Here is a 144,179-nt window from a genome sequence, read left to right as displayed (position 1 = left end):
TAATTATCTATTCTCACTACAAGAAATTCGTGATCGTCTAATTTTTAATTTCATTTGTTCCGTAAAATGTGTCATTAATGACGTTTGGTTGCGTTCAATAAATGTTCTTAAATTTTCAACCGTTTCAGAAAGTTCAGATGAATTTCGCACACGCTCCTTTTTTTATTTCATCGCCTATTGAAACTAGATTCTTCAGCTTGCAATGTATCCAGCACTAATATCTCTAACACTGTATTGCTTTGAAAGTTTGAATTATCCAAACAGAAGGTTCAAAAGTTTGATTTATGCATGATTCTTTACCATTGAGCTCAATGCAGTTTCGAAGGGAAATAAATCCTTGTTCAAATTAATGAAAGTCCGCGTCATCAACGCCATCCTTGCTTACATTCATTTTCTGCTATAGGTTATTATTATTAGCCCTCTCCGCTGGTCTAGTGGGTAGCACGTGTGCTTTCAGTGCATGTGGTCCCAGGTTTAATTCCCAGGGGAAAAGCAAAATAATAATAATAATAATAATAATAATAATAATAATAATAATAATAATAATAATAATAATAATAATAATAATAATAATAATAATAATACTTTTACAATCAAAATTCACTTTCATTAATCATTCATCTTCTTTAGCCTAAAAGACAACTCATAAGGCACTAAAGAAATTATTTCATTTCAGTAATATACACAGGAATGAGGATGGATAATGCACACGATTTGTCAGTTTATTGATATCGATAAATGACAGATATTTAATTATTTTTTATTCACATTTCAGAAGCTAAACAGATGGTGGCTAATGTTTGGATATTGCCTTGGTCATCACTAAGAATTCTCGTGACTGATAATAATCAATTGCCATCAGAACACTGCTAATCTATATATATAAAAGAGAACGCACAAATCCTTTGTGAACTCATCACGCTAATACGGCTGAACCAATTTCTTTCATTTTTGGGGGGTTATTAGGATTTGGACCCTAGATGGTTTTTATCATATCACTTTAATTTTTAATTACCAGTGTCTTGAGATAATTGACCATTCAAGTGTCCATACGTACAAATCCTTTGTTATTAGTTCATCATAGGTAAAAATAAACGTATTTATATGCAACCCGCATGACCATGTGACTCGGCGGGTTAACATAAATGACAGGCGATATAATGTTAACATTTACTGGAATCTACTATGGTTTTTATCATATCACTTGAAAGCGAAAAAGTAAAAATTATCTAATTAACAAGGTTTATTGCGTTCCGGGGTGACCGCAGCGAAGCGGGGTGAACGCTGCTAGTTCTATATAAATTATAAAGATAACCAGAAAGTTCTGTCGCTTTTTGTGGAGGTCTGTGTTCAATTGGCCCTCACACCGTGAGTTGAATGCGAATGGAGATAAGGTGAAGTTCAGTTGTTGGTGTCAGTATATCCAACATACTACCTGGTTGTCGCAGTTCAGTTACACCGTAAACTTGCGTAAGAACAGAGTAGACATTGGACTTCCACAGAGCGTCATAAGGGCGTGTATACTATACGAGTTCAAACTGGGATCAAACGCCGCTGCAACGGGGCGGAAGATATGCTAGGCCTTTGGTGTGGGTGTCGTAACTACATGGACAGTGCAGCGGTGGTTTAACAAGTTTAAGGACCGTGACGAAATATTCGAAGACGCACCACGTGCCGGAAGACCAACACATGTACAAAATGAAGATCTTTAGGCAGCGATTGAGACGAACAGTGGCCAGACATGCAAGGAACTGGGACTACAATTCAGTGTGAATGGAGAAACCGTTTGGCAGCTACCTCTATCAACTTGGGAAGCACTGCACCTGTTTGTTTGCTGTTTCGTCTGAGGAAGGAGCCATTTCTGGACAGGGTGTTGACATATGATGAGAAGTGGGTTCTGTACGAAGCTCCACGGCGCCGTCATCATCGGTTAGCATTCTATGAACCGGTTCCAAAACAGCCGAAACCAGCACTGCACCAGAAGAAAGTCCTCCTATGTGTTTGGTGGACTGCCCACGGCATCGTGCATCGGAAACTGCTACCAGCTGGTCAGAGCATCAATGCAACTGTGTACTGTCAGCAGTTGAGCCGTGTCAAGAAAAACTCAAATGCCTGGAGCCAGCACTTCTGAATCGCAAAGGAGTCCTCCTGTTACAGGACAACACTAAGCCTCACGTGGCTAGGATGACCCAGAACACCATTCTACACATTGGATGGGAAACACTATTGCATCCGCCATACTCTCCGGATATTGCACCGTCCGATTATCGCCTGTTCAATTTCTTGAACAACCACCTTAGACGACGCCAGTTCAAATCCCTAGTAGAGGTGCAAAATGCACTTGATATCTTCTTCACTTCACGGCCGACCAAGTTCTACCGCAATGGAATCCATGGCCTTCCAGAACGTTGGCACAAGGTCATCGATGCTGACGGTGACTATTTTTGATCTTCCAGGTACGTCTTAGGTGACATATCGATGTTCGAAGGTGGTGAGTGAAAAAGCGACAAAACTTTCTTGGTTACCTTTATATTTCATCGACAACACACAACATAATCTTTTCCACTTATTTCTTTATTTAGCCCTCTTTCATTCTTCTGCACCGGTGTTGATTTCAGTGTATGTTCATCGTCTGCAAGCTAAAAGATAACTCAGCAGGCTTAGAACACAAAATATATGGCAAATAGTCTGTCATACCAGAGAGAGGCAACTGATTTATATCCTTAAAGTATTCATTTTAGCATTTGATCAGCTTGTTCAATTAATAATATAAATTGTTAAAAATTGTAAATGAAAATGAAATCTTTTAATCCTGAAGAAAAAAGGATGATTGATCCCTGCTACTTAGGTTTTTGATGACTCACTTGCTTCATGTTCACAAAAGCGTAATTTACAGGCAACAATGTATTTAGTAAACCAATGTAACACAAAACACAATGTTAAAATTCAGAGAATAAGGTCGTAGAACATAAAAAAACAAAGTGTGGTAGGAGTTTTGAATATATTGTTTATAGCTCAGAAAGAAATGTCTTGACCATGTTATAACATTTTAACGTTACCATTTAATATTTCTGAGCTGAACATAAGAGAAGATCGAGCTGTACTTTGATATTTTACTCCTGGTTTATACAATCTCAGATCTACATTTTTAGGCGAACTGGAAATTAGGCCATTGGCGAATTTGCATTTTGCCTAAAATGACAGATTTGATTTTTATCTGTGAATGACAACTGATAAAGAATTAGGCGAACTGGGGAAACATCTCACACATTCTTCGGTGAAAACTCTCTCAAAACTCACGATGACTTACCATATGATCCACCTCTGATACGAAGGGCCTCTGGTTCAATTCCAAAGTGTGTGATCCATGGATTTTCTCTCTATTCTCCGGTTTTCCCACATTCGTTTAACTTTTTTTTTTTTCATTTATCAATCTGTATACTTTCAGTCTACGTGGTAAATTAAAGAATTAGTTGAATAAAAGTCTGCTTTTTTGGCCTGAAAGCTCCGTCGTCGATTTTGGTTAGTTTTCTCGCCTTTGGCGCTGAAAAGCTAGATTCAATCCTTGGTCTAGTAGCTAGCTGGTCAATCCTTGGTCTAGCTGGTCTAGTAGCTAGCGCGCTTCTTCGGTGCACGAAGTTCCGGGTTCGAATCCCTGTGGGAGAGCTTTGAACACATACAGTGATTTGGATACCATCTTACTGTAGGTCCAGTCTCATTATAGAGTTGCGTGGTGGAAAGGGACGCTAAACTTCAATAAACAAACAAACAAATCCTCGTATGCATCTTTGGCACCAAAGTTCGATTCCCAGTGGGGGCTCAAGTTGGATCCCATGTTTAAACTGTAGCTTCACGTCTCATACAGCTTCTATGCTGAAAGGGACGCTAAACTCTAAATCATCCAAAACACTCCTCGGTGGAATGTTCCTCGGATTCCATATTAAACTGCAGATCCCCTTCTCATATAGCTTTTATTCTGAAAATGACGTTAAAAATAAATAAGCAAATATAATCGTCTGGATTCTTAGATGACAAAAGTGCAAAAATGTCATTAGATACGCAAAATATTAACGTTATCTGATAAACAGGTAAGTAAGATAATTAATATTTTTCTTAACAAATAATAAAGCAACAAGTATATTGTATTCATAAATTTATAATTTATTTTTCTGTACACATTTTACAAGTTTATAAACATTCACACATGCTTTATTAACACTCATACAGTAATTCATAAAAACTCATCCATGTACTCATATATTAAATAATATTCTTTTTTATAAGTAAAACGTCTATGGCACACATTTAGAAAATCTCCCACTTAATATGCGAGGAAAATAACATTTTTAGAATGACTAAGTTATCACTCACATGGTACTTGGGAAGAATATCTTCCCGATTCATACACTTTCTTATGTTACGACCATAAAAACATGGCACTTTTTCACATAAACAAAATACACACAACTCAATTTCTCTTCACTTGAATCTTTGACTTTGAAATGTAACAAATATTACAAGCATTTATTTTTTACAGCATCTATTTTTTGTTACGTATTTACATCTTTGGTTTGTATAGTATTTATATAAAAAAAATATGCACAATAACATAAATACTGAATGGTAAATCTTGTAATAGATTCAGCATACATAAAAAAAAAATATATCAAAGCGTTGAATATCATAAGAAAGAACTCTAAATTAGCTGTTAATGTACAAAATATGAAAGCAAACAAGAATGGAAATATATTACAACATTTAAGAAGGAACAGATAATAAAAGGTTATTTCACAGCCTAAAATTTATGTTAAGTGTAACAATTTGAAGAAGTTCGAAAATAGTCGTACAAATGTTAAACAACACAGTACTAAACATTTTTACACATCTCAAATCTAGTTCTGAAGATAGAAGAATATCAGCTTTTTACATGCATTTTTAATTATTTCCATTATCTTGAATGAACATACAATATAGCACCTTCGTTTCATCTTGTTTTACTATCATTGTTAGCCAAATTCAAACTTCAATTCTAAGTCATTTTTATTATCTACCTTTAGAAAGATAGGAATACATAACCAACGCCTCATGAAATATACTTTAATATTCAAGTCCATAACATTGACTTAGGTATTTCAAGGCAACTCAACAGGTATTTCTCAACAGAAAAATAAAAACACTTCTTCCTCTTTTTTAAAAAATGAAAATTGCTTATCCATTAACCAGAATTTGGACTCAATATAACATTGCATTGCACTACAATCCTCAGTATTTAGTTTCCCAATTAACATTAAATAATATATTCAGAATTTAGGCAGCTTTTACACTTATAGTTAAAAGTTGTGTTTCTATCCACAAAAATATCTATATTAGGAAATGTCAATGTTGTGATAATTTAATTCTTTCGTGTACATAATATCGAAAAGAGATAAGTACAACATTAAATTTTTTTCCACAGAAGTAAATTCTTTTTGAATGAAACAACTTTTGCCTATAACTGTGCATTTACCGTTTCACAGGATTCAAAATTCTTGCGAAAAATATTTCTTTTTTGCTTCTATAAAAATCCCTGATTTTACCAATGAACAGTAATATGAATTTGTACTTGTTTACCTGCCATAACACTGTATCTATCATGAGATACCTTAATACATACTTTCACACACAACAAAACTAACATTTTTTTTATTTTCCCTGCCCTTTTGCAATTCTTTGAGCTACATATCATTAACAATAGGTCTAAGGTTGACCTTTTTAGAACTTTGGTTTGTTTGAGCTCCTGAGCAACAAGGCAAAGTGAAAAAACCTGACGTTCTAACAAAACGCTTCAAGTAAGCTTATTTTCATTAGCCACGCAATTAAACCTTCTACGTATCTTCATTTCGGAAGACGCCACAGCTATCCACTCATTCCTTGCATTGTCAAACCACGTCAACCCTAAGTCGTACCGTCCGTTTAAATTAACATGTTGACAGTGTGAGAACCACCATCCACCTTCGTAATTAGCTGCACAGTTTGTGTTGCTAATGTCTTTGTCCAAATCAATGGCACTAAACTCCATATTGTTTTGATAGTCGAGAGCGTCACTAGCATTTCCCTGATAACCTCCCACATGTAATCGATAGCCATCTTCCTCGCTTCCAATGGAGAACTCCCTGTATTCAGCGAACCAAGATGCTCCGTAAATGTCGTGAAGATCTATTCGTAACATAGAACAGTTATCTTTGGTTAGCAAATGAAGAGCCTCGTTTCCAATCCAAAATTCACCTGTAATTAGCAAATTTAAAAGGAATAAGTATATTTGTGTTCATTTATGTTTTTAAACCCTTAGAAGTTGAAAAAGCAATTATATTATATCCTTGTGCAAATTAATTGAAACAAATACAGGAAATCTTTTCTTTATTTTGAGTTGAAAAGATTGCCTCATGATTGTGTTGTTTGTTTATTTATGGTTATTACAAAGAAAACACTTTTACTATAATAATTGTCTTGTTTAAAGTAATTTCTACAAGGAAGTATAGACACGTCAGGAGAAACTTATTCATAATATGAAAAAGAGTTAACTAACTAACTTTTTTAGAGATTAACATCCACAATATTATATTGCAAATATGACGTTTCATTGGATATAATTCCGTCCTTTCTTCAGATTATGTTTTCACTTTAGAATTGTAGCTCAAAGAGAAGCCTAGCAAAAAAATAATCTTTCAGTTTGGATCATACGTTAAAAAATAATTTCAAGGAATAAAAATTACTATTTCCATATTTTAAATTGATTCATACTTTTTCTTAATCTCATTCGGTGTAAATTTAAAAGGAATAAAAATTACTATTTCCATATTTTAAAATGATTCATATTTTTTCTTAATTTCATTCGGTGTAAATTTAAAAGGAATAAAAGTTACTATTTCCATATTTTAAAATGATTCATATTTTTTTCTTAATCTCATTCGGTGTAAATTTAAAAGGAATAAAAATTACTATTTCCATATTTTAAAATGATTCATACTTTTTCTTAATCTCATTCGGTGTAAATTTAAAAGGAATAAAAGTTACTATTTCCATATTTTAAAATGATCCATACTTTTTCTTAATCTCATTCGGTGTAAATTTAAAAGGAACCTACTACTAAATTGAAATTCGTAACATCATCAGTCAGTTTCTTTAGATATAAAACGTTCTCTTTTAAAAATTAAAATAACATTACACAGAAACAAAGTCTGAAATATTAAGTGAAAGCCCAACAAAAAATATTAAGTTAAATCTTTGTTTGAAACTAACATATTAAAAGAATTACCACTCATAGCACTGGTAAAAGTGCTTATGGCTGGATAAATTCCTAGTTGCGCTTTATAATACTAATTTGAGGACGAGGAATCCAATGGAACTATTTTTTTAATATATCTGTCACTTTAAAAATTTAAGGTAATCACTTTAAAAAATTACCTTAAAATAGGGATATTTATATTTATATGAATTCCAACTTTGAGGTAATTTTTCTCGTGATCTGATAAAAACAGATATGTTTTAAAATAGTCCATTGGATTCCAAATTCTCAAATTAGTAAAAAAAGCGCAAAGCGCAACTAGGAATGTATCCAGCCATGAGCACTTTTTTGCCATTGGCATGAGCGGTAGGTTTTTTTTATTATTATTTTCTCAATATACGCGTAGAAAAGCCAACAACACGGTACACTTTATAATTTTTCACCCGTTTGAATTAGCCGGAATTCTGTACAATCAGGTGTACGTATGTTATTATTATTCTACCACTTATGAATTTCCGACAATTTTCTTTGAACATATCGGTGATTAACTTTAGAGATGCCACACTGCACATTAATGGCTGCAAAAATTAATACTGCATTAATTGGAATATTTTCTTACCAGCAGGAGATCCAAATCCAGTCTTGTACTCGCTCCACTTTCTATTAAAATTGACATGTCCATTTGTTCTCCTTTGAACGATTGTCCATCCTCCCGCTCCAGACTCTTGATCACAAGATGCAAGAAGTGGATCATGCTCACTTAATGCCAGAAGATGAACGCCACTCTTACCGTTAACAGCCGTGCAATCTACAAACAATAAAAAATAGAGTTTTAGGTAACTATCTTCAGTGTCATAGAACAATCTCACATTTACCCTTTAAAAAATGAAAACTGCCATTAGATATCCACAGCTAAGGTATTTTAGGCATAAAAACTCACACCAAAGCAAAACATTTATTACCGCTATCAAAATGGAATAAATACAAATTTGAAAAATTAATATATTTTCTCGATCGCAATAAATTTGTGGTTGCTGTTTTAGACCTCCACACTTCCAATGGAAAAATAAAAATATTTAATTTAGCGCCCCATGGTATTATTCTTTAGGCTAGAGGAGGCGCATGATTACTGAAAGTACATAATCATGAAAATACTATTACTAGAAGTATTACTAAAAGTACATAACTGATGAAATAAAAATATGGGAGGAAATGGTAGAATCTCGACAAAACCTACGCACACAACTTGTAAAAATTGAATAAGGAAAATAAAAACTGAGAAATGGGGATTTAGGATTTAGATTTCTGGGCTTTCGGCATCTAAGGCTATTTAGCTCGTTACGATTTGAGGGATGACGTCCCTCGGCGGAAAGGGAAGGAAGAAAGGAAGCGGCCTGGGACCTATAAGATAGGTACTACCCCGGCATTTGCCTGGTGTGAATGAGGAAAACACAGGAAAACCTCATTCCTTCAGTGTGGCTGGCCTGAAAAAGCATTTTACACTTTTTCGACTGAGTGGCCCCACCGGGAATCGAACCCGAGACCGCTCGCACCGAAGGCGAGAGTGTTAACGACTACGCTACGCGGGGCCACAAACTGAGAAATAAAATAGTATACTAATGTGTCTCTTTTCAGTTAAGATGTAAATGAAGTTTTGTATTATATTATAAGAAAAATAGTAGCGGTAACATAAGTGTATACGCATTGTATTAAGATAGTTAATAACGCACTTAGAAAGGTAGCTCTATTATGGAAATATGAACTTCCAATTGTTCTCTCAATAAAATAAGTGAGTACCGTACTAACTCAATGAAGTAATTAATATACCAAAAACCTGTTAAATTAAATGTATTTTCAATATGAAGAAAGAAATATTGTGTAAATATAGTTACCTATCTCACAGGTAACTATATTGTCACACAATATTTCTTTCTTCATATTGGAAAGTAGAATAATGGAACATAGTGTAACAACAAGAAAATATCCAGATGAAATTTCAATTATATCTGGCTACTTTACACTACACATTTAGTAATAATATCTTGCAATCAATTGTTAACTAAAATGCTACTACTACTATACTACTGTCAACAGTTTAAGTTTTCGTCAAAAAGTATAAAATTCAGGTGCCTTCTTGACTTATTAAGTTTACTAAGTAGGAAAAAAAATAATAAAACAACAAAATATGCATGGGCGGTGATTAGGGGGGCAAGAGGGGGCAGTTGCCCCCCACTTTTTTGAAGTGACCACTTAACTCTTTTAAATTATATTATCTATTTTTCGGTGATAGGCTAGAATTTTCATTATTCGATTTAAAAAAGTACCAAAAAAGTTTTTACTTGTTTTTTCTGAAGCCTGGAGGCATTGTAGAACATGTTACATATGCTTTCAGGCCTTTCTGCGTCGAGACGTAGTGTGATGACGTCATAACTAAAAAATATTTTTATGACTTTTTTATTACTTTTTGCAGGGTTTACTTTTGCACCTAAAATATTGAAATTTTGCACACACATTCAGTGCACCCCTTAATATTTTCCAGATTATTTTCAGATTTCTGCGATAAAACAGTGGGGTCCAGAGGGGCAAAAAAGTACAAAGAAGGAATATTTTTTAAACAAATAATCCATTTTTTCATGATTTTCCCACCTCAGGTATATAATGGAGACATGTGAGTGGTACCGTTTGAAAGTATGTTCTATTCTGAAGGGAATGATGTACGAACAATGATCATAGTATAAATACGGATGTCTCAGGAAAATTTTATATTACATACGGGTCATCTGGAGCATTGTTGGAATGTTCTTAGCTCATTGGTAAACATTTTCCCGCACTTAGTTTTCAAGATAGAAGCTTGAATTTTTTTATATACATTTAGTACACCAATTCGTATTATTCAGTTGATTTTGAGATCTGTGCGTTAACAAAGGGGGTCCAGGGGGAATCAAAGTATGAAAAAATCCAGATTTTCCTCAAACTTTCCCGCCTTAGCGACATGATAGGAAAACGTAAATGAAACCGTTTGAAAGGTTGTTCTATTCTGAAGAGAATGAGGTACTAACCATGATCCTAGGATAGATAGGGATGATGCTGTAGCTGATTGACTGAAATTCAATAATTTACCTTTAAAAAGCCATAATTTAAAATGGTTAATGTATATACGGTGTAGTTGCATTTGGAAATGTAAAGATTTTGCATATATTACTGGTTCATAGAAAAAATGGTACCATATAATATTTGTCGTTGCGTAAGAGTGTATTGGTTATTTGTCTTCCCGTGGAGTTAAGAACAGCTACAGGAATTGCGTTTTAATTGCAATTCAAAGGAATTAATATTACAATTGCGTCGTAGCATATGCATGTCATTTTCTAAGAGTAATAACATACATTTAATGGCAAGTGTGGAGTTAAAAATGTAAGTTGTTTATTAATCCCCAGTTTCAATATAACTTCTACAAAACAAGCCTTATTATTCATTAGTATGATTAATAATATCCTTTCTATTTATTTGTTTTACAAATGTTATTAAATAATCTGATCACACAATTTTCCAGACAGAATTTTAACATGTTCATGAGCAAGGAATTATGAGCAATTAAGTAAATTACTCTTGTCAATTTACTTAATTAAATATGAAACACGATATACGGTATTTTAACTGAAAAATATAGTATCCTATTAGTTATACAACCTTTCGTCAAACAAAGTGTTAGAAACAATGAGAAACAGTAACATTGATATACACATATTCAGATCATATCTTGCCCCCTCACTTTTAACGTCCAATCGCCGCCACTGAAAATATGTAATACATACCTTTTGGCAATCGATGGAGAACGTTATCGTAAGTGTTTCTGATGTGTTTAAGTTCTTGTAGCAATTGCGGCAAAGAGCTCAACTCATTTGTTGTAATCTCCTTGGATTCTACTTCTGATTGACTCAATTTCTCACTGTTAACTGCTCTTTCTTGCTTTTCAGTAGTGGACGGTAGCTGACTAATGGACAATAACGTCTCTTGTTGTTCATCCTAAAACAAACACATAACAAGAATACATTTAAAATGTGGAAAAGATCTACATAGGTTTATAATACTATTTCAAAATCATCAGTAAACATAATTGTGTTTTCACAGTATATGCTTTAGTGGTTTATATCTACATAATCTTAGATAGATCTTAGATTGACAGTTTCTCACTTTTTTATATCTTAAAATAATTTATCTAGATAGTAAGGAGGGAACTACCCTAACTTTCTTTAGCAATTAAATCAAAAGTATTTCAACCATTAAAAAGTAATCAAAGAAGTAAAGCAAAATAATCTCTATTAAGTTGTTTATTCCAGGTCCAACAGACCGTAATAAGTGAAGAACCAGAACCCAAACAAGAAGAAAAATCTGATGCAGACATTGACTGTCTAGACAAATATTATCTCTGAATTAACTCAAGAGAAACAAGAGTTTTCCAACCGTAGATTGGCTGGTTAAGTCCTATGTCGGTTATTCAGAAGGTCCTATATTCTTTCAAAGCAAAACATTTTAAGTAAATTGAAAATTAAACGATTCGAAAGCAGATATTTTTTTCTTCTTTCCTAGTCTGCAAAATACCCCCATATCTTTTGCTCGTCTATGAATATCAAAAGATGGGAAACCATGTTTCATAACACTTGAAGGTCTCAGTAAACATAAGAGATCAATATAGTACATGAAGTTAGGGTGCATTATGAATTAAAATACATATTAATTAAAACAGATTATTATCATTTATATTATAAACACATTCGAAGAGCTTAGAATACAAGGGATGTAAGTGCAGTCTTAATCAAAATTGAATTTATTTTTAAGAAATATATACAAGCATTGTTATTTTCTAATTAAAATATTTCTATTTTCACTTAGTACAAACACTTTGTCTCTTGTACGAGATGTGTTTTATTAAGGGATTAGGAAGTAGATTTCTGAGTTCTTGGCATCTATGGCCATGTTAATTTGTCACGTATGAAAGACGACGTCCCTCGGCGATCACACTACCCGGGAAATTGGGGAAGAAAGGAGGTGGCCTGGGACCATTATAGTAGGTACCATTCTGGCACTTGCCTGGTGTGAATGAGGAGAATCCAGGAAAACCTCATTCAGGATACCTGGCCTGAAAAAGCGTTTACACCTTTTCGATCTAGTGTCCCCACTGGAAATAGAACCCGGGACCGCTCGCACCAAAGATGAAAGCATTAACGACTATGTGTGTGTTGGATTAAGTACGAATAAATAAATAAATAAAAATAAAAAAAAAAATAAATTGAAAACTTGTATGATTTAGAATTACTGATAAATTTTGAGTTAAATTATCGATAAAGTTTATGTGTTTCCGCAATACATGATTTGTCACTTATATTCCTTTGTGCTATAAGCCTCGTCTTGTACACAAAGAAACTCTTCATTAAACTTCAAAATAAAACTGAGATGTCAAAAGCAAAAATATATGCAAGGAACAATTTGATCAAAATTGAGGTAAATACACTAATTGGAATTATAAGTGACGTAAACAGTATTTTGGCAACATAATTCAATGAAACGTTCCATCAGAATATCATAGAGATTTACAAAACTTTAAAAGCCACTTTGCTCAAAGTAGAAAAAAACTGCATTTCTAGCACTTTGCTAATGACTCCTCCTCTCTTTTATGCTTATACGAATACTTACTTGTTTCTTACTTATGGCATCCACATTGGATGTTACTTGTTCCATGTTGAACTTAAGCTTGGAGATCTCTTGTTGTAAATTGGGTAAATTTTCGTCTATTTTGCTCTCAATTGCTTCAATGGCTTCCAGTAGATGAAGGCTGGAAAGGTGTAATTTATCCACGTCTGCAGTTCTCTGAGTGATATTAAGAATGGACTCAGAAAATTTCTCGTTCTTCCTTTCTAAGTGTAGTAACCTTCTATCCATCTCTCTCAATATAGACTCATCTTCAACGGCAGGAGAGAAAGTTTGTTCCTCAGAAATTTCGTTCATTTTCTTATCCAGCTGATGAACTCTCTTCTCCAAATTTCTATAGCCTTTCCATAGAACTGCCTCCTGTTCTTCAACATTTTGGATTTCTTCCAATATTCTTCCATGACGTAATTTCCGCTCACCATAAGTTCGAACGGTACGCTCTGAAATAAGGAAAACAATATTTCTAATTATTAAAATAAAATTGGAAGTGGTAATATGGTATTACAGTACTCTACATGAAATACAACATTCACTTTGCGTAATAACAAAATAGTGAAAGCCTATGGAATGTAAAAGCGAAATAAAATGACAATTTTTGAGTCCGAACTAAGGATCAATTAATTATAAAGGCAAAGTATGGAAATGAATTATATTGTAATTGGTGTGATAATAAAATAAAAGCAAGTGAAAGTATCGTTCAAAAACCTCACAGATATCGTTTACTCTATGTACAAGAATTTTAGGAATAATCGCCCCCCCCCAAAAAAAATGGATCAAAAGATTGCAACCTTGGCCAATAATTAGTTTTTGGATCAGGGCCACAACATTTTTGAACGGCTCCATAAATCGAGTTTTCCTATTTTCTACGGAATAAGCAAATCATACTGAGTTCAGTGATAGTTTGGTTTTGACTACACTATATGTAATTCTCCAGATATAAAGCCTACAAGAAAATTTTTGATTGAAATATATTGGATCTTTTGATCCAAAAACAAAACTCACAGGTCCTGATACACTGTACTCCAATATAAACCTTCTATCATTAACTTGTTCGTTTGTTTTTGGAATTTTGATTTCTTGAGGCCATATGAGACATGGATTTACAGCTTAAACGTGGGAATTCGGACACATGAGCTCCCATCGAGAATCAAACCTGGGTCATCTACACCGAAAGCGGTAACCTTATAATGCTTCCAAAGATAGACGATAATAGAATTGCCAAAGTAGTATGGAATACGATATAGAAATGAATCATAATAAAACGGTTCATAGACTGTGGAATGTATGATGATGAAAAATTACAGTGAATTGATCAAAAATAGATTGGAGAGAATACAACAGTATATACTACGGATAAAAATAATTAATATATATATATATATATATATATATATATATATATATATATATATATATATATATATATATATATATATATATATATATATATATATATAAATATATATATATATATATATATATATATTATATATATATATATATATATATAAATATAATATATATATATATATATATATATATATATATATATATATATATATATATATATATATATATATATATATATATATATATATATATATATATATATATATATATATATATATATATATATATATATATATATATATATTTAAATGGTGTAGTATGCAATACAGGAAGTAGTTACTAAGAAGCCAAAAGGGACAAAATTTAGTAAAATGTATAATGCAAAATAAAGAAGTCGAAGTAATATGATATACAATACAACAAATCAACATAATAGAACAGCTATTGACTACAAAACGGAATGAAAATAAATTAACAAAGACACTCAACGAATATGATATATGAGTTCAAGGAACTTACTAATTCTATTGGAATTATTATCCTGATAAAAGCTGCAGCAATGATTAAGCAAGTAAAAAAAAATTAAATAAATAAATAAAAAATAACGAGTTGAAGAAACAAACATTTGGATATGAAAATAGATGAATCATGTTCTATTCCATACGATTTAACATTAGGAAATAGAAACCAGAGAGTGTTACTTAAATATAATGTATTTTTACACGCGGTGAGAAATAATCGAAGAATAAAGAACATTATATTTCAAAAGAAATGAAATTATGTACTATGGACACTTACTGAAGTATTCGTAGTTAATGTACAATTTCATACCTAGATGAATTATAATTTACAACTTGCAATATCCTTTGTTACAGATCATTACTTGCAAGGCGAGCAAACTAAAGTACGATTTAAAAAAAAAGTATCTTAAAGAGTTCACCTTCCACTAAGAAAACAATCATGAATGTATATTATTAAATTAACCATTAAAGGGTGGAGATGCACAGGCGAGGCGAGAACACTTTTCTGCTGACCAGTGATGAATAAATCACACTACGGGTATTCAGGATTCTTGGATGATCCCATTTGTGTGTTTTCATTTCATCCTACGCATTTCTTGTGAAACATTTGCCTCTATTTGCGTAGTATTTAGCAGATTGATGCTCTCTTCTTCTTGAACTTTTTGACAAGTCAAGAACAACTCCCATTTAACCAATCAATCCTTTCGTCTCTCGATTCCATAAATTTCTCTCAAGATCAATATAATATGATAACTAACTTTTTATCGAATACTACCATATATGGGGCATGCACTTCTCATCTTGTTTATAGACGAAAGTGGTCACTCCATATTTAAGAAGCTCCACATTCAATCGTTTAATATAAAAGCAAATAATATTTAATGGCTTTGATCCTTTTTAAGTATGAAACAGTATCTCATCCGCTGTAATTCTAATTGAGATGGTTTCTTTATCTTGTATATACTTATAGAATTCAAAGAATATCATGAAAGTACTGACAACACATATTTTGTTTCATTTTGGAGTTTGGTATTACGTTACTGTTATAATCTTTGAATAAATTTCATTATATTTTATTATTTGTTTTGAAAGTTGCACATCTCACTTCATTAACTTATTTTAACACATTATAAATCCATTTACGTCATCAACACTGAAAAAATCAAACCCAAGATTCTGCTATTATAATATTGATATTATTAATAGAAATATAAACTACAATACGAACTAACTCTTACCTTTCTTTGGAGAATCCTCATCTCCATCCCTCTTATGCTGAGATTCCTGTAATTAAACGATACAAAACATCAATTATAAAATTGTTGACTAATGTTTCTTTTTTCTTAAAATTGTTGTTGTTGTCGAAGGAAAAACTAGTAACTAAAAGATTACTATCGGAATAACGAAACTAATTAAACAAAGATGTTTTATTCAGATAATTAAGACAAAAATATGTATTTAAGCATTACTGTCTTTACTATTTGTGAAAGTAATTAGTCATACTTTAATAAAGTATCCAATTTATTCAATTTTCAATATAATTTGTAAGTAATATTTCCAAACTTAGGTTACATCGTTTGAATTTCTATCAATTGGAGAAAATAGAATGACATGATATTTATTGTTAATAAAAGATAACAGCATATCTGATGTTTCATATATTAATATTCAAAGTAACGCAACAAGAAAGGTGAATATCAAAAGCTAGAACGACAGGAAAAAATAAAGAGGCATTAAATTATTGCTTATTGACACGTAATTTGACACCCGTCAATTATTAGCTATGATAATGGAAGATCAAAAAGTACGCACGATAAACTGTAACTCGAAAACCACTGGCCCCTTTTGGATTATAGTATTTTCTAGATACTTTATTACTATGAACTCCAACTTTTGATACTATTGTTTTTTTATTCATTATTTTGAATATTTGTTTTAACTCTACAACAACTTCTGGAGAACCGTCGTCGACAACGTATTTCAAATAAGAAAGCAAAATTGCGTAAATGCAACTAAAGGTCAAAAGATAAGGAATAGCTTTCCCAACTAAGGTAATTTCTGATGTTTATACGTATGCTTATGGAATAATAAAAAGACTTTTGAAAGGTAAACACATCATCACCAACTAACTCACCTTCTGGAATTTCATGGCCACTTTCCACTTTGATTTGGCTGCCTTCAACTGTAATAGAAGGAAAAATAAAAGCACGTTAATACTTGTTATGGACTACGAAATGGTAAAGAAACACAGAAAGAAATTAAAAAAAAAGTGAATCTGGTTTAATTTCGAAACTGTATACTATGCTAAATGCGTTCAAATGGGACATGTTTTTTTGCTCTTTCTCACTGGCCAAAAAACTAACAAACCTCATATTACGTCCTCCAACGCGGTTGAATCAAGGTCAAGTACTACGTACTAGAACGTGTGGTTGTCGCCGGGAGAAAGAAATGAAATGCAAAAGCTACCTGTCTAGTATAACAACCCGTCTACCACTTCATAATACAGTAACTCGAGATTAAACGCTGGAACAAGTTAGACGAAAAAGAATTCCAAAAAAGAGAGATAAAAGAAGAAAAAGAGGAACGGACTTACTACTACCAACTATTACTACTATTAGTCTGATTGTACACCAGCCGGCTCATTTCAAAATCAAAGCAGATTTTTAGGCAGATTCGCTTTTCTTTTCTTTTTCGTGATATTTCGATGAGTGCATCAACCCGGACGGTCATTTGCACCCGGCCTCTTTCTTAAAACTTGAACCACTGCATTTCAAAACGTCAGCTTGCATATAAAAATTTGGACTTCGCACTTACATGTATATATATATATATATATATATATATATATATATATATATATATATATATATATATATATATATATATATATATATACACTTTAAGATTTTTCTTTTTACTATATTTATATGTAGGCTACATTTGTCTCAAATCGTTTTCTTTGCTGAATTCTATTTGTAAGAGATAGTTAAAAAGTGGTTTTGGTGTTAATCTAAGGTACATCCTCCACATTCGTCTGAACCGACTATGAGTATTAATAAACATCTTGCTTACAATGCAGAAATTCCAAAAAACGATTAAGTAACGAATGTGATATATTTTAACAGAAAGTTATGTAAAAGATTTTTTTCTACAATGTAAGCTTTGTTCTATTTTTAAAAAATAATAACTCTTGCAGTGTACTTATGTTAAAGTGAAAATTAAATCTTGGAGTCGAACAAATAATAAAAGTGAATGACTATGGAGAATTGGTGGAACAAGAAATTGGGAAGAAACAGGACAATCTCTAGAAAACTCACGTACATGACGCTGTCCATCACCAAACTCACATGGACTGGGATTGGACCTGGGACCTCTCGCAGTAGAGGTGAACGTGTATGGGAAGATATTTTACAATTAGTAGTTACCTAAAGATTAGGGTAAGTGACTTAAACTTAGGTCTAAGTTGTATAGATAATGTCTTTGACGTAACGTAAGAAAACCGGTTCAACATCACTGCTACCGGATTGTGGTGATAATCATATGTTCTCGTTATACTGGTAATATTGAAACAGAAGGAAAATAAATCGCTGTCACATTACAACATACCTATTGCATATGCTATATATATAGTTACGAAGTATAGCCAATTTCTTTTTTAAAAAATAAAAATAAAAAATAGTAAACGTAATGCGTATTTTCCTTTTTTTAAAAAAATAATAAAGCAAACAACGAAAGCAACGATTACGTTGTAGATTAAGTACAGTTTCGTGTCGAACTGAAGCTCTGTAATTTTCGTAATAATAGTCTCTCAACCTTCAAACATAATTGGTCACCATTGCACGAGTTTCCATTTCTTGTGTTTTTTTGTATTCGGAAATGGTAAAACAAATCACTCACAAGTGCTAAAAACATGCAGGTGTGTTTCTTCTTATATTCTCATTACACAAAAATATTAGGCGTAAATAGTACTTTAAAAAAAAATAAACAAAAGACTGTTCTAATGAGGATAATTTTATTTAACATATTCACAACTGACTTTCAAAGTTATGTAATAGAGAGGATGATTAAGTTGTATTGAGTCTTGAGAATTTGAATGTGCCTCTTACCTAGGAGATGCCGTGTTTCCACCACCGGTTATATTTGATACACAGATTACTTCTACTGACTACTGCCCAGCATCGACGTTTCCATTGCAGGAGACTGCATTGCAACTGGACCATGATTATTGTATTCCACTCCTTTTTGCAGGCTTTCCACAGAGCAAGAGACGGCGCGGATTCGACGATAGGACAGACGCCGCTCGAGGAGTCCAAAAGCACAATAGTTTATTAGATTTGGCATTTGGACTCTTGACAAGGATATCAGAGAAGGGACTTGCCGAAATTCTAGTTTTCTGATCCATACGACAATAGATTCAGTGATGTTTTCCCCGTCTGGCTGGATGCTTTGTCTTGGTGCAGTTTAAGCTGGTTGCTGTCTTGTCCGTACAACGCTGGGAATTCATGCTGGTACTGTACATTCCAGTCGGGACATGAGTCTGGTTGTACCCAGCATTGATTTTGACTTTTTGCTCCATCTTTGAGAGACGGAGTTAGTCCCTTATGAGAAACCGGTTACAATCACAAGCCTTTTTGGGAAATTCTCTCTGTATGAAATGGCACGAACTTTACCACAGTCTGTGAAGTCAATATAAATAACGAAGAGCAAGACATTTATCCTGTCCTGTTGTGTAAGCCTGTATATCAACATGTCATGTGGATTACATACAGACAAGGCGTTCCGGAACATGTTAAATCCATCAAATTTCCACTACAATAAACGTGCATAACTTGTGACCCCCTGGTCCCCCGAGCCGAAAATTAAAAAAAACTGCCTCGTACGCGATTAGATTTGGTGAACATCTATCTGTGTATAGTCACGACCATTAATAAATGGAGGCTGAAGCCATTATTTCTTATAGCTCCAACCTCAATTTATTAATGTTCGTGACTGTACAACATTTGGTGATTCCTTTTTATGCGAAAAGCTGATGACACACACATTATTTTGTTATTATTAAAAATGTGTAAGTCGTTTGGTAAAGAAACGCGCTACTACAATAATTGAATACCCTTGTGATTTTCATACACAATATACTTATTTCTGAATAATAATAATAATAATAATAATAATAATGAACACCAAAAGACGAAACTAACCTCGGCAGCTAAATCCTCGTGTCGCCTCGCAAGGTCTTTTCCCATCTCAGAGACTTCAGCTATAGCTCTATGCTGTTCGGCTTTCATCTGTTCTAAATCCTTGCGGAAACTTGCCACATCGGATCGTAGCAAAGCAACTTCTGATTCCACACGCTGTCGTTGTTGGAGTTCAGCGGACACGTTCTGTGTGGAGGCCACTTCACTCATTTCATGACGCAACTCTCGAACGGCTTCCTGTAGCCACCCAAGGGTTAAATGGTCATTTCGCTGCTGAGTGGATGGAGCTTGTACTGAATTTCTGTAAATAAAGTAAATAAATAAACTATTGGTTACTTTATGTTATTAATTTTTACTCACGAGGCGAGAAATTTCTCTTCTTAAGTTTCCTGCCGAGAATGAGACAAAAAGACGATAACGAGACATTTTTCAAAATCGAGACGAAACGAGAAACTTCAAGAGCCTCGTGAGCAACACTAATTTACCCAAATCTTAGATCTAAAACATTATGTTAGTGTTATTTATAGATTCATAGTATAAAATCTATAAATTGATAAAATGATTTCACGAACACCAAGAAGAGTATTTATTCACCTTTAAAGATATGCAAGTGATTACACTGCAATAATAAATATAGTTTAAATGCTGTTATATCACACCCTTCGTGGACCTCTCGTTTCGCGGAAGGATTCCCATAACTTACAGATGAAAAATCGAGGTGAATCGAATTCAAAAGCTCCCGGCGTGCAAAGCTGTGGAACATATCCTTTGTTGTCGAGTCGAGTGTATTCCTGATCTAGCCTGGTTACCAAATATAGCGATCTTTATAGTTCCTAGGTGATGGGCTACTTGCCCACCGAATTTCGTTGAGATTCGACCAGTGGTTACCGTTAAATAAAATACCATATACAAAACGAGCCGAGCCTGTCCCTGGATGAGCCCAACCAAAAAATATAACAAGTTTTATTCCTAGACCATGGTCTATTTGTCCATCAAATTTAGTTCAGATCCTACCGGAAAATAATGTACCATATTCAAGGCTAACCAAGCCAAGCCGAGTCTGTCCCTGGACAAGTCCGGCTACCAAATGTAGCGATCGCGTTAGACCAGGGCGAAAAATTTCCGGTTACCACTGGCGACTAGAAATTTAAAGCTGGCGACCAGTGTCCAGTAGAAATGATTTCTTCTTAAACTCACAGGGCTGCGCAGTTTCTGTTTCGCACGAAAATAATTGTTACTGAGTGAGAGGAAACACGGAATGTGATGTCTTCACAACGTTCTCATCCCATTCTTTATCGAAATTGTTTGCCTCCTGGATTCCTGCCTTACGAGATTCCCAAATTTGCTTCCATTGTCACATTTTGTGCAGGTTTACCGTGAGTACCGGTACTGCTTCATGTGAGAGAGGCTTCAGCAGTTTCAACAGAGTTAAGACTGCCTACAGGAATTCACTGAAGACTGACACATTGGATGATTTGCTGACAATTTTCATCATGCTCTTCACGTAAGGACTTTGATCCGAAAACTGCAATCGACAACTGGTACTTCAGTACAGAAAGAAAGCGTTACACCAACTCAAAATTCATTATCCTGAATCTAATTTGTCTGTTTTTGAAATGTTATGCCCTGATGTAATATCTTTCTTTGTCCAACCAAAGGCCATGGGGGGGGGTACCTCTTATAATTTGTACGTGAGAGATACTGGCGACCATCATTTTTGGATTGGCGAGTGCGTCTGACTGAAATTTTGCGCCCTGCCTTAGACAATAGGCTACTTGCCCAACGAATTTCGTTCAGTTCCAGCAAGCAGTTACCGAGAAATAAAATACAACATGCAAGGCGAGTTGAGCCGAGCTGACCCACCAAATATAAATCTGATCTAAGTACCCTCCCCACACACATATATACACTTAGAGTGATTGCGTGCATACATTTTGTACCTAATTTTACAAAATGAGGCGAGAAAAGCTTTCCGAGTTGAGTTGATTTTAGTTTAGCGTCCCGTTGAGTAGCAAGGCTATATGAGGCATGGACCAACAGCTTAACTACATGAGCTCCCGCCGCAAATTAAATCCGGGTTTCTCACGCAAAAGGCGCGCATCCACATAGCCCCGAAGGAGCTCGAAAAGCTTTTCAAGAGTCGAGATTAGGCGAGAAAATCTTATTTCTCTTCTCGTAGGCAACACGAGATAGAGGCGGATCTAGGGGGTCAATCGCCCCGATCGCCCCCTTCCCAGAAGAGGAAACTTTTTTTTATTTTATATATAAATAAAACCCATCCCCGAGTTTGACGCTCTTAAAAGTAGCTCTAAGTACCAGTATTACACCCCCCCCCCCTGAAGTCCGTCCTAGATCCGCACCTGACACGAGAGCTTTTATTTTCAAATTACGAAAGGAGAAAGCGTACCCTTTATAAATAGCTGCCACCAAATGCTACCACTTGTATCACTTCATATTAAATAGTAAATCCATGACGCTGCATAGTCACTCGCAGACAGACGGTTGGGATTACGTATTATTTGGACAATATATCAACCCCATCAGTTTTTATACCTAAATTTCTCCATCAAAATTTGCTAGTTCTTTATACAAATAACTCTCCAATTATCTCATGATGGAATGAGAACTCCGAAAAATCTGTGCTTCGACGGGAATAGAACTCAGATTATGTCAATCAAATTTATATAATGCTGACTGTTCGGAACGTAAACAATACTAGGAATGCGCACGAGACAAGATTTGTGGCTGTCTCGTCTCGAAAATGTGCTGCAAAAGTGATGTCTCGACTCGGAAAATGTATATTTTACTATTGGAAGAGCCGTGTCTCGACTCGAATTTTGTCAGGAAAATCCTGTCTCGACTCGTCCCGTGCGCATCCCTAAACAATACTACAATGGAATGCAAATTGTTGAATGGTTTATTAATTAAACAAAGCATAACCCGAAATTATTACAGTAAATACTATCTAATTTTTTAAATGTTTAAAACATACTGACGGAATACTTGATTTGAATTTTTGTAATCTAAAAGATTAACAATTACATTTCAAAATAAAACAATCTTCCATTAATAAAAAAATAAATAACATAATGATATCTCCTTTCCAATATAAACAATATTTTACTCACAGGAGCAAGTTAAAGTAATTTGTATAAAGTATTAAACTTTTAAATGAGACCAACAATAATCAATTGGAAATTTTACAAGAAGTGGAATGATGATGTAGTTAGTTACGCTAATTTAATTGAAAGCTCTACTGTAGGTTTAGTTTTAATAAATAACCACAACATTTTATGTACGGAAATTCCAGATACGGTCCATTAAGCTTTATTTTTTAACCATTAAGAGTGGGAAGATGGAAAGAAGTTCTTTCTGGGACAAAGTCATTCAGGGTCTACATATCAAAGGAACTGTCCTAGCATTTACATGGTGGGACTGGGTGGAAGAGCCTTGAGAACTCTGTGAAGACATTCAGTACAGGATTCGAACCTAGGATCGTCTGTCTGCTAAGCGGGATCACTAATTGCTCATTCTGTACACATTCTTTTAATATTATTTATACTTGAAATTGGTATCCTTTCTTATTTCAAATTCTTGAACGCAAGTTTATATAGTAACCTTCTGTAACCAAATAAGACATGTGTTCCTATATAGATCTTATGCACCCCCCCCCCCAACAAAAAATAGTTCTGTCAAATGGGTTGCATAGGAATCAGGGATTTATTCATTAGTAAAAGCAATTTGAACATGCAGAAGTGCAGTAGAATCTCTATAATTGACAACTTTCAACTTTAATCACGTATATATGCATCGCAATATCTCGTTAGTTATTAGTTGTTAACCTAGGGTCATATCCGGTATTATTCCCATTTACTCTTACCTAAAACACAACCAAAAACTTCATATCAGTCTTCAGAGAAAGGAAACAAGTTACTAACTCAATTATCAGTCTAGATATGCTTACAAGCACGACTGAAAGTGTTTACATGAAACCGCAAGCACGCTTTAGTAATTTTACGTGTATCCATTTACTTTACTTCCCATTTTAAAACAGGTGCACACATCCGGGGGGAAAGGGCTACTGGAAATAATTGCCCCATGCGTTCCTAGTAAGAAGAACGATAATTAATGGGAGCTGATGGAAATCAACTACACGTTGAAAATTTTTACAAAGAAATCTAAGCAATTATTTTCGAGGTTGTGACCGCAGTTGAATTAATAAGCTTTAGAAGCCTGTTGTTGAAGATATTTGCCAAGACATAACAACACAAGATTTGCAGATTTTAAATTATCTCAGTTTGCAATAACTGGAAAACGGATAAGATCAGCCTATTATTTTGGGTATCAGGGGTGCTCACAAGGGGGACTATGACGCAGGTGCTCACAAGGGGGAATATGACGCAAACTGCGTCATTGAAATATTTGGGGGGGTTAAAAATCTATATAAATAGTATATGTTTGAGAGGGTGTAAAAATTAATCGAAAAGATTTTTTTTTCCATGGAAGAACACCTATGGATAGACAATTGGGGGGGTGCGTCATGGTCATAAGGGGGTGGGCACCACTGTTGGGTATAATAATAGAAAATATTAAAAGCTTCTTCTTCACGTCTGGAGTGGCAGCTGCATTAATATTTGTTTCTTTGTGCTATATTTTGTTTAATTTCTATTATGCGCTGTTTTTGTATATGAACAAAACATTTTTGTTTAAAATATTATATATGAACCACTTTCGGTCTAGTGATGTCAACTGGCTCGGTTTGAGACCTGAGCTACTGGCTCAGCTCGAGCTCCGGCTCGGTTCAACTGAGCCAACAGCTTGAGCCGGCTCGGCTCAGGTGAGTCATCAGCTCGGTTCGGCTTGGCTGGGATGAGCCACCGCCTCGAGCCGGCTAGATTGCGATGAGCCATCCGCTCGCTTCAACTCGGCTCAAGTGAGCCATTGTCCCGAGCGGCTTGATTGAGATCAATCATCGGCTCGGCTCGGCTCGGTTCGGTGGTGACTGAGCCGTGAGCCAAGCCGTTGACAACACTATTTCTGTCACCGTAATCTCGTGGGCCTTTCACGTTATTACGATTTGTAACGATTAATTTAACTACAAAATTTCCAGTGTCTAACTTTGAACTGCGCTTTGCATTGAATTTAGAAACTCATTAAACATATAACAAAATTATAAATGCAACCAAAGAAGTTACACAAAATCACTCAATCACTCTATATGTGGGAGAATACTTGACTGATAAATGGATGAGACATGGTCAAATTATGATGCCCCGGTCTTCTATAATTTTCTTCTTCTAAGAAAAAAAAAGAGGAACAAATTGTGGTTGTTTATTGAAGTTAATTTATCTTTATGACACCAAGGCTATATGAAACGTGGACCTATAGTTTAAGATGAAATCCGAACCAATAATGCATTTGTATTTCAATGCGCTTCAACCGGATATCGAATCCAGGATTCCGTGCAACAAAAATGTGCGCGCTAGCCTCTAGATCAGCGGGCAGAACTAATTTGATTTGTTGTAAGCGCAAGAAACTTGGAATGTATAGGAATGTAGTAAAAAAGATAGACCCTAACTGGGAAATACAAATTAGTGATAGAACATGAATCGTATTATTAATCAATAATTTATTATTATTTAATGTCAAGTAATACGTTAGTCCTAATGTCGCTGTAGATTACAAATGGTTATGTGGAAAAGTATTTAGTATCGAATATGGCAAGGAATAAATTCTTTTGGATCAAACTTCCTTTGATTTTGATTTTTTTTTTCAAAAAGGTTTCCCTGCTCTGCGCTCTTTCCATTTCAACGATCCGCATTCACCGGATCGCAATTAAAGATAACAATAAAACTCTTCGCGTGACATCGCAAAGAAATTGACTGACCACACCCATCATTCGGTAAGTATATATGCACAGCCATATAGCCTATGGCATACATTATAAATTAAAAGAAAGTCGTCTCATGAACTGAGTGAAGATAGCTAAAAAAAACCATTGAAGATTATTTACTTTACATTTCAAATACCTTTGGAAGTATTCCATGCCTTTTACCGCATTAAGGTAATGTTTATCTGCTGATATAGTACTACTTTTCTTTCTAATTAAAGAACTACGCTGATCGATTTGTATGAAGAAAGGGTTGGGATTTGGTCCTGCTTGACTTTTTTTCAGTGCTGAATCACCGTTCCAACCTAACAATATTAATGAAAATTTTAAAGCATGATTTACGCATGAAAATCTCAAAGCATAATACACGCATCAGACATTAATCTTCCAATTCTTTTCGGTTTGTTGAACTTCCTTTTTCAGTATCGGGGCTATGCCAAAGGTGGACGTAATGTTTCACGTTGATTCTGCACTACCATAATGCGTTTAATGTTCTCCCACCAGGAATCAAAGCCGGGTACGTGTACCAAAGGCGCACGTGCTTTAGTCACAAAACCAGCAGGCAGGGCCCACCTCTTTTCGCTTATGGTCTCGTAAACAATCGGGGGGGGGGGCGAAGTGGTTCAGTGGTAGAGCTCTTATCTCTGGTAAGTGGGGTCCCTGGTTAGATCTGTGGACAACATCGTATCCGTGGGTTTTACTCATTATTACCTACCCGGTCTACCCGCTAAAGCCGCCACTGGTATCGGAATATCAACGGGACGGGGCATACTTGCCAATGAATACCCTGTGGAAATTCATTATGTCCCGGAAACGAGATTTTTGTAGGAAATTTCCGGGCACCTTGCAAGATTCTTACAGGACAACTTTTGGGCACCTCAATATAGTCCCATGACAGGTATATTCCATTAAAATCCACAGGAAGTTCCCTACAGTTACTACTGTGAAATCATATCCCATTGAGATCCAAGGAAATCGAATGGATGTTTCCATTATTCTTAAAGTTACTACTGTGATAAGCACATCCTATTGAAATCCAAGGGAGGTCCCGTGGATATTTCTATTATCCCTGAAGTTACTACTGTGACAGACACATTCCATTGAAATCCAAGGGAAATTAAGTGGATATTTGCGGGAAATCCCGTCGATTTGTCCATTATCATTAAAGTTTCTACTACGAACTCCAGTGTTCCTATACATATATAAGACCTATGGAATGTTCCAAGAACGTCCTGTGGACATTTGTTATGTGGGGAAAATTCAGTACACTATAAGCCACATAACATGAGATACAGAACCTGCATATATAAATATATATATATATATATATATATATTTTTTTTTTTTTTTTTTTTTTACGTCAGATCGTTCTGCAACTGAGAGCAATTATCTTTCTCTGTTCGTAACAAGTAGATTACGAGTTTGATTTTCAATACTAGCCATTCTGACAATTTTTTGGACAAATTTTTTTCAATGACAGGAGCCAACGAGAGGAGAAGAATGATTAAAATTCTGATATTTTTCTTTTCTCACTGTATACACAAATGAATATCATAGACAACTCCTCATCCCAGATAATATTGAGTTAGGATACGGTGGATAATTTCCATACTAAGTCCTCAAATAGCATGGGCGTCTCTGGCGGGAAGAGGAGGACGCGTCCTCCTCCAATATTTTGAAGTACAAAATATTCAATATTTTATTCTAAATTAATTTAATAACGACAGAATAACATATAAATAATAATAATTATATTTATTTGGAATATAATATACAGGCTATGAAAAGATTATAACAGAGTTCTTCATATACCTTAGGGGATCCATGAAGGTAAGCAGAAAGGTAGCAAATGGAATCGAAGATAATAAACAGGTTGGGCTAGGTAGTATCCTTTAAATAACTTTTTTGATGTCCCGCAGATTTTACATGCCAGAGATGCCAGTGTCAAATAGATTATCTTTATTCTATATTCTATTATCCTCTGTGAAGATTGTCGCTCCGTAACACTACAGGAATTCGGAGATATATTAATTGACATGTACACTCATGTCCAAAATGATTGTCGCACATCTATAACTGTCTTCTTGTAAGAATATAATTTGATAATGATTTTGCAGGATACTTTTAATACTGTTACTATGTGTATAATCGAGAAATGTATATTTGTGGTAAATTTTATAGGAAAAGAATTATAAATACGAAAATTAGAATAAGCAAAAGAAAATGTTGCTAAATGAATAAGAAAGTTTTATTTTCGTTTTATTGTTCTTATTTACTGTTCTTTTGACATGAAATTTGCCACATACATGTCTTTGCCGATTATACAGATACTAACATCATAAGAACTACCGGGCGAATTCGTTATCAAATTATATTCCTACAACAGTATATTTATAGACATGCGACAATAATTTTGGACATGAATGTACAAGCGACTACCTGTGTAATGAGTCCAAAATTACACAATCCCTGTAAGCGTGGTACTTCTAATCTCAATTCTGAACCAGTCCATTTGTCAAACATCATTTTGAACCACAAGGGAAAGAAACCGGCCCGTCTACCCCTGCATAACTAAGTTAGTGCCCCACCTAGCTACGTTAGTGTAAGTAGGATAGACTGCCTCCGGGCAGAACACTCAGACATTGCCCTATTTGTTTTAAATATAAACATTATTGCTGCTAAAGATAAGCCCTTACACTTGCCAAGCTGTTTTCACAGATTTAGCCCTCATTAATTAGATATATTCATTATCTTGTATTAATGGAAACGTCCAATCTCTCAACATGTCTTGTATTCCATCGTGGCCAATATGTATGCTTTCTGTGAACATGATCCCAAGTTCGATTACCGTTTGGAGGTACTTGCTTCGGGTACAAGCCCTCGTAATTATTGCGGGTGATGTTTGGAATCCCTTTAAATAGTAAATTTTGTCTTATATACTTCGGTGCTGAAACTACAATGAACCAAAAATCTTAAAGTGTCTTAGTTCGGAGGTAAGAGTAAAGCCAAGTTTCTATTAAGTGTTGGGCGTTCAATTATTTGTATTTAGAGTCTTAATATTCGTTTTCAGCACTAAGGAGATAATGGCATGTGAATCTATAATCCGAATCATATGCACTCCCATCGAAAATCATTATTGTTTTTAGCTAATATAATATTTCATCTTTTCGTTTCATTAGTTTATTTTACAGCAGTGGCTCTAAAAGTTTTAGAAAGCTTTGATATTACAAGCGTCTGCTACATTGTATCTGTTTATTTATACCATTCGCAACATAAATACAACAAACTCCCGATATATTCGTGCTAATTACAGGACCAAACAGCACGAGAAACGAACAACACGGATAATCCCGAAATGTTATGGATTTGCTACAGTGATGATTTACCGTAAGAAAATTATGAACATATAAGTGATTATATCACTGTACAGCTGGGTTTCGTTTGTTGTCGGGTATGACACGCGTGCGAGTCAGTTCACACATACCCGATTTTTTCAATCTTTCGAACACCTTCACCGAAGTAATAATAATAATAATAATAATAATAATAATAATAATAATAATAATAATAATAATAATAATAATAATATTAATATAACTCACACGAATAACCAGGAAACCAGATACTCCGCGCACGAATAATCAAGAATTTGCAGAAAGTTCTTAATATATGATTGTAGTTTTTCAGCTATTGTCGCATTGTGCTCCTCCTATGGTGAAATGAAATGAAAGTTCTAGTTCAACGTGTCACAAGCATGTCCTTTAAGGTAAGGGATATGACTAATGAAAGTGGAAAAACCCAGAAAACACACGGACACGATGTGGCACCACAAACTCACACGCTGGGATCGAACTAGGGACTCTTTGGACCACAAATGAGCGCTCTACCACTCAGCACCGTGCCCTTTTTCCATCCACTCCTATTATCAAGAGTTCATTGGATTACTTTTCACAACGAAATACAAATCTTGAAACATTAGGTAGGAGAGAAAAGAGTAGAGAGAAATTAGTAAGAAAAAAAAAAAGTTCAAACATCAATCAAGAAGAAATTATATTCTCAAGGGCATGATAGGGAAAGAGTAGTGAAAGGAAAACAAGAGAAAGGTAAATTTGAAGCATCATAAAACAAAACATGATAAACGATACAAACATAAGGAACTCGTATATGAAAACACTTTGATTCTCCGTAATATGTGACGGTAAATTTTCATTTATTTCAAGTTTTAGTCAAGTGAATTAGTAATTAATCTATATTAATATATATTCAGATATAAACATGTAAATGTATTAAAATGCGGTATTTATGCTTTTTTTAATGAATCAAACTTGATTCATCAACAAACTTACCAATTGTGGTGGAAATTTGATATTTTCAATTTTAATAGACAAATAGACCCTATATGAAAATACTTAATCAAGTGGATATACTCCAGTCCCTGTGTAGATTGTTCTAATTTTTATACGTATGTTACATAGCCACTGGATTCTGAATTGCGATCTGCGGCCACGATTACATTATGATAAAGTATGAAGTTTTCTTTTTAATAATTGCAAATGCAACATCACAGACCTGGCTAAGCGGTTAGCGCACGAGCCTTTGGCGTGGGAGACCCGCGCCCGATTCCTGGAGGAACTCATGTGATTCGGATCCAACGCTAAACTGTACGTCCACGTCTCATATAGTCTCACTGCCGAACGGGACACTAAAATCAAAACACATCACAGATCTGTTAGACAAATATTTTTTTGTGTGTGCGGATGAGTATGCGGTAGAGAGAGATTATGCATCCAAATTTATAAACTATTAATCTGCCTCTATTTTATATGCTCATCATCCATAGGCACAAATATTCAAGTTAATCAAATTTAATGCAAAATGTGTATACCACAGAGTAATGAATAATATTCATTATTCTATGGTAAAAGTTGGCCAAAAAATTGCACTTATACGAATTTTGTTATTGTCTTTTAGTTCCCTCATTGTCCCCTTTCTATCAGTGGGATATATTTATTAGTGTTATTTAATTTGCAATTAATATTATAAAGGGTTGATTTGGATAAAGTCCAGGGGCGTCATTTGCGGCTTCATGGGGGTATTTTAATCCATAATATACCAATGAAAACCCAGAACAACTACACTTAGTTTTACCCCCCTCCCCAAAGCAAAATCTGAAATGACGCTGATGATAAAGCCTTATGTAACAAACTTCAAATTTTACAGAATGTTTTTTTTTTCTTTTATAGGATAAAATAATGTCATTTTGTTCTACAGATTCTGTAATTTAGATTTTTCTTGCCCTCACATACTTGTCTTAATTCCTAATATAGGACATACTGTAATACACAACACAAAAACTTTAAAAAATAAAATAAAATAAAAAAAGCGTAAAATTTCTAATTTGTTAATGAACTCTTATCCAGATCAAACCTTCATTATCTTAAGAACAGAAAAATGTGAATAAGAATTGTGATATGACTTTTTGCTACTATCATATAATACGTAAAATTGACTGGAAGTTTGAGTTAAATGTTTATTGCAGTACGAAGCTTTATGCGTTCATAATTATTTTGAGTTTAAAGTATAACATACCGTAAAGTCTCCACTTCACTTCGAAGTTCCACAAAATTTTGATGTGATATTGATGCTTTTTGAAGCGCTTTTTGCAAGGAGTCCAAAAGTTTAGCGTCTTGAGCGCGCTGTTCTGTCAATTGTTGTAATTGTTCCTGCAGTGCACTAACTGTTGCAGTAAGATCAATTGTTGCACTCCTAGCAGTGTAGCTAGTCGCGAAAACAAACAACACCAACACTGTAACCACACACATTGTTCTCGCTTGCACTCACGTAACTTCCCCAAAGAAGACTGGCTTTAGATTTTCAGCAACTCCAGTATCTATACTCCGATAGATGGATAGGCTCTTTTACGCATGCGCACTAGAAGCAGGTGTTCCGAAATAATTTCAGGGACAAGCAGGTGTAAGACGATTCCTAGCTACTTTCTTAATTGTCGCTGTAGGGCTTCATCTCTCCTGGACGGCATAGCTCGTGCCAGACGCGCGCCCATCATGGACCTACACAGCATTGCTTCCAGATGTTGTTTTGCTTTTAACCTCCTCTTGCAGCTGCTGAGGACATGTCAAGATTAAGAAAAACACCCTCATCACCATTGGTCCAACTCCGTGCAAGGCGTTGTATCATCTGGGGTTTGGGACAGGAAGTTCAATTTCATCGTTTGCTTTTTTTGTGTGTGGTAACTATAACGTATCCAGTAATAAAATGAAGATATTGAGACCGCTGTGCATATAGAGAGAACGACTGTTGTTTCCTCGGGCCAGATTTTTAAGAGGGCTGTAAAATAGCCTTAGCTCCGCCTATCAAATAACACACCCTAATGTAATATTAATTTTGAAAAAAAGATTCTGTGTTTGCTTTCTTCATTTTTAAATTCCGAAACAAAAAGACAAACGAAACTATAAAGTATGAAACTTACGGAAAATTTCTATATACTCGAGATTATATACTAGGTTAACTTCAGATGAATTTACATAACTTTACTATGATTTTACTTAGCATCGTAAAATATTTTGGGAAATAAAATAGATCAATATTTATTAAACAAAAGCAGGCTGTAGCAAATATTGCAAATTTACATTATATCATAAGTTAAAAAGAGTTGTTTCTCGACGATTTGCAGGACCTGGAGTGGAAGTAAATTGTAGGGCCAATGATATTGGTGAGAATTCCATTTTCAGCATGAATCAATTATTTGGAATCAGCTTCGACTTTTTCCTATTAATGGTAGCGATATCTCATTAAATATTTAAAACAAAGGAATAATAATATAATTCAACATAACGCAAAATAACGTATATAAAATTTATCAGTGCATAAACTTCACGTGCAGAAACTTTTTGATGCCAAACGTTTTATTTTCTTGAAACTCATTTTCTTAAATCCATGTTTAGAATTTAACCTACATACAGTACAATATGTAAAAATAAAATGTGAAAATGTTTGACGGCTAGTTTCTTTAGACCGCTGGATCGATTCTGATGATTTTTGGTACGTGAGTGAACCTTGGTCTAACTTAGGTTTTAGGACATTAGTTCGTTCTTCCTAAGGGTGTATCATAAGGGTCGGAAAAGAGGTTCAAGACGTTATATTAAAAATGCAGTGCAGTATCACATGATCCTGTCAAGATAGAAAAATCAAGCTCGGTATACAAACTCCTCATTTAAAATAGAGGGAACCTTCTTTCAGCGTTTCTGAAAATGTCCGTTTTAAAAGAGATGAGACATTTTATGTATACATAAAAATAAATGTAACGATGTTTAGCCATCAACACCGTCTAGATTAGGAAGCGAATTTGATGATTTTTGGTACATGCGTGGACCATGACCTAACTTTGGCTTTTATCACATTATCGGCATGAAGGGTAAGAAGGGGTGAACGGTGGTGATGGGAAGATGATGATTTGTAAAAATAATCGAAAACGACCGATATTAGTATCCAATGAATAGTTTCGGTGTTGCTGAGTAGTGACACTCTTCATGCTGCTTAAGGGCATATTCATCCCTCATCGGCATAGAGAGTGACAGGTGACATAAAGCTAATTCAAAATGGCCGATATTAGAGTGAAATCCATAGTTTTCGGGATCATTGAGATAAATAGTGACACGTCCAATGTCGTCTAAGTTCAATTAATCTCCAATCGGCATCGCGTAAGAGCTGGCGGTCGGAACAGACGATAGTAAAATAATCAAAAATGACTTATTTTAGAGTGGAATCCAAAGTCGTTGGGATAAATAGTGAAATTTCCAATGCCGTTTAAGTTCAAATTCATCCCCCATCTGCATTGGGATATAATGGGAAGGGGATAGCATGTAAAATAATCGAAAACAGCCCATATTAGTGTCCAATCCATAGTTTTCGGAGTCGCAGACATGAATAATGATATTTCCGATGCCGTTTAAGTCCAAGTTTGGCTGTATTAGCATGGGATGAGGAGGGGTAACATTATGAATTTTTGTCATTATATTTTCTCTGAAATGCGCATACAAAAAGAGGGAAGAGCTGCAAATACTTCCCTTAAACAAAATCTATAAATTCGTATCTACTCCACGTGAATTTTACGACAGAGTTCCGTCATATTTAAATATTAAATCGGATATTCATCACAGAGTTAAATGTCTTTATTGTAGTCATAGGCGCCGACTTGAAGAAAATATTGGGGGGTCCGGATAATGAATAAATATATCATCATCATATTCAGCTGTTTTCTATCAACTGCTTGATGAAGCCTCCCCTCCCCCATATCTTGGTCCACTACTCCGCTGCGAAGTTCACGCTACATTGATCTTCACTTGTCATATCAGTGCTAGCAGAGTGTTGGTTCTAACTTTAGTGCTCTATTAAACATCGTTTTGAAAACGGCGTTTTCTATCGAATAAGCATGTTCCTAATGTTGAATTAAATGTACGATGAAGTTTACGATAGAAATACTTGCTCCTCTTTGTTAACTCTTCCTCGACCAGATTATATTTGGTATGTGTGTGTGGGGGGGGGGGGGGTGAGGACCCCATCTTTAAAACTTGCGAGGCCAAAAGTGTCCTGCCCCCGCAAAGTCGGCGCCTATGATTGTAGTCATCCTTTCTTGAGGTTACGAGCACCTCGTGCCATTAATACAGTATGCGGCAAAACAAACTGTACTGAAATTCGCGTACGGGTGGCGCTTAGATGCTATGTGGTATGAGCTGTGAGCAGCGGTGCCAGATCTAGCATAATGATGCTAGATCTAGCATAATTTGCACGTCTTTAGCATATAGCATCTTGCTTTTAGCATCCTGCCCAAATCTAGCATAATTTCAGCAAAGTTTATCAAAAAGCCACAAAATCTGGAGATGAGAAAGAACTTGGTCGTGGCAAGAAAAAGAACGACAAAAATGTATCGTCTCCCGTTGATTCATAAGTCGGTAAACCATACAGGCAGTCTTATTATTGGAAGCAAATTTAAAACGGCTGGAGGTCATCCCTTTACTGATGCCTTTATTAGAGAAGGGGTGTGGGAGTAAAAAGAATTTAGTGTTTCTGAAAATGAGTTAGAAGACTTTTATTGGAGACTGTAGCTTCTTGACGTTATAATAAAACATATAGCACACAAATGCAGGTGACTCAAAGGCCTTTCGCCATGTTTGACCCAGTCTACCTCAGAGATGCTTTTTTTTTTTTTAAGCTCTACTCAGGGTTTTCTAATCCTTTGACTGCGAGATCATTTTCTTTCAAGATGAAAAAATCTGAAGGTACAAAAAAAAAAAAAAAAAAAACTAGTTTCTAGAAATTTTAATGTTTGTGTTGGAACTTCAATCATTTCTTTTTGTTTGTTTGAATTAGGTTTGTAGGAACTAAAAAGAAAAGAAATAGAAAGACTTGTCTACATCCTGAGTTGTTTCTAATTTTAGAATTTTTTTCTTTAAAAACTCCTGAATTAGTAATTATGAGGATCTAGCATAATTTGACCGAATCTAGCATAATTCCGATCAGGTTTTGGAATAATTCCGAGCTGTGAGTCTAGCAACGCTGGCTGTGAGTGCCACATGTGTGCTCAGTTGTGTGTGGACTAGCGTAGTGTGCAGTTGGTGCGAAGATAATGTTACTCACAACAGAGGAGGAGGTACTTATTGTCGAGCAATATTTCCACTCATACGGTGTGGGACAGCATCTCACTGCAGGAGATTAGCTTGGACGTCTACTGTATTGCTCTGGAGTGTTAGCTATGGCATATGAAAATGAAGATTTCATCAGTAACAAATGGTTCAGTGATGAAAAGCCATCCCTGTCTTGCATGATTTGTGCGGCTTTTACCGCACGAAAAATCTGTCGTTATAACAACGATGCAGCAAGACGGACCTTTTGCCCACATTGCAAGTGAGTCACTTACCCTTCTGCTCACAAGAATTTGGACAACGCTTGATTCCCTGTGGAACGGATTTTCCATATCCTTCCCACTCCCCTCACCTCATGACTCCAGATGTCTACAAACTGCAATTTTCCGAACAGATAACTGGGTCATTTGCTTTGTCATTCCACCAAACCGTGTTCACTAACATGTTCACCGATCTACAGGACCGCTATGAAGAATATGTGCGGCATAATGTTCAACATTTTGAACACATGATGTACAGGTATGATTCCTTGTAAATTTACAATATGTGTTGAGTAACATTCAGTTGACATCCATTTGACAACCTTTCTTATGTTTCGTTATGTTGTACAACAAATAAATGAATGTCAACCATGTGATTTCAGTACTGTTTGTTTTGCCGCATACTGTAGTATACAGGTGTAAAAATGTCTTTCGAAACTAGTTGCAGAGTCACAATGAAGGAATTTGGTTTTGTTTCTGATAAACCCAACTTTTTAACAAACTAAATTTTTACCATGTCTAGGCTTCAATATAGGATTTCAACCAGGGGCGTCATTTCAGACTTCGCTTGAGGGGGGCAAGAGCACCACCGATATAAGAAAACTTTTACGTTTTGTACTAGTATATTAGTAGTCAATCGATTAAAGTATATGTATTACTCAAACTCTTGGGGGGGGGCAATTGCCCCCTCCTGCCCTCCCTAAATGACGCCCCTGATTTCAACTCAAATTAAATGAAGTAGCTTCCTATACTTTAAGATGAATGAATATTTGAAAATAGAATATATTGAAGTCTTTAAATTTGTCGAGCACGAAATTATCTATTGGGTTGGCAACTAAGTTCGCCCCGTTTTTAGTGGAGGCACCCATGCTCCACACTTCTGAACTTTGCCCATCGAGTGAAGATGCTTCTCTACAGTAGTGTGGGAGCACTCCATTGTCTCTGCCAGTTCCCTTGTTTGACGCGGATTTTCATGCAATAGGTGGTTCAATCGCTCTTCATCGAACTCAACTGGACGGCCAGAACGAGGTGCGTCTTTGAGGTCAAAATTTCCTTTTTTGAACTTTGCATACCAATCACGGGCGGTTCTTTCAGCTAAAGCACCCACTCCATACACAGCACAAATGTTGCGAGAAGTTTCTGCGGCCTTAGAACCTTGATTAAAGGCAAAAAGAAGGAGGTGTCAAAAATGCTCATTCTTCTCAACTTGGCATTCCATGTTAATGATCTGTAAATAACAAGAAAATGTATCTTACTGGTTAGTAACAACGAAACATATATTTAAGTAGAACAATATATTTTCTTTCGAATGATGTACAACTTCGTGCCAAAAGTATTTAATGTCATACAAATATTTCCAATTTAAAAAAAACAACAACGGGAACTTAGTTGCCAATCCAATAGTTTCATTTTAGCGTAGATTGGTGTTTCGTATCCTGAGCACTATATTAACCCGGCAATAGGAAGACCATTGCGGGTAGTATATCAAGCAAGGATAATTGCATTGCGGGTAGTATTCCCATAGGACAGGGGAACCAATATTTGATTAATCATGTCTTGGGATCAACTGGATGGACCACCTCCATCAACGAACTCGACTTCTAATTTTTAATCTCGTACAACCTGGCTAAAAATGATGGTGATCCATCAAGTAGCTCTCGAGATTTTGTAAATAGATAAATATTAGGGGGGGTCGAAATTCTACATTTGAAATGAAATGAAATTTTGAGTTTTACGTCCCACGGTTATGCCGGTTAGGCTAAAGGAGACGGTGATAATGAGTAATGAATGAAATGGTGGAATGAAGAAAGTGGGAGGAAACGGGAGAACCCCGAGAAAACCCACGCACACGGTGTTTGTCCACCACAAAGTTCACTTGGCGGGAGCAGGGTTTGAACCCGAGACCCCTAGCACCAGAGGTGAACGCTCTACCACTGAGCCACCGCGGCCCGAAATTCTACATTTGTATTCCACATATTGCCTGGACTTCATTATGCTACCCTGAATAAGAGAATGCAAAAGAAGAGTTGTGCGACCCCCCTACCCCTCGCACAGCATACCCCCCTAGGAGTCAAGGATACCGAATGTCTTACAAAAGTGATCATTCTTTGTTTGCCCGTCTTTCGTAAATGCAAGCAGATAATGAAATATAACTAATTACCACAATCATAGATAATGTTGTTCTACACCGGAAAAGGTGACAGAAGCATTGTCAGAGTTGCCATCCGTAGAAATTACAGTGTTACCAAATTGACATTTCTCCAAAAATGTAGCTTAATTGACATATGGATTTAAACCCGTCTGTATTGTGTTAAATTTTATTGCTTATAATGCAATTATATAAAATAGAATTCTTTCATATTTAATAGCACATAATTGCGAATTAGATTGTGAGGGTTACAATAGACGACCGCAGTCTTAATTGTAAGAAAATATAGAATACAGCTTAGGGTAGTGGAATGTGATGTTAAACTAAACATTTCGGTGTTTACGGGGCACTTTGGCAACAGAACAAACCAAACACAGCAAACATACGTACAAAAACACTTTATGCATTAACACCACTGGCTTTTCCAGTCAAATGTAGGAAGTGTTTTTCTTGATTCTTGAACATTTAAGATGTATTTGTGTCTATTAACATAACCTATTCTCAATTGAGCAGCTTGGGTCACCAAACTCACAGCACGTTCCACGCCTTGGCTATGGCACGGTATAGGTTCAATTGAAAGTGGTCCATCAAGAGCTTGAAGAAGATCCTCACTGGTTACATTTTCCAGAATTGGAGGAGGTGTAATCGGTTCACATTCCCAATTAATCATATTTAAGTAATCGTCTGCTTCTAAATTAAGAGTTTTTGGCAACTGGTAGTCTCTTAGTTCGCCAGAGGTTACTTGCCTTGCTTCAGTGATTTGCTGAATTGCCTTTTGTCTACAATACTTCTTTGGGTCAGTCAACATTGAAAGAAGAATATTTTCCGGATGAGCAAAATAACTATTATTTTTCTGTACCTTTTTCATAACTTCCTTGTGTTGTTCGTTTATATCATCAGCATCTCTTAATAATTTGCTAATATAAAAGAAGTTTCTTGCTCCTTCCTATACATTTGGATGCGATTTAATCCGAAACCAACCAGGCGCATACACTCTCATTATTAATGTCACTAGGTATTTTACGTTTTTTGATGGTTCATTTAGAGAAACATTTAGTCGAAGTATTCTATTGGCCTTTGTAAGCCATCTTGCATGATGCATTTTTCTTGGCGATCTCTTAGCTAACTGGTCTGAAACATTGCCGCGATGAATACTGTAACACATTTCATAAAGGTATTTTTGATCTGAGCTCAAAGTGACAACAACCTCTGCTGGAATTTCTTGAACACTGCTTTCTATTACGTCAAATTTGACTATTTTCAACTGAGTCAAATCCTTGCTAATTTGTTGCCCGATATCCCCTTTAAAAGTGTGCGGCCCTGAGCTTTTACCATCTATTACTTCAAAAACATGCTTAAAGAGAAGCTCATTTGTGCGCAAAAGGCAAATGATCCATTGAAGTGGTTTGTTGAGATGTAGTTCAATCAACTTGATAACTCCACCTGCACGTCGCCCTGTATTTACCGGAGTACCATCACATAATATCGCTTTAATTGTTTCTTTGTTCTCAGTATCTGCTAGGAAAGTGATGATTTCTTCAGAAATGCAGTGAGCAGTCCCGTTGTCTGGAGTTACGTGGTCCATGTAAACATCTCCAGGTTCCTTTACTATAACATAGTGCTCCTCATGCTCCATCCCATTCGCAGTTTTCGTTTCATTCTTTCTTCCGTCAAACCCAATACATTCAAGTTGAGCATTTTTTGATTTGATTTGTATAAAGTATGCTGTTCTCCAATTCGTTTTCTTTCCCTTTCCACTTTCTTCTTATCTAACATATTAGACTGATCTAGGATTCCCATGTCTTTCAAAGCAGCATTTACAATAGCAGCCGCAGCCCTGGAACTGACTCGAAATCTGTCTGCTGTAATTGCCAAAATTTCGTAAGTGAATCGGTTCTGCTGATTTTCCATGAGTTCATTATTAGGAACATAGTCACTGTAACTGCACATTTCAGGCTCAACACTATCACTAACAATATCGCCACATATCGTATCACTTGAGGCTGCAATTAAACATCTCTGTCTTCTTTCAAGTGCATCTTTCCTATTTACTGTTCTCCTTCGTGCGGCAGTTGTGCGTTTATCAACAGAGCTTAGCTGATTTATTCTTCTTTTCTGTCCGACGAATGAATCCCACTCTAAAACAGGAATTCTGATCTCACATCTACAATTCATTCTACTAATACCTTTGTCATAACACGAACAAGCACAGATGTCGAACATGACGTCGTATGATCTTAGTTTACACTGAAAATTTACATTTCTTCGTTTACGAGGAACCTTGTTTAGTTTAATAGCAGATTCTACTATCCGTTGCACTTTTAACACTATTCCTTCAAACCCAATATGTGGAAATGAAAACTTTTCCCAAATATTTTGCACTTCTCTAGCAACTATTCGGTAACACTCCTTTGGTGTTCTGCTAGCACCAGAAAGTTGTTCTTCACGTGTTCTTAAATACAAATAATGTCTGAACACATCCGCTTTTGATGGTATCATCGATGGAGGAAACTGTAGTGCATGTTGTCCAAACGCTGAATTCTGTGTTTTACTTCAATTTCCAAATTTAATACCACACCTCTACTCTACTTAATGCTTCAATTTACTTTCTGTATTATTTATTGCACGTTGTATAATATATCACTCCTTGTGATGTACGCACGTGGTGAGTCTTTAAGTCAATATCCCCGAAATTCCAAAATGTTTGAAAATCTATTAAAATTTTATGCGATATTTTTATATCTTCTATATACATTACACTCGTACAAAAAAAAAAAAAAAAAAAAAAAAACTACCTCTGAACCTTCAATAAATTTCTTGGTACATGCCTCAATTCTTACAACTGTATAAGTTACCTATTTAATACGTTATTTCAGAAAATGGCTAAAAAGTTCTTATTACTGATTTACTCAGTGCTGCTATACAATATAGTGAATGGCTGGGGGAGGGGTGCGAGGGTCGCAAAACCCTGAAATTTTATACATATCATGAGGAAGACATGTTAAACTCTGTGCATAGTGTGGATACTCAAAAACTAAAATTCACATACTTTTTGATCCCCCCTAATAAATATACTAATAGATACGAATAGATAGAGTAAATATACTAATAGATACGAATAGATAAATATACTAATGATGCTGTGCATTGTTGAAGCGAGCGATCCTTCTAATTTCATCATCCAAACTGTAGGAATGGCGAGATCTCATAGTCTTGGTCTCGTATTGATTCACAATTAGCGTCTCGATTTCGGTCTTGTCTCGTTCTCAGTCTCATTTGGATCAACACAGGCTTGTCTCAATCTCGATTTTGGTCTCGAGGGTTGAGTTTCGATCAGAGATGAAATGGGTGAGTCGTGGGTCAAGTGAGTCAAGATTTGTGAGTGGGTCAGTGAGTCTTGGGTTAACAGAATGTGACCCACGACTCACCACTCACCGACCCACTATGACCACTGTGATCCAACGACCCACTCTGCTCAGTGCATTGTAGACAGGATTTTCTGAACACTGGTGAATTTGTCTACGTTTTACTTTTAAGGTCGCCATTTTTCTTCCTTTTTCATTTGTATCTATTTAGTTACCTGAGATGATATGTCTAAGCAAAAAAGAACTTCAGGCAGTCTTTGGATAGTGATATCTGTAATTGTAATAATAGCAATAGGTCTTAATACTTAGCTTTCATATTTCAGATTTAAAACTTTCATATTTCATTCTATTTTCCACTGAAAAGTAACTGTACTTCAACAAGGAATTAATTATATATGATAATTAAATTGAAAGGCATCGTAATATGACCCATGACAAACAAGTTAACATTTATATCGTAAATGTCAGATCCATCGGTATTGTACGTAACAAAAGGTGCTTGAGCAATTGACCGCAGAAATTCAAACTCCAATTATTAATAATATCACAGCCTTGTTTTATTACAAGTGTAAACTCTTTAGTCAATTGAGACGAGGGCATGGATCCTGGGTCAGAGTTGATGACGATAGGTTTTGCTGCGTGGTGGGTCAGAGTGGGTCATGGTGGATAGTGGGTTAGAGTAGATCACAGTTTATAGTGAGTCAGAGTGGATCATGGTGGGTCGTGGATCAGAGTGGGTCACGGTGGGTGGTGGATCAGTGGGTTATGAGTCAAGTTTTCATTGACCCACGCCATCTGTAGTTCGATCTCATCACAATAGTCTTGAAATAAACTGTGTGGAATTAAAATATGTAAATACTCGTAGTATTTATCTTACAGCCTTTCGTTTCCTCTTCTCAATTTTTCACTGGAGAAAAATTACAGTAGGCTGCATACCCCTTCATAGCTCAAATGGCTAAACGCTCGTGCTTTCTATGCGTATGTTCGCGAATTAATCCTCAGTGGGTGAATTAAGCCTTGAATAAAACCTAAATAGTGATCTAATTGAGTTGATTTTGAGTTTATCGTCCCGTTCAGCAGCAAGGCTATATGAGACGTGGACCTACTGATTAACGTGGAATCCGAACCACATGAGCTCCCGCCGGGAATCGAACCCGGATCTCCCATAGGGATGCGCACGAGTCGAGTCGAGTCGAGATTTAAGCCTGTCTCGACTCGTCTCGAGAAAATGTTGTCTCGACTCGTGTCTCGACTCGACAGTCTCTGTCTCGACTCGACTCGAATTCGAGTCGAGACGTCTCGAAATTCGAGTCGAGACAAAATATACGAGTTAAAATATACACACACATCAGCCAGACCGTTATGACTACCTACCAAATTGTTAGTATGTCCAACTTTTGGCACGAACAACAACGGCAACGCGTCTTGGCATGGTCGCAATGTTCCTCAGTGGGTCGCTGGAGAGAGTTGGCACCACATTTGCACACACAGGTCATCTAATTCCCGTAAATTCCGGGGAGGGGGTGATGCGCCCTCACATCACGTTCAATTACATCCCAGATGTGATCAATTGCGTTCAGATCCGGAGAGTTTGGGGGCCAGCACATCACTTGGAACTCGCTCCTGTGTTCCTCGAACCACTCCATCATACTCCTGGCCTTGTGACATGGTGCATTATCTTGTCGAAAAATGCCACTACCGATGGAAAACATGGCCGTCATGAAGGGGTGTACGTAGTCTGCAAGCAGCGTGCGACGCCTCGGCCGTTATGGTGCCTTGCTCGAGCTCCACTAGACACATGGATGCTCACCTGAATGTTCCCCAGATAATAATTAAGCCGCAGCCAGTTTGTCTCCATCCCGCAGTAAAGATGTCAAGGAGCTGTTTCCTTGGAACAGACGGATTCGTACCCTCCCATCGTCATGATGAAGAAGATATCGGGATTCATCAGACAATGCAACGCTCTGCCATTGTGCCAAGGTCTTGTGGCGATGGTCACGTGTTCATTTCAGTTGTAGTTGCCGATGTCGTGGTGTTAACATTCGCCAACGTTAGGAATGTTCGGTGCACTGTGTGTTCAGACTAGTGTTGTGAAGGCCTATGAAAAAAACGAAATTTTGGGTAAAAAAAAACAGCTTTTTTTATGGGTTTCCCGAGCTGGGGAAAAAACGGAAAATTTGGGTATTATCAGAATCATCATTTCTGTTAATCAGATAATCATTTTAGTTACTATGTTAAATAAAACATATATTTCATAGAGATATCTTCATTGTTCTATGTAAAATTTCGGAAATTTTGAAACCATTAGAAAAAATCATTTGTTCGGAAATATTGGCAAAAACAGGAAAATATAGTTTAAAACTATTTGTTGGCCTGATGCTAGTAATCTTACTTGCTGTAATATGTCTGCAACATATACAGTGGGAAGTCGAAAATCCGAACTAATTGGGACCACAGGTAGTTCGGATTTTCAAATTGTTCGGATTGTCGAAAATAACCAAGAAAATGCCATTTAGGCTTACATATACTGTACGGTATGTTCTTCTATCGATACAGTGGTTATTCAGTACATACAATAATTACAATACCGTACGTAAGGCTACTTACATTTAATGTTTCTGAAGAACGTGCTTATACTCTAAATAACACTGTTCTTGTAAGTCACACTTAAAACTTACAGGCCTAAGAAAAAATAAGAATAAAAATACATGACAAATAATTACATATAAATGAACTTTTGTAAAAACACTGACTTCACATAACGTCAATGGACACGCTATTGTTTGTTTATCGCTAGCGTTAAGACACAATGTAAAAAGCTTCTAGGGACCGCGTTCGGATTTTTGACGTTAGGATTATCGACGGCCTACTGTATATACAATGTATTTCGCTAACGGAAAAATACTTAAAGCAACAGGTTTTAATTCTACTTTACACACATATACCGCACAAGTGAGTAAATTTGAGAACCGAGAAATATATTAAGTGAAACTTCCGTTAGTTATTATTACAGACTAGCAGAATATCCGTTCTTCGCACGGGGAGAATACGTTTCATTTTGGACACAAAGAACACCAACACTGTCACCAATGAACTTGCGGAGCCCCAAAACTATGAATTTGACATTAATATCGATAATTTTCAATTATCTTTACATGTCACCATCCCCCTTAGAGTACTAATAGGGCTGAATTTGTGGATTTAAACGGCATCTTCTGTTCATCTCAGTGAGTATGTATTCGAGGCCATTTTCGATCTTCGATCATGTATATATATATATACAGAGGCGGATCCAAGGGGGCTATAGGACCCCCTTCACACTCAAGTATACACTGCATAAAATGGGCTTCAATCATGCTTTACACTGGATAAAACTGCAAACTATGGTTTAGCCCCTTCCTTGATTATATCCTGGATAATCAGCTGAAATATCACACAAGACCTTAAGATAGTGTATGAATAAACTTGTGTTTGTCTCATATATATCATACAAAAAGGAATGCTTTAAGATACACTAGAAAAATGGGACACATACTGGTGTTGGGGCACGGAAAACCTTGTTCACATGGCTCATGACACAAGACGCACCTCTCGAACTGCTCACAAACAGGCAAGGCAACAACACTGATTGTTCCTTAATATGTCATATGTTCAGTTCGAATAGCCAACAGAGCCTCACACCTGCGTGGCATGGATTCAATCAGATTATCGATGAGTTCTTGGGGGATGTGCCACTCATCCAGAAGAGCGACTTCCAGCTCTGGAATGGTTGTTGGATTTACTGGCCTAGCGGCAATTCGTCTGCCAAGCATATCCCACACATGCTCAACTTGAATGAGATCCGGAGAGCATGCTGGCCACTTCATCCGAGCGATATCCCCAGCATCCAGCATCTCATCCACTAACCGAGCTCTGTGAGGACGAGTATTTTCATCCATGAAAAGGAACGAATCACCAATGGCACCATCATAAGGAAGAACAAGAGTTTTCAGAATCTCATCCCTATACCTGAGAGCCGTCAAAGAGCCATTTTGGATGATGTGGAGCTCAGTACGCCTACCAATGCTGATTCCTGCCCATACCATCAGTCCACCACCATGATACTGGGATTTTTCTCGCACAAGCATGGGATTTTGTCGTGTTCTACAATCTCTCCAGATGAAAACACGTCGATTATCAGGCTCCACACTGAATCGAGACTCGTCAGAGAACAAAACATTGCCCCATTCATTGCTTTCCCACCCACGATGTTCCTCCGCCTACGCTCTTCGATCAACACGGTGTCGTGCAGTTAATGGGACACACGCCATAGACCTACGTGCGTCGAGACCACCTTCTCGAAGGCGATTGCGGACCGTTTGAGTGGATATTGTGCGTCCTGTTGTTGTTCGGAAGGCTCGCGGGAGCAGAGTTGTATTCTGGCGCCGGTTTCGTCGGGCTGTTAACAAGAGATAATGATCGTCTCTGGCTTTGGTTGCTAGTGGACGGCCCTGTCCTTGTCTTCTTCGAACATTTCCAGTTGTTTGAAATCGATTCCACAATCGGGAAATCACACTTTGTGCCACTTCTATGGCATGTGCCACCTCCCGCTGTGATTGACCAGCTTCCAACCTGCCGACAGCTCGCCATGCTAACGATTTTGGCAAATCACGATGTTGCACAATTTCACTACGTAGATTTGTGACGCACTAAACACAATGAGAATAAAGGTATCCTGGAGCTGGAATGTGTTGGCAGCGCAACACTACAAAATGATATCTGGTAGCGCCACGTCACTGATCACGTGTACAGATGTTCCAAACGGTTCGTTTGAACGTTGGGCCTTCATGATTTTAATCTGAACTGGACAAGATACAATGTTCTCACATTATTCGTAAGAAGTTTTGTAAGTGTTTTCATCTGATTCCCTAATTTTTTGATCAGTATATATATATATATATATATATATATATATCGGGTGTTGCAAAATAAGTGTTACAACTCTTGGGAGGTGACTCCTGTCACTGAGACAAGAAAAAAAGTTCTCTTCAATTTTCTGCTATCGGACATAGTTTCAGATCTACAAGGTGCCGAAAGCGTGGGAAAATGACTTTCGGACGCCAATAGTTCGGAAACTATCCAACATAAAGAGGGCGGGTAAAAAATTCACTGAAGAAGTCATACCTGCTCTATTAAATTTTGCATGTTTCACAATCCTACCGTGCACGCGCAAGGGATTCCCCAAAGGAACGTAGGGAGTCCCGGATAATCTGCCAAAATGAAACTTGGTTAAATGGATATGAATTGATAGGCTTTCTACCAGGTAACAATAATTCGTTTGTCTTAAGTCGTTATCTGGAACGAATACAAAATGGCGGACACCTTTATGCCCGTTGTGTGTGGTTGCATAATCGCCAGGAACGGATGCTGGCCAACAGTGACGTTCTGAGTATTAATTGTAGCGAATTTGTACTCAAATGCTCTAGAAAGACATCTGGAGTGTCGGTAGAGCATAAGAGATGAAGCAGGGTGATTCACATGTGTGGAAACACTTAACGAAAAATGCCCAGAAATGCACTCATACTCAATAAACGTGAGTTCAAAGCGTCGGAAATGTAAGGATTAGCGTCAAGAACATGAAAGCCATTGCCAATTCACCAATAATATTCCCTCAAACCGATGCAATATGATGTGCATGGTTGCATACCAATAAGGATGAGGCCAAGTTCAAATTGTGCAATGGACTCACAAAGAAACTGGGTAAACTAAAGGAATGTCACTAGTGGGATCGCATGATCGATATTGAAATGTGGCCAATGTGTGTATTGATATCAACATGTAGCTAATGGACAAATGTCAACATGTCGCACTACTGCTGGAACACCATCTCACGTGCGAAAACTAGGAAAATAACGTTGTACATTCTGCTATTACATCTGGTGCACCTTTTGGTAGGACGTAACTAGAACACGATTGTATCAATGTCCCTCTTTGTTTGGGACATTGTCCCACAGTCGACACATATGGAAAGAAATCTCATAATGCATGGTTCAAATTCTGATAGAGCGTGAAAATAACAAACTTGTATCATGTCACACGTCTTCTGAGACATATGACGTACTCGAAATATAGGAAAATACCTCCAGAAATTCGTATCTTACACACAGTGCACATGCCAAGACAAAGACGAAAATGAACCGATTTGGCACATTTAACACTACAGCTGAAACACCATACATATGGAAAATAAAACATGAGAAATAGGAAGACACGTCTTAAAGCTCTGATTGTTTACAACTGTGCAGTAGAAGTAACAAAATGAAACACACAAGTATGTCGGGAGGCTGTACAAGAGAGCTTGCCAAACAAAGTGGGTACTCTTCAAAGAAATGAATACAGAGAAAGTGATGCTCCTTCGAGCCATTGCCAATTCACCAATAATATTCCCTCAAACCGATGCAATAAGATGTGCATGGTTGCATACCAATAAGGATGAGGCCAAGTTCAAATTGTGCAATGGACTCACAAAGAAACTGGGTAAACTAAAGGAATGTCACTAGTGGGATCGCATGATCGATATTGAAATGTGACCAATGTGTGTGTTGATATCAACATGTAGCTAATGGACAAATGCCAACATGTCGCACTACTGCCGGCACATCGTCCCACGTGCGAAAAATAGGAAAATAACTACTCGGGTCTTGAATCTGAGGCCGTGGGCTCCCAGTAGGATTGGAAATTGCGACCACGCGAGCAAAAGCGAGCGCTCTAGCCCTGAGGCTTCGAGGGAGCCTCACTTTCTCTGTATTCATTTCTTTGAAGAGTACCCACTTTGTTTGGCAAGCTCTCTTGTACAGCCTCCCGACATACTTGTGTGTTCCATTTTGTTACTTCTACTGCACAGTTGTAAACAATCAGAGCTTTAAGACGTGTCTTCCTATTTCTCATGTTTTATTTTCCATATGTATGGTGTTTCAGCTGTAGTGTTAAATGTTCCAAATCGGTTCATTTTCGTCTTTGTCTTGGCATGTGCACTGTGTGTAAGATACGAATTTCTGGAGGTATTTTCCTATATTTCGAGTACGTCATATGTCTCAGAAGACGTGTGACATGATACAAGTTTGTTATTTTCACGCTCTATCAGAATTTGAACCATGCATTATGAGATTTCTTTCCATATGTGTCGACTGTGGGGCAATGTCCCAAACAAAGAGGGACATTGATACAATCGTGTTCTAGTTACGTCCTACCAAAAGGTGCACCAGATGTAATAGCAGAATGTACAACGTTATTTTCCTAGTTTTCGCACGTGAGATGGTGTTCCAGCAGTAGTGCGACATGTTGACATTTGTCCATTAGCTACATGTTGATATCAATACACACATTGGCCACATTTCAATATCGATCATGCGATCCCACTAGTGACATTCCTTTAGTTTACCCAGTTTCTTTGTGAGTCCATTGCACAATTTGAACTTGGCCTCATCCTTATTGGTATGCAACCATGCACATCATATTGCATCGGTTTGAGGGAATATTATTGGTGAATTGGCAATGGCTTTCATGTTCTTGACGCTAATCCTTACATTTCCGACGCTTTGAACTCACGTTTATTGAGTATGAGTGCATTTCTGGGCATTTTTCGTTAAGTGTTTCCACACATGTGAATCACCCTGCTTCATCTCTTATGCTCTACCGACACTCCAGATGTCTTTCTAGAGCATTTGAGTACAAATTCGCTACAAATTATACTCAGAACGTCACTGTTGGCCAGCATCCGTTCCTGGCGATTATGCAACCACACACAACGGGCATAAAGGTGTCCGCCATTTTGTATTCGTTCCAGATAACGACTTAAGACAAACGAATTATTGTTACCTGGTAGAAAGCCTATCAATTCATATCCATTTAACCAAGTTTCATTTGGCAGATTATCCGGGACTCCCTACGTTCCTTTGGGGAATCCCTTGCGCGTGCACGGTAGGATTGTGAAACATGCAAAATTTAATAGAGCAGGTATGACTTCTTCAGTGAATTTTTTACCCGCCCTCTTTATGTTGGATAGTTTCCGAACTATTGGCGTCCGAAAGTCATTTTCCCACGCTTTCGGCACCTTGTAGATCTGAAACTATGTCCGATAGCAGAAAATTGAAGAGAACTTTTTTTCTTGTCTCAGTGACAGGAGTCACCTCCCAAGAGTTGTAACACTTATTTTGCAACACCCGATATATATATATATATATATATATATATATATATATATATATATATATATATATATATATATATATATATATATATATATATATATATACCCATTCTTCGCATGAAAGTCAAGGCCTGTGGAAGTATTACCCTCATTTCCGCGACAGCGAAAACTATGGATCTGAGACTAAATCGATCATTTTGGATTGCTTTTACATGTCTTGGTATCCTCCCCCCCCCGCGCTGACTCCCGGCCCGCATACAATGGTAGCTGAATTTGCAAGTGATCGCTAATGAAAGTATCACCATTCATCTCAGCGACCGCGAAAATTGTGGATTTGACACTAATATCGGTCATTTTGGCTTACTTTTACGTCTCTCGGTATACTCCCCCCCACTGATTCTCGGCCCACATACAATTGTAGCTGAATTTGCAAATCGTCGCTAATGGAAGTGTCACTATTGATCTCAGCGACCGCGAAAACTATGGATTTGACACTAATATTGGTCATTGTGGATTACTTTTATATGTCTCAATATCTCAACTCCCCCTCCCCCCGGTGACCCTCGGCCCGGTGCCGCATAGCATGAAGTTGGAAGTTAATGCAATCGGAGTTTCACCATTGATTTCAACGACCGCGAAAAATATGAATTTAACACTAATATCGGTTATTTTCTGCTACTTTTACATGTCCCGGTAAACGACCCCTGAGACTCCCCTGGTTCGAATTTTGACAAAATCCTTTAACTCTGGTCTGGAGCCTGGACCAAGGTATTCGTGACTAAAATTTGGTAACTCTCGATCAATTTGTCTGGTTCCCAAGCCGGTTCCGGTAAACGCCCCCCTGAGACTCCCCTGGTTCAAAATTTGAAAACAACTTTTCGTCTTGATCTGGGGCCTAGGCCAAGGTGCCCCTGACCAAAAGTTGGTAACTCTCGGTCCACTCGTCTGGTCCCCAGGCCGCACACAGACAGAAAAACACAAACTATTTTATTTTATTTATATTAGACAACTGAATATACCCATTCTTCGCATGGGAGCAGTATTTGGAAGACAACGCCTGTTGAAGTATTACCATTCATTTCTGCGACCGCAAAAACTATGAATCTGACACTAATATCGATCATTTTGGATTTCTTTTACATGTCTCGGAATCCAACCAGGGGTCTCAGGGGGACGTTTACAGGGACATTTAAAAGTGGTACGAAATGGCCGATATTACTGTCGAATTCATAGTTTTTGCGGTCGCTGAAATCAATGGTGAAACTCTGATCGCATTAACTTCCAAATTCACCCTATTCGGGCCGGGGATCACCGGGTGGCGGATACCGCCCCCTGAGACCCCGCTAATTCCCGGCCACATACAATTGTAGCTGAATTTGCAAGTCATGGCTATTGAAAGTGTCACCATTGATCTCAGCGACCTCGAAAACTATGGAATTGACACTAATATCGGTCATTTTGGATTATTTTTACATGTCTCAGTATCCCCCTGCTGACTCCCGGCCCGCATACAATTATAGCTGAATTTGCATATCATCGCTAATGGAATTGTCACCATTGATTTCAGCGACCGCGAAAACTATGGATTTGACACTAATATCGGCCATTTTGGATTACTTTTACTTGTCTCGGTATCCGACCCCCCTCCCCCTGGTAACCCCGGCCCGAATAGGGTGAATTTGGAAGTTAATGTGATCAGAGTTTCACCACTGATTTCAGCGAAAACTATGAATTCAACAGTAATATCGTCCATTATCTACCACTTTTACATGTCCCTGTAAGCGCCCCCTGAGACCCCCTGGTTCGAATTAAAAAAAAAGATTCGTCTTGATCTGGGGCCTGGGCCAAGGTACCCTGACCAAAATTTGGTAACTCTCGGTCCACTCGGGCCAGGCCGCATACAGACAGACGAACATACAAACAAACTATTTATTTTGTTTATATTAGACTAGATAGGTTCTTGCAAATTATGACAGATTTTCATATTACCTTTCCGAACTAATTTTAAAGACCCGCTTCTAGTTATCTTTATATATATATACAGTATATCTATATTTATATCTATCTATATCTATATATGTATATAACAAACGCAGGAATTATCCCCTAAATAACGCTCCTGGAGGACCCCTTTCACAAAAAATTTGCTTTGTTAGCCTGGGGGAACACTTCTAGAAACTTCAGTTTTCGTACCGGACGATTACCGAAACCTGGTGAAAAAAAAACTCCTTTAGCGATCGAATTAAAATAATAGTTCTTCTCAGGTTAGTAGGTATTCACTGGGAATATTTTTATAAAATTTAAATTTGATGGGTAAATCATTGGACTTCGAATACATCCGCATCGTATCCACTGAGTTGTGTACCACCAGACATGGGCGGCCGAAGAAAATTTTCTAGGGGGGCATCTTCAATGTTTGCTATATTAGTCTGGCATTTAATGTACATGGTTTGTTATATTACGTATACATTTTCGTGAGGCAGGGAGGTTATCTCTTATCAAACACGGAGATAATGAAGGAGCAGATCTTCTGTACAAAATATAATAAAAACATCTCTTTCGGATTTCTATCATCCCGCAGTCCAACCTCGAGACGGAAACATAAGAGATAGGCTTTTTGTTTTTAAACAAGATAACGTGCCTAGCGAATGCTTTACATTGTGAAGATTATATTAGTGAAAATTAAACGAATATAATTTTACAACTTAATATACATATTACTAAATGTTGAGCTCCTAGTTGCTATGTGGTTAGCGTGTGCGCCTTTCTCGAACGAAGTTTGATTCATGGTAGGAGCTCATGTGTTTCAAATCTGACGTTAAACTGTACGTTCACGTCTTGTAGAGCTTTGCTCCTGAAAACGACGCTAAACTATAATCTAATTTAATATTGCTAAATATTAAAAAATAATGACTTACCAAGGTGACGTCAATTTGGCAGTCATCAAATCCATATTATACTTTCAATGAATCCACTGGATATTAATATAACAATTACAAGACACACGCGCATATAAATACTCAGAAACAAGCATATACACACGTACACATACACAAATATGAACACTTCAAATCTATTTACATGTGGTGAACTGCGCTGCATCAAGTACTGTTATCTTCGTCATCATCTTCTCATGTATCTGCATTATTTGATTCATCCACAGATTTGTTATTTGTACGCATCATTCATTTTAACATTTTCGGGAGGGCTCAGGGTTCTTTGTTCATTTAAAGAGTCGGTTCTTTGTATTGGAAAGAGAATCAGAGGAGGAAGGGAGAATTTATACTTTATGAATGGATAACATTTTAAGAAATATATACAAAACATGCCGCTTCCGCCGCAGCACTGAAGCATTTCTTTTAGCGGTGTACTACTAGTGGTCCCCTGACGATCATACCCCTTCCCCTCTCAAGTTGTAAAGTGAGAAGGGACAGAAACATCCCAGATAGCCTCACACTCAGGGTTCAGTTGACAATAATAAAACTATGGGTAAGTAAACATCTTGTGCAGTAACGTTGTTCTGTCTTTTGATGAATAAATGTTCACAAAACAGCTTAATTATGATAAATGAATAAATGTTTATTTGCACTAACTACACAACAACTGAAACACTTACAACTCACTGTTATATTGTCTTTTTTACGAATTCCGGAGGACCGTCTTGTATGGATCTCTTGGTGCTCAACTTGCTGACACTCACACACACACAAACTGCTTTTAAAAACAAAAGAGAAACGTTATGCAAATATAATGACAATGATACAAACTCACAATAAAAGTCTCTACATTCTCCCCTCTCTTGATTGAACCAAGTCAATCAACTTACACACAATCCACATGATCATTTTTTGGTAAAGGTACAATTTTAGTAATTGGTCTCTTAACAGTCCCTGTCTTACACTTTACACTCACTACTCTCACTAGTCCATCTTTTCCCGGAAACACTTGTTGAATGACACCTAATTTCCATGACAATGGAGGAGAATTGTCTTCTTTGATTAGAACCACATCTCCAATAGAAATATTAGGTTGTTTTGTTGTCCATTTTCTTCTCTGCTGGAGTTCATATAGATAATCCTGAGACCATCTTTTCCAAAAATGCTGCTTCATCTTCTGAAGGTGATTCCATCTTGATAATCGGTTGGTCGGAATGTCCACTAGATCTGGTTCAGGAATGCTCATCAAAGGTTCACCAATAAGGAAATGTCCTGGCGACAAAAATGAAGGATCATCGGGATCATTGGATAGAACGGTGATTGGTCTTGAATTCAAACAGGCTGAAAGAAAACTTCTTGTCCGTTGCCATAGAAACCGTCGTTTCTAGGGCAACATATCCTGTCACGGTTAGCCAAAATTGAAAGAATACGTTAAAAAAAAAAGATTTAACGAAGATAAAAGAGCTAATGTAGAGTTGGAGAGGAGTCGCTAAAATTAATTTTCTTTAACGAGGACGATTACGAAAGATCACTTACTGATTGAAATCCAGATTATTTTCCAATAGAGTAACTTCCAATAAACCTTTTGTTATTGTTAATTATTCCATATCGGACTCCCGAAGAAAACTCATCGAAACAACTTATTGACCGTGCCAATAGCGACTACTCTCAATCATGACTCCGTTTTCTTTCATTTAGAAATAGGAAAGAAAGAGAAGAAAGTAGAAGGGTAAAAGAAGGAGGTAGGTAAAGAAGAAAGAAAAGAAATAGGGTATTTTAATGAGAAACAGATTACTGGATAATTCCGGAAATATAGTAAAAGGTCGGGAAAGTCGTTGAAAGATGAATCATTCTAAATGTTATTAACAACTAATCAATTTTGGAATGCTTCGGAATAGACACATGTTCCCTCATACCACCCAGACCTAGCTCCAGGCACCACGATCATGGGGTTGCCCAGACCTAGACCTGGAAATGAGAAAAGTGAAATTTAATTCTTTGTAAAGTTATTCCAACCGGTGATTGATAACTATCCAGCATCTGAACTCTGTCCTCTAGGATCGACCACACATATGAATTAGCCAAGGAAAGAAAAAAAAATCAAACTTATAAACTCAATATAAATTTATGTATCGTATCAATAAGAATTTCAACTTCCTGGAAGAAAGATGTCGTATTTAGGCTTATTCTTGCTATTTTTGCTTCACTCCTCGAGCCGATTTAAACCATTAGTGACGGTCCTTCATGACCTAGGTTATTTACCTTAACACATATATTAAAACATGACACATATATTACAGATGTTAATATGACAAATGATATCACTAAAATTACTTATATTAAATCTATCATGCATTCACACGCTCACTCACTCAGGACAGTGTATATATGTTTAAAGGAAAATCAACTAGCTACAAAGGTACAAATAGTTTATTACATTCATAGTGAAAAAAAAAGGACAAAACAAATAATTATGAAGAAAATATTAAAAGCACAAGTTCTTGGTTATATATTAATAGAGTACATAGTGTTATATTTTAGTAAATTTTTATATATTCAATCATATTGACAAACGAAAAAGAAAGGAAAACAAAATAATTACACGTATCATATCTTAGGCATGCTAAAGCAAAATGATGATTTGCGACATACGCAAAAGAAAAACTTATTTCACTTAAAAAAAAAATTTGGACAAAGAGGAAAGAAAAAAAAACTTTTTGGTGTATTAGAACTTATATGAGTCTCTACCTCACGTCGAGATATTAAAATATTAATAATTTCGAGCGTCCAAATCACAACTCACGCACTAGTCGTAGTGTCCAAAACGTTTCGCTCCATTTAACTTAATTTGTGGTCATTTATATATATCTCTATATGTATATATATATATCTATTGGTTTACAAAACCACTCGTCGTCTATATTTGGTTTGTAACTGGTAACAGTTTATATCTGCAATCGCACACTGCTACGTCTATACCCATCTAGGGATTTCGAGAAAATAACTTTCACTAGAGGAAGTTTCTCCTCTTAGACGGTCTATTTCCAAATTTATTAATCGAATAATTTCAAGTTATTTATCCAACACTGGGACACTTCACGAGACCTTTCACTAGGATCACTTTCGTATATGTTTATACATGGTTCGGATTTAAAAAAAAAAAAAATGATCTTCCACAGGTGTACGGAGTATGATGGTTCAAATTGAGGATAAAAAAAAACTGGTCAAGTCACAGGATACATATGAAGGTGGTCCAGACTTTTAGTATCAGAATTGTTATTTGTATGCGAAGTTCTATGGTTCACTTTATGTAGTTGAAGTCTTTTGACTTCTTGTGAACATATCTGAACTTATCTTCTATAGGTTTATCGAAAAAAAAACTTTTTTCCATTAATCCACTCTAAAACTGAAAAGAAAAGGAGGAAAAAAAAAGAGAAAATTTGCAATAAATGTGATGCATGGAATAAGTCGTGAGTGGGAACCCTTCACCCTTGGTGGGGATATTCATGAAGCTATCAGCTTATGTCTAATTACATTGGAATATATTACCCATTTCTTAATTTCGAACATACTAGGTTAGATCAAAATGAGAAAACTTTTTATCGGACTTCTGAAGAAAATAAAATAAAATAAATACATACATGACCGTGTTTATTACATATAGAATTCCCAGTCACGACCCCCTTTTCAGTTTTATTTAAAAATAGAAGAAGATGAAGAAAGGAAAAGGAAGATAGAAGAGGAAAGAGGTAAAGTAAGAAGGTGATAAAGAGGAAACTGTTACTGGATATTTTGAGAAATACGGTAAAGGGAAAGTGAATAATTATCGAATTGGGATCATTTCCAATAGCTATTGGGTGAATATTTGGTATTAAGGTGATCAAAGGTAGACACATGTTAACCCATACATCCCAGATCTAGATCCATTTGACCCCAACTACCAAATTATCCCAATCTAGCTCTGAGATAGATGAGAAAGTTTAATTTTACCATTTATTCAATATTTCCAGAAGTTCTAGACTAATATCCAATATTTGAAAAATGAACGACGAAGTTGATGGCATGTTAGAATCGACCACAGAGGAAAAAAAAATCAGAGTATCACATATTTGTCGAAGATTTTGACTTTCACAGTTCTCCCATGCTGATCATTCGTTCAGGCTACTTCAGTCCTTTTTACTTCCTTCATAGAGCCAACTTAAATTAAGTTAGTATTGACATTCAATGACTTTAATTGCCAACTACCATTAATTATAATAAGTCACACATATATGTCAAAATAATTTGTGCACTTAATACTAAACCTACATTTCACTCACACACACATTCATACAGGACAATGTATACTTCAGGTTGTATTTAGTTGAATTAAACTAACCTAACTACATTTCTATAGACATTTATTACATTTCAATAAAAGAAAACTTAGTTTGACATAACAGGAAAAAATTTAATACATGAAAAGAATGTTTCATAAGCATGCACAGAAATCCGCTACTTTCAACAAAATCAAATAACACATTTCTCTTTCTAGATATATTGAAGTTGGATTACATAAAGAAAATTCGACAAAAGACGAAAGACAAAAATAAAGAAAAAAAAAGAAAATTCAAAGGTCAATATATTTAAGATTCAGTGCAATGAATACATATCATTGCGGAAAAAGAAAGAAAAAAAATATAATTTGGTTAATCATTCTAAAAAAAAAAACACTGTAGAAGCATTTTATTGAGTCTCTGTCCCAAGAGGAGACATTTCGACAATTTTATGAGTCTTTGTTCTCACGTCGATAATAACTCCTTTTTTCAACTCTCTTTACGCACTGTGATTTGTGTCCATGAGAGTATTTAATAGTTTTTGTTTTAACTATAGACAAATAGTTGCTTCATATCACATATATATTTATATTTCTCATTTCGTCACTTGACGCACTTGATATAAAATTTCAAAGTTTATCAAGATTAAAGAAAAATTATCGAATTCAGTCACAGACATTGGGAACATATTTCCATATTCCTGTATTCACATTACTAAATTATTAACCTAATTTCAGTTCGTTGAATTTAAGATCACTGTTTTTTTTTTTTTTTTTTTAGTATAGATCGTGTAGTCAAAAGATTCTAGTCACTGAATAGTTAGGTTTCCGATCGTAGGGGAAGGATTTGTTTCATAGCTTACTGATAGAAGGATTCGTTGGAGGGGCACACTGTTTCGTAGCTTACTGATTTCACTATGATCTCGCAAATAAATTTGGATAAGGATTAGGGTTATTTTTACTTTTCTTACGACCTGCTACTTGTTTTATTTACATGCCGTATTTAACATGATATTCAACTTTAATAGTCACAAACATCAATAACAACTCAACAAAATGTCATTTATTACAATTTACGCGGTAATACTATATATCACAAAGAGTTGGTTAATATCGGGTGTCAAAAATCTATGGCAACCTAAAACAACCAGGGTAAATACCGAGCCCTCTACATACATACTCACATATATATATATTCATATTACTCAATATAATAAATTTCATTTTAATATCCATCGTAGTATTTCGTCGACATTTAATATCTACATAACCTTTTTATATTCGACAAGTATTCATATTTTATTGGCTCAAAAACAAAACAAAAACCCTGACTATCAAAATTCACTTTTTTTTCTCATAAGGTTGCAACATTGTACTTTATATATATAAACCCGATAATCAATAATCATTCTCAATTTACTAAAGATCCGCGTATATAAAAAAAATAGTTGGTATTATTTAATAAGTTGACATAAGAGGTGGAAATACAACGAATAGAGCAGGCACGTAACTTTTAAAACTATGTAAGTACATATATAGATGTATATACAGAAAAAAAAATCAATGTTATTCGAAACTAGTGGGCCCAAACTATTAATACATACACACTATATGACCAATCAATAGAAATAAAATCAGTCGTCAATGGGTATAATTTGTACGATCAATGAATAACAAATGTTTCTAGGAATCTGAAAGCATAGTGTACCTTCTCGTCAGTTTCTCTCGTGGTGGATTGAATATCGCGAAAATGGTCCTGAGATGTGCTGCAATACCTCCACGAATTGCATCCCTCGATGTCTCAGTTAGTACATACGATCGAAATAAGTGATATGAATATTGTACGTTTCATGAGTTTCAGAAACCGGGGGGGGGGAGGTTGAAAAATTTGAGAAAAAAAAATCTCGAAGTAATGAAGACAGAGAGAGAGATAGAGAAGAAGGAAGACGAAGAATAGGGGCGCCAAAGACTTAAGTGGGAAATAACTAACGCTACAAAGATAAAAGTCGAATTTCGCTCTCAACAAAATCCATAGCCAAAATATTCTTAACATGCCAAAAGGGTGGTCTACTCAAATACGTAGACTCAAGGAGCGCCCTGCTGCCAAGGATGCAAGTTCTGTGTCCATCAGATCCCAATCCCACAAGAGTTTGGTTGTAAGATTGAAATCCGATCCCCGTATCCGGCCCAAACCAGCAGGGTCCCGAAAATCCTCCGGAAGGTTAGAGACGGCGTTAATTTAGAATTTCAAAAGAAAAAAATCATCCGACCTCTTGGAAACTAGAAGATTCCAGAATAGTAATGAAATTAGAGTAATAGCTAAGATATCCCTAATTAGAATTTGCCAAAATAAAAAAAAATTAAATAAACTGAATTTTGGATCGGTGATTTCAATAACCCAAACATCACCGATGGCTACCCCGCGCAGACATGCCACAGTCTGGGACGTCGTTAATTTCCCTCATCTAATTAAACTAAGAAAAGACATGAAAATACTTAAGGGGACTAGGGGTCGACGTCCGGGTACGTTAACATTACTAAATTATTCGTTGGATTTCAAGTCAGTTCATTGAATTTAATTTAGTAGCGGTTGATTTAATCGGATAGTCCGAACTGAGTTATATGAACACTGCACAATAAATAAATAAGGTAAGCAACGGAAAAAAAAAATCTCGGAGAGGCTATGAATGTTAAAGGTACAAATGACCGAAACCTGTACTTTTCGATGATCACAGGAAATAGCAGTTATTTTTCTTAATTATCATTTCTGTCAACCTTTAGAAGTAATTCCCACATGATGCTACCCTGTCTATTGAAAGGCTTAAGATCTGGGGCTGTTGTTATGAGGTACTTAACTACGAAGTAACACACAATTCCCAACTACAATTTACTATCCAAGTAGCAAACTCGGTTGGATGAATGTACTGGTGTAGAAGTCAAAACGCGAGAGATTTTTTTTTTCGTAAAAGTATTCATATTTTCACTATATAACATACACTAGGCCTATCCATTTAAATGTAGGTGTCATCATCTCATTCATATTATTTTATATCATATTATTAATATATCATTACATTCATTCATTATCTACTAATTTTCGCGCGAAGTAATATTTTACCGACACCCTATTTCATACATTTTACACGCAGGCCATACACATATTTATATTACACAGTAATAAATATATATATAATTATCACAATCTATCACGCTCAAACTACTACACGATAACATTCATCGAACCACGTACTCTTTGTTTCGAAGCACCCAAATTGTATTCACTTCGCAGTTAAAAAAAAATCATACGTATATTCACTGAAAGTTAAATTGTCAACGATTAATCTATTTCCAATTTGCTGATAAAACTAAAGCAACAATGGAATTTTCTCCAGCCACGGGAAAAGAGAATTTAATACTACATTTTGAAACAAACAGTAACAGCATATGGGCTTTACTTCTATTAAGAAAATAGGCATTCTTTATTTTAATGGATATTTCGGGTTCTAAACGACATAGCAAGCTGTAATTTTCCAAATAGTAAGATCTCATGCTATCTTATATGAATGTATACTCATCTGAACCGAAAACCATGTCCACGGGAAGTAATTTGAGAATAAATGGCCAGAATCAAACAATCTAGATCACTAAGTTATGCGATGTCGTAATGTCAACAAACAATTGATTAGCGAAACCTGACGCAATGGCGCTGTAGTGGAGGCATAATTTACCGTGTACTGAAATATATACTTGTACTCATTAATCAGAAATTTAATATTTACTCCGGTTTAGTATACTTCGAGTTAGACAAATGGTACTAAATTAACGCATATTTATACACTGTCCTAACCGAAAATTCACACACTCACACAAAACTACTAACTACATACACCACTGTTAGTACTATACATAAAGACAACTAACTAAACCAAACATGCACCATTGAATTACATGCATATTGGAGAAAGTAACCTAACATATTAGATTTAAAATACATTACTCCCTCGTCGGTATATACAGTCGGCTCTATTAAACTTAAAGGGGGGCAAAATGAGAAAAGTGACCCTAGGTCCAATTGACCTGACCAATTATTTACATGATGATTGCCAAAGATTGATGCCCTGGGGGCACCTTAACGAGGTTTATTGAGGGACCCTTCCCCTGAGAGGGGAAAAGGCCCTAAAACAAACAATAACTAACCCATCCCCCGCTAGAAATAGTTCAATTTTGAAAGGGAATAGGAGCCCCCTTTTGTTAGCTTAAGCTGCCATTCTGCTGATTAGTATTACAGTATTAAACCTACTACGTACATGCACTTAAAAAAAAAAATCACATCCACCGAATACACGAACAAATTGCACAAAACCAGGTCGTATTTCCCTAATCCCTAACTGAGTTTTAAAAGATCAAAAATCACTATTACAAACTGTCTATGCTTTGGCTTGAATGACGAGCAATATGGCGTCCTAATAAACAGAAATCCGGAATCAGATATTTTCCACTGGTTTTATAGTTCTTTCAACAAAAATATGGGTTTCCTGGCTCCTGATTGATCACACGACGTTTACGATGACATTTAGTCTAAATTTTACCTGTTTTCAGTCGAAATCCACGTATTTACCAGCCGATATAGCGTAGTTGATTTCCACGGCTGTGCTCGTAGAATCGTCCGTGTCGGGAATGAAAACATTGCGCCGAAAAAGCCAGAGGTAGGAGAATTCCACCAATCAGAACGAAAACTTTAGCCGCGGAAATTACAAAACAAATAGAAATTTGGCAAATCCAGATATAACCGGATCTGAAAGTGACTATTGACTAGTGAGAGGGGGTGAGGGAAAGATTAGGTACCTGACTAAATTCTACATTGGTCTGACATTAAGAAAATTTACATCCAATGACGGAACTATGTTTCGGTATGACGTCAGAATGGTAAACCTTGTAACTTTTCAACTTATATATCCGAAAATGGGTTTTACACTTAATCAAAATATAAATAAAATATATTATTCAGTGGGAATATGGTTACTAATGAAACCTTTCGATTCATTATATTTAATTCGAAGTAAAGAGAGTAAATAAATTGTGTAACTAAACCGAAATTGAATAAACAAAAAAAAAATTACTAGGTACAGGGTGCGTAAAAAAAAGTTGCCATTACTTTCAACTGTAATGGTACATTACAGTTTTCCCCGGCCCATTAACAAAATTTTGTTAGAATAACAAAATTTTGCTAATTGGGAATACTAACTACTGATGCTTGTTAAATTAACACACTCATTCATCCCATTCAAACGTTACCAGTCTCACTAGGACAGTATATTATATCTACTTGGGGTATTGCGCGAGTAATTCACTACGTTTATCTTCTGTACAATTGAAAATCTTTAAATTTCGAAAATTGTGAGTTCCGATACTTTCACCTTTGAGATTATGCAAAACAGCGCAGTTTTTTAGCAATTTTTTCAGTAGTGTTCATATAGCAATAGAACGGACAGAAGTTATAACTGAGAAATCGACAGATACAATTCGTAAGGCTTCAGCCGTCGACTAGTATATCTGATGACATTAGGCCGCAGTTTCCCGTCTATCACTGCCATTTAATATTGTTCTAGGCTCACCGTTACCACGCACTTGCGAAGGGACTGAATTCTGGGGTCGATTTACATTATTGTTACTATTATTGTTATTATTATTGCCCTGACTATTACCGTTCTCCCTTCTTCCGTACGTCCTGTTAAAATTCCTCCTGATGTTATCGCCCCTATCCGGGTTCGATTCCATGTTGGTACGGTCATAGGGACGATAACTCCGGCGATTGTTGAACATGGGCCGATTCCTGAATAGTCGCCGGCCATTAGTGTTGTTTTCTGAGCCATACCCACTAGGATAACGAGATCCAGCTTGGGTATAACTCAGGAAATCTGTCTGGCAACTTGCCGTTACCTTCGTCTTCGTCGGTTTTAGAATCTTTGCCTGTCGGGCGAAGTATCGTTTTGGTGGACCACCAACTTCCTTGCCGCACAAGGCAGCTAAACGTGAGGTGACTTCTCGCACCGTTTGGCACAAGTGGGACGCTATGGCCCGGGACTCATCGGGTGGAAGAGCGTTAACTATAATATCTACTAGTTCGGCCTGAGAGGGATGTTCAGCTATCTGATAATATAGTTCGATGATTTTCCAAGCATAGTCCAAGAGAGACCCATACTTGGAGCGATCATACCGGAGTGATTGTAAGTTTCTCTTTTGGAGCCGCTCGATGTGCTCATTACAATACTCTTCTTTGAAAAGAATCAAAAAATCACTGAACGTCCGGATTTGGTATTTAACCGAGGCAAACCATGCGCCCGAAGCGGCGATCAAACATTTTTCGACTATTTGTAGGCGTTCCCCATCAGTAAGTTTGTACATATCCAGATATTGCTGCAATCTTCGCAGGAAAACTCGAGGTAACCCGTTAGCAATGTTCCCATCGAAAGTGGGAAAACGTTCAATATCCCGGAGGGAAACTTTAGAGCTCATACTATACGGGGCAGGAAAAGAATCTATTGGAATCAACGCGTTATCCTGAGCGGTTGGGGTTGTCACCGGATTTGCCACTGACGGAGTGGTCACCGAACTGAACGCTCCCATATGACCAAGAGAGGTTTTATAATTAGTGTTGACCATGTAAGGTTCGAACTTAGGACCCACCACGGCAGTAACCGACGGTCCGGCGCATCTCCTTTCCCCTCCTGGCAGCACGCTGTAAGATTGTACCATTCCAAAGGTAGAGTGAGCATTTACGCTAGTGACTGTTGTAGTCACAACACTCGACTGCATCGGTACATCGAAATTACTCAACCATGATTTCGAGGTTGGCTGATGCGGGGGACAATACGTTGTTGTGTCCCGTGCATCAGGCAACACTTGACTCTTTCCCGGGAGGACGTTACTTGTTTCTGGGAAAATTTTCCCTGGAGAATCGCCATCAGGAAAAGGATAGGAGATATCAGACTTGACGATTTCCAATTTAGTAATATTCCCCTTAAGACTGTCTACTTCGGTTTGAATTTGACCAATCCTTTGATCAACTGACTCTAGTTTGGTTTCTATTGATAGGTTAGATATTACAACATTTAATTTACTTATTTCAGCCTGCTGCTGTTCAACCTTTTGTTCGATGTCACAAACTCTTTTGTTTGTACTCTCAAACCTTACATCTATTTCATTTAATTTTTTATTTGTTTCGTCTCTGAGCTGTTCGGTAGACTGTTGGGCCTGGTATCTAACCTGCTCTAGTTCAGTAGACGATTGCTCTTTCAATTTGCTAATTGAAGAAGCAAAGTCTAAACAGATCTGGTCAAATTTATTGTTTAGTACCTCGAATCGAGCATCGGTCTCTCGTTTCGAGGTATCAAACTTTTCATTTATTTCACGTCTCATTTCTGCATTCTCACGCCTCATTTCTGCACCGTTCTGTTTCAATTCATCAAATTTGTTGTTCATCATTTGCATCATCTGGCGAATTAATGCAGACGTGTCAGACCCTCCAGATGACATTCCTTCCTTCGGGTTTGCCGTCTGATCACGAGAATCACTGTGATTTCCATTCTTTTCCTCATCATCGAGGTCAGATATCTCCGTTGGAGATATTTGGCCTCGGTCCTTTTCACAATCCTCACAGTATTTTATTATTTCGCCGGTTTGAGCTTTTTCTGCATTTTCAGCAGTATCATCCAAATTGGTGCAAGCAAAGTGGATCCATTTTAGTCCACAACCAGTGCATCTTATTAATCTCCGCGGGGCGCGAGATCTTTTCTCTTTTTCATCTAACGTGCATTGAGTGCACGTGACTTCACATTCGTCCTGTGACAAAACAACTTTTTTATTTGTTGCCATAGCTTTGACACACTATACAAAAGACAAGATATATATCAAAAATACACATATACTATAAAATACTTATTCGCTATCAAGATAAGTATTATTCATAAATTAAAGGACTCCCATTCTCTTTCCTTCCTTGAAACCCTTCTAGCGTTTAGTTCTAATTTAGAAAAAATTTTGACACTCCTTCTCTTTTTCCCCCTTAGAAAAGGAAACAAAAATTACAAAGTAGCCAACGACTCTACTTGTTTCACTTGACTATAAAATTTCTCTTATTAATTTCAATGTTGTAATCAATTCAACATGCCTTCAACCTCACTCTTTGACATTCTTAAAAAAAATTCAGATCTATCGGTCGCCATTTAAACTGAGATCCGTTGCCATGGGAACAAACGTTGCCATGACAACCATTCTTGTCGCGGTTCACCAATTCAAACTGATTGGCATGATAACTGGTATTATTCAATAAGCATTTTCAGATCCGTTACCATAGCAAACATGCGTTACCATGGCAACAGTCTTGTCACGTGTCGCCACTCTAAAACTGAAAAAGAAAAGGAGGAAAAAAAAAAGAGAAAATTTGCAATAAATGTGATGCATGGAATAAGTCGTGAGTGGGAACCCTTCACCCTTGGTGGGGATATTCATGAAGCTATCAGCTTATGTCTAATTACATTGGAATATATTACCCATTTCTTAATTTCGAACATACTAGGTTAGATCAAAATGAGAAAACTTTTTATCGGACTTCTGAAGAAAATAAAATAAAATAAATACATACATGACCGTGTTTATTACATATAGAATTCCCAGTCACGACCCCCTTTTCAGTTTTATTTAAAAATAGAAGAAGATGAAGAAAGGAAAAGGAAGATAGAAGAGGAAAGAGGTAAAGTAAGAAGGTGATAAAGAGGAAACTGTTACTGGATATTTTGAGAAATACGGTAAAGGGAAAGTGAATAATTATCGAATTGGGATCATTTCCAATAGCTATTGGGTGAATATTTGGTATTAAGGTGATCAAAGGTAGACACATGTTAACCCATACATCCCAGATCTAGATCCATTTGACCCCAACTACCAAATTATCCCAATCTAGCTCTGAGATAGATGAGAAAGTTTAATTTTACCATTTATTCAATATTTCCAGAAGTTCTAGACTAATATCCAATATTTGAAAAATGAACGACGAAGTTGATGGCATGTTAGAATCGACCACAGAGGAAAAAAAAAATCAGAGTATCACATATTTGTCGAAGATTTTGACTTTCACAGTTCTCCCATGCTGATCATTCGTTCAGGCTACTTCAGTCCTTTTTACTTCCTTCATAGAGCCAACTTAAATTAAGTTAGTATTGACATTCAATGACTTTAATTGCCAACTACCATTAATTATAATAAGTCACACATATATGTCAAAATAATTTGTGCACTTAATACTAAACCTACATTTCACTCACACACACATTCATACAGGACAATGTATACTTCAGGTTGTATTTAGTTGAATTAAACTAACCTAACTACATTTCTATAGACATTTATTACATTTCAATAAAAGAAAACTTAGTTTGACATAACAGGAAAAAATTTAATACATGAAAAGAATGTTTCATAAGCATGCACAGAAATCCGCTACTTTCAACAAAATCAAATAACACATTTCTCTTTCTAGATATATTGAAGTTGGATTACATAAAGAAAATTCGACAAAAGACGAAAGACAAAAATAAAGAAAAAAAAAAGAAAATTCAAAGGTCAATATATTTAAGATTCAGTGCAATGAATACATATCATTGCGGAAAAAGAAAGAAAAAAAATATAATTTGGTTAATCATTCTAAAAAAAAAAACACTGTAGTAGCATTTTATTGAGTCTCTGTCCCAAGAGGAGACATTTCGACAATTTTATGAGTCTTTGTTCTCACGTCGATAATAACTCCTTTTTTCAACTCTCTTTACGCACTGTGATTTGTGTCCATGAGAGTATTTAATAGTTTTTGTTTTAACTATAGACAAATAGTTGCTTCATATCACATATATATTTATATTTCTCATTTCGTCACTTGACGCACTTGATATAAAATTTCAAAGTTTATCAAGATTAAAGAAAAATTATCGAATTCAGTCACAGACATTGGGAACATATTTCCATATTCCTGTATTCACATTACTAAATTATTAACCTAATTTCAGTTCGTTGAATTTAAGATCACTGTTTTTTTTTTTTTTTTTTTAGTATAGATCGTGTAGTCAAAAGATTCTAGTCACTGAATAGTTAGGTTTCCGATCGTAGGGGAAGGATTTGTTTCATAGCTTACTGATAGAAGGATTCGTTGGAGGGGCACACTGTTTCGTAGCTTACTGATTTCACTATGATCTCGCAAATAAATTTGGATAAGGATTAGGGTTATTTTTACTTTTCTTACGACCTGCTACTTGTTTTATTTACATGCCGTATTTAACATGATATTCAACTTTAATAGTCACAAACATCAATAACAACTCAACAAAATGTCATTTATTACAATTTACGCGGTAATACTATATATCACAAAGAGTTGGTTAATATCGGGTGTCAAAAATCTATGGCAACCTAAAACAACCAGGGTAAATACCGAGCCCTCTACATACATACTCACATATATATATATTCATATTACTCAATATAATAAATTTCATTTTAATATCCATCGTAGTATTTCGTCGACATTTAATATCTACATAACCTTTTTATATTCGACAAGTATTCATATTTTATTGGCTCAAAAACAAAACAAAAACCCTGACTATCAAAATTCACTTTTTTTTCTCATAAGGTTGCAACATTGTACTTTATATATATAAACCCGATAATCAATAATCATTCTCAATTTACTAAAGATCCGCGTATATAAAAAAAAATAGTTGGTATTATTTAATAAGTTGACATAAGAGGTGGAAATACAACGAATAGAGCAGGCACGTAACTTTTAAAACTATGTAAGTACATATATAGATGTATATACAGAAAAAAAATCAATGTTATTCGAAACTAGTGGGCCCAAACTATTAATACATACACACTATATGACCAATCAATAGAAATAAAACCAGAAATCAGTCGTCAATGGGTATAATTTGTACGATCAATGAATAACAAATGTTTCTAGGAATCTGAAAGCATAGTGTACCTTCTCGTCAGTTTCTCTCGTGGTGGATTGAATATCGCGAAAATGGTCCTGAGATGTGCTGCAATACCTCCACGAATTGCATCCCTCGATGTCTCAGTTAGTACATACGATCGAAATAAGTGATATGAATATTGTACGTTTCATGAGTTTCAGAAACCGGGGGGGGGGGGAGGTTGAAAAATTTGAGAAAAAAAATCTCGAAGTAATGAAGACAGAGAGAGAGATAGAGAAGAAGGAAGACGAAGAATAGGGGCGCCAAAGACTTAAGTGGGAAATAACTAACGCTACAAAGATAAAAGTCGAATTTCGCTCTCAACAAAATCCATAGCCAAAATATTCTTAACATGCCAAAAGGGTGGTCTACTCAAATACGTAGACTCAAGGAGCGCCCTGCTGCCAAGGATGCAAGTTCTGTGTCCATCAGATCCCAATCCCACAAGAGTTTGGTTGTAAGATTGAAATCCGATCCCCGTATCCGGCCCAAACCAGCAGGGTCCCGAAAATCCTCCGGAAGGTTAGAGACGGCGTTAATTTAGAATTTCAAACGAAAAAAATCATCCGACCTCTTGGAAACTAGAAGATTCCAGAATAGTAATGAAATTAGAGTAATAGCTAAGGTATCCCTAATTAGAATTTGCCAAAATAAAAAAAAAAATTAAATAAACTGAATTTTGGATCGGTGATTTCAATAACCCAAACATCACCGATGGCTACCCCGCGCAGACATGCCACAGTCTGGGACGTCGTTAATTTCCCTCATCTAATTAAACTAAGAAAAGACATGAAAATACTTAAGGGGACTAGGGGTCGACGTCCGGGTACGCTAACATTACTAAATTATTCGTTGGATTTCAAGTCAGTTCATTGAATTTAATTTAGTAGCGGTTGATTTAATCGGATAGTCCGAACTGAGTTATATGAACACTGCACAATAAATAAATAAGGTAAGCAACGGAAAAAAAAAATCTCGGAGAGGCTATGAATGTTAAAGGTACAAATGACCGAAACCTGTACTTTTCGATGATCACAGGAAATAGCAGTTATTTTTCTTAATTATCATTTCTGTCAACCTTTAGAAGTAATTCCCACATGATGCTACCCTGTCTATTGAAAGGCTTAAGATCTGGGGCTGTTGTTATGAGGTACTTAACTACGAAGTAACACACAATTCCCAACTACAATTTACTATCCAAGTAGCAAACTCGGTTGGATGAATGTACTGGTGTAGAAGTCAAAACGCGAGAGATTTTTTTTTTCGTAAACGTATTCATATTTTCACTATATAACATACACTAGGCCTATCCATTTAAATGTAGGTGTCATCATCTCATTCATATTATTTTATATCATATTATTAATATATCATTACATTCATTCATTATCTACTAATTTTCGCGCGAAGTAATATTTTACCGACACCCTATTTCATACATTTTACACGCAGGCCATACACATATTTATATTACACAGTAATAAATATATATATAATTATCACAATCTATCACGCTCAAACTACTACACGATAACATTCATCGAACCACGTACTCTTTGTTTCGAAGCACCCAAATTGTATTCACTTCGCAGTTAAAAAAAAAAATCATACGTATATTCACTGAAAGTTAAATTGTCAACGATTAATCTATTTCCAATTTGCTGATAAAACTAAAGCAACAATGGAATTTTCTCCAGCCACGGGAAAAGAGAATTTAATACTACATTTTGAAACAAACAGTAACAGCATATGGGCTTTACTTCTATTAAGAAAATAGGCATTCTTTATTTTAATGGATATTTCGGGTTCTAAACGACATAGCAAGCTGTAATTTTCCAAATAGTAAGATCTCATGCTATCTTATATGAATGTATACTCATCTGAACCGAAAACCATGTCCACGGGAAGTAATTTGAGAATAAATGGCCAGAATCAAACAATCTAGATCACTAAGTTATGCGATGTCGTAATGTCAACAAACAATTGATTAGCGAAACCTGACGCAATGGCGCTGTAGTGGAGGCATAATTTACCGTGTACTGAAATATATACTTGTACTCATTAATCAGAAATTTAATATTTACTCCGGTTTAGTATACTTCGAGTTAGACAAATGGTACTAAATTAACGCATATTTATACACTGTCCTAACCGAAAATTCACACACTCACACAAAACTACTAACTACATACACCACTGTTAGTACTATACATAAAGACAACTAACTAAACCAAACATGCACCATTGAATTACATGCATATTGGAGAAAGTAACCTAACATATTAGATTTAAAATACATTACTCCCTCGTCGGTATATACAGTCGGCTCTATTAAACTTAAAGGGGGGCAAAATGAGAAAAGTGACCCTAGGTCCAATTGACCTGACCAATTATTTACATGATGATTGCCAAAGATTGATGCCCTGGGGGCACCTTAACGAGGTTTATTGAGGGACCCTTCCCCTGAGAGGGGAAAAGGCCCTAAAACAAACAATAACTAACCCATCCCCCGCTAGAAATAGTTCAATTTTGAAAGGGAATAGGAGCCCCCTTTTGTTAGCTTAAGCTGCCATTCTGCTGATTAGTATTACAGTATTAAACCTACTACGTACATGCACTTAAAAAAAAAAAATCACATCCACCGAATACACGAACAAATTGCACAAAACCAGGTCGTATTTCCCTAATCCCTAACTGAGTTTTAAAAGATCAAAAATCACTATTACAAACTGTCTATGCTTTGGCTTGAATGACGAGCAATATGGCGTCCTAATAAACAGAAATCCGGAATCAGATATTTTCCACTGGTTTTATAGTTCTTTCAACAAAAATATGGGTTTCCTGGCTCCTGATTGATCACACGACGTTTACGATGACATTTAGTCTAAATTTTACCTGTTTTCAGTCGAAATCCACGTATTTACCAGCCGATATAGCGTAGTTGATTTCCACGGCTGTGCTCGTAGAATCGTCCGTGTCGGGAATGAAAACATTGCGCCGAAAAAGCCAGAGGTAGGAGAATTCCACCAATCAGAACGAAAACTTTAGCCGCGGAAATTACAAAACAAATAGAAATTTGGCAAATCCAGATATAACCGGATCTGAAAGTGACTATTGACTAGTGAGAGGGGGTGAGGGAAAGATTAGGTACCTGACTAAATTCTACATTGGTCTGACATTAAGAAAATTTACATCCAATGACGGAACTATGTTTCGGTATGACGTCAGAATGGTAAACCTTGTAACTTTTCAACTTATATATCCGAAAATGGGATTTACACTTAATCAAAATATAAATAAAATATATTATTCAGTGGGAATATGGTTACTAATGAAACCTTTCGATTCATTATATTTAATTCGAAGTAAAGAGAGTAAATAAATTGTGTAACTAAACCGAAATTGAATAAACAAAAAAAAATTACTAGGTACAGGGTGCGTAAAAAAAAGTTGCCATTACTTTCAACTGTAATAGTACATTACAAGGCTTCTATTTGTGTTATGACTGTGTTGAGTTCTTCAAATGTCAAAATCGTGCAACCTACTATTCTTCTTAAATGAAACTTAAATGACTTCACGGCACTTTCCCAAATGCCTGCAAAATGACTTGCTCTGGGTGGAATGAAATGCCATGTAAATCCTTCTTGCACTGCAACATCTTGAATTGAGTTTTGAAATTGTTGTGAACTGAGTAGTTGTTGAAGCTCCTTAAGTTCTCGCTGAGCTCCAATGAAATTGGTTCCGTTGTCACTATAGATGTTCGAAAATTTGCCTCTTCTGGATACAAATCTTCGAAGAGCTGCTAAAAATGTTTGGCTACTCAAATCACTCACTAACTCCATATGAATCGCTTTGGTTGCTAAGCACACGAATATTGCAACATACACCTTTGTCACTTTACGAGATCTAGTTCCTTGCTTAATCATTAGGGGACCGGCGAAATCCACCCCTACGTGAATAAAAGCTCGAGCTGGCTGTACTCGTACTGATGGTAATTGACCCATGAGTTGTTCTGAGGCTGACGCTTTCAATTTAAAACAAACTAGACACTGATGAATGATAGATCGATTGACTTGTTTAGCTCGTGGGATCCAATATTTTTGCCTCAATGATGAAATCAATAACTGCGGTCCTGCATGTAACAATCTTCTATGTTCCGCTTCAATTATCAATTTGGTGAGATGCTCTTTAGGTGGTAAGATGATCTGATGTCGGCTATCATACGGTAAGTCGGAGTTTTTTAGCCGTCCTCCCACTCGTAGCAACTGTTCATTATCTATAAATGGATACAAAGATTTAAGTTCACTTTGGGATGAAACTTGTCCTGACGAAGCTAAGTCCTTGAATTCTTGCGAATAACTAACTTGTTGGATTAGCTTAATGCATTGTTGTAAAGTATCACTAATTTCAGAAGTGGAAATAGTTCCTACTTTCTTCTCGTTGTGATTTTTACAATTGTAAATAAAACGACGACACAAACAAATAACTCGCAATAGTTTCCACAATGATGAAAATTTCTCCAGAAAGCTTATGTCACCTTCATAACTAACTAAAGATATGCTCGTTACTTTCCTTTCTTCTGGAACATCTTCGTCTACCACTTCTGATTGTTCGGGCCATGCAGATGATTCAAGCCATGCGGGTCCATGCCACCAAATATCTGCTTCCTTCAACTGTTTCGGATCCATTCCCCGTGTAATAATGTCGGCTGGATTGTCCATTGACGACACATGATGCCACTGGTTGACTGATGTGATCTCCTGTATCTCTGCAACCCTGTTTGCCACGAACTCCTTCCATCTGGCAGCTGGAGATGATATCCATGCAAGCACTATTTTTGAATCGGTCCAGAAGTAAGTACCATTCACTGAAATGTTTAATATCGGAATTATTTTTCGATACAGCCTGCTCAAAAGTACTGCCGCACAAAGTTCAAGTCTTGGTAACGTTACCTTTTTAATAGGAGCTATTCTCGATTTAGAACCCAAAAGTTTAACAGTAGTTTTGCCTGAAATGTCCACAGTTTTAACATATATGCAACACCCGTACGCAAGTTGACTGCTGTCAGCAAATCCATGTATCTCGACATGAACATAATTCTTCAATACTACACATCTATCAATTTGTATTTCGTTAACACTTGGAAGATGATGACACATGTCTAACCATTGCTGGTAGAGCTCTGATGGTATTTGATCATCCCAATTGATCTTATGGATCCACATTTGTTGTAAGAAAATCTTGAACGGAGTAACTACAGGGCTTATAAGTCCTAAAGGATCAAATATTTTTGCTATGGTCGAAGTCACTTGACGTTTGGTTGGTATGTTGGTCGTGAGACATTCTCTAACTGACTTGTTGGTGATGAGAAGCTTATTTGATGCAGGATTCCACGATAAACCCAATGTTGAAACACCTGACTCGGACTCAAATTCAAACGGTAAGTGAATTTCCCTATGTTCTTCTGGCACTGCTTCCAACAATGCTGGCTCGTTCGAACACCATTTTCTTAAAATAAACCCACCGCTTTGCAATAATTGAATAAGTTCTTTCTGAAGCTTTAACGCCTGTTCAACATTATGGCATCCTGAGCTTACATCATCCATATAAAAATCACGTTCCAATACTGTTGCTGCTCGAGGATATTTACTTCTTTCTTCTTCCGCTAATTTTCGAAGACATGCCGTCGCCAAATATGGGGATGATGTTTCACCATATGTGACCCGCTGCAACTCATAAATCTTGACTGGTTCCACTGATGAATATCTCCACAGAATTCTTTGAAGTCCAATGTCATCTTCATGAACTTTAATCATTCGATACATTGACTGAATATCCGCCGTAAAAGCAATAGGAAAGGTTCGAAATCTCGTGACAATTGAATGTAAATCTTGCTGGATTGTTGGTCCTGTCATAAGTATGTCGTTTAATGAAACCCCCGTTGAAGTCTTTGCAGAAGCGTCGAAAACCACTCTTAGCTTTGTTGTGGTACTGGATGGTTTCAATACTGCATGATGTGGCAGATAACATTTCATACCATTATCTTCATGTTCTTCTTTCACTGGTTTCATATGATCTAATTCTTCATATTCCCTCATAAAGTTACAGTACTGTTCGTTAATTTCTGGACACTGCTGCAACCGTCTTTCTAGCTGGTAAAATCTACGAAGAGCTAAATTATATGATTCTCCTAATGGTTTATGGCTTGGCTTAATTGGCAGACGTACAACGAATCGACCACTGCTATCTCTGGTAGTGTTTTCCTCAAAGTGTCGTTCACATTGCCTTTCTTCTTGAGTCATGACTGTTGAATGTATAGTTTCGAGCTCCCAAAATGCCTGTAACTGTCTATCAAGGTTACTTTCTTGCACAAAAAATGACACTTGTGGTATACTAGAATCTCTTGTTGTAGGAACTTTACCCGCCAAAATGTACCCAAATTCAGTCTCTTGTACTACTGGATAATTCTCTGGTCTAGTCAGTTTATGTGATCGCAAAATGTCCAAAAACACTTCCGCGCCTAACAAAATGTCAATAGTATCTGGTTGGTGAAAGTTAGGATCTGCATACACTATGTCTGTCGGCAAGTTCCAATCAGCATGATCTATTGGCCTACTTGGAATGTTATCTGTTATTTTGAGTAAAACTAAACAGTTTACATCAATTGCAAATTCACGAATTCTTGATTCTATATGTACATCTACACAATGCTTTGTTTCACTAATCACACTATTAATACCTTGAATTGGAACTCGGTGTTTATTTTTAGGTAGACGCAACCTTTGAACTAAATCTTCAGTCACAAAATTACTTTGACTGGCAGAATCTAATAATACTCTACATGGATGTAATTTACCATTTGCATCTCGTACATTTACTATAGCAGTAGATAACATAACAGTAACATTTGGTTTTCCCTTGAAAATGCAATAAGAACCTTGTGTCATATTTTCCCTATTCGTATTAGAATGACTCGAAAAATTTCTTGATTGTGAATTAGCAACACTGGTTTTCTCATCTGATTTTGACATTACGTCATAATGCAGCAAGGTATTATGCTTTTTGGAACAGCGTTTACAGCCACCTGATCTGCACGTTTTTACTTTACATTCTTTTTTGAGACAGTTGAAACACAATAAATTATCTCGAACATAGTCTTGTCTTTCTTTTACTTCAGCGTTTAAAAATGCAGGACATTTAAACAACTGATGTATTAGGTTTTGTTTACAAAAGTTACAGAAAGACTGAGTTGTTGTCACGTATGATTTGGTTGTTTTTTCTTTTTGTTTCGGTTCAGCACTCTGTCTATTTTTATCGCCCCTTGACCTTGACACTACTTCCTGCGATGGTGTATTTTTTATAGTTTCAAATGCTTGACACCTACGTTCCAAGAAAGCAAAGAACTCTGATAAGGGAGGGAAAGAATGATCTGTGATTTGTAACTCCCACGCACGCCTAGTGTTACTGTCTAATTGAGAAACGAAATGTTGAACTAACAAAACCTCTTCTAATGGTGTCTGCAAATCTAAAGCTCGTAATGCATTCAAGTTACTAGTAGCTGTATTAATAAATTCTCTTAATTCTGATGTAGTTTCCTTTGTGATACATTTAATATGTAACAAATTACGGACATGAGTAGCTGCAATCAAACGCTTATTTTCATACCTGTCTTTCAATAATTGCCATGCAATTTTATAATTAGCTTCTGTAACTTGCAGATTCGCTATTAAATCATACGCCTCCCCCCTCAATGCACTCCTTAGGTAATGGAACTTTTGCAACACTGACACGTTATCGTTATTATGAATCATAACTTTAAAATTGTCTGAAAATGAAAGCCAATTTTCGTATCGTCCTTCAAATGATGGCAATTCAATACGAGGCAATTTTAATTGATCATTTGACACCTGATTCTCATTTTTCGAGGAATTGTTTGAATGAGATTCCTGGCTACGCTGAATAATAAAATCCTCTAGTTGCACTAATACATCATAGTAACTGGTTTCAAACTCCTCCCTATATGCATCGTCCTCTACTTGTTCGTAATTTATTTCTAACTGTGATTGTACTTCATCGAACTTTTTATATAACTCAATCATTGCAGTCTTACGTACTTTCACCTGACTAATTGTAGTTGTTGAATTAATATTACTTACGTAGTTTTGAATTCTTGTCAGTTGACTTTTGCACACACCACGTTGTTTCACTAACTTGCTTCTTTCTGAGTCCTCCATCTTGAAAAATATTGTAAGTCCACACTAACTAATAAACACAAGTCCACACTGATGAACGTGTTCTCATTTATGTCTATTCACATAAGTTCCAGAAGAATTAATAAACGTTACTGCACACATGAACAGAACTAAACAAAGAGCAATGTAACAATTGTTCACATACATTCACAGTTTGTATCAAACGCTCGTTCACTGTGATCCGGTCGGAGCTGACCAATGTTTTGTCTTTTGATGAATAAATGTTCACAAAACAGCTTAATTATGATAAATGAATAAATGTTTATTTGCACTAACTACACAACAACTGAAACACTTACAACTCACTGTTATATTGTATTTTTTACGAATTCCGGAGGACCGTCTTGTATGGATCTCTTGGTGCTCAACTTGCTGACACTCACACACACACAAACTGCTTTTAAAAACAAAAGAGAAACGTTATGCAAATATAATGACAATGATACAAACTCACAATAAAAGTCTCTACAAACGTTTTGCTAATTTTTGAACATTTCTGTGAATTCAACAATACAACAGCGGAAATACTAACTGGTTTTATTACTCCAACCATCGCTTCAACTAAGGGATAATTCCCAACGGTCAGTGAGCATCTAAATTTTCGTTCTTTTTCTGTTCTCTAGAGGAAAGAATGAGATTTTGCCAAGATGCTAAAGTCAAGATGCTAGATGCTAAATGGGAGTGAATTATGCTAGATCTAGCACCAAGATGCTAGATATGGCTTTACTGGCGGGCTTCGAGATCTACAGAAGTTTGTGCCAAAGCATGCAAAGAAACAATAGCACAATAGTTTCGATAACATCTGTGTGGTCCTTCGGTAGGCTACACATCCGATAAGAAGCTCAATCCTAAAAAGTTTGGACTCCACCCGTGGCCAAAAGAAAAGACTCGTAGCCGGCTTGTATAGATAATTGAATTCAAATGTTCAAGTATCCATTTACTGAATGCCCATATCGTGTATGCATGCATTATTTAATAAGTAAATAAATTACACACACAATTAATTATGTCAGTGATAAACGGTGTTTATTGAAAAAAAAAAAAACTCTCCAAACAATGAAGATTAATCTTAGACTGGAGAAATGGTCGTTTTCATTATCATTTTGGCCATGAAACCAACACCTGACAGATATACAACCCCTATATACAACTATGTGATATTGGAGTATATAACCTGTAGAGTATGATGCTTTACTTTTTCAAACATTTCAGTACTTCTAGTGAAATGAAATCTTTAGTTTTACGTCCCACGGTTATTCCGGTTAGGCTAAAGGAATGGTGATGATGAGAACTGAATGAAATGGTGGAATGAAGAAAGTGGGAGGAAACGGAAGAACCCCGAAAAACCCATGAGCACGGTGTTTGTCCACAACAAAGTCCACAGGCGCGATCTGGAATCGAACCAGGGAGCCCAAGCACCGGAGATGAACGCTCTACCACTGAGCCACCGCGCCCCCACAGTACTTCTAGTGTACCCCTAAAAATGTAATAAAGAACTAATGGCCATGTTTGTTTTAAATATGCAATTAGAACTGGACAATTTACACAAAATTTGGAATCGGCAAATGAAAGCGGCACGTTTCTAGTACTTGTGGGTTCGAGATCTCATTGTTGAAAGGATAGGAGAAAACATATAATGTTTTCTGTGAGGAGAAACATGTACGCGTAAATCTAGTATTTGAATATATAGATAATAATTGGGATAGTTTTATTTTCGAGTGGTATTTTTTAATATTCGCAATATTGAAATTTTTGAACTTACATTTTTCACGTGTTTGAAAAAAAAGATATATCATTACTAGTAAAATTAACCTAATACAAACATATTTGTTTTTTTTTTTCAATTTTTCCGGAAAATCGAAAAAACGTTTAAAAAAAACAGGTTCAAAATTTCCGGAAATTTGACAACACTAGTTCAGACACACTTGTACTTTGCCCAGCATTAAACTCTGATCTTAGTTCCGACGCAGTTCGTTGCCTGTTCTGTTTTACCAGTCTGCCCAGCCTACGACGTCCGACATCTGTAATGAGGTGGGAGCGCCTAACCCCTCGACATTTGGACGTCTTCTCCCCTTGTTGAAGACAATCACCACAGCACTCCTCGAACACCTGACAAGTCCTGCAGTTTCCGAAATTCTCGTGCCGATTGTTTCTGAGCGAGTACTTTCTTCAAAATAATATTAAAAATTGTAGAAAGATTTTCGAGACATTCGAGTCGAGCCGAGATTTTTACGAGCTGTCTCGAATCGACTCGAATATTCGAGTCGAGAAATACGTTTGTCTCGACTCGTCTCGAATTTTACAAATTGTGTCTCGACTCGTGCGCATCCCTACTTCACCATTTTTTTGAATGGACGAAAGAAGAACACATCAGCAGGTTGTATAAGGCCTGTACATTTCGGAGGAATCAGTTTTTGCAGAACTGAACACCGTCAGGGACTGTCATATTGTAAAGAGTGTCATCCTTGTTTGGAGTCCAGGAATCAACGAAAAACAAAACACGATCCTTGCCCTGAAGATCGGGCCACGAAACTTCTTCCAGGAAGATTTGCAAATCCCGTTTGGCCATATTCGCTGATCTGCTTGCATATGCTTTCACATTTGGGAATTCAGCGACCATGAGCGCTGGAAAGTTACCACTTGGTTCCGAAACAATAACATATATGTGTGGAAGCAATGTAGCGTCCATCCTAATCACCGGCATAATCATATAGGAATGCGTCGTTGCGGTAACTGAACCTACGGCACCAAAGATTGGGTTGCTTCCTTTAATGGCAAGGGTTCTGCCTGAATGCAACTCTTTAGCAAATCTCGACTGATCTGTATTAAGGACCTGCTCTGGAGTCAACTCGTGCTCTACAATGAAAGACTTGATCTCGTGAGCAAAGTCTGTGGCGGATGCTTGAACTGCAGCAGTATCAACGGCGACTCGTGTACTTACTTTATGTGTAATCTTGCGCGAAACAGTTTGTTTTTTCGTTTGAAGCGCGTGACCCATGATCTGGACGCTGTGAATGATAATGTGTTGTGTGGATCAATTTCTTTCTTAATATTCATGGCCCAGATACGTATTGTGCGGTCGTGAATAATTGCATTGCATTGTCTCATTGCGATGAAATGCTCGAGTACAGCATTATTTAAGCGTTTCTGTAAGGAGTGCCGACGTTTGCAAGGTGTTGTGAGTGTCTTTTCAAATTTTTGTAAGACGGTTTTATTTTTTATTTTCCGTTTTTGTGCCATAACGCTAGTGAATTTTAGACGCGGTGACATATCGATCGCTAACCCAGGAGGACACAGCTGGGGGAAGGGGGGGCTCCGGCCCTGTCGGCTGCTTGGTCCAGATCTTGTATGCATCGGCCAAGTAGTTGTCCGGGAATTTTGTGAACTGTTTCTTTGGTGGAGAAGGAGCATAAGATGACGACCCACTGCTTTAGAGGTTCTGGTTGCAACATTGTTTTTTCTGCTAACGCTGTATCATCACCGAAATCACTTTCAATGTCCTCAACATCTGTCCCATCTTCATCCATCACTAATGTATTAAACTCATCTACAACACTTTCTTCGTTCCACAACTGTGTTTTAATCTGCTCTGTAACGATAAGTTCCTGCCGCGTTGGTGTTTCTTGTGAAATGCCGAACACATCTGCTAACAACTTCACAACTACAGATTGTCGCATTTTACACACATATGACGCGCCTAGTAAATCGCACTCGTGCCTGCTGGATAATAAACAGAATTACTTCAATATATGACGACAACGTCTCACAATCTTTGTGTTCTACCTACGTTCAAATCACTCGCTTCTCCTATTCCAATAGCAGATCAATATTGATGTCGTGTGGTATTTTTCTAATACTGTATATCATTAACAAAACCACACGCAACAAGTGTACAAATCAGTTTCCAAAGTATCCCCGCACTGCCATTTCCTGACTGCCCTTTGTGGTGGCATACACAGAACATAATCTTCGCTCAACACTTGTACTTCTACAACAACAAGCACTAGTTGTGTCTCGCGCCTTTAAGTCCCACACTCTCTGCTCACTTCCTACAAATGCGCCCCCTATCTACGTAGTTGCCTGTGGCCCATAGCATGACAAATTACTTCGTACCTCTTTTATTTTGTAGTTCCACGCCATCTGATTTAGTCTTCTCTCATAAGATCACTGCTTGGACAATCTCGAAGGAAAACCATAAGTACACATGTGAAAAACATGTGCACATTGTATTTTATGAAAAAAAAAAAAAAAAACGTTCGGTTAGCTCTTATAGCGATTGCCATGGAAACAACAGAAACAAAAAATGTCCCCGTGTTTTGGAGGCGTCGATACACTTGTCTCCCACCAAGTTTGGTGACATATATCCTACCTACAGCGAGGCGGCGTTTGCGGTTTTTTGTCTACGAAATCAGCGAATACGCAATAAGCATCGTCAATTACCCGGGTCTTCTTCCAGTCTATTTATTTTTCTAGTCAAGGATACAATCAGGGGTTTATATCTTTAATTCCGAGGCCACATCGGCACTTTCGGTGAGCCCCGTGAGACTAGGACAGATGAGGCAAGCAGGTTTGGTCCGTGCTACCATATATTACCCGATATTCGCCTTGTGCAACGACGGCTTATAAGACACAATATGCAGGATGGCCGGCCGAAATTTTTTCTCTATTACTATCCACACTAGACCGATAGTGTCGAGGATGGATGAATGATTAAGCTCTTCGCTTTGTATTCAAGGGGTTCCGGGTTCGATTCTCGGTGAGGACACAAAAGGTTCGGATCCCTCGTTAAACTGTAGCTCCCGTCCTTTATACGTCATTATCATCCCATGGAAGGCAATAGCAAACCCCCATGGATTCATCCAGCCCAGGAACCTTCAGGTCAAAGCCTGCCTTCGGGCAGAACACCGATCATCATCATCATCATGGAACGATGCTCACAAACACTTTCGTTTATGTGCTATCATGTGTACCCCCTTCACTTTCATGTCTATATTTGTCCTCCCTCATGTACATTATTCACTCACGACTATCGTTAAACCTTTTTACGCACGGTACAGAGTCTTTTCAATTGTCTTTTGTGTTACTAATATTTTTCCTTGTGCATGAATTGCTATACTGTGCTATATCTTCCATATCAATGTTATGCAGCACTGCCAACACTGCGGTCCGGATGGCAACCCTGATTATAATCTTTCTTCGTCCTTGATGCTCTTGTTATGTTTAGTTTCTTTCTTTTGGTTGACTTTCTTTCCCTGTTTGCACGAAATTAACTTTTCCCGTCATTCCTGACTTTCTTCAATTTTGCCGACATTCAATGTTTCCTCCTTTCCTCGCTCCGCTCCCTATGGCCCTTACCACCTTAAATTTCTGTGTTCTCCATATCTTTTCATGCTCAGTCAGATGGCGTATGTCTGCATCTGATTTGCGCGACAACCATATGGTCCCTTACTTGTTAGTTCAAGCTTAGGATTTCACCCAATCTCGGTAAAAACCCTAACAGCACAAGATGTGCTAGGCATGTGGCATTTAGGTGTCCCAGCTACTTTTTAGGTACCCGACACTTGATATTCATGTGCTCAGTATGTACTTCAGCTACCTCCAGTTTTAGGTACTTGTTACACCTAATTGATATTTGCAACTATGCACCACAAATGTAGTATTTATATACCTGGCTCAGTTTCGCACTCTTAACAGTCATTTGTTTTATGTCGTCACTTCGGACATATATCTGTTATGTTCTAGGTACGTCCTTTAGGTACATACTGTTTCAGATACTCTTAACAGCACAAAATATGCTAGGCATGCTACATTTAGGTGTTCTAAATTCATCTCCCACATTTGATGCATTTGTTGCTTCTTTTTCTAAGTGATTGTGTACTAGACGCAACAAATGCAACAAATTTATTAAATGGAAACTGTTGTCGATAATTTGAAAGTGAATATGGAAGAACCATGAAATAAAGTAAGTAGACACGTGTCATTTTGTAATAACATTACATGGCGAGTAGATTTTATCTGATCCCAAACGGTTATCGTCGAATATACGCGGTTAAAGGAGCACTCAGATTAGCCAAATTCAGAAGACCTCAAAAATGTATCCCTCTACAAGTAACATTGCATCGCCTCTGTGGCCAAGTCGGTACACGAAACGGTTAGTAATTGAAACATTGGTGGTTCGCGCCCATCCTGAGGTACATGAATAAGGACACCATCCACAGTCTCTCGAATTCGAAATAGGACCTCTTGAAATTTGTTTTTTTTTCGCGAATTTGGACAGCCCTAGCTCTGAAACTATGTACTTCACGCCATAGGTCCATATGAACTTTTTCTCTTATTTTGATGTGAGAAATCACCTCTTAAAGTTTGTCGGTGTAGTTCATTAACACCCTGTATATTCTCAAGATAGAGAACGACACGAATAATTGATTTCGCCTTCGGTGCGAGCGGTGGGGTCACGTGATCGAAAAAATGTAACAGCTTTCTCAGGCCAGCCATCCTGAGTGAGGTTTTTCCTGGGTTTTCCTCACTCACACCAGGCAAATGATGGGATGGTACTTAACAAATAGTTCTAGCATGCCGCTTCCTTCCTTCCCCATTCTTTTCTTCCTTCCGTTTCCCCGGGTGATGTGTACGCCAAGAGACGTCATCCCTCAGACGTTACAGGCCATTGCTGCCGGTCGATCGAATGAATGATTTAGGAGTCCATAAAGGCCAAACAGACAGATAGATAAGGTCCCCCCCAAAAATTCCTGGCTACGCCACTGAGGAGAGATGCACTATGCCCTACCAGAAACCTTCGCGGGAGTGTACTGAACAACTTACTAAAGTTTCGTAGCGATCGGATAGTTATAAGTGAGGTTCCCCCCCAAAATAAATCCTGTCTACGTCACTGAGGATACATTTGATATGCCAAAAACCTTCTCGGGAGCGTACTCAACAACTTCCCAAAGTTTCATGGCGATCGGATGAATGGTTTAGAAGTCCATAAGGACACACACACACACACACACACACACACACAATCATTTATATATATATATATATATATATATATATATATATATATATATATATATATATATATATATATATATATATATAGCAGCGGCGGCTGGTACTATATGTTGCATGGTTGTGCAACCGCATATTTTTTAATACTAAAACTATTTTTAAGTATTAAAGTAGTGTATCAGTAAAAAAAAAATAAACCTCTGCTCTTGAGCGCAAAACAGTATTGATGCATTTCTGAAACAAGTCAATTAAAAAACGGAAAGAAAGAGAGAGATTTACATTTCCAGTGGCAGCGAACGTTGCCACTGGAAGCAGTAACATTGAGCATATGGCAGCGAGCTCCTATCTCTTAACATGGGGAAGTGGATTTATTCTTGCATCGCTCCTATCTTCCCGTATTGGTCTCATGTGGTTGCCTTTCTTCCGCAACTGGTCAGCTTCTGTAATAGTTACGAATTCCTCCGCTTAGCAGCGCTTGACTCAATTGATAGGGTGAGCGAGATACAGACGCTTGGAAGAAAGAAGTTATTCACAAAACATAAACTCGCAAAGAACAAATATAAGTCTGGTGGTAGCAGGGATGGATCCAGGCTGAAAGTTTGGGGGGCGGTCTTCGAAGTCAATAGATTTTATTTAACATTTATAATACAAAGGTGAACATTCTTGGGATATTTATTTTTTTTAAAAATCCTATTCTGGGGGGTCGATCGAGTCTCGAAGAAGAAAATGTCTTACTACTGGTCTAATTCCTAGCTCTGTGTCTTTCGTGCACATAATTCTGTGTTCGATTTCCGGCGGAGAGCATAAATTAATATCATATCATTCACTTCCAATACTCATCTGTCTTCTTTAGCCTAATTTGCTGGAATGTTAAACTACTTTTTTTTTTTTTTCATTTTCGAAGGAAAACATCTTAGATTTCATGCTCTTTTACAGACAAAAATACGTGGTTTCTGAAAATGGACTTTTTGTACCGTATATTTATACAAAGAAATGCTAACAAAATGCATATTGTCGGAGGAGAGAGGTGTTTCTGGACCCTAAAGAAAATAAAGCGGAAAATATTTGCGGTAGCGATGCTTTCTATTCAGAGAAACTTGGCGAGCAGCACTTCGGATTTCAATAAAGTCATAGAAAAATTTGAAGCCCAAAAGATGGAAGAAAGACCTTCCATTCTAAAATAATGCATAGTTTATATGATTAAATACTTTAACTGCGTACATGCAATTTTCTTGCTTTTTTTCTTCTTTTCGGATTAACGCCATCATTCATGGTTTACAGCACATACTATATATTCGATTTATCTCGTGTTCAATAACATGAGTGTAGAGGTTTGGTATATAAATAGCGTATAAACGTACATTGATAGTGGTTGAAAAAAAGGAAATAGCTTATATATTAAATCAATATTAGAGAAATAATTTAATTAATAACATACAAATAGAGCTTAAAAGACTTTCCTCTTCATATTTCCTGAATATTTTTTTGGATAAGACTCATGAATGCTGGGGGAGGGAAACACTTGCGCGTACCTACATACCTTTATATTGCAACATTGCAACCGGTGCTTGTACAGACTACGAGTCGCTACTGATATATAGACTGGCAGAAATGCCCGCCCTTCGTATATCTAGTTTAGAACTTCTCCCTTAAGACTTCGATTGTCCAATACGAGAGTAGATTCCACATCTAAACGAAACATTTCGTTAGAAACATTTCGATCAGAATCTCTCGGAAGAACATCTCGCTAAAAACCTCACAAAGGAAATCACAATCGAAATGTCTCGAGAGGTTTAAACAATCGAAATATTTCGATTGTAACATCTCACTAAGAACCTCTCATTAAGGAAATCACAATCGAAATGTCTCGAGAGGTTCAAACAATCGAAATGTTTCGATTGTAACATCTCGCAATCGCGCATTTCTACGTGAAAACAAATGAGAAATGAATTTCGATATTTTTTTATTCTGTGAGATATTTGTTTACAAAAGAAAATAGAAAATAATACCACCGAAAGAAGTATTTTAATGTTAATAGGAATTAAACATCATTAAAAGATACGCATGGAGCACAAACATTTTTGGTAATTTTAGATTTTAAGTAGCTTTCGAAACGAAATTATTCTTGTTTCAGACGTTTGATGCTAAAAGTATTTTTGCTGCTGAATACTTGTTTACTACACGTGAACAGAAAATGAGAATAATTCTAAATGTGCAGATTCAAAATTTGGGGACACTTTATAACATACTATTACATAACTGCTTGGTTGAATTTTTAAGTCTTATTTTCTTGTTGTATGCCAGATAAAGTGCTGGTTTACGTTGACACAGTATATTTTGGAAGATTCACAGTTAAAATTCAATACTTTGCATGAAAAGACATATTTATAAAGAACAAATTTCTGCAGGCAGTATAGTTAAATACAAAGTAATATGCCTGTGTTTTAGGTTTACAAGTGTAAAATCATTACATGTGCTTTACGATGGATAAGTGAGTGTATATGAAAGATTACTGTATTAGACACTTTCCACCGGCAGTGTGTTTCTGCACAGTATACAGAAGCTGTGTTTTATGTTTACAAGCAGACCGCTATTGATATGAAACCTTGACAAGTACTACTGGAACTCGTATCAGTGCCAAAAGCCATTTGTTTTCACTAACCTTGCTCAACGCGTATACGCCTACTACCTTCGGACACCCCCCCTCTCTAACGCTCGGGCCCCCAAGCTTCGTCCTCCTCTGGTTCGGTTAGATATTCGTGCTTTTTAGTGACTACCTAGCACAGTTTGGTTTGTTTTCTGTTCTGTGGATTTTATGCCATTCATCTGGACGCCGTATTTACACTCAAATCGCAAAAGAATTGTAATTTTTCAACAAATACTTCTGATGCCCCCCTTGAATTTTATCTGTGTCAAGAGAGACATTTTCATGTCGTCCAGCGCAAATCATTTAGAAGGAAATTAGTAAAAGAATTATAATTTTTCAACAATTATTTTGAGTGGTGTGCCGAAAGTAAACCTGCATGGCCCGATAGTGCATACAAATGTGTAAAGCCCTATCAACTGGTGTTCTGCACAAGTGATTACTTGGACGGACCTGCGTTAATGGTCACTAAATGTAACTTTGTATTTGTTCTGCTTCAGGGCAGAGCGAAGCTCATAAACCTCCGTGGGTACGCTTCCGTAGCAGGGTTGGCTGGTTTAAACCATGGTTTAAACCAGCTGGTTTTTTCAAAAAAACAAAGTGGTTTAAACCAAAAAACGAAAAATGTTCGTAAAAGTGTAAGTGTTTGTAAAATCTTGATGAACACACATTTGTGGGTTAGCACGTTTCACTCCCGTATATTATTCGTATTATATTCAGACCTAAATTCCTCATGCATTACTCAAAAAGATTATACTACAAAAGCAACTTTTTTTGCATAAGTTTATAAATGTTTGTTTTGTGATTTTTTGTAGTTGTTATTGTTATGTAATTGCAATCAAAGAAAAATTCTAAATATTGTTTCGTTTCAATGTTTACTATTGATAAAATACATCGAAATGCCGTACTTTGTGTGTGTGTGTGCGGTGGGGGGGGGGGGGGTCATACAGACCCCACGAGAGGCATTTAGTAAAATGAGAAGTATCTTTGGTATCTATTTATGTATAAATGAGTTCGAGCCAAAGTGGACTCAAATAATTCGTATCTTTATTCACTTTTCTTACTTATATGCAAATTAAGTCGTCGTATTTCTTTAATTTGGACCAATAAAAGTCGTTGTTAACTAACTTGAACTAAATTAGTTCTCCTGTACTCCGCAGTACTTTGAAATTGTCCATGTAATTCTGTATAATGGTTTCACTTGTGCAACTGTTTATCTTTTTGTCCTTCTGAAATGACTCTTGACAGTTATATTAAGAAGCATGTAAAGATCAGTACAACGTATTTTTATCAGGATTCCTTCGTGAGTGAGTCGGCAGACGTATCGCATTTGTGGCCAATTAGTCCTGGTTCCGAGTTCAAATGGAGGACAATTTCTCTCGGATGTAACTCGAGAAGCGGTTTTTATTCCGCTTTAAGCTTATGTGACCCCTTCCAGCATAACCCGGTTGTTGCATAATAACACTAAGGCCAAACAAACTTATTTCTGTCCATATATGATATGAATATATAGAGCAAAATATTTAAACCAAATAAACCTGGTTTAAACAAAAAAAAAAAAAAAAAAATGGTTTAAACCAAAAAAACCGTTTTTTTTTGTTTTTTTTAATAAAAACCATGGTTTTTGCCAACCCTGTTCCGTAGAAACCAGACGCATTAGCGACAGCGGATATGTGGCTTAACGAAGTGAACACACAGCGTACTTACGGCTGTTATTTAGTTTCTTCCCCCAAATCACTTGGTTGTAACTGGCTCACTTGGTAATGATTATGTTAGGTTAGTTTAGGTTTGATTCTCAGTAATCATTTGCAATGATAAGTAATAGTACGACTCCAGAGACATCGATATATTTGGTGATTTTCTAAATGCCATCTATACTAAATACCATCCATACTTTCAATGACATGGGTGCCGATAGAGCCAACATTTTCTATATGCTTTCTTCGCGAAGCTCGTTTGTACTTAGGACAGGGTACTTTTTAGTTACAACAAGAAATTTTAATAGATTATAAAGATATTTTTCTCTGATAATTATTAAGTATACATGTAGGCCTAGATTTATATTCGTTTAACGTACTAAATGTGTACTTCTACGCTTCTCTTACATGGGCACTGTCATGGAATATGCCGTGATATGACAAGATGAATTGATTTCGACAATCGCTCCTGCTCCCTTTTTTGGACTCCAACAGAAACAACGCAGATATCGAAGGATTCATATTCTTATCAGCTCTTTTGTCCTTATTTGTCGTTTTCCAACATTGCACTGTACTTTAACACGAATTATTTTAACTTAATGATGTAACTAACTTTATTATGCCTGTGTATTTATCTATGAGTTCCAATCTGTAACTTAGTTTCTACTCGGTTTTAAATTGAATACTATTGTAAATTGAATACTAATTTACATTATTAATTGACTATATCTTTATTCTACTGTAATGTATGAGGGTGCACATTTAAGCATAATGCATAATTAATTTCGAAGAACAGAATTATTCTTTCATAGTAAGGCTTTTATTGTTTCCACTGCAATTCCAGAACTACCACATTTCATTAAAACACTACGAACTCAAAAACTTAATAGTTATTCCATAAACTACTTTAATACATATCGTTACATGTTCATATAACAGTCCTTACTGTTATCATTCTAAAAATTGTCGAAATCCCGACTGATCTATCACTGTTTAAGGCATATATATAAACTTATCAAACACGTATTGTCCGCCTGCATTACACCTATCCCTAACATCCACCTCTCCCGGAAAAAAAAATATATAGTACCTTCTCTTCTATCATTTTTTAAAAATCTGATTTCTATGTTTACCAATGTTTTTTAGGTTCCCATAATGGTTTCTTAATTTTGTACTGTCTTTTCCTTGATAGCTGCAGTATTCCTTGACTACGATCTCTCCTCACATTCCTCCTCTCTGCGCAGTTTAGACTTGCTTCTGAATAAGCTTTGCTATAACTGAACTTCTAACTTCTTCAAAGATTTAACCAATGGACTAGTATATACACCTTCAGTGCTTTATGATTCTATAATATCAAAGATGCTGTCGGTATCATGTCATAGCTCCAAAATCAACTGAGTTAAGTTTCAATATATCACAATCTGGTTTCTGTTATGACTTCACCTTTGAGCATACCTCTATTACATTTTTATGTCTTGTCTTTTGAAACTTACATTTAGGTTGATGTTGAAGTGTTGACTTCAACTCCGGTTCATGTAGCACTTGAAGGTTACGTAGATGTTGCTTAATAGGGCACCTCCGTTCAAAATAACTATGACAAGATGACAGAAAAAATATCGTAGACCTGCGCTATGCTGGGCAGTGATTGACACCGTGCACAAAATTTCGTTTAGGACATCTAAAAATGTTGGCAAATTGTCCTGTGAAACCACTCTGATCTCCCCATTTTTTCATTTGTACGTGCATTTGCGGAATTTTAGCATCTCTATTGCTCAGTTCTATAATAATCCAAGATATCAAATTATTATCGGGGTAAGGTATGCATAAATTTACCAAATACTTACTGTCCACTTATATTACAACTATCCCTAAGAAGAACTATATATATATATATATATATATATATATATATATATATATATTGTTCTTTTTATTACAATGCTAACCTTATGCATTGAGCATTAATGAATAATTTTTATTTTTAAACTTCTCACCAATATTTGAAGGATGAAAATTAATCATCAGTGCTGCTGAACACATAAGGTTAATGTTGTATTAAATGTGTAATTTATTCTATATGTTCAATTAGTTATTAAATCTCTTCTTACTTACTAATGGATGCTATAGAGTACTTATTGTTAAAATTAAAAAGTTACCTTGTATCTTGTTGAAATTTTTCTCAATATTTCGGCTAGCGAAGAAGTCATAGATTATTATTATTATTATTATTATTATTATTATTATTATTATTATTATTATTATTATTATTATAAAGACTGTTATCAGGTCCTGGCACTAAAAAGTTTCTTTCATTGTTATTTTGTGTTATCTTTAGGTTGGACCTGGAAATATTTCCTCCACGTTTCTCGATCTTCAGTTTCCCCTTTTAATTCTCAATATTTTCTTCTATTTTCCAAATCATCGATTAGTTGTGTTCTTCTTCCTGTTCCTCTCTTTCCTTCCATATTTCCCTCTATGGGGGTATGAAGAAGACAATTTCTTCGCAAGATGTGCCTAATCCTTTTTACGAAGGATGCTTGCTAAAAGCGTCCCCTTCTCTTCTACCCGTTTTAAAATATCTTCGTTTGTTACTCCCTCCGTTCATTTTGTCTTCTCCATCTTCCTCCAACACCACATTTCCAAGCTCTCTAAATATTTCTTCTCTGGTTTCCATAATGTCCAAGTCTCTGAACCATACAGTCCAATACTCCATATGTAGCACTTGACCGACTTCTTCCTTAGTCTAATATTAAGCCTGCTAATTAAAAACGAATCTTTTTCTTACTGAATGCTTCTTTGGCTGCGGCAACTATTTGGTGCAGTAAGTGTATGTCGTCATTATACTTTCCAGGTATTTGGAATTATCGGCCTCTTCAAGTTCTTTTTGTTCTACTATGACTCGTAACTGCGCTTTTCCACGAGATATTCTCACGACTTTCGATTTTTCGAAGTTGATTTCCATTCCACATAGTTTTCCGGTGTCAATTATTTTGTCCATCATTACCTGTAGTCCTTCTTCGGTTCTGGATCTAGCAGGTTTCTGCATACCTGATCTTATTAATGACCTGCCTTCCAATCTTGCAATCTCCTATTCCCATAAGTGCTTCCTTCATTAAACAATCATTGTAAATGTTGGATAATTGGGGTGACTTACTACATCCTTGTCTGACTCCTCTTCCGATCTCCACATTATTGGTTTCTCCTCCATTCAAGCGCATCTTCTGGAGGCACGGTGGCTTAGTGGTAGAGCGCTTACCTCTGGTGCATGGGGTCCCTGGTTCGATTCCAGGCCAAGTAAGTTTGTGGTGTACAACTTCGTACCTGTGGATTTTCTCGGGAACTCCCATTCCCTCCCACTTTCTCATTCTCCAATCCTTCCATCACTTGCTTTAATCATCGTTTCCCTTAGCTTAAAGAGCATAATCGTGGGACGCTAAACCCAAAAATATCATTTCAAGCGCAACTTCACTCGTTGTCCTATGTGCAGGTTGTGTTGTGAATGAGCCGTCGATCTCTCCAGTTGACTCTGATTTCTCTAAATACACAGGTGTGTTTTCAAAAGTTTGGTCCCATTCAAAAGTTTTTTGCCAGTTGCAAGCACAAACACAACTCTTCCTTTACGTCAAGAACTCGTTTGATGTAATTCTTGCCAACCCAGTAGCATCTCTGGTACCTTTTCCTTTCCGAAATCCAAATTGATTTTCCTCTTCTATCTCTTCTATCTTACTTTTCAGCCGTCTATTCAGTATGCGCGCAATAAGAGGAAATGAGGCTAATAGTTCTGTGATTGGTGCACTTATTTGCTTGCTTTTGCCTGAGTAGTGTAATCATTGTAACATCAAGAAAATCCTTTGACCATTCTCCATTTAGGTAGATCTTGTTAATAAGTGAAGTGAGTACTTTCATTGTATTGTTCCCTAACCCCTTGAGCAAATCTACTGGCATGTCTTCGTCTCCAATGGTCTTCCTCCGTCGCATGTCTATGATAGCTTGTACTACTTCACTTTTCAATATACTGGATCCTTTTTCTTCGAAATCCACCTCTTCCTCTGCTTCGATCGCAATATCTTTGGGACAGTTCTTCTGATCATATAGATCCTTTATGTATTCCTCTCAAATTCTAAGGATTCTTTGACGGTCAGTGACTACATGACCTTATTGATCGTCAATTTCAAACATGGGCGTACTTTTGTTAGGTTTTTCTGTTTTTCTCCTCATTCTTGTACTTTCTGTACCGCGCCGTTGAAGTTCAAATATTTCTTCATATATCTGTTCCATGTACTTTTCTTTGCTTTGTCTGTCTCTCTTCTGAATTTATTATTCAGTCTTCTGTATTCTTTGATGTCCGTGGTTTTCACCTTTCTGTCTTCCTCCAGCTTCTTATACAATGCTTCAGTTATCCATGGTTTTCTCGGTGCTCTTTGCATCGTGCCGATATTAATGTTGAGTATGTTAAGTAGAATCAAGCAGAACTTTTCACCAACTATTTTCTACATTGCCTACCATATCGTCCATTCCACAGATTTTTTTCTTGCAATCTTGTCTTTCACATCAATGTCCATACTTCTTGGTCGCTCTAGGTTCCATTTTCGATTTCTCGTCCCATTTTTCTTAATTGACTTTAACCAGGTTCGCACTCTCGCCGGTAGGAAATTGCGATCCGAATCAATGTCCGCTTCCGGTAGTGCTTTCACGTCTCGTACACTATTCCTGAAACGTTGCTTGAGAAGAATGTAATCGATTTGGTAGTGTTTCTTACCTCCTGGACTTTTTCACGTGTATAACTTGGTTTTTCTTAAATCACGTATTCGTCACCACCATATCATGTTGCCTACAGAAGTCGATAAGCATTTTTTTTACTAACTAATCCAAATGGTCGCACCACCTTATTCGCAGCTCCTTCTCTTAGTACGCTGTTAAAGTCTCCCATTACTATGGCGTTGATCTTACCTGTTCCATCCTAATTAGTATTGTAAAGGCCTGGGTAAAAAACCATTTTTTTACCGTTTTTTTCCCCGAGCTTGGAAAAAAGAAAACGGAAAAATTGAAATTTTCAAATATTTTAGTACATTAATGCTTTTAAAATGAAAACTAGTTTACAGTTAAGATAATTGATTAGCAGGGTTGGCAAAAATCATGGTTTTTATTGAAAAAACAAAACAAAGGTTTTTTTTTTTGTTGTTGTTGTTGTTGTTGAAACCAGATGTTATTGGTTTAAATAATTTGCTCTATGTATTCATATCATATATGAACAGAAATAAGTTTGTTTCGCCTTGGTGTTATTATGCAACAACCGGGTTTTGCTGGAAGGGGTCACATAAGCTTAAAGCGGAATCCAAACCGCTTCTCGACTTATATCCGAGAGAAATTGCCCTCCATTTAAACTTGGAACCAGGACTAATTGGCCACAAATGCGATACGCCTGCCGACTCACTCACGAAGGACTCCTGATAAACATATGTTGTACTGATCTTTACGTAGGCTTACTTGTTAATATAATTGTCAAGAGTCATTTCAGAACGACAAAAATATAAACAGTTGCAGAAGTGAAACCATTATACGGAATTACATATGGACAATTTCAAAGTACTACAGAGTACAGAAGAACTAATTTAGTCCAAGTTAGTTCACTACGACTTTTATTAGTCCAAATTAAAGAAATACAACGACTTAATTTGCATATCAGTAAGAAAAGTGAATAATGATACGAATTATTTGAGTCCACTTTGGCTCTGACCCATTTATACATAAATAGATACCAAAGATACTTCTCATTTCACTAAATGCCTCTCGTGGGGTTTGTGACCTCCCCCCCCCCCACACACACACGAAGAGTACGGCATTTCAATTTATTTTATCAATAGTAAACATCATTGAAACGAAACAATATTTAGAATTTTTCTTTGATTGCAGTTACATAACAATAATAACAAACTATAAAAAAAATCACAAAACAAACATTCATAAACTTATATAAAAAAGAAAAGCTGCTTTTGTAGTATAATCTTTTTGAGTAATGAATGGGGGATTTAGATCTGAATATAATACGAATAATATATGGGAGTGAAACGTGATAACCCATAAAAGTGTGTTCATCAAGATTTTATAAACACTTACACTTTTAAGAACATTTTTCGTGTTTTGGTTTAAATCAGTTTTTTTTTTTTTTTTTTTTTTTTTTTTTTTTTTAACAGATGGTTTAAACCAGCCAATCCTGTTGATTAGTTATGTTTCTTGTATTAGAATAGGAAAATTTTGTGGCAACAAATATATTTGTACCACTCCTTTAAAGTTAGCACCGTGATAGAATGGAGTTATGGCTACAAAAATACTAAAATATAATCCTAGCTAGATTAATTAATATAGACGCATTTAAATTATCTTAAGTAATCTTATAAAGTTACCGTTTTATGGCAGGGAAATGTTAAATAACAGGGCCAGAATCATTCTAGTTAATACCAGTATGTTAAAATCAAATATATATTTTATGGAGATATGTATTGTCCTTGTGCTGTGTAAAATTTCCGGAAATTTAGAATCCATTAAAAACATCTTTTGTTCGGAAATATTGGCAAAACCCAGAAAATATAATGTAAAAACTATTTCTTCGTCTGATACTAATCTTATGTGCTATAACGTGTCTGCAGCATGTATGTATACAACGTATTTCGCTAGCAGGAAAAACACTTAAAGCAACAGTTTTTAATTTTATTTTGTAGTTTTCTGATTTCTGATAAAAATCCCTCTTTATTATTTGTAATTGTATTTTTCGAACAACTCAAAAAGAGAGATGATCTTATTTACATATACACGCATACACCGCACAAGTGCATAAATTTGAGCAGCGACAAATATTTGGTCTAGGAATTAATTCGTGCGGGTGGACAAGAGATGGCGCAACGAACGGAGCGTCCCACAGTTCCGTGTATCCACACATGTGTTGCAAACCCCTGCCATCGCGTATCGTTCGTAGTATAGGGCAGTGGATTAAAGCGTCAACAACACCAGTTTGTAGTTAAGTGAACATGGCGCAATTTGTGCCTGATAAAGTGTTTTTGCGGGGTGTCCTGCTGCATTACTTTAACATGCAGAAAAGTGCGACTGAAAGTCATCGTATTTTGGTGGAAGTGTATGGTGACCATGCTCTAGCTGAGCGAACGTGTCAGAAGTGGTTTGGACGGTTTAGAAGTGGTGATTTCGGCTTGGCAGACCAAGAGCGAGCTGGACAGCCAAAAAAAATTCAAGACGGAGAATTGACAGCATTTTTACTTTAAAAATAAAAAAATAAAATAATGATAATAATGAAAATAATGAATTGTTGTTGTGTTTTCTGTATGATGTTCCCTTTCCTTGAGATTACATGCTATGTTGAATGTATCATTGACTAGTGACACCGAACCTACTGGGCCCGTATGGGCTCGTCATCAGCAGTCACTGATACACTCACCAAGCCAATCATCTACGGAAAATAGAACTCAAATTTGGCCCGAAATATAAAGCTTCCAAACTCTCTTCCATCTCGACTCACAGTCCGATATCCAGGCCTGCAGTTCATCATCCCCATCCCATCCGGAAATAGGTTGTGAACCACGACTACAGACACGGGACACCGACCTCCGAGCGGAGCTGGCACTGAGCACAAAGAAGATCTTAATGTTGTATGTGAAAGCCCTATCTGAATAAAAAAAAAAAAATCTCGAAACAGAATTTTGTAATTAAAAAAAAAAAAATCTAAACTGAGATTTTGATTGAAACTGATTAAATGAGAAATTTCTACAGATTCGGTTGTTTTCAACTCGGTCACACTAAGGAGAGTCTCTTCCCTGAATTTCACAGCTATTTCATTTCCCCAGCAAACTTATTCTGCGCATACTGCTCTCTGTTTTGACCATGCTTCGCATGCATACCAAAACCTCATCAACTACATATTTCTATGACTTCTTAGAATTACAAGCTAACTAGATTTCGTATGCGAAAAGAAAGATGCATTCACGGCTAGTAAGTTTTATTTTCTTTCAAAATATTCATGAATGTAGCACAAAATATTCGTTAACAGGAAAATATTTACATTGAACTGACATACCCATCCGAATAAAATTTAATGAAATCGATTTCTATACTTTCAAAGCCAAAAACATTATTTACTTTTGTTTATATTCTCGAAATATTCACATTCTTTGATATTCATTGAATATTCTTGCCTTCTAGAGCATTTCCATGGTATCGACACGCAAAACAAACAAAAGAGTACAATAGAAAATACAAAATACTACCGAAAATAATAAATTCACTGCCTACAGATTGTGGTTAGCTTAATTTGCCTTTTGTTTACATATATTCCTTGGTGCTTACACTCTTCTGTGCATCGATTTCGTGGCCGGCGTAGAGGATTTACGCTCTTCGCGACCTCTTGTCAGCTCGGACCCACATGACAATCTAGCACAGGCAAGACATGCATATAATATATTCACACAACTTAAACCTAAAGCCCTAATCTAACTAAACTAACTTAACCTAAACAAGTATATATATTAAAAAAAAAAAATCACACATATATATTTCATAAAGCACCATACTTAACTTGCATTTGTATTTTGTTTTCGCTACCACACTTCTACCGAAGACGCAGTGGTTAGTTTTGCATTAGTGTCGTTCTGAATTAATTTCTTAAAAAGAAGGAAAAATATTTACTAGTAATTATCAACATTGCATTTTATAACTTGATGGGTATCAGTTTTCTAAAATAGTACGTAGGTTTAACCTATTGATGAACGTTTTCGATTATCGGTACGCAAGATGCATGTACCCTTGCACTAGACAAATAGCCGTGATACTGACACTTGTTTACATATTCAACATTCATAATCATTCTACGTCAAACCAAAGAAAACATGCCAAAATGAATAAAGGTTGAATTTTGAGCAGAATTACCGAAACTGAATAATTTCTAGATTTTGGGGAACCTAAAACATCTTTCATCACTGGGGAAAATGTGTGTGTGGTACACACATTTTCTTGAGATTACGACAATCGCTCTGTGCTGAGATTCTAGCTTTCTTTCCCCCCCATCGAATGAAAACACGATGTCACATTGCCTAAATCTACATGCGTGCGGCGTTGAGGGAAACTTTACGAATTTAGTGCTTCATATTACAAGTATTACACAAACACCAGAAAATATATTCACTCATGATAGTTTGCCAGAACAAGGAAAAATTTGAATCCAAATACCTGAGTTTCACTTTCACTGTTCCTTACTTACTTGACATCCTCTTCTTACACCAAGATTAAACGGATATGTTAAACAACAAAAAAAAAGTCCTGATAACTTCCACCCGAGGTTCCTGGGAAACTCGTGATACGTGGTCTCAAAAATAGGTTTTTGGAAACTCCTTCAGCACCTTTCCAGAAAAGCCATCGAGCGTGGCTTGACTTCTTCTTCCTCGGGTCTGCACCACTACTCAATATTCTTTCTCTCTCTTCCACCGTCTCCTCTTTCTTCTCTTAGGTTCTCTGGTGGACCGAGAACGCAAAATTTGCTAAGGAGCTCATTCCATACCACTGGATAGCTACAGGCTAGTATCCGTTATGTTATGCGAAATTACTTCACAATTGTCTTATTTCCGGATTAACAATTTGTTGAAACACCAAATGTCGTACAGTTATCTCTTCCAATATTCGCCAAAACGAAGAATTTGACACAATTTTCACGTGATTACAAATTATTCCACTTTTTAGCAGACGCTAAACACTGCACGTCTGACTCTTGAAATGGCTGACGCCGTAAGACAAAGAGTTACGAGAAGATGATCCCCAATTGGAAGATAATTATGACGTAATCATAGGATGATAGGCTTCTGAGTGAAGATCAAAGAGAACCGAAATCTCAGCCGCAGCTGTGATTGTGGATTAGCCAATCAGATAATTTTACTTCGAAACAAAGAGATGCACCAAGAAGAAATTATGGCTGACTTTATTAATTTGGAATTTTGAAGAAGATTTTTCAAAATAAAATTTTTAGCTTTCTTGTGAAGATTCCCTATGCCGAAATATGAATAGAAATGAACTGAAAACCATTGAAAACGTTGAAATATATACTTATTTGTCTAAAATAATAATATATTCATGAATAAATGCGTAAAATATATATAATATAATTAATAATCACGTAATCTTCATCTAACATCTATCGAAACGCTCTGTTTTACTGAATTTACGCAAAATTCTCAACCTACGGTTTACTCTACTATAAAATAAAAGTTTCTATTAACATTTTAAATAAATTTAAAATTTTCTACCAACATACAAGGTGCTCAAAAGCATCGGGCCATGTTACATTATGCTGAGCATAAGGTAACATCCTCCGGGAGCTTCGGAGAAAAAAAAAAAATCTGAACTTATGAGTTCTTCTTAAGTTGTGTTTTTTTTTTTTTTCTGTTACTACTAAATTACTAGAGACTATACAAGATAACACATCCTCTTTTTTTTTTTCTCTCAAATTCTAATTACAACTATACATTCTAATCAAACTTAACCTAACCTTAACCTATAAACTAAGTTTTCTCCTTTTCTTTTTTTTTTTTTTTTTTTTTTTTCCAGTAACTCCGGAGAGTATTCAATCTTTCGGTCCTTTTTCAGAAGATCATAAAATGGAGCTGTTAACCCCGCAAAGTCAGGAAAATGTCGCTTTCGCCATCCCACGAGACCAAGAAATCTTCGTAAAGCTTTCTTAGTTCGCGGCAGAGGAAAGTGACGGATGGCCTCGTTACTTTTGGGATTAATTTTGACTGAAGATCCTGAAATTATGTGGCCAAGAAAAGGAATTTGTGATTGAAGGAAATTACACTTTTGAAAATTGAGCGAAAGATTTGCCGAACGAAGAGTTTCAAAGACCTTTTCCAAATGCTGAAAATGTTCGTCAATAGATGATGAAAAACAAAGGACGTCATCAAGGTACACAATGAGAAAGTTTTTGAAAGGTTCTAAGCCGAAAAAAGTATGCATGATTGATTGGAAAACTGCTGGAGATGATTTCAAACCCATGGTTAGACGTGTCATCTGATACTGACGACCTTTGTAAATGAAACTGACGTATTTGTAAGAGTCTGGATGGATCGGGACACTGTGATAGGACTGCGTACAGTCCAATGAGGTGAAAATGGTTGCACCACTGACTCGTGCGATTAGATCAGAGATCGGTTCGACTTGAATCTTTGGTGCAATCACACGCTCATTGATACCACGCAAATCGACTACAGGCCTTAGCTCTCCAGACGCCTTACGCACAATATGTACAGGGCATCTGTAAGGTGAAGGACCTTCTATGATGATTCCGAGTTTCAACCATTTGTCCAGCACTTGCTCAAATTCTTTCTGGAGGTGAACAGGTACAGGATACAACTTTCCTACCACGGGAACGTCGTCTGAAAGCTGTATTCTATACGGCTCAACCTTCACGACTCTGGGATTCTCTGTAAAAAGACAACGAAACCTGGTTAACAAAGAAAATAAACGATTCCTAGAATCCGAATCCAAATCAGTTCTCTGCGAAACAAAATTTTGAATATCTTCTTTCGAAATAGCTGGTTGGTACAAAGAGTCTTCCTCCTCATCTGATGATACTTCCGCAACTGTGACTCGACAACAATGCTGCTTTTCCATGCTGATGGAGATGGTCTGTCCAGAATCAGTCTCAAGAGAGACTTCTTTCGTCTTACAATTTAGAAGAACATTATAACGAATGAAAAAGGGGAAACCTAGAATGCAATCTGTTTTCAATTTGTGAATCACATATACCGGAACCTCGAAAACGTAACCTTGAATCGTGAAATTTAGAATCTGAAAACCCTTGACTTGAAAAGATTCGTCTCCTGCGAAACCTCGTAACGATATGTTGGATTTTGGACGAAGTTTAGCTGACGGATAAATCTCCTTGATCCTCCTCCAAACGTCTCCAGACAACAAATTCGTATCCGCTCCAGAATCCAGAACGCAAACTAGAGTTAAACCTCCAACTGAACAACTTAACGTGGGCGAAGGATAAGTTAAAAGGATACCTTTTCCCGCACTGGAGTCACACTCCTTCTCGTCGATCACGAAACGAATCGAGAACAGAGGCGTGCCCAATTTTGTTTCCCGATTTTCGGAATCTGCCAAAACATTGAATTTCGAATTTAGAAGGTTAGTATCAAAATCGAACGAGGTTGGTTCTAAATTGGAATTTTGACTACTCGCTAACCGATCTTGTTCTTTCTGGGGAGTTGAGGAATCCACATCGCAGTCCACACTCTCCCCTAATGAGGGCTGCGATATGCATTTCCCAAACCATTCCCGTTCGTTTCCGGTGGCTGAGCCATCGTCGGTACGAATGACGTGTATTGCGGAGGCCATCCAGTAGACATCGCCATGTTCACTCCTGGGGAAGAAGTGGACGTGGGAGCCGCCACTCCCCCTCCAGGAAGTACATTCGGCGCGTATCCCGGATAGGCTTGCGCTCCTGCTGAGATCATCGCGTTTGGCGCGCATGTCTGAGATGTACCCCGCGGATACCCATAACTCATCGCTGCTGGATAGTAGCGTTGGTTGTACCCATACGGAGCATTCCGATTTCCATTACTCTCTCTCACCCAATTCGGTCTTCCTTGATTGGGCCATGGTCTTCGAGACTGGAAGTTCCTTCTTCGACCCCGGTTTCCGGAAAATCGGTCATCTCCTTTGCCATTGGAATTTCCTTCCTTCCTCTTGCTTTCGTCTTCCTCCGTCTGAGACGAAGTATCTTTGGTGGCTTGTTTCCCTAACTTTTCTGTCTTTTTGACGACTTTCGCCTGACGTACCTGAAAGCGTCTAAACTTCTTGTCCGTGACCGGTTCACTAGGCTCTGGATGTCCCTCTATTTCAGCTATTTTCACCATAAGGTGTTGAATGTTCTTTGGCTCAACAGCTCTCAACAACTTGGCGTCACCAGCTGGTAAGCAATCCAAGACTATCTCTATCAGTTCACTTTCATCCGGGTGTTGTGCCACCGCATAATATTCTGCCACTATTTCCCACGCAAAGTCCGTTAATCGGCTGTACTTTGCTCGATCGTATTTCATTCCCTGAATGAACTTCTTTTGCAACCTTTCCATTATCGCTGAAAAATAGTGTTCTCGGAACAGACGCACAAAATCCGCGTAACTATTTATGTCTTGACATACAGTCTGGAACCATGTCTTGGCCCCAGCTGTTAAGCAACAAGGTACCAAGGTTAGACGTTCGTGTTCAGATGCCGAAATTACCTTAAAGGTTTGTTCCAAATTTTCTAGAAATGTTCTAGCCAAACCGTATTCACCAGAAAATGTAGGTAAGTGATTTAATTCAGAGAGTCTTAAATTTAGAGTTCGCTTACCAATGCCTTCCTCGCTTCTACTGGGGTTCACGGGAGAATTGTGGCCAACCACGGGGCTCTTTGCACCCAATTGATTTTGACCGAAAATGGAATAGTGTTGGTAATTTTGTCCAGAAATTAAATTGTCTGGCATTGATACCACCGCGTGACCACATATTCCCTCCTGAACTCCAGCACACGAAGGAGTCATGTCTGCTACACTACTAGAGGACACCACATGGTTCAACCGACAACTAGGATTGGAAAATCCTGACACCTGAGGCGAAACTAACAATGGATTCGACCTCCTGGACAACGCCTGACTACCTATTGTCTCAACACCGGACATATGTGACTTGTTTAAATTCAACGTTCGTGAAGATAATTCAAAGGGAAGGACATTTGTGCCGTGAATGTTGGTCGGCTGACAGACAGAGACAGTCACCGTGGGAATAGTACGAGTCTCCCCAACTGAAGAGACCGGTACATCCACTTGGATGTCTGACTCGGTCCCGTCAGACTCGATTCCATCACCGACAACAAAGTCTCGCGCTCGCTTACGACCACACCGTTTATCTTTTCTTTGGTTTGTTTTTCCCTCTAACGTCTTAATCCTGGCTTCAAGTGCCTGACACGACCTTTGGGTACTGAGTTCGAGATGTGAGAACTCCTTTGTCAAGTCGTCACATCGTCGATTCTGCGCTTCAACCGATAACCGGAGACCTTCCTCAACGGCATCTACCCGCGCGTCTATTTTATTCTGATAATTCCCAACAGAGGTATATAAGTCGCGAACTTCCGACCTAACCGCCTCTACGTCTTCGTTCACATGGGCTACTTTTTCATTTATCGTTTGTAACAATTCAAATTTTACATTGTCCAATTTCTGATTCACTGCCTGAAAGTTATTATGAATGTCCTGAAATTTACTGTCAACCCGATTGCTCATCGCTTGAAAGTTACTGTTAACATCCTGAAATTTACTATCGACCTTTTCGAACTTTTCATTCAGCGTTAATGTTAAAGTTTGACTGAAGCGTTCCATCATGGCCGCGAAGTCCGTTAGTTGCACATTCGGACCGGAAGCTACGTTTCCTCGACTTCCTTCCTCTTTATCAGAATTGTTCGGACTACCCCGCGTTCCACGTTCGCCTTCATCACTTTCAGTTTCCGAAGATTTCGGCAGTGGCAACACTGTCGCCTGTTTCGCCAGGCAGGGCTTACATAGCCACGGCTCACTACTTTTGTCTAACTCCTGTACTTGTTCCTCGGACAAGCCATAACATTGGGCATGTACCCATCTAAAACAGCTGTCACAATAAACACTAAACCCAGCAATTTCGTCTGAACAGCATATATATTCACTCGGATGCCGAGATTCGTTACTTGATCTGCTACCCACAGACATTTCCACTTTCATTGAAGATTGTTTCCCACAACATCACGCACATATAGATTCAGAAGTGACCATGTCTCATTCAATGTAGCGATTGTCGTAATTATCCCCATTACAAATACTCTGCTGTGATTGTTTGTTTTCCTTAGCGCTCGCGTAGGATTGAAACAACAGAAATCCTGGATAGGGGTCGCCATTTTTACTTTAAAAATAAAAAAATAAAATAATGATAATAATGAAAATAATGAATTGTTGTTGTGTTTTCTGTATGATGTTCCCTTTCCTTGAGATTACATGCTATGTTGAATGTATCATTGACTAGTGACACCGAACCTACTGGGCCCGTATGGGCTCGTCATCAGCAGTCACTGATACACTCACCAAGCCAATCATCTACGGAAAATAGAACTCAAATTTGGCCCGAAATATAAAGCTTCCAAACTCTCTTCCATCTCGACTCACAGTCCGATATCCAGGCCTGCAGTTCATCATCCCCATCCCATCCGGAAATAGGTTGTGAACCACGACTACAGACACGGGACACCGACCTCCGAGCGGAGCTGGCACTGAGCACAAAGAAGATCTTAATGTTGTATGTGAAAGCCCTATCTGAATAAAAAAAAAAAAAATCTCGAAACAGAATTTTGTAATTAAAAAAAAAAAAAATCTAAACTGAGATTTTGATTGAAACTGATTAAATGAGAAATTTCTACAGATTCGGTTGTTTTCAACTCGGTCACACTAAGGAGAGTCTCTTCCCTGAATTTCACAGCTATTTCATTTCCCCAGCAAACTTATTCTGCGCATACTGCTCTCTGTTTTGACCATGCTTCGCATGCATACCAAAACCTCATCAACTACATATTTCTATGACTTCTTAGAATTACAAGCTAACTAGATTTCGTATGCGAAAAGAAAGATGCATTCACGGCTAGTAAGTTTTATTTTCTTTCAAAATATTCATGAATGTAGCACAAAATATTCGTTAACAGGAAAATATTTACATTGAACTGACATACCCATCCGAATAAAATTTAATGAAATCGATTTCTATACTTTCAAAGCCAAAAACATTATTTACTTTTGTTTATATTCTCGAAATATTCACATTCTTTGATATTCATTGAATATTCTTGCCTTCTAGAGCATTTCCATGGTATCGACACGCAAAACAAACAAAAGAGTACAATAGAAAATACAAAATACTACCGAAAATAATAAATTCACTGCCTACAGATTGTGGTTAGCTTAATTTGCCTTTTGTTTACATATATTCCTTGGTGCTTACACTCTTCTGTGCATCGATTTCGTGGCCGGCGTAGAGGATTTACGCTCTTCGCGACCTCTTGTCAGCTCGGACCCACATGACAATCTAGCACAGGCAAGACATGCATATAATATATTCACACAACTTAAACCTAAAGCCCTAATCTAACTAAACTAACTTAACCTAAACAAGTATATATATTAAAAAAAAAAAATCACACATATATATTTCATAAAGCACCATACTTAACTTGCATTTGTATTTTGTTTTCGCTACCACACTTCTACCGAAGACGCAGTGGTTAGTTTTGCATTAGTGTCGTTCTGAATTAATTTCTTAAAAAGAAGGAAAAATATTTACTAGTAATTATCAACATTGCATTTTATAACTTGATGGGTATCAGTTTTCTAAAATAGTACGTAGGTTTAACCTATTGATGAACGTTTTCGATTATCGGTACGCAAGATGCATGTACCCTTGCACTAGACAAATAGCCGTGATACTGACACTTGTTTACATATTCAACATTCATAATCATTCTACGTCAAACCAAAGAAAACATGCCAAAATGAATAAAGGTTGAATTTTGAGCAGAATTACCGAAACTGAATAATTTCTAGATTTTGGGGAACCTAAAACATCTTTCATCACTGGGGAAAATGTGTGTGTGGTACACACATTTTCTTGAGATTACGACAATCGCTCTGTGCTGAGATTCTAGCTTTCTTTCCCCCCCATCGAATGAAAACACGATGTCACATTGCCTAAATCTACATGCGTGCGGCGTTGAGGGAAACTTTACGAATTTAGTGCTTCATATTACAAGTATTACACAAACACCAGAAAATATATTCACTCATGATAGTTTGCCAGAACAAGGAAAAATTTGAATCCAAATACCTGAGTTTCACTTTCACTGTTCCTTACTTACTTGACATCCTCTTCTTACACCAAGATTAAACGGATATGTTAAACAACAAAAAAAAAGTCCTGATAACTTCCACCCGAGGTTCCTGGGAAACTCGTGATACGTGGTCTCAAAAATAGGTTTTTGGAAACTCCTTCAGCACCTTTCCAGAAAAGCCATCGAGCGTGGCTTGACTTCTTCTTCCTCGGGTCTGCACCACTACTCAATATTCTTTCTCTCTCTTCCACCGTCTCCTCTTTCTTCTCTTAGGTTCTCTGGTGGACCGAGAACGCAAAATTTGCTAAGGAGCTCATTCCATACCACTGGATAGCTACAGGCTAGTATCCGTTATGTTATGCGAAATTACTTCACAATTGTCTTATTTCCGGATTAACAATTTGTTGAAACACCAAATGTCGTACAGTTATCTCTTCCAATATTCGCCAAAACGAAGAATTTGACACAATTTTCACGTGATTACAAATTATTCCACTTTTTAGCAGACGCTAAACACTGCACGTCTGACTCTTGAAATGGCTGACGCCGTAAGACAAAGAGTTACGAGAAGATGATCCCCAATTGGAAGATAATTATGACGTAATCATAGGATGATAGGCTTCTGAGTGAAGATCAAAGAGAACCGAAATCTCAGCCGCAGCTGTGATTGTGGATTAGCCAATCAGATAATTTTACTTCGAAACAAAGAGATGCACCAAGAAGAAATTATGGCTGACTTTATTAATTTGGAATTTTGAAGAAGATTTTTCAAAATAAAATTTTTAGCTTTCTTGTGAAGATTCCCTATGCCGAAATATGAATAGAAATGAACTGAAAACCATTGAAAACGTTGAAATATATACTTATTTGTCTAAAATAATAATATATTCATGAATAAATGCGTAAAATATATATAATATAATTAATAATCACGTAATCTTCATCTAACATCTATCGAAACGCTCTGTTTTACTGAATTTACGCAAAATTCTCAACCTACGGTTTACTCTACTATAAAATAAAAGTTTCTATTAACATTTTAAATAAATTTAAAATTTTCTACCAACATACAAGGTGCTCAAAAGCATCGGGCCATGTTACATTATGCTGAGCATAAGGTAACAGCATTGCTCGAGCAGGATTCGTGTCAAACGCAGGAACAACTTGCAGCAGCATTAGGCGTTGATCAAACAACAGTCTCCAAACGCTTGAAAGCCATGGGAATGATTCAAAAGATGTCACATTGGTTTCCACATGAATTGAAAGACAGAGACGTTGAAAGACGAAAAACCATTTGCGAATTGCTGCTTCAACGACAGAGCAGAAAGGGGTTTCTGCATCGAATTATTACGGGTGATGAGAAGTGGATCCATTACGAGAACCCTAAACGAAAAAAGGCCTGGGTGAAACCAGGTGAACCAGGTCCATCACAACCAAAACGAGATATTCACTGTGCAAAGGTTATGCTGTGCATATGGTGGGATATGAAAGGTGTGGTGTACTATGAGCTGCTGCAACCGGGTGAAACTATGAATGGAGAACGTTATCGACGACAATTAATGCGTTTGAAGCAAGCTCTGGCCAGAACCCGACCAGAATGGGAGAATAGACATGATAAACTTATTGTTCAACATGATAACGCTCGCCCACATGTCGCAAAACCGGTCAAAACCTATTTAGAAAATGTCGGATGGGAAGTTTTACCACACCCGCCGTATTCACCAGACGTTGCTCCTTCGGACTACTACTTGTTCGATTGCATGAACAACGATTTGATTGGACAGCGGTTTACTTCTTCAGAAGATATCGAAACATGGGTCTCTGACTGGATCGCTTCCAAGGATGAGGACTTCTTTCGCCACGGAATCCGTACATTGCCTGACAGTGAGACAGCCCTTATTATATCTCTCCTTCTACGCAGCTTTATATTTTGGGTCGCCATCTGGAGAGTAGCTCCAGAAACATTAGCACATCAGATAACGCTTTCCAGATCCGGAGTGAAAAACATTCTACCCAAGGAATCGAGCATATATATAAACTTAGCTTATTAAGATATATAGCAGAAATGACCAAGGAAATTTCAGATTCACAATTATTATTACAAACTCAATAAGTTGGAACAGAGCAAGATTTGAAATACAATATTTTAGTTTAAAAACTGTTTCTATTTTCTGTTATCTGTGCATCATTAAATAGGTCTATTTGCTTTATTTCTTCTTCAGTTTTTTTTCAATGATTGGAGTTTCCAGTGATGAATAAATACATTGGCTGTAGGTTTAGTTTGTAACGAAAACTAAGTGTAAATTAAGTTCTATAATTAGGTTTAGTTCCTGGTAGAATATAATTCCTATTATTTGCAAGCCGTTGAGTTGTTTGATGTTAAATATCTAGTTTATTCCAGAAGGTTGTTTATATTGTTTAGCATGCTTGATTTTAGGTTAACATTAGCACTCTTACTTAAATGTAACTTTAAATAGCACTTGGTTCATAGATGTTAGCTTATGTCTGTTTCATTTTCATCATATCTATATATGTATATACTTTCTTATATTTACTTATTTATTCCAAACTTTCATTGTTGAACATTTCATTCGTTGCAATATTTTAATATCATTATATTTATTTTCATTTTATTCGTCGTAATTACGTAGTTAACAGACATACACCAATTGTGAACCCAATAAATCAAATACTTATGTAATACCACGTCAACCTATTCCAAGCAGAAGTATGTAAGTAAGTCTCCTTCCGACGTAATCCCCAATCGACATGCAACCTTCGAAATAGTATGTAGTACGAAAACCACTCATTGCAACATTACATTAACGACTTCCTTCTTCCATTGGAACTGATACCATTTGAATAGCCAATGCACAAATAACATAGTATAAGTTAACAGGGAATTTTGACGAGGCTATAATTAATTTAGACTATTGATACGAATATCGGAAGATACATTACTTATGAGAACCCGGAGTGGGTTCGAAAAATTCACTTCATAATTAGATACATAACTTCAAAGCCACGCATACTAAAATATTTCTTAAAAGATACAATTTTAAAATCTTCATTTACATTTTTCACTCCATAGTTGAAATCTGTATTTTTTTATATTTCTTCTTCTTCTTCTTCAGGCAACAGTAGCTTTCCTGGCGCTGAATTTAAAGTCTTTACTTGCCACCAAATTAACAAATCATTAAATAATTATGGATGGATCTAAAATATAATTATAAAGATAGAGTAATAAATGAATAAGTATTTGGAAATTAAGAACGCACAGAAATTATGTATTTGTAATGCCATCATGCAAGATGATGGAGCATTACAACAGATGGGCGAAAGTGGTGGCTAGCGATGGATAATATTTTTCTTAAGGTATTTATGTATTTTGTGTTTGTACTACAGCTTCAATGTGTGCGTACCAACCGCACGAATTAATTCCTAGACCAAATATATTGAAGAATTTAACATGCGAAATTTCCGTTTGTTATTATTAAAGACTAACTGAATACCCTTCTTCGCACGGGTAAAATACATTTCATTTTGGGTATAAAGGGCACCGAAACTGTTACCAATGAACTTAGGGACCCCAATAACTATGAATTCGACACTAGTACAAGTCATTTTCAATTACTTTTACATGTCACTTTCCCCCTTTAGGAGTAACTAATGTGGGATGAATTTGGATTTAAACGGCATCGGAAGTGTCACTCTTCATCTCAGCCACCCAGATAACTATGATGATTCGACACTAATATCGGCCATTTTTGATCATTTTATGTATATATCCATCCCTTCTCCCTCCTCCAAGTTGCAACGATGAATTTGGATTTAAACAGCATCGGAAGTGTTAATGTTCATCTCAGAACCCCAAAAACTATGGATTCGACACTAATCTCGGTCATTTTCGATCATTTTTATGCATATTTCTCCTCTCCCCCGCCCCCTAGTTACGAGGACGAATTTTGATTTAAACGGCATCGGAAGTGTTACTATTCATTTCAGTGACTCCAAAAACTATGGATTCGACACTAATATTGGTCATTTTCGATCATTTGTATATCTCTCCTTTGTCTCGCCCCCAGTTCATGGCGCTGAATTTGGATTTAAACGGCATTAGAAGTGTCACTGTTCATCTCAGCGACCCCGAAAACTTTGGATTCGACACTAATATCAGTCATTTTCGATCATTTATATATCTATCTATTAAAATGCTACAATAGCAACAAAAGCACTTGAGCTCCAACCTATAACTTTCGATTTCAAACCTTTCATTTACGGTTATTTGTGATTTCACGTTTAGCCAAGACAAATATTTTAAACTATGTTCATTTTAAATAAATTATTTAAATAGACCTTTTTCTTTATAAAGTATTTTTTTTTTAAATTATTGTTCAAAGCCTTTGCATTTTAATAAGCCTTTTTCAAAATCAATGCAAATGAATTTGCTGCCATCTTTGGAGTTCTTTTAAACTATACGTTTGTGGACGTTTATATGTTTTTGGCCAATCTTTTCGACAATGAGATCTCGGAAACTACACGCTCTAGAAAGATGACGTTTTCACTGATTGATTGCAAATTTTATGTAGATTGTCCAGTTCTAATTGAATATTAAAAAAAAAAAAAAAAAGATATCCATTATTTCTTTATTACATTTTTACGGGTGCACTGGCTATGTATCTTCCCTCCCCTTCCCCCAAGTTGCAGTGCTGAATTTGAATTTAAGCTTTATTGGAAATGTCATGTTCATCTCAGCAACTGCGAAAACTATTAGTTCGACACTAAGGTCAGTAATTTTCAATATATATCCGCACTTCCTTCCTCCAAGTTATACTTTCAAAGTGAAATGATAAAATCCATCCTGGGCCCGAATCTCATCTATGTTGAAAATATTTATCAAGATCAGTCTGGTGATTCAAGAGTTGTTAAGTTACAAATATAGTCACTTTCATTTTTATATATGTAGATAACTTGTCGCACTAGAAAACAAATATTTGTTTACATACAAAATTTTATACATAAAGTTTATATTAAAGTATATAGTAATTATATGTCTTAGTGCATGAATATTAGTGAAATTTGTCTACTGCTCTTTCTTTTAAGATGTAATTTGGTTAAAATTAACAAAATTTCACCAGATCAAAGAGCACATTAAGAACTCAATTTTATTCATTTGTTAGAACAGAAACACTTCATGATAGTAGATGTGTATACAGTTGTAAAAGTTCTGTAATTAATGCACAACCAGGAGTAAACGACTAAAAGGCACATAAAGGAAATGAGTGCAGACTATTAATATAATTTTCAAGAATAATTACAACAGTTTTATTTTCGAATGCTTCTTTTTTAAATATTCACAATATTGAAATTTTTCAATTTACATTCTTCACGCGTTCGAAAAAAAGGTTCCATTACTAGTAAAACTAACCTAATACAAAGGTTTTTGTTATTTTCCCATTTTTCCAATTTTTCCGGAAATTTTACAACACTAGTCCTGATGCAATGTGTCACTAATGTCATCACATATTACTTCTACAAGAGTCATTGCCATCATGGTCAATTGTTGGCATATACACTTGTATTATCATAGTGTCCATTGGTTTTCCACTTAGCTTTACAAACATCAAGTGGTCACTGCAGCATTCTAATTTGGCTACGTCTCTTGTTACTTAGTTCTTCAGTGCTATCGCGACATCATTCTCGTCCGTAACGCCACCTGAATAGAAGGTTAATTTCCCAATATATTATGTACACAAACCGATTTCATTGTAAACTGGATATACCTATAGTGGGGCTGCGGTGAGTCAGTTGTAGAGTGTTCACCTCTGGTGCTTGGGGTCCCTGGTTCCATTCCCGCTCGCACCAAGTAAACTTTGTGGTAGACAAATACCGTGTGCGTGGGTTTTTCCGAGGTTCTTCCGTTTCCTACCACTTTCTTCATTCCACTATTTAATTCATTATTTCATCATCACCATCTCCTACCGCCTAGCCGGCATAAACGTGGGACGTAAAACTCAAAGATTTTTTTTTTTTTTTGAAATTCCTATAGTTCCACCTTATTAAAATTCCTTGTCTTGTAAAAGAAAAATGGGCCCCAAGTATTTTGACAAGCACTAGCTTATGTCAATAATAACAATATCCGATCACTGTCATTGAATTAAGAACTATTTCCCGAGAAGTGTTTTTATAAATGCAGTGTCAATTCACACTAATTCACTGTAAAACAACAGGTTGTTTTATGGTCACTATTATTTATATATAGAAGTGAACATTTCTTTGTTGTTCTAAGCACTTTTCACTACTAAATCCATGGTTTGGGAAGACGAATTTTAAACAACTAGAAAAGAAATTGCAATCAGTGTAAACATCATAAAATGGAAAACATCACTCACCAGTAAGCAACAAGGGTGATAGTGTTAAATGAACTGCATCATAAGTAGTTAAAGTCAGAAAAAGAGTGCAAGTACTTGTGTGTGCATATTATAATGAGAAAAACGCATATATGTTATATAAAAGGGTGCCAGGAAGAGGTTGAGAATAAAGAGTTTTGAAAAGGAGGTTCAAGCTATGGGAGTGTTTATTCACAAAAATTACAAGTGTTGAGTAGAATTGAAAAGAGTGCATTACGAATAACTTGAAATCCTTTTTTTTTTTTTTTTTTTTTTCGGAAATCGTGGAATTATATGTCTAATGTAATCATAGAGAGATTCTTGCTTATGTCACATCTGCATATGAACATGGTTCCAGGGAGAACTGAAATATTGCAAAAGATGAAGAAGAAGAAAGAAGAAAATTAATTAAGACGTAGTTCAAGAAGTAATTCGGAGGACTAAATGAATGAGCAAACAGTGGGGTTTGCTATAGATATAGTAGGAAAATAATAAATCCTGACGCACCACAGAGGTAACAATATTTCGCCGCTCTTTGATGTAAATTAATGCATTAATGTGTATATTGAAATGTAAAAATATCTCTGTCGTTACATTCCACGAAAGATGTAGTCCGTCTAAATGTTGTAACAGAGTGTCTATAGGTCATGAAAGTCACGAAAAAGTCACGAAATCAGAAAACGGTCATGAAAGTCAAGAAATTTAGCTTTTGGGTCACGATTTTTTTTTATCTGTACAAATATAAGCACAGACTGGAAAATTTTATTCTATAAAACGTCAAAATTCACCACCAAAAATGTCTATGGTCGGCTTTAGACACTACTAAATCGCAAGCAAAGCATGCTTCTATCGCATGCATGAAAATTCGGCCTAATTTGCACTTAAATTCGCTCTTCAGAATGTTAGGAAATTTTATGATTTGGTTAAGAAAAGATCACGAAATTTCATTTTGGAATTTGAGTAGATACCCTGTTGTACCTTGCTGAGAGTTGCACACCAAAAGCAATTTTAATTGGTATTGATATATTTATATATATTGTCCATTACCTATCCCATTTTCTCTCTCTATGTATCTGTTTTGATACTCCAGGAAAATCTGCAGCAGTTTAATCAGTTGATTGCATTTAGACGCAAAAGTAAATAAAAGTTACCGATAACTAGTCACTTGGCTACTGACATGAGTGAATTTGCACTATATTATTAGTACGAGGAAAAACAGCACTTGCTTAGTTTGATCCTTTCAAACTTTTGTGAATTACATTTAAAACACAGTTTCCATGTGTTTCTATATGAGGACATAGTACTCGCTTAGAAGCATACCCATCGGTAATAATAACCCACTCTTACAAAAGGCTTGCAAAATCTGTTTTGGATCTTTAATGTTCTTACTTTCTATCTCCAGTTAGATGATTTATTTATCATGTAATAACTTCAGTGTTCTTTAACTTTTTTTCCAGTAACTTCGGAAAAATATCTACACAGGATCATGTGCAAGGAGCTTCCCTGTTATGGAACTATCGTAGATTAATTAATGAAACATAAATCCTTGAAAAGTTACATATGTTGAAGACAATGACGAAATTCCAGATAACTGTAATCAGCTAGCTGGAGATACAAGGTAAGAACATTATTCAACATTATGTGTACTATATAACATTCATAAATAAATATTTTAGAGCCATTTATTTCAGTTTATATCACATATTCTCCGCCTACATATATGTAACTTAAAACTATTTCTACGCAGCATTCCCACGAGAAAAAGAAAAGTAGAAAAACTGATTTCTCACACACTGCTAACAATGAAACCCAATGAAGTAACTGAGAATTCAGAGAGTTAATGCGACAGGTTGCACTTTTATTTCCTATCTACCCAGCACTCCAAATTTATGTTTAAAAATAGTTGGTTTTAGCATCTTAGCCTTTGTTTTTCAACACCGTCTCGACCATATTGCAGTTTCAATCGACCGTGATATACTGATGTCAGGATCGGAAGCCACTGTGAACTAATAAAAGCAGAATTTGAAATGGTTGCGAATTTCGATATGTCCTGCAAAGGAATATTTTGAACATTAAAAAAAAATAATAATAAAAAAATAAAAAAAATTAAAAAAAAATGGGACTGACTGTTAAGAAGTGGAAATTCTTCATTAAAATAAAATGAGAAGGCGAAACTGTTTGTGTAATGTTTGGTTGTTTGAATTAGAGTTTAGCACTGGTTCAGCACTGAGGCTATATTAAACGAGGACCTACAGCTTAACGTAGGATCCGAACCACAAGAACTCCCACCAGGAATTGTAATATACTTTTTGTGTTTCATGAGTTGCAACTATTTTTAAAATTATTCTGTATGTGTTTATATATAAACTCTGAATATCATATATATCTTTCTTTTTTTCCCCATCTAAAAATCGTAAAATCTTCCTTTTTGAAAAATCTGAAACATACCCGTCAGAATTATCAGTAGCTAAGTCAATGAAATATAGGGTCTTTTTCAAACACCACGATGTACTACACGGGTAACAAATTTCGAATTTAAAGGATTAGATTAGATTAAACAGACAGCACACTACAGGAGATTAGATACAGTTCCTCGGTTAAATGTAACTTGAACACCAGCCTCTATAGAGTAAGAAACCGTGTGACTGATCGGAAGGGAGGATTATCTTCGATTCGCAGGTTAGGTGTGCGCTTTTTCACTCTTCGAGGGCATGGTGTATAAATATTGCTTATTACCTCCATTAACTTTGGCAAAACTAAATATTTTCCAGACATATCGGAACAACAAGCTAGTTTCGTCTTCAGTGGTAAGGTAACAAGGATGAAAATGGATAAGAGAAATATGGTATGGGAACAGGAATACATACTACTAAGTGAGCGTAACGTAAAAAGATAGATTTTTAAAAAGTATGAGTAGAGCACAGTAGAAGAAAGAAAGAATTGAAAGAAGCGTCGTGTCTATGCTACGTCACTGTTGCCAGAATCCAAATTTAAAGCTGGTTTATATTTATGAATAAAGAATGATCCTTTAATCTCCCATTGCATTTTGTTTTTCCTCAATTCATCACATTAACCTGTTTTGTATTTGTGCATGTTTTTTTAGGTGAAGTGATAATTGCGACATACCCTCTTCCTCCTCTTGTGACTTTTTTGATTGTCGAATGTGCTCTCAAATTCAAGTGTTCATATTGCGTTTGGTTTAACCTATATATGAAGAGTCATATTCACACTGACTTATTTAGTGACTCAATAAAATAGCTTTTAAAGCCGATGATATTCTTTTCTAAACTAAGATCATATCATGTTTCAACCGTCCAGCATACTATCCAAATGGCTATACAAAAACTTAATACAACGCTCGTTTCAAATATGTTGTTAAAAATAACCTTGACGTTAAATAACATTTGTCACCACTTGTAAATGCTAATGCTATTTTGCTTACATCCATACACGTTGTTGATATGTACCCGTCGACACCGTTGGAGCTTATATTACACACACACACGATCTTGCTTATTACAAAATAATGCATGTGCCTATGAAACTCATTTTCTATTACAAAACTGCTTGAGATCTGTTTAACAACCAATGTATTTAAATTTGAAAATCATTACCTTTCCCAGAATGACAGACTAGCCATGGGGAACACACTATCTCTGATACTGTCAAACATTGTTTCAAATCAGATAGAAACGTTTATTTTACAACAGGATACATTTCAGTATATTAGATATTATCGTTATACCGATGACGTTTTACTACTTGTACATGAGAAAAATACTTTTTTTTTTTTTACAAATATTTGAACAGTTCAATAATCAAGCATCCTAGGCTGAAATTCACTCTCGCTCGTAAATCTGACAACTATCATCCTTTTTTAGAGTTGCTGATTAGCTGATCGCACGATAAATTTACAACAAAAGTATATGGAAAAATCACTGCAGGCAGAGGGGGGCGCGGTGGCTCAGTGGTAGAGCGTTCACCTCCGGTGCTTGGGGTCCCTGGTTCGATCCCAGCTCGCGCCGTGTGGACTTTGTGGTGGACAAACACCGTGCTCTTGGGTTTTCTCGGGGTTCTTCCGTTTCCTCCCAGTTTCTTCATTCCACCATTTCTCATTATCACCATCTCCTTTAGGCTAACCGGCATAATCGTGGGACGTTAAACTTAAAGATTTCATTTTTTTCATTTTCCACTGCAGGCACTACTTACCAACAGTTAGCCCATCCATCACTCTACAAGGCCAATATTTGGAAGAATTTCTTCCGTGGAGCATTACTAATTTGTGATCTCAATGATGAAATATAGTTTTTATGTCAAATAGGACAAAAGAACGGTTATAAGGTATGTACCTTACAAAAATGGTTTAATCAAACACGTAGATCGGTACTAGTACCTAAAAAAAATATTCCGAAAGAAGTAAAAATTTGGATAGGAATTTTTTATTTTCCACAATTATCGACAAAAATTCAATATATTCTTGCAAAGCATAATATATCTGTTCCAATATCCCCCGAAAAGATTAGAAATGTAACTCAGCGGCTTTGAAAGTTATTTTGTTGATTCACTAAATAAGTCAGATTTTTATTGTTAGTGTGAATATAACTCTTACCAAACGCAATATTAACACCCGAATTAAAAAACACATTAGACAATCAAAAAACCCACAAGAAAAGGGTATATCACGAATGTCTCTTCACCTAAAACAACATAACACATAATATAAAACAGGTTAATGTAATAGGTTCAGGAAAAACAAAATGCAACGGGAGATTGAAGAATCATTCTTTATTCATAAATATAAACCGCTTTAATCTGGATTCTGGCAACATTGATAAAATCTGGCTACCGACTGTTGATGTGTATTTGGGTTCTGGCAACAGTGACGTAGCATAGACACCACACTTCTTTCAAACTCAATACTTTCTTTCTTTCACTGTTCTCTGCTCATTCTTCTTAGTACCCATTTTTTTACGTTACGCTCATTTGGTGGTATATATTCTTATTCCCATACCAAATTTCTCTTATCCATTTTTACCCTTGTTACCTTACTTCTGAAGACGAAATGTTGTTCCGATACATCTGGAGACTATTTAGTTTTCTCACGGGAGGATATATTGGTAAGTAATCAATTTTTGTTAATCATGCATACAGTGTTTGTCCACCACAAAGTCTACTTAGCGGGAGCTGGAATCGAATTAGGAATCCGACGCATTCTATTTATCGTGTATTCGTCGGTAATTTTAACTTCGAGGCCTAGAAAAATACCTTTATCCTTTTCTTTTATTTACCTGTACTTATTTTTCCCTGTATTCATCTGTTGAAGGAGCGGAGGTGTCCTGAAATGTAGCAAAATAGTATTTTATTTCTGAAAGTAAGTTTGAATGTGTATTATTGTTATTATTACTGCAGTGTAAGCAGCCTTCCTTGCAATTCATTTCTAATACTTTCTAATTGAAAATCCCATTTTTGTTCATTAAATTTAAATATCTTTTTTATTTATTGACAGATGGCAAGTTTGGAGCATCAAGAATTATCAAATTTCATTAAAAACGTTCACAAAACTCTGAGAATACAGGCACAGTCAGTCGGGGCAGAAGAAGCATGGCGAAATCATTGCAAGCAATCAGCACTTTTGGAAGTAAGTAGACCTAGTAACTGTTACCGTTATTTATTCGGAACACATTTATTTTCACAAATTCCATTGATTATTACAGTGTGTGTGTGTAGACTGAATACTTGCTGTCATGTTCTAATGAAATAAAAACTGTATTTCTTCACTTCCTGTACATTTTGAAAATACACGTTTACCTTCTTTCGGACCACTGAGATTACTAAACTAACAATTGAATATAAGGTTTCATCCTTGATATTTTTTTTTTTTTAAGGAATTTAACTACAACTTAAATGACTGATGAGTTTTTGATGACTTGGCAAAAACTAATAATTAGTGTGTAAATAATCAGTCTATGTGTAATATCACTCTTACAGTTTGTAACATTACCATGCCAACAGGTATAATTTATGGAATTCGAAGAGCACATTAGGCTCTATTATGATCTATTGAATTTCCTCTTAACACATATATTAATTATGACTAATTAATATTTATATCTGACACTATAATATTTCCAGAATAAGAGACCTAATAAACCATGTAGAGAAATTACGAACATATACATCGTGCTTCAAAATGATTTGAACGACAAGAAATTGTTCCATGAGCATTAAAACTGTATTGACGATTAAAATTGTATTGGAATACTGTCGACTACGTCCTCGAATTTTGTTTGGCATGGTCGTAGTAGTTCGAAATTCTTCCACCAAATGGCAGAGCGATAGGTTGCAAGATGGCTGCCTTTGTTGCAGGTAAAGCATTTAGCGTCCTAGAATTTCACGTTAGTTGGTGTGTTCAACGTGAGTTTTCTCACAAAAGTTCGTAAAGAACTACCACTAAACAACTCCATTCGCAACTGGCATCAACATATCAAGACAACAGGATGCATTTCCAAAGAAAAATCATGTGGCAGACATTCCACGTGTGAGGCAGATGTCGAGAGTTCAAGTTTGTTTTCATTGCAACCTTCAACAGTACAGCTGTAGCTAGTCGACAACTTCAAATGTCTCGAACAATTGTATGGTGGGTAGTGCGTAAGCGTTTACAGATGTATCCCTGTTGAGTGTAGTTGTCACATTTCTACACATGCTTACTACGTGATTTATGCCACAGGTTGAAGATGGCACTACAAACTTCTTCTATGAACAGGATGGAACATCTTATCACTCGCATCTCAATTATAGGAGTTACTTTAATGGGAGACTGTCACACCACTGAATTGGGCGAGCTGCTCAGCTTTTACATCGGACACTTAAGAACACATGACGTAACCCTCTGCCGGTTTTTGATGTATGCAGGGTAATAAAGGGGTCTCACATTGAATACTTGTGAGTAACTGTGTTACAATTTCTACTACTAAATCTTGGATAGTTGTAGTACTTTTGTGTACATTTTTAAAGTAATGTGTACAGTTACCAGTAGAAGTATCCCCCCCCCCAAACCGAAGTACTCTACTTCCATTACTTGGGGTCCAGATCATTTGCAGTTCGTAAAACGCCTGAACAAATGCAACCCAACTTACACGAAACATTTCCTCACAAAGACAGCTGTTGGTAGCACTGAGTCAGGTCTTTATGCAAGTAAAATTGTGAGTAAATGACGCAGGAAACAGTTCCCCATTCTGAGATGAATCTCTATGGTTCAGAGCGTGTTGTCCAATTAACACCATATATTAATCTCAATATTGCTGTGTATGTAATGTATTATTTCATTATATACTGTATGTTCAAAGGAATAAAAACACTGACCTCGTGTGAATCAGATAATGCTTGAAACTAGACCAAAATATCAAATCTAGAACAACTGCAGGAAATCAGTTTGTAAATCATTGCCTCCATTGGCAGATCTTTCCAATTCTCGTCATTCCAACATCTTTTTCTTTCTGGAGATAAGATCTTACTTGTCATACTGAGTATGCATTGAAATTGAAATTAAAGCATTTAAAAAATATAGGACGTTGCTGGAATCGAACCCGGGTCTCCCAAATGGCAATTCATTGTGCTAACCACTAGCGTACAGCGTCACTTTACCTTACACAGAGACTGTTAGCTAGTATCTAATCATTCTATGTAAGATCATACACAAGACACTAATGCTTGTATAAAGAGACGTTATTTATGTGAGTGTCACAATGACTTAAACTAGATTTCCTTCTTTAACTCAAAAACAAGTTATTTAGACCTTCCTTAATGAAGAAAATATCGCCAAACGTTCCTTAAGTTGAGGCTACTTTATCGTTTTTAGCAATGGTCCCGATTTACATTACAATTCTTCTTTACCTTAACTTCTAATTTCCAAAGAAGAAAAGATAACATACATTATTTTCGAATTCTTTGAATTGTATCAACACCTGTAGAAATAAAAAGTTCTATGTTTATCTTGCGTAACCTCAGTTTATGTTCTTATCTTTATATGAGGAATTTGTGGCGTAGTGGTAAAGTAGGATACTCCTATCGCAGAAGCCCGGGTTCGAATTCCGTCATGGAAATTATTATTTTTTTTTTCTTTATTGGAATGTATTGTATACGTAATTGGTATTGCAATTCTGTTATTCCTATATTATTATTATTATTAACGATAATTTAAACTGTGTTTTATTGAAAAATAAATCATCTTATCAAAAATATTTCATGTAAAAAAAATGGTTAGTCTCGCGCCCCGTTCACTCTTAAACAGCTATCTCATGTAGAGCCAAGTCTATTCCTCCTGTACGAACTTTAATACTTTCATTCTAAGAACCGTACGAGTCTCTACATCTTAGTGTAAGAAAATTTCATAATTTGGCTCTCACGAACACTGAAGTTATTAAATCTTACTACCGTATATTAATTTATGCCCATTATATCAATAGACATAGTCCTATACTTGCATTCATTTTCACTGCTTACATACATAGATAATAGTTATGAAGAAATGGGGGTATTCTACATACATTGCAATTGCACTGGATTACCAAATACATAACAATATCTGGGGTCGCGGCATCGTTCCTTTCCAAGTTGAACTCAAAAGGCACTACCGTTTATATCTTTTCTCGAAGCGATTCGGTATATTTTTGAGCGTTTCGTTCTGGATACTATTTCTGTTTTCAGGATAAGATAGTCACCATGCTTAGAAAAAGTACTAAATTATATTCTGATAGTTCTGTTACTTTAGATGTTGTTAATACGCTAAGTCCATTGATCTCGTCACTTATTCAGTTACTCTCTTATGATCATCAAAAGCTTTAGGGTATTTCCCAAAGATATAGAAAGGTGAAATTCAGTATCCAGGCTTGGTTTAGCGTGCAAGTAACAAACACATTTTTTCAAAATGGTATTATTTCCTTCCCCTAACCTTACAGTGGAGTGTGTGGATTCTTCAACAAAAAGACTTGAAATCCCATCAAAAGCTTCATGTAAAATGTGTAGCCAAGTCTCAACTTCGCAATTCTATTAATAATAATAATAATAATAATAATAATAATAATAATAATAATAATAATAATAATAATAATAATAATAATAATAATAATAACATTACAATAAGTCGAACAAAAAGTAACTACTACGACAGGAATGGAACCCTAGTGGCCTTGTTGATAGTCTCGTTCGTTATCATTACTCCACAAGTTACTTACGCAAAGCTTATAAACTAAACTAGTGCTTACGAAAGATAAACATAGGACTTCATATTTCTACAAAGTCTATATAACTTGTTTCTGAACACTTTGTGGTGAACAAACACCGTGCTTGTGGGTTTTCCTGGTGTTCTTCCGTTTCCTCCCACTTTCTTCATTCCACCATTTCATTCATCTCTCATGATCACCGTCTCCTTTAGCCTAACTGGCATAACCGTGGGACGTAAAACTTAAAGATTTCATTTCATTTTTTTTTTTTTTTTTTTTTTGTTTCTGAATAGAAGAAGGAAAACGTGAGTAATTCATTGCGTCACGCACCGAAAGAATCTCTTCATACGGACATAAGTATCTTGTGTAGAGTCTTATATGAAACGATTTAACTAGTTAACAGTCTCTGTGTAAGGTAAAGTGACGCTGTAGGGTAGTGGTTAGCACAATGAATTGCCATTTGGGAGATCCGGGTTTCTTTTTCTTTCTTTCTTTCTTTTTTTTTTTTTTTTTTTTTTCCAAATGCTTCAATTTCAATGCATACTCAGTGTGACAAACAAAATCTTCTCTCCAGAAAGAAAAAGATGTTGGAATGACGAGAATTGGAAAGATCTGTCAATGGAGGCAATGATTTACAAACTTATTTCCTCCATTTGTTCTAGATTTGATATTTTGATCTACTTTCAAGCATTTTCTGATTCATGCGTGGTCACTGTTTTTATTTCTTTGAACATACAGTACATAATGAACTAATACATTACATACACAGCAAGATTGTGATTAATATATGGTGTTCATCGGGCAACACGCTCTGAACCATAGAGATTCATCTTAGAATGGAAAACTGTTTCGTTCGTTACCTACTCTACAATTTAGCTGCATAAACATCTGGCTCAGTGCTACCAACTGCTGTCAGTACCGAGAAAAGTTTCGTGTAAGTTGGGTTGCATCTGCCAAGGCATTTTTAACCTGCAAATGTTCTGGACCCCAAGGAATGGAAATAGAGTACTCAGGGGAGAGATACTTCTGCTGGTGACTGTACAATCAATAATATATGTAAGGAGTTGAAATGGTTTAAATTGTTTTGAAAGACCGCTAAGTATGTGCGTTTGCAAAAATCTAATACAAGCTGAAAAGCGTACAGATTAGTTTCCATTGAACATGATATACAAGTCACTTTCAAATTAGTAATAATAATAATAAGCTATTCTCTAGCACGAAGGACGTTCACATTCGAAAGGAAAACAAAAGCAAAATGATACTGATTTGAAATGAGTTTCTTTCCCGTTATTTCCTCGATGTACAAATTTTACACAGGTCTTCACAGTGGCGTATGCAAGGAATGGTTTTGGGATTATAACCCCCTGAGCAAGATGTTATGCAAAAATAAGCATTTACGATATTAAGACGTACATATAAACATCTAAAATTATATCGACTTGGGAGCTTGAATCCTTCCCCATTGACAGACTTCTGCGTACACCACTGAGTCTTCATCTTTATTTGAGACAAGTTTATGTAAAGCTCCTACAAAAGGACAAAAAAATTCTAAGTTGAACACGAAAAAAAGGTAATTTAAGCGAGGATTGGGATTTAATGATAACTAAATCTATTGCCAGTAATCAAATACATTGTTGACTTATTTTCAGATTAGGGACTCGGGGAATCAGTGGAGAGCACATATTTCTGTGCGTTAGGGTCCCTAGTTCGGTTCTAGCTCCCACCAAGTGGACTTTGTGGTGGACAAACACACTGTGCGTTGATTTTTTATGGTTTCTCCCGTTTCCTCCCATTTTTTGATTTCACCATTTCATTCATTACCATCATCACCGTCTCCCTTACCATGGAATATAATCATAGGATGTTAAACCCTTAAAAAAAAGTCAAGTTTAACTTAATTATAAAATTTATTTTTTCATTTTATTATTACTTTACTGCAATTAAAAATTATTATATAGGAAATTTTCTCCGCAGATAATTGGAAACTCCGCTCAAGGTATTATCTGGTTTGAGCTCTCTTGTGGCTATATGAATAGCGTACGGTCTTTGACGCAAGCCCGGATTCAATTCAAGCCGGAGTTCTTGTGGTTCGATCCAACGTGAAGCTGTAGGTTCACGTCTCATATAACCTCACTGCTGAAAGAGACGACAAACTGAAACCAGCTGAACTCCACTCAGTTATCTGGTTATCTTTATAAATATGGTGAAAATATGTTCAATATTTTTTTTTGTTCTCTTATTGTATTAATAATATTTTTAACTATTTACTTGTGTGATATAAGTGTTCATAGTTATCGTTCATATGTTATAAGGACATTTAATACGATCCTAATAGAGACTATTGTATTCTTGGAACTTTATCAATTGTATTTGTTAGCATTGCACGACTAATTATTACTTTTTTGTAAAGTTTTCAATATCTCATGTCATTTTAATTGTTGTCTAAGTTCCTTTCTGTTCAAGAATGTAAAGAAGATATTCAACTGTTAGTTTCATAATCTCTGTGACCTAGAAGAACGAAAACGTATATTTTCGATATACTGTATGTAGACAATGAAGAAATACAGTTTTTACTTCATCGGAACATTACAGTAAGATCCTGTAATTTAATAATGTATTCCGTACTTGCTGTTTCAAAGTCGGTACTTTCTCGGATAATAAATTTGTTAGGCATGTCAATTGCTCTGACCCTAAAACACTGGGCAGTAAGTTTTTTAGGTTTGATAATCTATTGCAGTGCCAATTTAGTATTCTCATGAGGCTTCCGATATCGTTAGTTTCATTTTATCGTGTCTACGGCATTTGACATCAAATGATTCAATAGTTTCAATGTGACTTTTGAAATACATATATTTCCTGCTCAGATTTGACATATCCTTCATTGTATTCAGAATGATATCTACTAAGTTTTCAAGAGTTTGTATTGTGTTAAACTGCGATCAGGACTGTCATTTCACGTTTCAGAGTTTTCTCTTTCTTTCTTAATCATCAGTCGTAAAAAATCTTTGTGTGTTCTTAAACACTCTACCATATGTCAGGTTTCTTTTTTTTTCTTTCTTTCTTTTTTGTTTTTTACATTAACAAAAAAAAAAATGGTTACTTTCCAATATATTCTCCCGAGGGAAAACTAAATATTCTCCACACATATCGGAACAACAAGCCAGTTCCTTCTTCAATGGTAAGATAACAAGGATAAAAACAGGTAAGAGAAATATGGTATGGGAACAGAAATACATGTCACCAAATGAAAGTAGTGTTAAAAAAGAAAGCACTAAAAAGAACGTGCAGATCATAGTGGAAGAAAGAGTTGAGTTTGAATGAAGCGTAGTGTCTGTGCGACGTCACTTTTGCCATAACTAAAATACACATCCAAATTAGGTAGCCAGATTTTATCAATGTTGCCGGAATCTAGATTTAAAGGCGGTGTATAATTATGAATAAAGAATGATTCTTTAATCGCTTTTTTGTTTGTTTCCCTGAACCTAGTACATTAACCTGTTTTACATTATGTGTGTGCTGCTGAAGTGGCAATCCCGACAAACTCTCTTCTGGCTTTTTTGATTGTCACAAGAAGAAGGTTTGTAGGGATTGTTACTTCACCTAAAACAACATACACATAATATAAAACATTAATATAATATGTTTAGGGAAAAAAATCCGAGAGATTAAAGAATCGTTCTTTATTCATAATTATAAACCGGTTTTAAATCTGGATTCTGGCAACATTGATAAAGTCTAACTACCTACTTTTGATGAATAGTTTGGTTCTGGCAAGAAAGACGTAGCATAGACTCATTGAAATTCAACTCTTTCTTCCACTGTGCTCTGCTTGTTATTTTTAGTGCTTTTTTTTTTTTTTTTTTTTTTTACGTTATTTTCATTTGGTGGTATGTATTCCTATTTTCATACCATATTTCTTTATCCGTTTTTATTTCTGTTACCTTACCATTGGAGGCGGAACTAGCTTGTTGTCCTGATACGTCTGGGGAATATTTAGTTTTCCCACAAAAGGATATTGTAAAACTTTGTGTGATTTCGTCTCATATAAGGAAGAGGTAGAGCTGTTAATAAAAAGAGTGTCCGGAATCGACTCCCACTACCAGTTTTATTGTAAAAATTCACTATAAGAGTATTTGTACAAAAATACTATACAATTTGGTCTCTATTTAAAAAGGTAAGTAAAAGGTAGTCTTTGACCGGGTGGTCGCAGACAGGATCTCCAACAGAGCCCCGTAGCAGGCTAAGAGGAGTGGAGTTAAGGAACCAATGCTCCGTAGCAAGCAGAGGCAGGTTAAGTTGCCAACAGAGCCCCGTAGCAGGCTAAGTGGCTGAGGTTGGGATTCCCAGACAGAGCCCCGTAGCAGGCTAAGCCAGGAGATAGGATAGGCGTAGTCCCGTAGCAGACTAGAGGACTGGGGTTAGGTTACTCCAAGAGTCCCGTAGCAGACTAGAGGAGGGTCACCAGAGAACTGGTACTGAGCTGGATTCTTCTGTCCAATTTATAGCGTTCCTTGGGTGGCGGTGGCGCTTCTGCTTCGATTTCGTCTTCTGCTCCGTGGGAGGGGCTAAATGTCGTCTGTAGGTGATTGCAGGTCCCCTGGTGGAATTTCATCTTGATGAAGCACGTGGTGGTATTTATAAACACTTGATGCGTGGATTTGTTTATAAACAACTTCACATGGGATATTACAATATATTGGTAAGCAACCAATTTTTGTTAGTTTGAATCATCCTCTCATGCACCCACATAGTTTTAATGTTTTTCGTTGTTTTACATTTTATTTTGCTTGCCTTGCTTTGTTTCTAATTATTGTTATCTTGTTATTGATATGTCCTCCAGTCTTGAAATCTCCAATTCCGATTAATTCTTCCTCTGTTAAACATTCACTGTAAATGTTGAATATTTGGGGCAACATATTTCATCCTTGTCTGACTCTTCTCCCAATCTCTACATTATTTTTTTTCTTCCTGATTGAAGCGCAACTTTACTCGCTGTCCTATGTACAGGTTGTGAATGAGTCGTCAGTCTCTCTAGTTGAACCACATAAAAATTCTACTAGGAGATTTCAGTGCAAAGGTAGGACGAGAGAATATTCTAAGACAGTTATAGGGAACGAAAATCTGCATAAGAAGAATAATGATAATGACGTTAGACCCGCGAACTTTTCATAAGCATACTTGAACTTCAGCAGATGGAAAAATACATAATTATATTGATCACATTTTGGTAGCTAGAAGAAGACAGTCTAGTATAATCGATATTTAGCCATTTAGAGGAGTTGACTGTAATACTGACCACTGCCTTGTGGCAGCAATTATAAGAGAGACACTATAGTTGAAAAAGGAAAGAGTCAACATTTGATAACGGAGAGGTTAAATTAAAAAAAATAATAAGAGTGACGTTAGGTGAGAGGGAAGTCTAGATTGAAGTGTCGAATATATTCTCGACATTAGAAGGTTCGGAATGCACTATTGTTGACGATACTTGTGTTACAATTAGGAGTAGCATTAAAATTTCGTCAAAAGAAAAACTGGGTCATGCGGAAAAACGTAGAAAGAAACTATGATTCGATCAGTAATGCACTGAAGTAACAAAGAGACAACTGGGAAACCTGCATTGGCCACAACATGCAAACGATAGAAGTACACACAATTTAACTGATATCAAACATGAAACTTCCATTTTTTTTTTTTTTTTTTTTTTTTTTTTTTTTTTTTTTTTTAGAACAAAGAAACGTTAAATTATTGAACTTAAAGACAATAAAAAGACAACAGACAACGTTAAATTTATTGAACTTAAAGACAATAGAAATAAAAAGTACTCGGGACATATGTAACGGCATCAGCGAAACAAGAACGACTATCAACCTCGCGCTTATATATTAAAGAAAGGGAACGGAGCAATTCTCACAGATACGGATAGTGTTTTGAATCAGTTACAAGATTTCTTTGACAGTTTGCTAAACGCGAAGCCCAAAAATATTGTTCTTGGAGAAAGTGAAATGCACATAGCAGAACTGTATATTCCAGCTGAACAGAAGTAGAAAAAAGGAACACAGTAACTTTAATATTTTCCAGTAAATCCATCAGTAAAACCACTGGGTTCTGAGTGAAATACTGAATTCCAATGAACAATAGAATGTTTTAAGCAATTTCATAGGTTAAAGAAAATTAAAAATTTCATATCGGTATAGAAACAAGTCCATCAGTGTCAATTGTCTTATAGTAAGAACATTCTAAATTCCTTCGATATTAGTTGCTGCGAATAAAAATATGGTTTTTGCATAGGGTAGTAGGTGCATTTTCTGTCATAATAAAGGTGAAAATTTATGATTCAATGGAGACGGTATATTACATTGTTAGGAATATCACTTAAATGTATGTGCGTCACTGTTGCTAATATGCGTGTCACCGTTACAAGAACAATAGTAGATGCAATAATAATAATAATAATAATCATAATAATAATAATCTTTTTCTGGCTTAGACGGTGTACCTGCTTTTATACTGAAGGGCATTGTGTCCATCATTGCGCCTGTCTTAGCATCTTTGCTCAACTGGAGTTTACTTACTTCTGTTTATCCTGTACATTGGAAGATGGTCGTTGTTGTTCCTATTCCCAAGACTGATGGGAAAAATTTATCCGACTATAGACCTATTTCTCTGTTGAGTATCATGCCCAAAGTTTTTGATAAGTTAATATATAATTATTTGTATAATCATGTTTATCCCAATATTACGATCTATCAACATGGCTTTATGAAAAATAGGTCAACTGCAACTAACTTAACTTGTTTTATAGCTAGTTGATACTCTTCCTATCTTTAAAAGTAATGGTCAAATCGATGTAATTTATTTCGACTTTTCTAAAGCCTTTGATAAGTTACCACATAACATCTTAATTTACAAATTGAAACACTATGATCTCTCCATTGTATTTATTACTTGGTTAGTATCATACTTGTCCCAAAGAAAGTTTGTGGTTAGGTATAAGGGTAATCTTTCAGACGTATATAACATATATTCCGGTGTTCCGCAAGGATCAAATCTCGGACCACTTCTATTCCTTATGTTTATTAATGATATAACTTGTGATCTTCCCTGTGTCGTGCCTAAATAAGGGGATGAAAATGCGTCTTGACACAAGAAAGCTCCCTTCCGTCCACTATCTGAAATGGACGGGAAATGGTCGATTCTTGCATGTTATGCGTGAGGTTAATAAAGAGAAGTAACAACTCCAATTTACCACAATGACATTCATGTATTTTCAAATCAAAGATTTGTGTATAGTGTAATGTTTGAGTGTAGTTATCGGGTAAGTCAAACTCTGTCAGATCACATTAATGGCATTTCTGGTTATTGTATCACTGGTAACAAATTCAGGAAGGGAACACATACCTGCTGGATTGTCCTGCGTCTCGGCGATGATGACTCTGTCTCATAGGTGTCCAAACTCGCGAGCCCGACGCTCGTGAGCTCGGCACTCACGCTCAACCGGGCTCGGGCTCAATAATTGAGCGCGAGCGAGCCCGAGCCCCAATTAAATAAGTGAGCGCGAGCCCGAGTGAGCGCGAACTCAATCGAGAGAAGTGAGTGCGAGCCCAGTTAACAGAAGTGATCGCGAGCCCAGTCAAGAGAAATGAGCGCGAGTGCGAATGAGCTCGAGCCCAGTTCAGAGAAGTGATCGCGAGCTCGAGTGAGCGCGAGCCCAGTTGGGAGAAGTGATCGCGAGCTCAAATGAGCGCGAGCCCAGGTGAGGGAAGCGATCGCGAGCCCGAGTGATCGCGAGCCCAATTAAGAGAAATGAGCGCGAGTGCGAATGAGCGCGAGCCCAGTTCAGAGAAGTGATCGCGAGCCCGAGTGAGCGCGAGCCCAGTTGGGAGAAGTGATCGCGAGCTCAAGTGAGCGCGAGCCCAGTTGAGGGAAGTGATCGCGAGCCCGAGTGAGTGCAAGCTCAATTGAGAGAAGTGAGAGCGAGCGCGAGTTAAATTGAGTGCGAGCCCGCGCTCACTTAACACTCACGTGGACTCATTTGCTTTGAAGTAAAAAATAAATAAATAAATAAATAAATAATAATAATAATAATAATAATAATAATAATAATAATAATAATAATAATAATAATAATAATAATAATAGGAAACTCATTCCATGTGCAGAATTGTAAAGGAAGAATGAAACAACTTTACAAAAAGAAAAAGCACACTCTTGAGGTCCGAACTGTCATTTTATTGTCCAGAGGACTTCAAATACTTTTCGATAGAGAACCGACTTTTTTATGGTTATTATGAGAGGATGGTATTTGTTTGAGGCAGGTATTTGTTTTTGTTGTTTTAGTAACAACTTCCATGACCCAAGTTTTTTTTTTTTTTTTTTTTTTTTTTTTTTTTTTTTTTGTGAGATCATAGAGTAAGGAAACTACTTGACTTTGCGAAGTAGGAAATTTATTTACTAGCAACTAGTGAAGCTGTGCGTTCATAGAAAAGTCGAGCGAAATAATTATGTATTATTTAATTGTAGCTTCTTTAAATCCCAATAAACAAGAGTAGCTCTTAAGAATGTTGATAACTTGCACCATAATGGTTATTGAGCTCATTAATTTATATGAGGAAACATTGTTTTAATTTTTTGAAATAAAAGAATTTTAGCCTGTTAATTTTACTGACTACTTCTTCTTGAGATCTTTAAATGTATTCTAAGCGAAATTTAACTACGGTATTATGCAATTTTAATATGTATAAATAAAAATTAAAACAACATTACATTGAATATTTTTAAAGCAAGGAACTCTTAAATAGGCCAGAAAAAGAAATTAGTAGAATACTTCCTCATATAAGTCAATGGACTATTAAAAAAAGAAAGATAGCAATTCAACATCCAAAAAAGTAAGACATACGCACACACACCTCCTATCATTAAAGTCTTTTTTTCGAAAGCTACCCTGAAACGATGGCGAGTCGTTTGTTACAACCAGTGTTAAAAGTGAGGGAAAACACGAGGAACGTCATCCTCCACTCCCAAAAATATCTATGGCGCCACTCCACTTCCTAAAAAATATAGTGGGCAAAGATAGGCACAGGGGACGGCATAATGTCATGCGTTCCCCAACCTTTTCAGATCCATTTTTACCTTTGATTACAATTCGATTTTGATGTTGTTTGACACGATATTTTCATTGCGGATTTATCAAATCTTATTACCGTGAAGATTAGCACATACCTGACGAAATAGCTAAGGGTTGTCAGGCACTTATTCATATTGATTCACTGTGAATAAGAGGTAAGTAACTATTCTCATCTTCCAGACGAGCGAGATCTCATATAACCTCACTGATGAAAAAGAATATTAAGCTCCAAACAAACAAACACAAAGCATTCTAAATTTCACGATAGCTTCGTAAATTGACACAATTACATTTCCTCTTTTAACGCAGTCCTTAATATTACCTCATTTTATATAGGTACTATTTTTCCGTTATGTTACGCCATTAAAGAACCGGCTTTTAATATACATAAGGAAATGTAAAGATGAATTGAAAACTAGAACCACAATAGGCTTACCATTTTCGATAGTATTACACATAACTTCTCGACTCAAACTGATGTTATGACGTAAATTTCATTCATAAACATCTTCAGGGGCTTCGTTAAGGGGGGATTAAGGGGGAGCCTCCCCCCCAAAGTTACCAATTTCTTGACAAGTTGGCAAATTAAAATACATAGTTGGCAATTTGAAGAATGACGTTTTGTTCAATTGACTTATTCGGTTTAACATTTTCTTACCAAGTTGCTGCAAATTATTATCAATTCTCCTAGACTTGGCATAAGTTTTGTGTGGTTTCCAATCTTGATATAAATTGATATATTCGTTTAAAGTTTCTTTACTTGTTGCAAGTTATTACACTTCACTTTTGTTCATTTAATATTCGTAAACATTTTAAAGAATCTTTAAAGGAAAATAGGGAATTGTACCACTGACAAAAACTGAATAGAGTTGGCATGCAAAGACAGACAGAAGAGGCGTTTCGGTGGCAAGTAGTGGGGAAGCAAAAGCATTTGATACAAGAGCGTATACAAGGCAACAGGTAGTAACTGGCAGAGTTGATATTAATAAAACAAGAACAAGGCAGTGACTGGTTAGTATTAAGCCTGCCATTCGTATCGTAAAAAACGGGACAGTCCCGATTTTGGGCCCAAGAATCCCGCGTCCGAATAAATTTAGTCGGGACATGCAAGTGTTCCATATTTTAATCCCATCCCATTTCTGTTATCAATATAAGCTTATTCGAAAAGTAATGAAGTGGCTGGGATAATGTGAATGAACAATAAAGTGTAGCATGTAACAGTTTTGAGCAAGTTATCACAATACCCTGTCCGACTTGATAGCGAGCGAAATTTGCAACACTGCTTTTTCCATTGGACCTGGTGGAAACTCGAACACTCTCCAACATTAAAAAAAAAAAAAAAAAAAAAAAAAAAAAAAAAAAAAAAAAAAAAAAAAAAAAAAAACTTTGAGTGTTTCTATATGTACAAGCACAGGAAAGATGAGTGACTTTTTCTTCAGAGAGACATTAAATAAAGTAACAAGAATTATAATATTTTTGAGAGGTTATGGACACAGAATTGTGCTTGATCCAGGGCTTAGAAATATGTAAATCTGGTCCGAGAGGTTATGGGCACAGAATTGTGCTTGGTCCAGGGCTTAGAAATATGTAAATCTGGTCCTGACAATTATACACGACAGAAGGAGAAAAATCAGCTTTTCATCAGAATAAACTGACAAACGTAATTTTGGCAAATACTACCATGTAAATAAATATTGCTAAACGCGCGAAGAATATTGTATGTAGATTATATCACTGATTTAAACCGTTTGCATATTGTTTTTGTGTAAAGCATTTTTATAAGACATTATCTTAAGTTTTTAAGGCAATTCTTTTGTAGTTGGATTGTAACCATCTTCAGTCCGTAAAGTTAATTGCAGGGAAAGACAAGAGAAAAGTAGCTGCAACTTAGGGAACTTCCACCTATTATATTGTTGAAAAAAATAAATGTCGGCTATGCTAAAGGAGACGGTAATGATGAGAATTGAATGAAATGGTGGACTGAAGAAAGTGGGAGAAAACGGGAGAACCCCGAGAAACCCACGCACAAGGTGTTTTTCCACTATAAAGCTCACTTAAAGTGAGGTGGGATCGAACCAAGGACCCTATGCACCAGAAGTGAACGCTATACCACTGAGCCACAGCGGCCTATTATACTGTTATTCAAACCAGAGGTACAGTTTATTGAATTGTGTTGGAAAGTTTGGGGGGGAAGGGGATCTAAGGTGTCCCGTATTCCCATTAAGAAAACATGGCACGTTTATTAGTATAAACTTTTTACTATATGCAAATTTGACAAATTTAAGAGTTTTTTTTTCTAATAGTAAAATGTCAAAGAGAAATAGATTTTGATGCCAGAGTGAATATACTTTGTATTGTGTAACCGTGTATGCTTTGTGTGTGAATAAACCTTTCGCTTTGAAACAAAAGGTGATCATATTAATATAGAGCACAAGAATAGCTTATTTCAGTTCTGTTTTGCAGTAAGACTATCTATTTACATGGCTTTTCGAGTAGGGAGAACTGAACAAAAGTTTGTTTTGGGAATGGTATCACCAGTGCCTTGCATAACGGGGGGCGATATCCCCGGGCGCCGAAGAAAGGGAACCCAAAATTGGGGAGAAAAATGAAAAAAAGAGAATGAAAGAAAAAGAGAGAAATGAAAAATTACTTAAAATATTACTAGTATGTACTTAAATCCTCTTTCTGCTTTAGGAAGTGGTCCTATAATGTTACTCGTGTTAAGAAAATATATGTGCACATATATAAAATGGAAGGAAAAAAGTAATAAAAGGTGCTCAAAATCAAGGAAAAGCAGGGTATATTTTTGAAAATTTTCTTACGCTTCGCGCCAACCATGGTGGCGCTTCGCGGATCATCTGTCGCCTCAACTCATATGTATGAGGCCGCCGTCGTATACTCTCGCCCCGGGTGCTGATTTTCCATGGCACGGCACAGGGGGGCACAGTAGGTTTCTGGAAATGTTGTTCGATGGACGAAAACTACAAGGGATTAGTCAAGTCATTCTGTCGCTTCCGCTATGAACGTAAGTGAATGATTCAAAAAGTCACATTTTGGGGGCCAAACAACACGTCTGCTGGGTGAAAGCACAGACCGGTGTGTGTTTCACTTCATTTTCATACAAACGTGTTACCTTTCCTACTTTATTTTTAATCACGTAGTTGCTTCTTTAGGAAAGTAAAACAAAAATTGCAATTCTTCCTTTCCTTATAGTATTTATAAGTCAAAGCATTATGTAACCCTTGTATGTTACTTATTTAGCTCATGGGGGTGCAAGCGAGGTACGTGCCCCGGGCTTGTGGTTGGAGGGCTTCCTAAATGGGAGGTTATATATTAGTATTTTTCTTGCCGGTATTTAATACTTTTCATCAGAGTGCGAAATTATGAAATCGAAGTGGGAAGAGACTGGAGGACAGAAGAGAAAAAGAAAACTGCGCATTCCTGGTGAGGATTGACTGATGCAGATTACCTAAACTAGCCACAAGTTGTCAAATTAACAGTTGTGCATCGTGGGAGATGATAATGATTCTGGGTTGAAGTGTGAAATTTTACTCGAAACCAGGGGCTGTTCGTATTCGTATCTCAGATGGGGCACAGAATGGGACGAATATGAAAATAAGGTTGCTGTAAAGTTTTCCGCAAGGTTGGTAAAAGTGAGATTAAGATTTTCGAAACACTTGGTATTTTTTTAAGCAAGACTTGGCATTTTTTAAATCAAGACTTGGCAATTTCAAGTTTCATCCCCCCCCCCCAATCTTGTAATGCTCGCTACGCCGCTGAACATCTTTATTGAGCTTTCATTAACTTCTAATTTTCTTTGGTGTGTTTTAACAAAATACAGGCTATAATCAACGCATATTTTCAAATTTTCAGTTTTAATACTCTTAAACTTAGCCTAAATTAAGAAATATTCATATTTAATGTATTTTAGCAGGACAATATGCTTTCAAATACATAAAAGTAGAGGTTGCTCCTGAGGGTAGTCACAAAGTTAAAAAATTAAAGTTTTCTTGCTTCAAAGTAAGGGCAAAAAGTAATCTAATGGACTTATAAAATGCAGGCCCGAGTGGGAACACTATTGTGGGCCTCCAGGTTTCAGAAAAACGTGTAAAGAAATCGCATTAAGTCTATATCATCCCGGTATTCATGGAGGTGTCATATCACTTAATAGGCCTATTTTTCATCAGAAGTTGGAAACGTAAAGAAATAAAGAAACTACTGCAGAATTAACTTTAGAAAATATTGCTTGTTTGTTAATACAAACTATTCACTCCCTCAAATTCTAGATAGAGGCCAACAGGCTATACGTTCCCTTGTTTGTCCATTTGTATATAAGATCCTGACCGCGCATATTGTTTTATACGGAAAGTACGTACACATGGAATACTTACAGAAAGTATTATAAAACATGCGTTTTCAGCTATACGTTTGCAGTCCAAAAACTACAGGATTTACAAATGTAACATACGATTTTACATACGCCACGTACACTTTTTTCTCAGTGTATGGTTTTGAAGCATGGTCTCAGATACATAGCTATTATCTACAGAGCACGACAATGAATGAGCCTCGAGGCTTGGCAATACAGTAAAACTTGAAGGTGAAGGTCTGCTTTTAATATATCTGGGATTTACTAATTCATGCAGTTCCTGAGCACAAAATTACCATTGGCCAAGGTCGATTTCCGCTTCACTGACTCGGGGTTGGATAGTTGGTTTCTTAACAATATGGATGGGACGGGGGGAGGGTTAACATTCTTCAGAGCACTAACACTTTCACTTTGAATGCCTTGGTGACAGGGGTTCAGAAGGTATTCACAATCAGTATATCATACAAGCCCTTCCACTGGTCTAGTGGCTAGCACGCGCGACTTTTGTGATCGATTCCCTGTGGGAAAGTTTTAATACTCTTTCAGTGGTTCAGATTCCACGTTAAAACTATAAGTCCATGTCTCATATAGCCTCGCTGATGAAAGGGGACGGTGATTAATCAATCAACAGTATTTCAAATTTCAGCTGTATAACAACCTATGACTTGTAGGACTAGTTCATTTTGTTAAAGCAGCTGTTTTAACGAAGTTTAGTATTAACGTGTCAGGTATTTCTATGAGATAAAAAAAAAAAAAAAAAACATTATTTTGTAACTAAATGATAGCTCTATCCACATAGATTCTGCAAACAGAAACAATGAAAATCGATATAAAAGTGACTCACATTATTTTAACAAAAATCGATTTAGGTAATAGTTTGGGCTGCCGCAAAAAAGGAAAAGTTAGAAAACTCCGATTAATTGTAACAACTCTATCAGGGGTTGAAATTGGAGGGAGCATACGCCATTAATCAGCCCATTAAGATGTACAAGCTCGCGAGCATGGCTCTTGCGCTCAACTGAGCTCGGGCTCAATTATTGAGCCCGGGCCTCAATGAAACAAGTCAGTGCCAGCCCAACTCAGAGAAGTGAGCCCGAGTGCAATTGAGCTCGAGCCCCAATGAAATACGTGAGCGTGAGCCCAATTGAGGGAACTGAGCCCGAGCACGAATGAGCGTGAGCCCAATTGAGAGAAATGAGCCCGAGCGCGAGCGCAATCGAGAGAAGGGAGCGTGAGCCCAAGTGAGCGCGAGCCCAGTTGAGACAAGTGAGCGTGAGCCCGAGTGAGTGTGAGCTCAGTTTAGACAAGTGAGCGCGAGCCCGGGTGAGTGCAAGCCCAGTGGACAGAAGTGAGTGCGAGCCCGAGTGAGTGCAAGCCCAGATAAGATCAGTGAGTGCGAGCGCGAGTGAGCGCGAGCCCAGTTGGGAGAAGTGATCGCGAGCGCTGGTGATCGCGAGTCCAGTTGAGACAAGTGAGCGCGAGCCCGAGTGAGTGCAAGCCCAGTGGACAGAAGTGAGCGCGAGCCCGAGTGAGTGCAAGCCCAGATAAGATTAGTGAGTGCGAGCGCGAGTGAGCGCGAGCCCAGTTGGGAGAAGTGATCGCGAGTTCAGTTGAGACAGGTGAGCGCGAGCCCGAGTGAGTGGGAGCCCAGATAAAATTAGTGAGTGCGAGCGCGAGCCCAGTTGGGAGAAGTGATCGCGAGCCCGAGCGAGTGCGAGCCCAGTCCAGAGAAATGAGCGCGAGCCCGACTGAGTGCGAGCTCAGTTCAGAGAAGTGAGGCGAACCCAGTTGAGACAGGTGAGCGCGAGCCCGAGCGAGCCCAGTGGAAAATGGCCATCTATGCTCTGTCTTCCGTCCACTCTTTAGCTGCTCTATGGATCAGCGTCCGTCTAACTTCAGTAATGACTATATCCAGAGACCTTGTCTGCCATATGGAAGTACTCGCTGTTCCTTGGACTCCAGAGAATATTCGATGATTTTAGACTATACAAGTACGAAGTCGGATCTAGCTCTCTGTCCGCTACTAACTGCCAACTCTTCTCAACTATTTCCTTCAACTGTCTTCTACCTCGAGTTCCCTCAATATCTGGGTTTTCGTTCTCTTTCCAATTGTTGAAATCTGCCTCATCATCTCTCGTCATCCTCGTGTTGTCCCATCTGGTTAATGAAACCTCTCAGTTTCTTCATTGTCTCTCAATGATCGAAATCCCCAGAATGCCTGTGTCTGCAATGCCGACAGTTTTGGCATACCCAAAAATTATGTAGATGTTAACAAAATTTTACAATCTTTTCTGACATCAATTTTTCCCAATTCTCTCAAGTAATAATTTTTCTTTTCTCATCACAACATTTGCCAAATCGTGTCTTTAACGTTATTTAATCATTACATAAACATAAACACAACGCAACGTGCTTTTGTAATGTCTCCGTCTGTCTGCAGCATTTCTTAATGTTATTCCATTAATCTGAAACAATGTGTAAGTTCTGAATTTTAACAAAACATAATTCTAATTAATTTAAAATGCAAATAAAATAAAATAACTATCCAAAATACACTCTGGGCCACAAACTGAAAATTTGGATTGTAAATATTTAATGTATGCAGATGACCTCAAAACCTACAAAACTATTGTAAATTTGGATGATTGTTTGGTGCTCCAAAATAATATTAATAAAATGCCACTTTGGTCTCAAAACAATGTACTACCTTTAAATTGGAACAAACCCTTTTCAATGAATATTACGAATAAAACAAATCCAATTTTTTCATTTATAACATAAATGATACCCAATTAGAATTGTAGATACTATTAAAGATTTAGGTATTGTTTTTGACAGCAAATTGCTTTTCAAACAACTTGAGACTATTACTTCCAAAGCGAGAAGGAATCTTGGAATTCTTAAATGGATGTCCAAAGATTTTAAATCTGTTAAAACATGCCTTTTTCTTTATTATTCTAATGTTAGAAGTCATCTTGAATATTGTTCAATCATATGGAATAGAAATAGAGATTATATATCTACTACTCTGGAGACAATTCAAAATCCTTTTCTTGCTTGGTTACGCTGGAAGTTTAAGCGTTATGAAGGTATGTCTTTGGATGAAGTTAGGATGTCCTTAGGTATGTTAAGATTGTCTGAAAGAAGGATTATTTTGGATCTTAAAATGCTACATTCAATTTTTCACGGTAATTTGAATTTGTTGTTAATAATAACTCTGTATACAACCAGTTATCATATAAGAAATCCGAAAATATTTAAACCCATTCAGTTTCTCAATGATGTTCCTTTGTATAAAATTTTATCAGTAGCCAATGGTTTTGCCAGTGTTATTGACATTTTTGATCATAATTTTAGTAATATACAAAGACAGTTATATAAGCATTTCATTATCAGCTGAGAGTATTATTTTCCTTTTCTGTGTATGTATCATTTGTATTTTATAATGTATTATGTTTATTTTTGTTATTTGCATGTTATTTGTATGGAAATTGTAAGTGGGCAGTTCTGTCTGTAATTTCCAATATGCAATAAAAATTATTATTATTATTATTATTATTATTATTATTATTATTATTATTATTATTATTATTATTATTATTATTATTATTATTATTATTTATTTCGGCCTTTTGACTGGTTTTTAAGATTTGGGCCTGGAAATGTTTCTTCCACGTTTCTCAATCTTCAGCTTCCTCTTTTAACTCTCAATATTTTCTTCCATTTTTCAAATCTCCGAACAGTTGTGTTCTTCCTATTCCTCAGTTTCCTTCCATCTATGACGGTGTGAAGAAGACAGTTTCTTCGCAAGATATGTCTAATCCAGTTGACCTTCCTACGAAGGATGCTGGCTAGAAGCGTTCTCTTCTCTCCTATCCGTTTTAAAACATCTTCGTTTGTTACTCTGTCCGTTTTATTTTTTCTATCTTGTTCCAGCACCACATTTCGAAGCTCTCTAAATATTTTTTTTCCTCTAATCCTTAATGTCCAAGTCTCTGAACCATACAGTCTAATGCTCTACATATAGCACTTGACCAACCTCTTCCTTAGTCGAATAGTAAGCCTGCTAGTCAAAAGTGACCTTTTCTTGTTGAATGCTTCTTTGGCTATAGCAATTCTTGACCTGATCTCTTTGGCCCAATAAGCGTCTCTCTTCAAAATACGTATACAAAGCATAAATAAGCAATGTGTTCCACAGAAGAAAAATTATCAGTTATTATTGACAAAGAACGACATACTTCATGATCAGGGTATACTTCATGATCAGTTTCGTCTGAATAGGTGGCATAGTTATTGTACGGCATTCTTTTTTAATTTGGAAAAAAATTCTTGATATTCTCGAAAACTACGCATGAGGATTTCCTCTCACCTATATTATTTTGTTTAATTGGATGATATCTATCGATTGATGTATGTCTCATGTTTAAACATTATTTTCGTTAAACATTATAATAATATTAAATATATAGATTATTTATGTACGAGGGTAAGTCAAAAATTATCCGCAATTTTGACATAACTCTTCTTACACTGTTGACACTGACCTCTGTCCTCGTGTATTTTATTGTTATGATGTTGTGTTTATGCTGTGAAAGTTCGACACCAATTCCTCCATTTGTCTTTCTTTTATTGCAGATAGATCATGGCCGCTTCATTAGAAGTTTGCACCAAGAAGGAACAATGAGCATTAATCCCGTTTTTGTGGTCGGAAGGTGTATCAGGGGCCGCAATCCATCAAATACCTTTCTGCACAATAGTCACTCGTCTGTCTAACAGAACTATGTCACATGCATACTCAATGTTGTTTGTTATCATTTGTGACCGTAGATGGTCGTCCGGCTCCTTCCTCGTGTGTAACACTTGTGCGACCATTTTTGAATTTTTCAGTCTATTCGTAGACACTACTTTGCGGCAAGATACTTTTTTCGTGTTGTGCCGAAAGTCTTTGATAGATTGCAGCCCCTGATATACCTTCCGACCACAAAACCAGATCACTGTTCGTTGTTCCTCTTTAGTGCAAACTTCTAATGGAGCGGCCGTGATCTATCTGCAATAAAAGAAAGGCACATCTAAGAATTAGGATCAAACTTTCATTAACATGACCACAACAGCATATCAGTAAATACACGAGGACATAGGTCAGTATGACCAATGTACGAAGAGTTATGTCAAAATTGCGGATAATTTTCGACTTACCCTCGTACTTTGCTTCTTGTGTTCATATTTCATTAGCATGTTGTTCTTGTCTCACCATAGGCATACGCGTCAGCCATGCATCGTTTGGCAAGCCTTCACTGGGAGCAAAACCATGGGAATCGAGAGAATTCTTCAAGAATACAGTGGGTAGTCTCAAAGTGTATGGACTACTTTGTGAAAGGTGGACTTGAACAAGAGAACGAGAAAGAGAAGCAGAAAGCGGACTATATTGTTAAGAAGATTAGCGTGACTGACGGTGATGTAAGTAAAGAGAACGTTGACAAAAGTGATACGTTATTAAACTATTGGAAGAGAATAAAATCTGATGCTGATAGTGAAAACTGTCCTGTCATAGACTTGTTGGATGTTGGAAGCTGCTACAATCCATTCGGTCGTTTCAATCTGTTTAAAGTGTTAGCAATAGATATTGCTCCTGCATGTTCAGACGTTCAAAAGTGTGATTTTTTAGAATTGGAAGTGACTGATAGCGTTGAAACTGAATTAAATACAGGAGGTTCATTATGCAAATTAAAATCAAAGTCTTTTGATGTTATTGTGTTTTCATTATTTCTTGAATACTTACCATCACCACAACAGCGACATTTGTGTTGTTCTAAAGCATATGACTTATTAAGGACTGGAGGGTTATTATTCGTGATAACACCAGATTCCAAACATGCAACAGCTAATGCGAGTATCATGAAATCATGGAGAATTATTTTAGGAACAATAGGCTTTTCTAGAATATATTATGAAAAATTAACTCATTTACATTGTATGGCATTTCGAAAGTGCGCGCATCCAGTTGTTCCTAGACATTGGGCCCAGACAGAGCTCTCTAAGAAATCCTTATCTTTAGATCAATTAACGATTAATATACCTCAAGATTTTAATGAAGAAGTCTTTTTAACAGGGCTGGATATTCCACAAGATGCTGTTAGGGATGATGATGAAAATAGTGTGGTAGCCGATATGTTTTCATATTTACCAGAAGTGTGATAGATTTCAAATAAATTTTTAATTTCTTTATTTACAATGTTTTAAAATATAGACTATATCCAGATTTTTATGCTTCTTGTTTTATTTTAAAAAAAGAAAAAAAAAACAAGTATCCTAAGTAACATTCGTTTGCATATTACAGAGGATGATTTATTTGATAAACTCGAGCTGAGAGTGGTTCATGCTTAACAGTGTACATAATATGCTTAAAAGAATATTACAGTTGTAAAGGAGCAGAAATGAAATGCAAGTTTTTACTTTGGTCATTGCATTAATTTTAGTGGATTCAGTGATTTGAATCTTTTGGTCCGGTTTGAAAACGTATCTGTTCTTCTAGATTCGTTACCGGTATCAAGTCACGTGATGACTTACTAACTTTGATGGTTAAGTTAGGTGAGGTGAGGAACTGGTTCCTAGTGATATCTAATGAATTGTTCCGAGGAACTAGTTCCCTATGAATAGATTGATTGAACGATTCGTTGAATGAAATGACCAAAATAAAAACTTGCCTAAATGAGATTCTTAACATAATATAGTTAGAAATCAGCAAAGAGTGGAGTGTAATGCTTCGTCAGTTCAAATTATGAAGGAATTGTCATCTCCTAAACAGGTGACATGTAGGTAAGCAATAGGGACTTGCGAATCATAAAATAGTGATATGTATTTTTGGTCTTACCGAGCAAACATTAAACGAGTAAATATCTTGACGCTGACATAGTCGATGTACACTTAAGTGTCTCAATTTATATCGTAGATTTCATGCGGAGTGTGCTAAATGATTCGTCCAGAGCTAATTCCTTTTGAAAGAAATTATATATTGACAAAGAAACATTTTACGAATTTTAGAAATAAATTACTATGAGTTGAATTAATAATAATTTGAATTGTGGTGAAAGCAGTCTTCTGTTTACAACATGAAATAAAAGAATTCTCATTTTCCATCTGATCTAAATTAAAATTAAGTATTGATTCTTAAGATCCTTATGGTGCAAATCTTGTTACTATTTTCAACACCCAAACATCTCACAATTTTTAGACTAGCCAATGCAACATTTGTGCCACGTTAGAATATTGTTAGCTTTCATTGTAAAAATATATAAACTATCTTCGGTAAGACCCGGGTTCGATTCCCGGCGGGAGGTCATGTGGTTCGGATTCCATGTTAATCAATAGATTCATATCTCATATAGCCTCGCTGCTGAACAGGACGTTGAACTCAAACTCAACTCAACTCTAAATTCTTACAAATCGTTCAAAAATTAATATTGAACATCGAATTTTCGCTGACAACTGTCAGTATTTTCAAGACCAAGGTAAGGAACTGTATTTAGGAAGAACTAGGAGTATCGAAATTAAATGTTTACACTCAAAAATAAAAAAATAATAATAAAAAAAAAACATCTCGTTGGTCTACAGAATACAAATCAGGGTTGGCAAAAACCATGGTTTTTATTTAAAAAATCCAAAAAACCAGTTTTTTTTGGTTTAAATAATTTACTCTCTGTATTTATATTAGATATGGACAGAAATTAGTTTGTATCACCTTGATGTTATTATGCAACAACAAGGTTATGCTGGAAGGGGTCACATAAGCTTAAAGCGGAATCCAAACCGTTTTTCGGCTTACATCCAAGAGAAATTGTCCATTTCGACACGAAACCGGAACTAATTGGTCACAAATGCGATTGCCGACTCACTCGCGAAGGACTCCTAATAAAAATACGTTGTACTGATCTTTGCATAGGCCTAGTTGTTAATATAATTGTCAAGAGTCATTTCAGAAGGACAAAAAGATAAACAGTTACACAAGTAAAAACATTATACAGAATTACATATAAATCGGGAAACTCCCGCCTTAGCCATTGGGAAAATCCTGTTATTACTTTAAATGTATTTGTATGTAAAATTTTAACGTCAACGTATCATAATCACTACGCTAAAACTGAGATATTAAATTACAAATTTGGTATGTAGGTATCATTCAATAAAATCAAAACAAAGTCGAATCCAAGCTGATGTTGGAAGCTACGTAGGTAGTTGATAAATTTTGCCAATTTCTATCAATATACTTAAGCAACCTTGGCTTCTTTGTAAAACAACAGGCATTCAGGCAAGTGGAAATATATAATTTGGTTTCGTTTCGTATGTTTAGGCTTATCATCCTTATGAAATACCAAGGTTATCATGGAGAAGACTTTCGCTTAAAGGGACACCTCGAATCGCTACTTGGTTTACACTTGGAAGATGGGTTGTGGTTCGACCGAGAATTGAACACGGGACCTCTTGATTAAAAGATTAAAAGTAGATAAACGTAATGCAGATGGTTTGATATGTGGAGACGTCACCATGAAGTTCACACGATTTAAAGCATTTTTCGTTTTTTTTTTTTTTTTTTTTTTTTTGGTTTAAACCAGTTGGTTTTTTTGAACCTTGGTTTAAACCAGCCAACCCTGATACAAATATTAAATCTTTTTTGTTATTTTTCTTCTTGAGCTCCTTCGTAGCTATGTAGATAGCGTACGCGCCTTCGAGGCAGGAGACATGGTTTCGATTTCTGGGGTTCATATAGTACGGATCCCACGTTAAGCTGTAGGTTCAATTCTTATATAGCCCTGCTGCTGAACGGGATGCTAACCTCAAATCCAATCTAATCATCTTCAGTGGTTGCTGGTAACGGTGAAGTACTCAGTGATGTTATTTCAACAGAGTGCCCATGTCCCAATTTAAGTTTGGCGGCCCCGTTCGAATGAAAAAAGCCTCGTCTATCTGACTTTCAACGAATGATGGTTTCTTGATCAGTTGTATTTTATTGGTGTTATGCTTTGAGTCTTTAGGTGTTTTAAAAGCCCGATGTTGGAACATCATTGTATTTGAGATCCCGAGTTTCTTTCATCCTAGTGAATGTGTTTCTGTCTGTCATGCTTTTATGTGTCTTGACATATGTATGAAATTTCATAGATACTTGCAGAGTCAAGCGGATTGATAATTATAATAAATCAAATGTTTATTCTATTTTATGTTCAATTGAACAATCCACTCACTAGCTAAGGATCTTCACTAAGGATGTGTTGGAATTCCAATACATATTTCTACGAGAGAAATGTCTTACACAAATTCCACGAAATAATAGATTTTTACTGCAAATTAGATATCTGTGTTCCTTGTCAATGTAAACTGAACTGAACTGATCCATTTATAAATCAATCACAAATATTTGCAATTTTACGTTGGCATTAAATAAATACTGGATCTAGCTTTATATTAGGATGGAATTCTCTTCAGCCCTTGCGCAAAGATTATTCTATATTTTCATCTACTTTTAAAGGGACACAACAACCTAGTGATATAGTGATCATTTCCAGTGTGAAGGGTGCATGGTTCAATTCCAGACAATGTTAGTTTATAATGGACAACATCGTGTACTTAGAGTCCTTTCAAAGTTATTTGTTTTCTTTTACTTTCTTTATTCCGCCGTCTTTTAATAGCTTTTTTCTTTCTTTCTTTCTTTTTTTTCGATTTCTTCAGCTGTTTCATCACAGAGTAAACATGGAACACTGAAAAGGTTTCATTTCATTTAGTCTAATTTAATATTTATTTACATTCTTAAAGAATGTTTTAAAATGCGAAAAATAAATATTTTACGTAGATCTGATGATAGAGAAAGGTAAAACCTTGAGTCATAATAGAAATATTTATTTATTTATTTTTTTAAAGCAACCTTATAACTTTATTTGATCAATAGGCTCTCCTGTCTGGTAGTTATTAGTAAATGAAGTTCATTTCTTTTTAGTCAAGTGCGGTTTGGAAATTATTAAAGAGGAAAATACATTTGGTAATCAAGTAAAGATATTTTATTTCGGACACACTGTTTTAGATAATTTTCAGTATAATATGGCTGCATATTCTAATATGTAAACAATATGGTTACATAGAACTGTATTTTAATTTTCGTATGTCTTGATATACAAACTATTACTCCTTTGTATTTCAGAATTATATTACATACATATTTAATATTTAAAATGAAATGTATAAATGACTATGATACTTCATCTTTTTTTGACAGTATGCTATTTCAGTAGTTGTGTAATATCCGAAATGCCTACAAATATCAAAACAGTTTTTACAATGTGGATCTATTCACAGGTTAGTGCGTTAGTACTTTTTAAAGTCACTGGTTGACCATCAAAGCATCCTTAGGAATTCAGGTTCTTTCACATTTATACAAAATTATACACAAGTATTTACCCAATCACCTGTACACAAATTATATACAAAGTATGTCACAAGTTAATTATATACATACGAGCGCCATGGATCAGCTATATCTTACAAGAAGTATTGTACGCTGTAAAAGCAATAATTATTCTGTGTTCCTTATGTATCAAGTCATAAAATTGTTTGTTTCCATAGTGTTTATTAACATTTGTAATTTTCTATACAGGAAAGGTGTGAAATGAAAGGTGTGGTAAATAGCTTTTGATCATTTTGAAAAAAAAAGTTTGTATTTGTTGTTCTT

The 144,179-nt window shown here is 36.3% G+C and overlaps 3 protein-coding genes across 4 annotated transcripts; 1 reads left to right on the top strand and 2 right to left on the bottom strand.

The window, feature by feature from the left end:
* Positions 1–4,136: 4,136 nt before the first annotated feature.
* On the bottom strand, positions 4,137–32,003 carry LOC145690231 (protein scabrous-like). The gene is made up of 8 exons (XM_081764919.1): positions 31,516–32,003; positions 20,040–20,337; positions 16,976–17,023; positions 16,080–16,125; positions 12,956–13,410; positions 11,077–11,287; positions 7,884–8,072; positions 4,137–6,264 (listed from the first exon to the last, which is right to left on the bottom strand). The coding sequence occupies exons 1-8, from the start codon at positions 31,746–31,748 to the stop codon at positions 5,825–5,827; spliced, it is 1,920 nt and encodes a 639-aa protein (XP_081621045.1). The 5' UTR covers positions 31,749–32,003; the 3' UTR covers positions 4,137–5,824.
* Positions 32,004–71,304: 39,301 nt separating this feature from the next.
* LOC145689233 (uncharacterized) lies at positions 71,305–76,059 on the bottom strand. The gene is made up of 2 exons (XM_081763371.1): positions 72,363–76,059; positions 71,305–72,101 (listed from the first exon to the last, which is right to left on the bottom strand). Exons 1-2 carry the CDS (start codon positions 76,057–76,059, stop codon positions 71,305–71,307), a joined length of 4,494 nt encoding a protein of 1,497 aa, XP_081619497.1.
* An 8,958-nt stretch (positions 76,060–85,017) lies between these two features.
* Samtor (S-adenosylmethionine sensor upstream of TORC1) lies at positions 85,018–141,033 on the top strand. Of its 2 annotated transcripts, XM_081764914.1 has the most exons (4): positions 85,018–85,172; positions 112,209–112,369; positions 116,258–116,389; positions 138,722–141,031. In XM_081764914.1, the coding sequence occupies exons 3-4, from the start codon at positions 116,258–116,260 to the stop codon at positions 139,658–139,660; spliced, it is 1,071 nt and encodes a 356-aa protein (XP_081621040.1). In that variant the 5' UTR covers positions 85,018–85,172; positions 112,209–112,369; the 3' UTR covers positions 139,661–141,031. The 2 variants fall into 2 exon arrangements, with proteins under 2 accessions (XP_081621040.1, XP_081621041.1); XM_081764915.1 differs by lacking the exon at positions 112,209–112,369 and having other exon boundaries at positions 138,722–141,033.
* The last annotated feature ends 3,146 nt before the right edge of the window (positions 141,034–144,179 follow it).

This window comes from Thermobia domestica, chromosome 7, assembly GCF_964235325.1.
Source record: "Thermobia domestica chromosome 7, izTheDome1.hap1.1, whole genome shotgun sequence".
Classification (NCBI taxonomy): Eukaryota; Metazoa; Arthropoda; class Insecta; order Zygentoma; family Lepismatidae; genus Thermobia; species Thermobia domestica.
The sequence above is the reverse complement of the archived record's forward strand: the minus strand, read 5'-3'. Positions and strand labels throughout refer to the sequence as shown.

Coding starts and splice junctions, on each gene's coding strand:
- LOC145690231 (XM_081764919.1), bottom strand. CDS start 31,748: ATGTGTGTGGTTACAGTGTTGGTGTTGTTTGTTTTCGCGACTAGCTAC. Junction 17,024..20,039: donor ACGAGGATTTAGCTGCCGAG/GTTAGTTTCGTC, acceptor CTTCTATTACAG/TTGAAGGCAGCCAAATCAAA. Junction 16,126..16,975: donor TGGCCATGAAATTCCAGAAG/GTGAGTTAGTTG, acceptor GTTTAATTACAG/GAATCTCAGCATAAGAGGGA.
- LOC145689233 (XM_081763371.1), bottom strand. CDS start 76,059: ATGGAGGACTCAGAAAGAAGCAAGTTAGTGAAACAACGTGGTGTGTGC. Junction 72,102..72,362: donor ATCTTTAGTTAGTTATGAAG/GTGACATAAGCT, acceptor ATCCATTTATAG/ATAATGAACAGTTGCTACGA.
- Samtor (XM_081764915.1), top strand. CDS start 116,258: ATGGCAAGTTTGGAGCATCAAGAATTATCAAATTTCATTAAAAACGTT. Junction 116,390..138,721: donor AGCAATCAGCACTTTTGGAA/GTAAGTAGACCT, acceptor GTCTCACCATAG/GCATACGCGTCAGCCATGCA.